The sequence below is a fragment of the Crinia signifera genome, chromosome 8 (assembly GCF_055691185.1).
Source record: "Crinia signifera chromosome 8, ASM5569118v1, whole genome shotgun sequence".
NCBI lineage: Eukaryota > Metazoa > Chordata > Amphibia > Anura > Myobatrachidae > Crinia > Crinia signifera.
Genome location: NC_139224.1, coordinates 27,475,057 through 27,619,235, shown reverse-complemented (window position 1 = coordinate 27,619,235; position 144,179 = coordinate 27,475,057). Strand labels below are relative to the sequence as shown.

The window sequence follows — 144,179 nt, the reverse complement described above, 5'->3', positions numbered from 1 at the left end:
CCATCTGGCACTTATGGCAAATGCCAGAAGGGCCGATGGCCAGGTGGCGACCAGCCATCATACCCGCGGCCGCTATACTGTAAGGACACTTCCGCCCTGTCTGCAGTCCACATCTGGTGCAGAGTGCACTCTTGCGCGTCCTAACGCTCACCCACCGGGCGCCGACGCCAACCTCCCCCTCCACCACGTGTGATCACACAGCGTGTCCGGGGCAACTGCTGCAGCAGAGCAGAGAATGCGAGGTGGAGGCAGCTTACCCGTTCCCAACAAGCGAATTAACCTGGCAGGAGCGGGACCGCCCAGCGTATGATTTGAGGCTTTTGCCACTTTTTAGTGGTCCAAAAATATCTCTAGCAACAGTTATCCTGATCCTCAGGATTAGAAATGATGCACAGATAACTGTTGCTAAAGATATTTTTGTTCCATGGAATCTGGCTTTACTAGTCCAGGGGAGCAGCCTGTTGTGTCCTGTTATTATACAGGGGGAGCAGCCTTTTGTGTCCTGTTATTATACAGGGGGAGCAGCCTGTGGGGTCCAGATTGTGTCATGTTTTGTAATGGGCATTACGTTGTGTTCCATAATGTGTAATGCCTCCTTTTTCTGATGTCATGCCTACTTTCCATGATGCCACGCCTCCTTTCCACGCCCCTTTTCGCAGTGCAAAGGGTCCCGCCTACTGCAGGTGGGCCTGTGTGCTCAAAATGCCAAGGCCAATTACTGGTTCCATTCCAGCCCTGGGAGGCAGGCAGGATGGTGGACGCCCGGTGTATTAGACAGGCAGGAGGGGGACAGGGCGGCCGCTTTGAAGGGATGGAGGGCTGCGGCACACAATTATTCACTGCAAGGAGGGCCGGGTAACCCAGGCAGTAGTGTGCGCTGAGCTGGTCCCGCTCCCTGCATATCTAATGAGCGGAACCCAGCGCAGTGCATATTTAATGAGCGGTTCCCCGCCTCCTGCATAAATAATGGGGGAAAAATTAAACAAAAAAAAACAAAATATATTAAAGTGGTGCTTGTAGTGAAATGAAATTAGCATGATCCTTCAAGTAGTAAAAAAACTGACACCAAAAAATTCATAAAAAACATTTATTTTATAAGTACAAATTTCAGTTCACTTTAAAAAGATGTTGAAGGCAGAGCGGAGAACTTCAACAAAAAAACAGTGAACACAGTTCTCCATTTTGGCATTGTATACACTTTCGTCGAAATATGCAAAAAAACAACAACATAGAAATACAAGAGCGAATAGCAGCGACTATGAAACAAAACCATTGTGATTCTCCACCCTCTTACTCGATTGGCTCACTGATTTGTGATTCCCCACCCTCTTACTTGATTGTCTCACTGATTTGATTGGCTACAGCATTGTAGTGGAGACTCTTGGTGGTGGTCCCTAGGTCTGGAAGTGCTATGGTCATGGAGATAAGTCTAATTGCCTAAATTGACCCAAATTTTTAACCAGGAATCTCTAAATCATGTCTAAAATATGTATCAAACTTTAGTTCCAGCATTTCATTTCCTTCCAGGTGTATCTATACCCTTGCTGCTTTCCCTCTTTCACTACACCCATCTAGAGAGTGAGAGAAATACACGATGAGCTCTACAATGCATTCCTTGCTAAGAACCACTATCTGGGGGTATACTTTACATGTAAAAATGATAATGAAATTCAGATTACGCTCCGAATGTAAGCACTGCTGTCCTTTAAATGAACATATTGTCACAGACCTCTTGAATATAAAATAATATTTCACAGCTGTCGCATACGAAATTACCCCAGAGCGGAATAGGTATGATTATGGTAATGCTGATGATTATTATAATATATTTCCCTGTTGAGCGCAGTCGGGCTTTCAGCAGTGTTGCAGATTGTCTTTATTCAGTACAACTTGTGTATTTGCATTTCTTCGCTCTTCTGACATGGATGTTTACAAATCGCTGGTTCTGAGCTGATGCTCTGGTATACAAATGTATCCCCCTTTATAGGAAATGGTCCATAATCGCACAAACGCTGCCGGATATATTTATCAAAGGTCCCTTACACGTTTTCCTGGTTTATTGAGTACAAATTCATACCCTCCAACATGACCCATTCCATTAGGTACAAAATGCTCTGTTCCTGGACTTCCCTGCCAGTGGCAGTTGCAGAGGTGAGGCTGCAGCACAGTCCAATATTCAAATAGAGGAGCCACACCTAATGCCACTCCAAACATCACTGTCCTGGACTCACTGGCAGTTGATGTGACCCCCTTTTTTGAATTTTGGACTGTGCTAGAGTCCCACCTCTGTAACTGCCACTGGCAGGGAAGTCCAGGAACAGAGTATTTTGTACCTAATGGAATGGGTCATGTTGGAGGGTATGCAAATTATTACCGGGATCTGGGGACTCGGGAGAGATGAGGCGAAGGGAGTGAAGGGACCACTGCCTAACCTCCTCTGGACGATATACGGTCGCTAAGACGACAGGTTGAGCCGACTTGGTAGGGTATTTCATAACCTACCATCCACTAGATCGTGGAGGGAAAATATAATAGTGTGCCGAGTGCAAAGAGCCATGCGAGGGGATGGGGTCCACTGATACGGTGCCCCTGTCGACTTACGTCGAAACACAGGACAAAACCGCAAAAAACTCATGACTTTTTGACTGTCGACCAATTGTCAACCTTGTGTCGACCTTCCAACCCTGTCGACCGTAGCCATGTCGACCTATGTCTTGTGTCGACCTAAGCCATATTGACCGTTAGTGGTCAACCTAATGTATGTCAAGCTTCATACAGTCGACCCTATGACCCATACTCCTCTGGCAAGACCGCATTCTCCTCTTTGAGATGGTATGTTGATTGCGTACCATGAATTGGCCCCTTTCCTTGTGGCTGGCCCTGGTGCAATGCATTGGTTGCAATGCCCCGACATAAACTGTTGTAGTGAGATGATTGCTGCATTGGCAGGGGTTAAAGTGTGGAGGTGGGAACAAGGTGGAACCGAGTTCTGCCACCTTTAATGGCAGGTGGAACTAATTTTATTACCACGGCTCTGCACAGTAATTATGACAGGAAATCCTACCCCACCACCTACGTCAATAGATGATGCAGGCGGTTCTAATGTCACCGACGAGCTGCAGCCACCTCCCCTTCCTCAGATCCTGGTGGCTCCATGGTCCAGGGGAAAGTAGTTCCACCGCCTCTCCAGGACCTCTTTAAGCCCTGTGCATTGGGCAGGAAGGAGGTAATGGTTGAGTCCCTTTTATATCCATAACTTTACCTTTATTACTTTCTCTTTCTGTGTTACAATAATGTGAAATAATCCAGATAGATTCCCTTCACGAATAAAACGCGTTACAGTAGCACTAATTGGGTCTGACATATAGAGTACTTTATCATTACGGCACCTTTCCAAGCAACAGGGACAGGGCTGGGCTTAGTGCATTGTTAGGCTCCGCCCCGATGTGGAGAAACAACCGTGATTAGAGCACATTTGCATAGATTCCCATCATACAGCACCACCTCCTCCAACAGACAGGAGGGTAACTCTGTTTAGCTCCCGATTCTGTCCACTGCAGTAGGAAATGGGCAGAATGCAGGGTGAGTGCCCACTCATCCAGATACGGGAGAGTAGCAATGATGGCATAGGATCAGACAAAACATCAGAAAATCATTTGCTGTTACAGCATCATTTGTAAGGAAACACCATTCACTTTCTACGTATTTCATTCATTAGACAAAATGTGGTATAAACATAAGACAGACATTCAGGCAATTAGTTCCCAACCCAGCATTATTCATGGTGGAAAATGCATGCTAAGGGAATTCTCTGCAATGAAGACTGGAATCACTATAACTTTCATACACCTTAACCCTTACATCACCCAAAAGGTGCATCAATGTCTTGCAGATCATCACGTCTGCACTGCCCGGACGTGAATGGGTTACTGCCCCACTGCCTTGAGCTGGGAATAGTTTGAGGCTCACTAGCACAGCATTCCTATATGAGGGCTGCATTTGGATTTGATTAGGTCTGAGATGAGCGGTATAGTCTGTGTAACTGGCATGTTTGCTAATTAGCCTTGTGGAATTTAACCGTATACTGCAGATCAAAATGTTCACTCAGGCCTACTAGAAAATCTATAATGGTGAACAGTTTATGGCTCATCAAATGTCATCAATAAATGTAGCACCTTTTCCAGAGCGCAATGTATTGGGGTTTGCACCAGGAACAGATGTTACAGTAGATCTCTGAGACTAATCTCAATACTAAAACATAAAGAAAAGAAAAAAAATAATAAGAGATAGAATATGTTACTAAGAAGGGTGTAATCAGGGCCATATCATTTTAAAAGAGAAAGAAGCCTGGACTGGTGGGCTAGATTGTGCCCTGTTCCTTGATTCCAGAGCAGAGGCACATTAGACCACAGGGGGCAATAGGCAAGATGCTGGTTTGGGGCCTTCCGCCCTTAAATAATCCATAGCAGTAGAGTACCTTGACGCGTGCACAGTCTACCAATACATGTTCAGCTGCATGCTACCAGACTACCGTGAGCCTCTGCTTACAGTTACCTGCAAGAGACTAAGTGCAGTTATCATTGCTTTTCACAAAAAGGGCTTTACTGGCTAGGATATTGCTGCTAATAAAATTCATTATCAGATAATCAAGAACTTCAAGGAGAGAGAGGTACAATATTTGTTAACAAGGCTTCAGGGCACCCAGGAATGTGCAGCAAGTGCCGTGTCCATCTCCTAGAGTTTGTTTCAGCTGCGGGATCAGACATCACTAGTTCAGAGCTTGCTCTGTACTGGTAAATGCATCAGACTTTTGGAGGATGGCTTGGTGTCAAGAAGGGCAGCAAAGAAGCCATTCTCTTCAGGAAAACATCAGGGACAGACTGGTATACTGCAAAATTTACAGGAACTGGACTGCTGAGGACTAGGGTTAAGTAATTTTTTCAGATTAATTCCCTTTCAGATTGTTGGTGCATCTGGGAAAAAAAGAAGGAAAGGTGAAGCTAGCATCAGTTCTTTGTCAAGCCAACAGTAAAGCATCCTGAGACCATTCATGTGTCTGGTTGCTTCTCAGCCAAGGAAGTTGGCTCACTCACAATTTTGCCTAAGAACATAGCCATGAATAAAGAATAGTACCAAGCATCATCTCCCAACCAGCCAAGAACAGTTTGATGATGAACAATGCTTTCTCCAGCATGATTGTGCAACTTGCCATAAGGCAAAGTGATAACTAACTGCCTCGGTGAGCTAAACATTAACATTTTGGGTCCAGGACAAGGAAATGTCCCAGACCTTAATCCCATTGAGAGTTTTTGGTTGATCCCAAGGGCCAGGTGGAGAAATAAAAACTCAAAAATACTGGCAAACCCCAAGCATTGATTAGGCAAGAATGGGTGGTCATCAGTCTGTATGTGGTGTTAGAAGATGATTGACAGCCTACCAGGGCAAATTGCAAAGGGCACTGCAAATATTGATTCTTTGCGTAATGTAATTGTCAATAAAAGCCTTTGCCACTTAAGAAAGGATTGCAATTTTACAGTATACCATAGTAACATCTGACAAAAAGGTGTAAAAACAATGAAGCAGCCACGACTGTAGCATCAAAATCGGTACTGTATCTACCTCTGAAAAAGGCCGCTGAAAAAGGCCTTGTGGCCGAGCCATTGATATATGTCCTCATTGAGTTCCAGAACCACAGCACTTGCTTGAGCATCTTTTGTTATTTATACATTCTTATCATTAATCATATCAGAATCAAAATCAGAATAGACTTTATTGGCCAGGTATTCTTGCGTATACTAGGAATTTGTTCCCGGTTTACAGTACAACAGCCTGGTCGGTAACAAGAAAGGGGATATATACAAATATACACTATGCTTTGCAGTGGGGTTAGTTCGGGCCATCCAGTCATTTGTTCATCAGGGGGAGGCTTCTGGTAGGCTTGACAGGTATGGCACTACTGTATATCGCCTGCAAATTAAACAAGTGATGGCCAGGATGTGGCTTGTCCTTTACCTTCTTCACTGCCTGCTTCTTTGCCCTGGACAGATACAGGTCCTGGACAGGGGGAAGGTCAGCCCCAGTGTTCTTTTCTGCTGATCCCCCCACCTTTTGAAGCCTGCGTTTAATGTTCTCGCTGGTGGATCAATACTAGACTAGCATTGAGGAGCACAGTACAGACTCAACAATCTCAGAGTAGAAGAACAGCAGAAACTGCTGTGGAACATTGAACTTCCTAAGTTGCCTTAAGAAGGGCAACCTCTGCTACACCTTTCTGACGATGGCATATGTGTTGGGCATCCATTTAATGTCCCGGGTAATTGTGGTCCCCAGGAAAATTAAAGGAGTCCAACCGTGACACTACACAGTCGGCAAACGTTAGCGGAGATACACCGTCTGACTTCTCCCTGAAATCTTCTAATATCTCAACAGTTTTGAGTGGATTGAGCTCCAGGTTGTTGCAGCTGCACCACAGGGCCAGCCGGTCTACTTCCAGTCTGTATGCTGACTTGTCCCCGCTCTTGATGAGGCCAATGACAGTGGTGTCCTAATTTTATGATTTTTATGGATTGCGCCTTTGAGAAACAATCGTTGGTGTATACATTCTCTCATGCAATACATATTGAAAACTGTACAGTGCAACCTATCTTACTTGCATTACTCACTTGAGTCCATTATTTATGGAGAGCACAATACATGTGCCCACATGGTCTGTAACAATTGGCACAACTAGATATTTAAAGAAGAAAAAGAGAGCGCACTGTGTTGATCTTTAATTTATTAATATTTTTAACCCAGTTTATATTAAATTCAAGAAATACACAATAAAATCATATCAATATAAAAATACATTCATTTAGACAGTGATTAAAATAATCGATTATTAGCATCCAACTATATCCACTTAGAGCCTTATGTTATAACATTATGCCTTCAGAATAACCTCAATGTTGAATTAATTGAAAATATTTCATTAGGGAGCTCCCACTGGACCTAAATGTCCAAACAGTTTCCTTAATTAAGGAGTAATTGTACCAAATGCTTCGTCTAGTGACAATGTTCCAGGTGGAATTAATGAATATATTGCGGCTTGTGCAGGGAGATAGATGCGGTGATGCTCCTATTCGAGTGTCTGCTACCACCGGTGTTGCTCCGATGTAGAGGAAGCCGGTACCGGGTGCAGACACAGGGTGGCGGCCGGTTAGCTGACAACCAGCGTGGCTCCGATGTTGCGAGAGCTGGCGCTGGGAGCTGACACGGCCGCGCACTGTAACGGAAGCCCGGGCGTCCAGATGGAGGGACGTCTCTTACTCAGCTGCTGTCACAATCGCCGCGTACTTGAATGTATCTTGTCAGTCCAGCAATTGGTTTTAGAAAGTTGCGGTTGTTGGTAGCAACATCGGGGTAATTTGGCAGCAATTTGTAGATATTTGTAGGCCCCATAGAAAAAGATTGTAAGGGCCCCTACATATCACCGAATGGTGAAAAATGTATATAGCATATGTTCATTTGACATGTGAAGGAGGGCCCCTTTCAACTGTGGGCCCCTTTCAACTGTGGGCCCCATAGAAGCTGCTCTTCCTGCAACTATGGTAGTTACGCTCTTGTCTGTAACTCTTCAGAGCAAGATGGCCACTGTTTTATTATATAATGTCTCCACTTCTAAAATTATGGATCATTGCAAACACAACGCACATCTCGACTTCCTCCGTTTAACCACTTGGTCCTTCCGAAAATATTCTGACAAGCTTTCAAATCTAAAACAACCATCAATCTTTCCTCGGAGCACGTCTCCTTTACGGAAATCAATTAAATAGCCTAAGTAGTGTATAAACAGCGAATCTGAACTGCTAACCCATCTGAATTCATGGCACAGAATGGATTCACCTCTTGGCCTCCATGTTGTAGAATTCCCAGGAATGTCAACTGCATCCAGCTGTTCGTACAAGGGAAAAAAATCACTGCAGGATCCCATTTCCAGCAGAGAAACGTAGAAGTGTTTTCTGATGTAATCTCGTGTTATGCCAGGCATTTAAGAAATATTCATAGACATACTTGTGAATTTTTTATGTCGTTTATTTTATGTGCAGCTGAAGCCCGGGCTGATTATATTAGGAGCCAGTTTTAGTCCCAAACAAAGACATATATTATGTAGCAGGGGAGACCCAAGAGGATATATTAGAAAGGGTTCTATACGAATCGGAGGGCAATTTCCTGGCCCCATATTTTCAATGTCATTAAGGCAATCAGAGCTTAGCAGGGGATAGGCAGAGCGAAATAACAAAACTGCGGGGAACGGTAATAACAGAGAAAGGAAATTACAATATTTTACAATAGTTATCCCGCAGAAACATGCAGTATCTGCAAATTGGGTCAGTGCTGCCTATCAGTGCTTAATATACGGAAAGGATGAGTATGCCAGAACCTATGTGTCATGCAAAATATTAGCGCAATAATACGCGTAGGCTGGCAGAGCCAATTAAAAGAACAGAGTGCGCACAAACCTGGGATTCTACAAGAACCATTGATTGACAACTAGTGTCTGATGCAGAGGAGAACAGAACTTGTCCACTGATTGCCCCAGTCCATTCATGTGCTCTGATTAATGCAGATATCAACACATTTGCCGAGAACATCTTTGTTGCCAGACCGCTCCTATCCGTAAGCTTGTTAACCAATAAACTGTGTTCTTTTTGTGGGCGTACTTACAGTATGTAGTTTTCTTTTGGTTTCTCTGTAAGGAAGGTCTCTTCAATTTGGGCATTCCTGTCGTTCAGGGGTAGATTTAGACCTTGGCGAGATACCGGTTTAGGGGCCCCCTCCGTCAAATAATTCATAGCACTTTTTTTGGGTTCAGATTGCAGATGGCATTGATAGAGTACCTTGGCATCTTCACAGTCTATCGATAAATGCTCATCTGCATGAACATCAGCACTGAGTACAAATCTGAATCAGGTTCTAGGTCTTTTGGAAGCAGGCTTAATACCTGTGTTATATACAGTGAATGAAACCATTTTGTCTGTCCAAATATTTTTTTATCCTATCAAAGTACATCAAATGGATTTTGAGAGTGTGGGCAGGTCCATGTGAATATGGTATCCTAATGGTCATCTTTATTGTGGGTAACAGTGGCTATCTGGCTTGTAGAACTTGAGGTGCTCTCCTAGGGATGTGGTTAATATCTCAGTGGTTGGCATGCCGTCAGTCAGAATACCAATGCTGGCATGCCCACTAGTGGGCACAAGCCTAGCAACAGAATCCTAACAACGTTGAGGATGATAATGCTGGAATCCCGACACCAAGCATGAAGCATCCCGATCTTAGTATGGAGGGCTAGCTATGATTTGGTTGGGGGGGGGGGGGGGTAGGTTTAGATATTAGGGGGGACTTAGGGTTAGGATGTGGCGGGAGGTAGAATAAGGCTCCAGGGAGGGAGGGTAACGTTTAGGCAGTGGGATGTAAAGGTTAAGCACTAATGGGGGCGGGGTTAGGCTGCAGGGACAAGAGGGGCAGGGTAAGGCCCTAGGGAGGAAGGGTTAAGGGAGGTAAATGTACTTTTCAGACCTCTTTCGGGGTTCCTTACAAACCTTACACATCAGCTTGTCTTATTATTTATATATTGTTACCTATATACTGCTAGCAGATTCCAATGTGCTTTATGCTTTATAATAGAAAAACAATAATAAAACAAGATTGATTATAACAGACAAAAAGAGGAAAGAGAGACCTTTAAATTAAATTAATTAAATATTTATAAGCTATTAAAATACACAAACATACATTATATAGATTACTAACTCTTGTATGGCCGTATTTCAGTTATTTTGTAATTGTTTATAGTAGACAGAGTCACCTTTAATATAGTATTAAATCATCATTGTATAAATTGCATATTTGGTAGGTGAATTACAAAAACTAATCAGATCCCATCATTACTACCTTTAACGCTATCGCAAATTATATCAATTAAATGCTGGCTGCTTTGTTCAGTTCTGTATTAACTTGATGAATCAGTCTAATTTCAGTAATAAGAGACTGGTTAGATTAACGAACAGACAGGAACGCAGCGCCAATTACACAGCAGCATTTACACAAACATAAGAAAGTTACACAAAGGCAGCGGCAGACATCGGTGCTAGGTACCGCGTATGGAAGAGGCATCATTAAAACTTTACCATAGATGAGTTTATTATGTAGCATAGAAGATGAGGAGTCAGCAGTTTGCATACTAATTGCTGAGCTAACTGAAAGCTAATCTTTTAATCTGGCGTTTGAAGTCATTAGCAGTATATTTTCTATTTTATTTTTGCACAAAGGGCGCTACTGGCAGTAGCGCCCTTTGTTAAAAAATAAAATAGAAAATATATGAGTGGTGAGCGCATCCTCTTTTCCGTTTTTTGTTTGATTAAACTATTCTTGCTGATCCAACGCATTACATTGTGGGGGGAAATGACTAAAACGGGAGTTCTATTTCACATGAGATGTTGCTAAGGGCAACCAATTAGAATCTACTTCTTATTTATTTAGCACCTGATAGAAGACAATAGATGCTATCTGATTGGTTGCCCATAGCGACATCCCATGCAAAATAGAACTCCCGTCTTAATAAATTTCCCGGTGTCTCAAAAAGGGCCTGATTCAACATGAATTGTAGTTTTGCGAACAAAACGCAAAGCTACAATTTCCGTCTCTTGCATGCCGCCCCACCCACGATTTAATTACAATATTTTACAATCGCATTGCTAATATGCAAACGCTTTGCTGAATAGAGAATATGTAAATGAGATTAGTATATTTGACCGTAACCATCTTATTAATGCATACAAATGTGTGCTAATATATAGTTTATATATTGTTTTTTTTTTAGGGGAAAGATGTGTACAGATGTAGCACGCTACATCATAGCCCGGTGCCCGGCAGATCCCTTTCACTAGCGAGCACCAGTGAAGGGACTGGAACTCGCGTTCATCTCACGCGCGTCCCAGTGTCACGGCGGCTGGGCAGCCTCTCCCTGCCCGTCTCCGCTTCAGGGAGGCGCTGCCCAGTTCGGGGGGGGGGGTCGGGGCGGCGAGGGGGACCGGCTACATGTGTACTTAAGGTTTATGTGTATACCTATAATTAGCCCCAAAGTATTTAGTATTTGTTGCTACCTGTAATGTGCATACCGGATCTACAGTAAATACACATATACATAATTTGGAACTTTTGATAAGTTCCCACTGCGTTTGAATATCATTGAACTCTAAATGTATCTACGAGCGGCGTTTATTGGTTACTACAGTATAAGGTCTTCAATGGACTGAGACTACAAAATTACTTTTTATTCATACAGTATTTCTAGCTGAATAAATGATTGGACTATTGACTTATAAGCTGTAGCAGCGGGGATAGAAGAAGTTCCTATCCTTATAATACATCAGACTTAGGGCATTATTCTGCTCGGAGCGGCCAAACGTGCGTACGTTCGCCATTACCGCACGCTAGCCGTACGCGGCCGTTAGGGTTAAGTCCACCCACAAATCAGCCGCTTACGTACGGGCAGAAATAACGTAGAAGGGGAGTGGCGTACAAATGAGCGTACGGCAACGTACGCGGACGGGCCAGCCCTTGCACTCCGACAACAGGCGTACAACTGAGCGTACGGCGCCGTGTACGGCCGTCTTTCCTCCGTCTCCCCACCGACTTCTTGCGGAGATCTGAGCGTACGCCAGTTTGCACGGACGGGTCCCTATTGTTTTCAATGGAAAACTCAGCTTATGTCACCGCTCGTGAGAGTGAGCGTACGTCCGTGCACGCTGGCATACCCTTCACATATATGGACCTGCAAATCTTGCCTCTCAACTACTAATCTGACAATTGATTAATTAATCTATTTGTTATTCACTTATTGTTTTCTATTAACTCAATTGTCTACCTTAATAAAGACCTAATAAAACTACATTTGAACCCTCATTACATGTATATTTGTTATGTTCTAATGTGGCATTTTAATCACTATCTATGTGTCCCCATATTGCTGTTACTTTTACATCAATCCTATGTATCCTAAATACAAAACCTATGTTAGTATTAGAGTGAACACGTTGACACATGTCGACTTGTGTAGATTGAGTGTGCTACTGCGTAAAGTCTATGAAAGCACGTAGTGAATGTGTCTGTTTAGCAAATACCTACCTTAGCGTATAAAAAGATTCTTACCTTAAATTAAACAAACCTTTAAATGTGGAGAAGTATAGAAACATAAGCTTCCAATGTGTTTGCGTGCTGTATGTGTGGCTTGCAGGTAGTGAAATCATGGTTTGGAGTTAATAGACTGCAGCATTGCTTATTACATTCAGGTGTATGTGTTTGAGTAGTAATCAGCGTTAATTAGCCAACTCAGGCGCACGCTGGCATGCGGTATCTGTAGGGGTGGTTTGAGCTGGCGGCTGGCGGCCGCCTGTTTGGTGTCCGAAATGAACGGTGCCTTAGTCGATCGTGCGGTAGTAGCACCGCTCATTTTTGGTGCACACCCCCGTGTACGCCCATATTTACGCCCATTTTCCCTCATTATTTCGGCCGCTCCCATCAACACGCCCCTATGCCGCCCCATTACCCGTACACTCGCGTACAGGTTTTTTCGCACGTTGAGACACCGGCCGTAAGCGTTGTGGAGTGTTCGCGCCGGCGCATTAGCGTATCTGCACATGCGCAGATCGTAAAAAACCCCGGGACGTACGCGTACGGCCCGGACGCTCCAACCAGAATAAGGCCCTAAGGCCCTTATTCTGGTCCATACATAATGCTGCAAATTTCGCAGCTTTGCCTGTGGATTATACGCCGCCCACCGCTCGCACAGCCGCCTGCCCCTCCCCCTTCGCTCGCTGAGTCCCCTGCACTGCTGCGAATGGATGTTTTGCACAAACATCCATTCGCAGCCTTAGGGTGCGGGGGTCAAATCATTCGATGGTCGGCAACCGTAAGATGTAAGACATTTTTTGCTGGGCATTCCCATGGGCACAGCCCGTCGCCATCGCCCCACGCGCCCCCCCGCCCGCACTGTTAGGTGTGAAAAGGACAGGGAACTAGCAGTTCGCCGTGCCCGACCACACCCAGCACCTGCACATGTGCATTAATGCGAGTGCGCATGCGCAGATGCCCAACATCATTGGATCAGAATAAGGCCCTAAAGCCGGACGATCAGGCCGAGAAAGCGGATGAAAAGTGACAAAATCACGTGTTTGACATCCCATCTGATCTGATGCTTGATCCATATGCATCATGCCGGAGTCGGAGATCATAGCTGCCAGCGACGGACTGGGTCGTCAAATCGGCCTTGGCGTTTGTGCACGCGCGCTGCCTCTCCTGGACCTCAGCGGCGCACTGCCACGAGTCCAGCGGCCCTCTCTGTGCGCCAATCAGGAGGCAGAGCCTCCACCTTGCACAACTTGCCAGGAGTGCCAGATGGCCAGTCCGGCCCTGATACCTGCTGCATTAAAGGCAGCACTGGGTGATATACCTGCAATTGGGGCTCTTTTCCTATAATTGCAGCAATCAATCACAGGAAAAGATCCCAAATTGCAGGTGATTGACAGCAGGTTTGGTGCAATGTGGGGTCCTGTGCGCATCGCACCAGACCCTCCGAGTCGCCCCTGCAGTAGAAGCAATGTCCTGGATTACTTCCGGCTCCGGGCAGGCTCAGCTGGGATTGCATGGGAAATATTGTATACAAAAAGGGCCACAAGGGAGCACTGAGGGCAACTTCTCTGAGGGGAGAAATAGCCGCAGTGTATGATTCCTGCACAGCTTATCAGCAAAGCAGACAACTGGGGTGACATTTAAATTAATAGGGAGTGATTTGCTGCTTTTGGCGATTTCAGTTTTTGAGAAATCGCCAACTTAATGAGATGCAAATTGCGGCAAAAATCACACTTTTTGCCGCGAATTCGCACATTCTGAAGTGGCAATTTCTCAATTCGCATCCAGATGTTTTCCCATTGAAAAACATACAATTCGCAAATTTAATGGGGTGCGAATTTGGAAATCGCTTAAAAAAAATGTGCAAAAATCGGCAAAAAAACAGACCAGGTTCTGACTGGCGAATTTGTCAGAAACATGCACAGATCATAGCGATCTGTGCATGGTTCTGGTGTTAAAAAAAAGAGTTAAATTAAAAAAGTAAAGAAAAAAAAGGTCGTGAGGTCCCCCCTCATGAGCATAACAAGCCCCGGGCTCAAAGAGCCGTTCCTGGTTTCATAAAATCGCAGGGCTGAACAAATAGGGGTCCCCAGGTGTTTATTAAACCAGCAACATGCTCAAGGGCCGGTCCTGGTTCCCAAAATACGGGGGACAAAATGAGTAGGGGTCCCCCGTATTTCAAGAACCAGCACCGGGCCCAACCAGCCAGCAGGGTAATGCCACAGCCAGGGGGGAGACTTTTAATACAAGTCCCCCCTTCCAAAGCATTCATCCCCCTGAAGCCCGGGGCTGTCCTTGATGCCCCTGGGCGGTGAGCATCGAGCTGATGATAGAGTAAAAAAAATAGATGATAAACTATTATCTTATACCGTGGAACTATGAGTCCCAGCAAGCCTCCCCCTGCATGCTGGGACTTGGAGAACCACAAGTCCCAGCATGCGGGGCATTAAAGGGCCCGCTGGCACTTGTAGTTCCACAGTAAAAGAAATAGTTAAATAAACACACTGACACCCATTAAAAATAAAACTTTAATACATACATAGCCCGCACATACTGATACTTACCTATCTTGAGCTTGTCGGTAGGTCCCTGGGTCCGCTGCCGGTGCCTTGGTTCCGGGCTGGTCCGGGGCTCCAGGGCTCCAGGGCTGAAAAGTCCGGGGTCCTGGATCCGAAGAAATCCATGGGGGACCTGTGGAAGGGAATCCTACTCACCCAGGTCCTCTGGCCATGATCCCGTTATCTTCTCCGTCTCCGCCGTAGTCAGCCGCCGGTACCCATCGGACTTTGAGAGGCGCAGAGATGTTTCATCTTCCGCGCCTCTCATCTGAATGATTCTATTGGCCGCCTAGCGGCCAATCAGGAGCCGAGAAAGTCAGCTCCTTCTTTGGGGGGGTCACCACTCCCCCAGGACCTCTGCCCATGCTGACCGGTCAGGGGGATGAATGCTTTGGCCGGTACTCTTTACCTAGATGGGCGCCCGTCGTGGTGATCGCGGGTACATTTATGTCTGGCCGCGACGCGACCGACGCGATGCCCGCGATTTCCCATTGAAACCCATGTTAAACATGGAAATCTTGTCGGTCGCGTCGCGGCCGGCCATAAATGTACCCGCGATGCCCGCGACGCGATGCTCCCGATTTGCCATAGGAATCAATGTTAAAAGGCCCGATGGACACGATTTTACTGTTAAATGCCTCAATGGACCCGATTTGGCCATAGGAATCAATGTTAAATGGGCCACAGAGCCCAAATAAGCACAATTAACCCTTAAATGTCCCCCCTAATTTTTAACGTCACCCCACGATCCACGCCAACCCGAAGCGTGGCGAGCGCAGCGAGCCCGCGAGGGGCGGCGGTACGCGTCCTCCGACCTTTTCTTGCCCTACTATCCACTAGGGCGTGGAGTGAGAATAGAATAGTGTGGCGAGCGCAGCGAGCCACCGAGCCCGAAGCGTGGCGAGCGCAGCGAGCCCCGCGAGGGGACGCGGATACCTTCACAGTTATACGCGTCCCCTCGCGGGCTTCACAGGTGTCCGTGGCGACGCGGACACCTGTGAAGCCCGCGAGGGGACGCGTCTACCTGTGAAGGTATCCGCGTCCCCTCGTGGGGCTCGCTGCGCTCGCCACGCTTCGGGCTCGGTGGCTCGCTGCGCTCGCCACACTATTCTATTCTCACTCCACGCCCTAGTGGATAGTAGGGCATGAAAAGGTCGGAGGACGCGTACCGCCGCCCCTCGCGGGCTCGCTGCGCTCGCCACGCTTCGGGTTGGCGTGGATCGTGGGGTGGCGTTAAAAATTTGGGGGGACATTTAAGGGTTAATTGTGCCTATTTGGGCTCTGTAGCCCATATAACATTGATTCCTATGGCCAAATCGCGGCAGATTTTTATGTACCCGCGATTTACCCGCGATGCCCGCGATGACCGCGATTTTTACCCCCGACGCCCGCGATTTCAATCGCTGGCGCCCATCTCGGTAAAGAGTACCCTTTGGCCTTATATAAAAAGTCTCCCCCCGGCTGTGGCATTACCCTGCTGGCTGGTTGGGCCCGGTGCTGGTTCTTGAAATACGGGGGACCCCTACTCATTTTGTCCCCCGTATTTTGGGAACCAGGACAGGCCCTTGAGCCTGTTGCTGGTTTAATAAAATCCTGGGGACCCCTATTTGTTCAGCCCCATGATTTTATGAAACCAGGACCGACATTTTCATGCCTAAAACTTGCACTATATCGCACTTTACCGCACTTTTTTGCCGCAAATTCGCATCTCATTAAGGGGCAGATTTATTAAGCTTGGAGAAGAGATAAACTGGAGATAAAGCGGAGAAAAGGTAAAAGGAGATAAAGCACCAGCCAATCAACTCCCAACTGTCTTTTTCAAACACAGCTGATTGGCTGGTGCTTTATCTCCTTTTACCTTTTCTCCGCTTTATCTCCAGTTTATCTCTTCTCCAAGCTTATTAAATCTGCCCCTCAATATGCGAATTCACAGCAAAAGTGCGATTTTTTAAAAGTGTGATATAGGGCCATTCAGGACAAATTTGCACTTTGTCAAAAATGGTAAATTCACTAAATCTCACCCCTGGCTTCTTGTGGAAAACCCTGCATTGGTTTTTCACTTCCAGTCCGCTCCCAGGATGTTCACTGCAGTAATACACACACACACCCTGCAGCAGCAATTAAACTCCTATGTTTCCATTATCATCCTATGTAATAAAAGGTTCACTTCTGTGGGGGGGATTAAAGTGTTGTGTACACCGGCAGCCACCAGATGGCACCTGACAGAGCAATTCCAGTGTTGCTCTGTTTGGGCACACAAAGCTGCTGTCACTGACATAACTGTTATGTTATTCCGTCATTTTGACGGGCTGGTAACTATCTCTGTATATTATGTCATGCAATGCTGAGAATTAATGTTTACAATATTTATATTGTCTGATAATGTAGAAAATACAGTTTTGGAATGATCTCTGGCTGTGTACACTAACAATTGCGATTGATGGAGGCAATTGCCAACTGCTGTGCGTAATAACATTCAATGAAGGCAGAAACTAGTGATTGATGCTATCATTCACCCTGAATATTTCTTTATGCACAATAAGCAACATATTGATGCTAGTAATGTGCGGTGTAATATGTGCATTTTGGTCAATTATTATATAATTGTAATTTGGAATAATGACTTTAATGATACGCTGTTATACATAATTACCAGTGGAGTAACTATAGAGGGTGCAGGGAATGCAACTGCTATGGGGCCCGGAGGCTTAGGGGGCCCAAGGCCCAGCAGGTAATACCATACACCAGTTCCACATTGGTAGGGGGACCAACGCTGCCTTCCCGTGAGCCGCTGTGTTCTCCTCCTCCTCCTCCTCCCCTTATCTTCTCACGTGGTGGAGTTTGTCATTGGGAGACCGGGCAAGACGGGAGGACCAGATCTTATGGCCCTGATGAGAACTGGCACAGCCAGTTTACACTGCAGCTTTTACTGATAGTGGCGGGGGTACTTAGCGAGGTACAAAGGAGGGGGGTTAGGGGTACTGTACATAAATATTCCTCTGTCTCATGCTGTCACCCCATCTCTTTACCTTCTGCAGTGCTATCTCTACTGTCTCTTTTGGTACTTGTGTAGTTTCAAGCATGCGATTTGCATACAATTTGCATGCGAAGCGATTTAGCACACCCCCACTATCCACGTCAGCCCGAAGCGTGGGGAGCAGATGGAGTAAGCGTCCTCCCGACCTGTACATACCCCCACTATCCACATCGGCGCGAAGTTGATTTTATAAAGTGTGGCGAACGAAGCGAGCCACCGAGCGGACTTGGATTACTTGACGTGCATTCCGCGTCCTCTCACGGGGCTCGCTGTGCTCGCCACACTTTATAAAATCAACTCCGTGCCAATGTGGATAGTGGGGGTATGAACAGGTCGGGAGGATGCATATACCGTCCTGATGCAGGGCTCGCAGCGCTTGCCACGCTTCGGGCTGACATGGATAGTGGGGGTATGTTAAATCGCATCACATGCAAATCATATGCAAATATATGCAATTTGCATATGTGCGATGTGCGGGCAGTGCCGCCGTGAAACTACACAAGTACCTCTCTTTTTCGTCTCCCTCTACTCTCTCTCCCCTGGCCTACTTTTTTTTTTATCTATCTATCTCTCTCCACTGCTCTCTTTTCCCCTGTCCCTTCTCTTTTGGGTAAAGTTATTGAGATGTGAGTTCTATTCAAGATAGGATGTTGTCCATAGCAACCAATCAGATTTTATCTATTATCTTATAGAAGGTGCTAAATAAATATGAATTAGAATCTGATTGGTTGCTATGGGCAACATCCCATCTTCAATAGAACTCCCAGCTTAAGTCTAACCTCTCTCTTAATATTTCTTGCTGCATCTAGTGTCTCTCTTTCTCCTCTCTCTTCTCCCTTCCCCATGCTTTCCCTTTCTCTCTTTCTTCCCTCTACCTACCCCCCTCTCTCTCCCTGACACTCCCTCACTCCATGTCTGTTCCTGACACCCTCTATCTCTTTTTCTCTCTCCCTCTCTCCCCGCGCCCTATTTACTAAGCTAAAATGAAGAGTGATAAACCACCAGCCAATCAGCTCTTAACTGTCATGCTACAGGTGATGTTGGAAAAATGACAGTTAGGAGCTGGTTGGTTTATCACTCCATTTTATCACTTTTCAAGGCATAGTACATCTCACCCCCTGTCTCTCCAACTCTCTCTTCCTGACACTCTCTCTTGCTCCTCTTTCTCTCTCTCCCACGCCTGCACGCACCCCTCTACCTCTCACTCCTGCTTGCCCCCTTCTCTATTTTTCTCTCAATACCTCATTTTCCATGAAGCTCTCTTCTTGACCTCCCCTCTGTGTCTCTCTTTCTTGCTCCTCTATTTTTCTCTTTTTTCCCTGACAATCATTTTGTCACTCATTCCACTCACTCTTTCTTCTCTTCTCCCCCCACCCTGATTGACTATACTGCCTTCCAGCACATGTCGTTGTTTTAAGGGGTGGCTAAACCAATCCTCAAGAGCTACCAATGGTCCCCGTTTTCCAAATCACCTAGCTGGTGCACAGCTGTAGTCATTACTAAGTGTCACATGACCCAGGTCACCTAGCTGGTGCACAGCTGTAGTCATTACTACTGTCACATGACCCAGGTTACCTAGCTGGTGCACAGCTGTAGTCATTACTAACTCTCAAATTTCCAAATCTGCTGCATTCATACTTACTATAGATCCACAGGTGGCATGAGAAAGCATGAACTGTTGGTAGATCATGAGGACAGTTTTGGCCACCCAAGTGAATTATGGCACCCTAGAGTATCACCATTTTTTCATGGTACCCCTAGGTCAAAATATCTTATTGAGAATTCCTGCAAAATTTTGAATAAAAGAGATTTTCCTTACCTTGCATCTTTGGGATCAGTTATATGATGGAGGCCAAGGCATATCTTCTCATGGGCCCTTATTCTGATTGACGCGGACTTTACCGCATACTTTCGGATCGCGTCTTTACGGCGTCTGCGCATGCGTGGAGAACGCAACGCGCATGTGCCACGCCTTGACTCGGTACCAGTTCGGCCAGATCCCGTCCAGAACTGTTCACCGCTATCATTCGGGAAATAGGGGCGTATTATGGGCGTCATGCGGAATGACACATGGGCGTAGTTTCAAAGTGGGCAAAACGGGGCGGAAACATGGGCGGACACGGGGGAGTACACTTATGTTGGGGGGCGTACATTCGGAAACCACTCCGAATGCACGCGATCAAAAAGGGCAGAAATGTGCGGTGTCCACAAGTGTACTATTGCTTTGCGGACACCACTCGTTCATGCGCTAGGCGAACGTACGCCTAATGACTACAAGCATTAACACCTGAACCCAATAGAATCGACTCCTTTACTCATTACTCACTAATAGGCCGCTTGTCAGTGCTTTAATTGAAACCATTGCACTTCAATTGCTGTAAGGGTTAATGTGTGCAATGCATGTGTTAGGCATGCTTGTAAGGATATATTGGCATCTAATTGATTCCAATTCCAAATAAGCAGTTTTTTATGAGGATAGGTAATTGAATAAGTGGGTCATGTGATGTATTGCAGAAGATACATAATAGTGGGTTGTTTGGCGTAAATACTCCGCTTACGTGCGGTAGCAACGCTTGGCTCCCGTTCGGATGCGGTATTCCCGAGCATACTCTGTAATACTCTGTAATACCGTGCAGAATCGGAGTGTTTCTCCCGCACACGCATGGTTTGTATGTCGTCCGTAAACACGCCCTGTTCTTAAAGAGTGAGTCCGTCCGAATGCGGAGGACACGTGGGCGTTTCTACGGACGATGGCCGCACGCGGCAAAACACCGTGGCGTGCGGACCGCACCGTAAGAATGCGGGAATATCCGCACCGATCAGAATAAGGGCCTTTGTTTACACATGTTATGACTGGCAGACACTTTCACAAGTTTTTCTATCACAGTGATCATAATTAAATTGATTAGTCCTGGATCACCCACCCACGGCAGCCAGTTCAGGAGACACTGCACAATGTTATTGGCTCTCAGCTCCACCACACTGATGGCATAGTTTAAAGATTTAGAGGTAGATTTATTAAGCTCAGTGAAGTGATAAACTGTCTGGATTTTATCACTGGCCAATCAGCTCCTACCTGTGAAGTTACAGGCTTGATTTGAAATATGACAGGTAGGGGCTGATTGGCCGGTGATAAAAAACAGACAGTTTATCACTTCCCCGAGAATAATAAATCTACCCCTGAATCTTCTTTTTCTGTTATAAAACTTTTGCACAATTACATAAGACCACTAGACCCACTAGGGAGGGTCATTTGCCTATAAAACTGTTCTCTTAGTATCTCATATACTTATCGGTACTTAGGATGACACCGATCCTAAACCTCCAGGCAGTAAAGGCATTTAGAATTGTCAGGAGATCTCAGGATATAACTGGAGAAGTAATGCAAGATTGTTCCAATATGGCAAAGAAATAATACATTTAGTATTACCAGGATTCTCCATAAAGACATTACCCAAAATAGTAATTAAAATATCGCCAGGGAGTACTGTGCACATGTGGATTAGAAACAGATAATGTCCACAACCAGGAAAATAACACAATTCCTCTCAGCACTAATAATGGATATTGCATTATGAAAAGCACAGGTAGTATCCACAGCAAGGGAAATTAACACTTCTCAAAAAGCAACAACTAGGTCTCAGCAACAAGACTCCATAATATCAGCAGCCAGCAACAGGGACAGAATGACTAAGATATAGGAAGAAACTGTCATTAGTAATGGATCACAGGACTGACTGGCTTATAACAGACACATAGACCAAATACATTACTACAAAGAGACCTAGTACTTATGATTATTTCAAAACACCTACAGCTGAGCAACTGCTCATACAAGCACAGCATCCCGGCTGCGTAGTAGCAGCCAGTACAAGCAAACACTGTATCTGCCCTGAACCTAGCAATCCTGGAACCATTGATCAGCGTGACAGGCTGGTGCAGCATTTCAGTCGCCTGTCAATGTCCGGGACCAAAACTGATGCGGTGCTGCATCTACAGCTTATATTTTCTTTATGAAATTAAGTTGGTTCTTTTAAATTAAATTATCCTAACAAGTCTGTGATTCAAGTCTTTGCAAAATACACTACAGTATATACAACTTGTTTTATTTGTGAATCGGCCATTGTGACAAATTGGTGGCAGAAGTGGGATGATTTTCAATATTTCACGTATCTACTAATGATTTAAAACCTGGTACACAGCAAGCACGAGATGCAATTTAGGAGAAAGGTGGCCCACTTCTGCCCGCACTCTGGTCTCACAGTTTGTAACAGAAATAGGGGCAGATTTATTAAGCTTGGAGAAGAGATAAACTGGAGATAAAGCGGAGAAAAGGTAAAAGGAGATAAAGCACCAGCCAATCAACTCCCAACTGTCTTTTTCAAACACAGCTGATTGGCTGGTGCTTTATCTCCTTTTACCTTTTCTCCGCTTTATCTCCAGTTTATCTCTTCTCCAAGCTTAATAAATCTGCCCCTTAGACATTGATGCATTTGATCTTTATTAGATCTGATTATATCCTCCAGGATCTGGAGGGCTGTTGCAATGATACTTGTTTTTTTTTTTGCAAATTTTAGTTAAAAAACCGGGCCAATTTGCAGTTTTCCGAAATCGCCAACTTAATGGGATGCCCAAAAAAAATCGCCCTTTTTGACGCGAATTTGCACATTCTGAACTGGCGATTTTTGGTCACACTTCAATTCGCATCCAGATATTTTTACATTATAAAGTATACAACTCGCAAATTTAATGGGATGCGAATTTTAGAAAACATTACCAAAAATTGCAAAAAAAAAACCCCACCAGGTTCTGATAGGTGAACATATTCCTTTAACATATTCCTTTAAAAATGCATTCTAATATTGATTAGGATTTATTCGTATCCATTCACAGGAATTGGTATAAGAGAGAATGTTTTCAAATATTGGTGGAGGCGGAGGGTGGACACCGAGCGGATGGCACGAGACGTGAAGGTATATGTAAGTAATCGTTTGTGCATTTCAATGTTTGTTTGTCTAGCCTGAGGAAGGGACAATAAAGAAGTCCCGAAACGTCGCTGTTAAAGGCATGGTCATGGTGATCTTTATTTGTGCATGAGAAAGACCGAAGGGTGCGGTATTGATTGGACGCATATACTTTTATTTATACCGGCACCGCGTCAACTCAAGACATTTGTGTGGGTGCTGGGACTTCGCAACATATATATATTATATATATATATATATATATATATATATATATATATATATATAAAATACCACATGAAAAGCCTGTGTTTGTCCCTCTGTACTTTACTCTGTAGAGCCCTGACAGGCTCAGCGCTGCCTCTGATTAAAAACCCTCCCATGACACACCGTTTTTTTTTTTTCGCTTTTTTTTTACACAAGAACGCTAATTACCATGTCTACTGAATCGCACATGTCCTCAAATTTGCACATTTTCACGACTAAAAGTTGCATCATATCCCACCATATTGCTTTTTTTGGGGGGCGCAAATTCGCATCTCATTAAATAGCAGAATTCTTCCAAAAAAGTGATTTTGAAAAGTGTGATTTCGGAGTCTTACTAAAAATTGCATGCCATTAATTGTCACACATGATGTTGATGATTTTATGGATCTTCTAAATAGTTTATTATATATCTTTCCCTCCAGCTGATAGTACTGAAGTCTCATTTTTTTTTTGTCTGCTCACATTATTTAACCAATTTCCATTTGAATTATTTTAGGAAAGAAGATTCTTCTTTATTTTCTAAATATGAAAACAACAAATGTTTGTATTTAATGTGAATGTGAATCCTGACAGTTTTCTTTTTTCTTCAGTAATAGCCAAATTTCCTTTTTTATTTTCACTTCCCACTGGTTTGCACCTGGTCTATGATGACAATAGCTTACTGTAAACCGTTAAAGAAGTCGAAGGTCTGTTCACACAGTGCTCTACTGAGGATTTTTATTACTTTAAATGATTACGTAGCAGAGACTTGCAGGGTTTTTTGTAAGGACAAATTCTTTGTAAGTTACTGGAAATGTCTATTGCCTGCGCAAACAATTGTCCTTTCTTCAGAGACTCAAGGAGTAGAGAAGATAAAAAGACACAAAAGTCTGAGTCATTTAAAAATGTGACTATACCAAATGTGGGAAGCACATCAAGGTGACTGAGTCTGTGGGGAAGGATAAAATAATTTCTTGCTTAGTATGGGTTTATAAGCATTCACAGCGGCCCAGCTAGCACATGCACAGTGACACCCCATTTATTGACTCTGGCTCATGCCCAAAACCAGAACATGGGATTCCAAAGCTGGGATTATTCCAGCAGTACCTGAGCAACTGTGTGATAACATAGTTCTAACACTACCTCTAAAGGTTGTTGCATGCAGATTAATAGTTGCCAGAGAAATTCAGGACTGCCAAGAGGAGTTTAAGTCTGCCAGGAGGAGTCTGAGTCTGCCAGAAGGAGTCTGAGTCTGCCAGGAGGAGTCTGAGTCTGCTGAGAGGAGTCTAAGTCTACTGAGAGGAGTCTGAGTCTACCAGGAGAAGTCTGAGTCTACCAGGAGGAGTCTGAGTCTGCCAAGAGGAGTCTAAGTCTGCCAAGAGGAATCTGACTCTACCAGGAGGACTCAGAGTCTGCCAGAAGGAAACTGAGTCTGCCAGGAGGAGTCTGAGTCTGCTGAGAGAAGTCTGAGTCTGTTGAGAGGAGTCTGAGTCTACCAGGAGGAGTCTAAGTCTGCAAGGAGGAGTCTGAGTCTGCTGAGAGGAGACTGCGTCTGTCGGGAGGAGTCAGAATCTGCCAGGAGGAATAGATGTCTACTAAGAGGAGTAATTTAGGGAAACAAAGTAAAAGGTACACACATAGGGGGGTATTCAATCATGGGCCACGGCTGTCGAGCTGGCCCAACAGCCGTGACCCTGTCCCATTCTTTGTCTGCTTGACCGAGAACAAGCAGGCAGGATTCAATGTCCCATCTGCAGAAGGACAAGAAGGGGGCGTGGCCGCGAGCTGCGGCCGGGAGCTCATCACTTCCCGGCCGTTCTCGGCATAACGAGCCCGACTGCTTGTGAAGTCGGGCTCGTTCTGCCAAGATACCCTGTTCAATGCTGTCGGGGAAGACAGCAGTGAATAGGGCCCCGCAACCATCTCCCCCGTCGGGAGATGGCTGCGGGTGACTGAATACCCCCCATAGTATTGCCACCTTGTTGAAATAATCCAATAAAAGGTGTAGATTTAGGCAACTGCCGGCCCATCTCCGACAACTCAAGGCCTAAATTTCTCTACCAGGAATTATTATAATTATATACCAACAACTCGGCCCCAAAACTACATCCCTTAACTGTTATAAGACTACATGAATCAGACAGGTATCCTGAATGTATTCTGACACAGTCTATTAGTTTAAATTTCACCAGCCATATAAAAGGCCTTACACTACTGTATGTCAACATCTGATTCAGTTGTGCAATTTGAATTTTCTGTGCATACAGTACTTCTAAAGTGTACCAAAAAATGTGTTTGGCAGTGTGGAGGGCGGCGGCTGGAAGACATCAGACTCTCAAAAATAGTCCATCTTGTGGGAATCCAAAGGGGTTGCTGATATGCACACTTTGGGGGTTCTAGTCAAGAGCTGGTATAAGTTTCAATGATTGCAATTTCTGGAGACATTTATAGTCACAGACATGCAACTGGCAAAAGAAGAACACACAGACGCTGACTACATGCCTACTGTCGTCCGTCTCCAGTTCAGGGAATACATGAATGAGAGTAATTTCCACATTCAGCTACATCCCTATCGCTCGGTTATACACAGCCTTTGTTATACATTACTGTCCACCGATGAGCAATTTTCTCTTTAATGCGCTGTTCTATTTAACTTACAGCGTTTACTGATCTATAGTAACCTGAAAACAAAGCAGTGAGACATGTACCGCCCGTATCACCGCGGCAGACCCTTCCAACGCTGGTTCCCCATCACATTTATTTACTTAAATGCTGATCTCTTCTTTGCTTTGAGGCCCTACTTCCAGAGCTGGCAGAACGCACTGTATAATGTGAAAAACAATTATGTAAATATATAACATTATTACTGCCTAAATATTTATTCTGAGCACATACAGATGTCTTGGTTTTCTTAGAATACAAATACCGTGCCACTGGGATTCATCAATAATGGATCACTTATTATTACTGTAATCTGCTTTATTGTTCTAAATGCACTGAAAAAACGTATGCAAGCAAAGCTTTTGGCATCTTTAACACAAATGCAAGAGACGGAGCTAATAACATCACACGGGGGGCTGATCCGCCAACGTTTCATGGACCTGAAGCTTAATAAATTTACTTTAAGAGAAATAAAATGAGCACATGAAGCGAATGCCCCAAAGTATTCTCTTCAGCGTGTTTAAACTGCCCTCCCTCAAATTTATCTGAACTTTTCTTGGCTTAATGCATTAAGACATCTCCCATAGTCCAACTTGAATGTGTTTGTGCATCTGTAGAGTGCACTTGAGTGTGGCGTGTGTAGATGCTCTGGGCTTTATCTGTACAGTGGGGGCCAGGGCTGGCGTAATGCCTAACCTGTGTGCCCCCCCTCATGTTGTGCTACGAATAAGCAGAATGTTCAACTATTCTCTATAATAACTGCGGAATATGTGTGCGTTATATAAGTAACTGATATTAAATAAATACATATTGTGATGCCTGAATCCAATTATCATCTTGAGCTGCCGAGATGCCCCCCCCCCCCCCACCGCTGCTGGTCCCTGCCGCCGCCTCCATCTTCTTGTCACCGCCGCCACTTCCATCCTCTTGTCCTGGTCAATGTCCCGGGACCGGTGCATTCGCAGTAGCTTCTTCGGTACTGCGCAAATGCTGCCCTCTATGGGGTTGCTTTGGGAGCAGATTTGGAGAATTGAATAGACGTCCCGGGCCCGTCGCATGCAAAGCATGCGCAGAACCCATTTTTAGAGGCTACCAAGCAGCTGCGCATAGAGAGGCATCCCATAGGGAGGGAGCACCTCCCAATGGGGACTGCCTTGAGACACTGTCAGGTTGGACTTCCAATAGGAAGTCGCTGCCAGTCACAGTGAAGCCAGTGCAGTCTCACAGACTGCATCTAGCTTCACACAGTGGCAGATTTTACCTGGGGGGGCTGCAGCGGCTGCAGCCCATAGGTTAAAAAACCACCACAGGTCTTCAGATATCACTATATATGTACTGTACGCTAGGGTGTATGTTACTATATAATACACATGTCCATGATGAACATGAGATGCAGACATCAAGTAAGTTAGATTATAGCTTTGCATTGTGTAACTGATACTCAGCTGTCATATATTTATACAGCATTGGCATGCTTTGTGGTTCAGATAATTCTAGAAAATGAGCCTCATGATTCCTGATTTCACTTAGTACAGTTAACTTTTGAAAATCCATTTCAGGATGTGGGAACGTTTTTGCACTAAGAAATTCCTGGATAGGAAAGATCAGGAGGTGCTGGTTACTGCGACCCCTAAACGTATACAAGGCCTTAAATGAACTTCCAATTGTGGAGGACCTCACAGGAGCTGAAGAATGCAATCTCTTGTTTCCAGCCCTGCTCCACATCCCATTGTACAAACTGTGTACAGACAGTCTATGATCTCATGGGCAGCTGAATCCAAAAATGTACATTTTCATATACAGTACATGAATCATAAAGAGTTCAGTAATCCTTTACACCAGTGCAGTATAAAATATAAATATTATGGGGGGGGAGGGGTGTAGGGGATATCGCCTCTCGTCTAACAAAAACAGCATAAGAATGGTTGTGCAGTGGTTTGTTGGCAGAGTGTTGCGGATGGTGATGGTGATGTGATGGTGATGTTAATCCACACAACAGTATTTAATCAGAACGTTGGTTTATTTGGCATGAAAAAGTTAGAAGAGGTTCTGCAGCAGCAGGAGGTTCCACACAGACAGGGCATTATAGTGACTACAGCTAGTACTAAGCATCATGTGGCTGTGTATATGTGTAGTAACTGTGTAGTAACTAATACTCCTAGAGGCTCTAGACTGCACATCCATGCAGTCTGACACTTTCCAGTATAAGCAGGGGGAACGCACCAGGATCTGCTCCGCTCTGTCCCGCTCAGACAGCGTCATGCACAAGAGGAGGAAGGAACTATGTCACTAGGTCTCTTCCTGCTCAGGGCTGGCAATAAAGGACACTAGAGCATGCGTACTGCACCCTAGTGTGAAGAGGAGACAGTGGGGGTTATTCTGGTTCACTCGCAAAAGGCAAATTCACTCTCAACAAAACCATATGCACTGCAGTTGGGCCTGATGTGACATGTGTAGAGAATTACATTTGGGTGGGGTTTGTACTTCAAACTGATATCTATATTGCAGTACAAAAATAAAGCAGCCAGTATTTACCCTGCACAGAAACAAAATAACATACCCAAATCTAACTCTGTCTACACTTGTTACATCAGCCCCACCTACAGTGCATATGATTTTGTCCATCTGAGAGTGAATTTTCCTTTACATGTGAACCAGAATAACCCCCAGTGTACTGAACGCTTTAGTCTCCAACATGGTTAACATTACTGCCTCACAGCACTGACGTCTTGAGTTTAATTCTCACCACAGCTCTAACTGTGTGGAATTTATACGTTCTCCCCATACTTGCGCGGGTTTCCTCTGGGTGCTCCAGTTTCCTTTCACAATCCAAAAACATTATTAATGTTGCTTAGAAGACTATAAATTATTTCATGCAGGCTTCTGCAGGCAGTCTGCAGCATATAATCTAAACGGAGTTGGCCCAAGGGGGTGGGGCACTTTCCTAATGGCTTAATGGGTCCAAAAGCCCTTGAATTGTAAGAGCTTGTGGCCAATTCTGAACACCCCCCTCCCCACACACACACCTGCCCATCACAGCAGCGGCGGCTGCCAATAGCATCTGCCCGTACAGAGATATATGAAAGAACCCCCCCAGAAAAAACAGCCATCGTCGATAGCAATCCCCAAAGAAGAACACCAGCTGCTAGTTCCACTATCTAACTCCTGAAAAAACAGCTACCATCGCCAATTGCATAGCCCCCACCCCCTTCACTGGCCAGACCTTGGCAACCAATCAGCTTTTAAATGTCATTTTGCCAGACAAATGATATCTAGACACTGATTGGTTGGTATGGACACAGTACTTCTCCACCTTAGTGTTCTTCGTCTGTCACTTATTTCTAAGCGTTGACAAGAGAAAGGGCTGAGCGTTTGTTTCAGAACTTCATGGAAATATTAGAATTCATATTTTAATTAAGACAATCGATCCAGCTTGGTGTACTCCCCCCACTCCTCCTCCCACAGCTGCTCCAGGCCTACCCCATCATGCTGGATATTTGTGGTTTGCCCAACTTCCTGTACTTCACTCACATTTTGTTTAGTGTTTACACACTGATGTCCTCTTGGCTATAACATCTGTGTGTTGACTTCAAAGAATTACAGTTAGTTTATTTTCTAGTAAAACGAAGTACGCTCAAGATTCTTTCCTTTAGAGAACAGGAAAAAAAAAAACAGGACCGGGATCGTTCTGTGTTAGCAAGAAGTTTCCTCTTCTTCTGGTTGGTCTTCAAAGTGGAGAGTTCAGATGTCACTGCTGTAAAAGCCACACTAATGGAATATGATTTTCTTTTTTAATTACCAAATTGAGAACATATATGACTTAATGTGGACATAATCACGTTCTCTGCCATCTATGCACTGAGATGCACACATGGATTGCATGTGTCGGTAGCGTTACATAGGACAATGGATTAGAGACATGTTGGCTGGTGGACAAGCCTGAAGGCTGTTATTCATTCCTTAATTTTATTTAGGAAAACCATTAAAAACATGTTTTTTTTTTATGCTTCCAACAGCTCCTACTTTTAAAGTGTCCACCAGTTAAGCCTGTAGTTAGTTAATGATGATGACATGTTTGGATTAGTTAGTGGGGGAGGGGGTTGGAGGAGTGGTTGTCAATTGTGTACTAGTTTTTTTTTATTTAGCAAGGTTGGTAATTATTAGCCAATGGCTGGCAGCTAGAATCTGTGGCTACTTTACGATTATGTCATTATATTTAAGAATTTATTTTGTGCTAGTTTTTAAATGTATTACCGAGTCTTATGGTGAAATATTGGGCCCAATTTATGAACACATTTTGGCTATTTAAAACTTATTGTGTATCATAAATGATGCTCCACCCAATCAACTCTCGTCTCAACTGTCATTTTTCTAACACATGACAGGAGCTGATTGGCTGAAGCACCATTTATCATTTGAAATGAGTTTCAAATAGCTTGACTTGTAGGAAAAATGGCCTCCTTGTATGCAACATTTTGTATCAAGCTGTAAAGCCCACCAAACCATCTGGGGGGAGGTGTCTCCTAAATAAGTCCCCTGTAGGACATCTGGAGCAATTTATTTAAGGAATATTTACAGAAAGCTTCGCTCAATGAAAAAAAAAATCAATATTTAATGAGGATTGCGGACAAATTGTTATCCTCTAAATTTGCAATCACTTTGTATAATTAGGAGAATGGGTTTCTCCTCACTTCATTACAGTAATTATGTAATACAGTCAGTCATGTTCCCAAAGCAATCTCATCACATCGTACTTATTGTAATAAAAACCAAAATCAAGAAAAAATCATAACAACCTTAGTCATCCAAATTACTTGTCAACCTCCCCCACTTACATCCAGGTGTGTCAAGAGGAGGAGAGGTACTGTTTACCTGACCCAAGGCCTTTTGGAGGGGCCCAGGCCAGCTACTGAGGTTCCCATTTGCAGCATCCTGCTTTATGGCTATGCACTAAGTACTTTGCATTAGGTTTTCCTGTGTTGGAGGGGTCTTGGCCACATCTCCCTGAGTTGGTCACACACCCTAAGTACCTGGGCCCCATTGATGTCTCTGTGGCCCTGCCTAGATCCACATTTCATACAGCTTTCCCTACAATTTGAGGAATATAACATTAGTTTAAAAATCAGGACTACTCAGAAGAATGTAACATGCATGGGTATAAGCCACACCCAGACAAAACATTGATTGCAATCTACCGGTAGCTCACTGAGCTCCCATCAGTAGATCACTACCAGATTCAGAAGAATTGCTCATTAATAAGCATCTTCAAAGGCCTCTGTGTTCCCAGTAGTGCAGCACAGGTGTGCAGTTGATGTCATGACCTCACCCCCTGTGAGGAGCCAATTGGATCGAGTATGATCCACTCAGCATGTGGTGCCCAGCCAGAGGGAGCCGTAGAAATAGCCTGCCCAGTGGAGAGCAGCCAGCGAGGCATGGAAGCAGCCTGCCCAGCCAGAAGCATTCAGCAGTCTACGGAACTCATGAGAGCTACCTGCCCAGCAAGAAGAGCTGTCAAGTACTGTAGGTTGTATTCTCTGCCTCAAGGTTTGTGCTGCTCTGCCTGGTGGGAGTGGGAGGGGGGTCTGCATAAAGAAGTAGGGGGTGGGGTATTTTTCACTGAGGAGGGTTCTGCACAAGGATGGGGGATTCTTCTCATAGGGGGGTTCCACACAGGATAAAAATGTAATGTTTTATTTTTTCTGGGTAACAATTTTTAGTCTGTTTTTTTTCCTGTGTGGGGCAATGTATTTATCACTGTGGGGGCCAATGTGTGATTTTATGCAAGACCAGTGCAGTGAGATCACGTCTCATTTTTAAGGCATTCGCTAATGTCCTAACCAGGTAGATCACAAAAAAAATTCAACTTTCAAGGTAGATCTTCAAAACCAAAAGTCCAGTCAACCCTGGTATCAATAATACAAATTCCTCTATATAGCAAAATTCATACAGGGCTCCTTTTGGAGACGAACATAAGTCAGTATTTGTGGCATAAATATGTGCATTTTCATATCGCTAATATACACCAAACAGTGTCCATATACGGGGCAGGGACTGATATGAATGTTCAAATATTCTCTGTAAAGCGCTGCGGAATATGTGTGCGCTATATAAGAAACTGTTAATAAATAAATATATAGACATGTAAGTACATACCGATTAGGTCAGGCATGTCCAAACTATGGCCCTCCAGCTGTTGTGAAACTACAACTCCCATCATGCCTTGTCAAAGTTTTGCTATTAGGGAATGCTAAAACTATGGCAAGGCATGCTGGGATGTGTAGTTTCACAACAGCTGGAGGGCCGCAGTTTGGACATGCCTGGTTTAGATTGTAACCCCAACATCAAGGAAGATAAACCAGGGCTGGCAAGTATAAACATTAACCCTTTGAGTGCCAGCGTTGCTGTAAGCGATCCCCAAAATATCCTGTAGTACTTCCAGCTTCACAGGGACTGTTCTTTTAGTGGAAATAAATACAAATACAGCCAAGTCGATTAATTGAAGTTTATAAAGTATATTTAAATTAAGTTTAATAAGTTTAACTATTGCACTAAAAAAAAGAACAGTCGCTATGAGCGGCGTTGGCATTATTAACCCCTTCAGTGGCAATCCCGAGAATTTTCCGGGTTGTTACTCAGTGCCTAGTCTGGCAAGCCCGGAAAATTCTTGGGATTGCCACTGTTTACAGCCAGGCTCCCTCCCCTCTGCGGCGCCGCCTCCTCCCCCCTCCCCTCCGGGTTTTGTATTGAAGTCCCCGGCGCTGGCTTATGACAAGCCGGCTGCAGGGGACAGGTATGCAGTGACGGGGGTGCAGGTCTGGGCAGCCGCTGATTGACAGTGCAGTGGCGCTGCCCGGACCCAGGGAGGTAGTGGTGTTTTTTTTTAAGGGAGCGCTCCCCATAAAAAGCTCGCCCAGTAGGGAGCGCTCCCAGCCTGCGCGGGTACCTGTCCTGCGACGCTTTGTGTATAAACCTGGCGGCGGCGGGGGTCCCTGCAGTGAATAATAAATAACTAGCTCTATCCGGCGGTCGGGCGGGAAGCGCATCTGTTTTGAAAACACTGGCCGCACGCTGATTGGCTGAATCAGCGTGCGGCCAGTGTTTTCAAAATAGAAGCGCTTCCCGCGCCGCCGGATAGTGCTAGTTATTTATTATTCACTGCAGGGACCCCCGCCGCCGCCAGGTTTATACACAAAGCGTCGCAGGACAGGTACCCGCGCAGGCTCCTGTCAGATCCCGGAATAGACACCCCTTCCTCCCCAGACGGCACAACAGGTACCCCGTGGCATGGGGGGGCAAAATGCCGCCCTCCAGTGGCCGGCGCCCTAGGCAAATGCCTAGACTTGCCTAGTGGTGGCGCCGGCCCTGTATATACAGTATAAATAATGTGACAAGTACTGTGCACTGGATAAGATGAAGGCTTGATCTTTGTTTTGTAGCAGCTACACAGCATATCAGGTAAACAGCATAGGCAAGGACGGTTTCAGCATTGCAGCATACAGGCGTCACAGCATAGTACAAACTCTTCAGTATGTTCCAGCGGCCCCAACTGCAGCCCACACCCCCGGCCTATCGCCTGGGCAGCTATTCCAGCATCAGGACCATTGACATCCTGCCCTGGAAACCCTTATATCAGGAAAGCACAGGTGCTGCTGATCAGCCCAATCCTGATCACATCAGTTTTCCTGCTGCTGCTGCTCCTCTAAAACCTGGACCGGATCCTCCACATTACCAATATGTGGAAGTACGCTGTGCCTGCCACACTAGATATGGACTCATTTAGAGATTGACATATTTTGTGCTCCATACTGTAAATATTCAATGTAAAGTATAGTGTAATATGTAGGTGCTATCTGCTATCTATCTAAATACTGTACTGGATTATGTCTGGAGGGCTGGTACCCTGGATATCCAGTGGCATTATTACTTCTTTCTTTCTACTGCTGATACCTCTCCCTATGCAATTAGGCCCCATGTTTCCCAGGCTTTTGGCAAATCTGTATAAGGCAACCTGTCAAATACCTATAACCAAAGTTTGAGAATAAATCTGTCGTACAGGTTCTACAACACTGGTAGAATGACACATTTTAAGAGTTCTTTAAATTCAAATAACTTTTAATTAGACCAATAATATATTCCATGCATAAAATTGTTGGCAGAGCAAAAAAAACGAAACACGGTACAAGTCCATGCAAGGGTATAGGGAATGGAACGCCCTTTCTATTTTGGGCAAATTGTTCCCCAAGAGCTGGCACTGGAAAGCACTGATATACTGTAGCATCCTCTGCCTCTGTCTTTAGCATGTACTATGTACAGAGACACATTTATTTCCTTTGTGTTTAGAGAAATGCACTAAATTGGTAATTTAATACCCCTTTCACACTGCACTTGTTAAACGGTATATTGCCGTTTTTTTCCCATTTCAAAACATTTAAGGCTGCAGTGGGAGAGTGCCAGAATTCATTTACCGGTTAAAGATAACCGGTATTTCAAAACGTTTAAAAAGAGTCCTACAGAGCCGTTTTTTATGCAGTGAGAATGGCTCTGAAACGGTATTTAGTAAAAACAACAGATTCCAGACCTGTGATAGGCTGTCCCCTGCATTCTGCCTTGAAACGTGTTCAGAGGATTAAACGGGTTGACTGATGTGAATGGTACTTAAACGGTATTTTAAATGGTAATCTACTGCAATGTGAAGGCTCAGACCCGTTTTAAATACCGTTTAAAAATACAGTTTTTTAAAACGTTTTGGCAGTGCGAAAGCGGTATTACATGGCTGATTCCACAGGCAGATGCCTGAGCACAACATTTATTACTTACATCTGCATGTACATTAATCCCATGCTCATAATAAAACAATCGTGATGAAGTAACTTTCAATGTATGTTCTCTTTCGTTTTTCAAACTCCTTTAATGGACAAAACCATGTGCACTGCAGGAAGTGCTGATGTGACATGCAGTGTAAAAATAAAGCAGCCAGTATTTCTCCTGCACAGAATATCGTGTTCAGGAATAAATCAAAATATTGAAATCTCCCTGAAATTTTCAGTGGTACAGTCCTCATGCCCTGAAAGCAATCAGGGCTTCGCACATGCTCACATAAGCTGAATTCAGTCAGCCACGGTTGGGCTTTGGAACCAGCGTCCAACGGTTGACATCTGTCCCAAACCTTATATACTTTGGAAACATTACTTCCATCTAACTAGAAACATTGATGATTGCTAACCATATGTTACCGATGTTCACCCCTAGTACAAGTTTTTTATAATCTGCTCAATCTTACTAAATAAATATGTATGTAATTCTGCAGAATGCTAATATATAAAGCATGTTTTAATAACTAGGTTCTCTGCATTCGTCTTATTTAATCAGGGGCTACACTGGCCTACAGACTTCAGAGAGGCAGTTATTGATCGTTCCCTGACACAGCTATAATTAATGTGAGCTGTGGGCGGGGCTTCACAGCAAAGTGTCACCGGCACTGCTCTTGGGAAATTGATAGCAACAGGCATATAAACCTCAATAGCGTCCGTTCAGAACATCGCAACAAATGTGTGCTATAAATAGTGATTGATTTTTTTATAGGCAAGCACCATAATAGCCTCTACCACCCTCTATTTATTATCAAAAGCTAGGTAATCGACTTCCGTTACAACCAATTTCCACCCCAATGGAGAAATTATGGAGAACGTTGATAAACGTATGCATCAAAGAGCCGAATTCTGACTTGGATGCTATTTCGATTGTTCACGCGAATGGAAAATGCACCGCACGTGCGTCACGATTATGTGCATACATTGTCGCAGTATAGTTTTGGATGCACGACAGAAAATATGTGACTAAAAATATACAGAGGTTTTGCATTTTATCGGTGTGTTATGGTATGGCCGCAGGAATGTTGCTGAAAGTGGTAGCTTACAGAGATGCACATGTACTCAAATTAAAAATGGAGAAACTGCACCTACCCTAGGGATTGTGCAACTGGCGGTAAGTGGCGGTGGCGTGACTCAAAATTGTACTCCCATGCCAAAATAAGTTTCTCGTGCCCCTCCCTTACATTAATAATTATTTTCACCTACATGCTCATTGTCAGGGGTTTATTGTTCATTGGCAGGGGTTACATGCTCATTGCCAGAGGTTTCTTGCTTGTTGCTAAGGGTTTCATGCTTGTTGCCATGGGTTTCTTGCTTGTTGTCAGGGGTTTCATGCTTGTTGCCGGGGTTACATGCTCATTGTCAGGGGTTTCATGTTCGTTGCCAGGGGGTTTGCATGATCGTTGCCATGGTGCTCCATGCACACAGCACCCCAGCGCTCTTTGAATCTGTCTGTTTTGCAGATTTCATGCAGATAGCCAGGCTGCATGCAATCTGCAGAGAGTAGACCCTGTGTCCCCCCAGAATGGTCTTAACGGCCCCTGCACCCCACGCCTGGGCTGCAATGCCCTAGCAATCTCACTGGAGCCAGGCGGCAATGCAGCACCTGTTCAATTCATCAGCATAAAGATTGTGTCCGTCTCAGATTTAGGGCCTGATTCAGATAGACTCAGTTGTTCGCTGCTTAGCGAGCCCCCTTAGGCCCTTAATCTAGGTGCAAAAAACATGAACATTTGCTAGAACCTTAATATAAATGTTATAGTCTCCATAACAAACAGCCAAGCATAATATAGAGGGAAATTAATTTGTGATGTTTGACAGCAGATAGAAAATGAGACGATAAAACTACCCACCAGCAAACTAACCACGGAATTACATGAAAGCCTCAATTTCTCAGTTCACTGACAGGGTCCAGGAAATTACACGCAGTTTCGTTTAACTAATTTGCTGCCTTCTAAGGAGACAATTTGCAGAAGACAAATCCGTGAAAGGTACGTTTTTCTGTCAGGTGATTTCCAGGTGACAAGGGATCCGTGTCACTTATGCAGAAGGTACATGTGAAATCCTGTTCCTAATTAGGGAGCAAGGAAAAGATGTGTTGTTCTAGGAACTGGCGTCTTCCCATTGGAAGCAGACAACCATGGATAAGATGACACAGTAATAGTTACAGGACATCCTGATATCCTTACAAAAAAATAAGGATCAAATATGGTTTGAGGTAACATGTTTAAAAAAGGGGCAGACTAGATGGGCCAAGTGGTTCTTATCTGCCGTCAAATTCTATGTTTCTATGACATCTAGTGATTGTGGATATGAAAGCATGTATTATTAATCCTGGCACATAAGGAAATATTTAGCAATTATAAGTGCCAGGTGCATGGAACATCATATACTTGTGGGTTGTTGTTTTTTTCTCATGGTATATATATATATGGATATTGCAAGTTGGGACAGATATGTTGTTTTACATTGCTGACTCTGTCACCAAGCAGAGACTAAATACATGCCAGGCCCAGGGTCCTTAGCAACCAGAGTAATATGTGCTGGGTTCCTAGCAGCCAGGGGGCAATATATGTGCTCATGGCAACCACAGATTACTAAATGCTGCGGTCCCTAGCAACTAGAGATTAATACAATATATGCTGAAAATAGAGACTAAACTATGTTAAAGTCCCTAGCAACCAGACAGTGATGTTTATGTTGAGGTCAGTAGCAACCAGGGCTTCCACTAGGATTGATTTCCAGTCCGGGCGCCTCTGGGACCCTCATCTCCCCCCCTCTTATCACTTACCACCCGACTTCTGCTCCCTCATCCCCTCCTGCTGAACAGGCTTCTTCAATGCCGGCATCCATTTAAAATGCAGCACCGGCTGATGAGCCAATCAGAGCTTGTGTACCGGCAGCCGCACTGATTGGCTCAAAAGCCAGTGCAGCCTTTTAATTGGCCGCTCATCGGCCTGCATTGAAGAAGACTGTGCTTTGTTCAGTGCACCGAGCGAAGGCCAGGCAGCACAGTGGAGGCAGTCGGGGGGTTGCGGTGGGCAAAATGAGCTGGCCGGGCTCTTCCAGAGGCAGGAGCCCAGGACAGCTGTACTCACAGCACCCCCCTATCGGCGGCCCTGCGAGCAACCACAACCTACTATATGCAGAGGACCCTAGCAACCAGAGTGTAATGTATGCTAGTTTTCCCAGGAAACAGAGAGTAATATATGATTATGTCCCTAGTGATCAAAGACAGGTGATGGGGGGACTGCCCCCCCATGCCGCGGTACACTGCCGGCCCCGGGCGGAACGTGGGAACATGCTCAAAAAACAGGACGTTCCCATGAAAGCGGCACAGTTTGGAGCTATGGAGTTTAAATGCTGGTGTCCCCAGCAACCATGGATTATACATTACTGTCTCATTGCTAGGGACTCCATACCCTCCAACATTTTAAGGGTAGAAATCTGTACACATTCGAGAAGGGGGCGTGGCCATGGATAAAGTGGGCCTGGCCACACCCCTTTTCCGAATGTTCACTGGGCATTTTGGCACCCCCCACCCTCCACATCTACCACACGCACAGCAACACCGCAGGTACTGCTTACTGGTGGGTGGGTGGGTGGGTGGGAGAAAGAGAGTTCTTCTTAATCCGGCCGCCATCTCTTTTAAAATAAAGCCTGCCAGCCTGGGAGCTTGAAGTTCCTGGAGGGGAGGAGCTGCGCTGCGCACTGTAGATAATGGATGGAGTCACACTCGGGAGGCAGGCAAGGTCCCTGGCCGGCACCCCGCCCCTCTGTTAAGGTCGCGGGCAGATGACATGTCACGCCCGCGACCAGACACTTGAGCCCCGGCCCAGTCAGCGTCACAGCCACCCAGCCCCCCTGTGATCACGGTCGGATGTGACACATCACGCCCACGACCAGAAACCGGCACCCACAGTCACGGAGCGGGAGCAACAGTGGATGCTGTTAAAGCTCCGCTCCTCCTTTCTTTGACCCCAGGAGCCGGACTCCAGAGACAATGGAGACAATCGGTACATCCGTTTTAAGCCGGTACAGACCGTAAAAAAACGGTACTGTACCGGCTAAATCGGTACAGTTGGAGAGTATGGGACTCTAGCATGTATATTAGTCTCTGGGTGCCGGGTAACACTTCATATATTAATCTCTTTTTTCAGGGAATACCAGCATACATTCATATATGGTTGCTAGGGACCACAGTACATAGGGCCTTATTCTAGTTCACTCTTTCTGAGAAAATCCTTCTTAGATGGAAAAAACCATGTGCACTGCAGAGAGAATTAGATTTGGTTGAGTTATTTTGTTTCGGTGCAGGGTAAATACTGGCTGCTTTATTTTTACACTGCAATAAATCTCACTTTGAAGTAAAACCCCATCCAAATCTAATTCTCTCTGCACAAGTAACATCTGCCCCACCTGCAGTGCCCATGTTTTGTACATCTAAGAAGGATTTTGTCAGAAAGAGTGAATTAGAGTAAGGCCCATAGTACTCTGTGGTAGTTTGGGACCTCAGCATATACTGTACATTAATCTGGTTGTTAGGTACCCCAAAAAACTGTATATTTCCCTCTGTTGTCTAGGGTGGGACCCAGAATATAGGGAGATATTTAATACGCATATTTATCTCTTGGAATTAGAATAATGTGATACTTTTTTGGAGATGGAGATGACTTTGTTTACAAAAAAGAGATGAATATGTTTTATTTTATTTTTTCTTACAAGCTTATCTCCAACTCCAGAAAACAACAAGTATAAGCTTAAATGGTTGTGAGATATTTCCAAATAAAATTAATTCATATTAACTATATATTTTTGGAAATTTAGCAAGTATTGATAATAATAGTATTGGATTTATTTGTTTGTTTTCTGTGATAATTATTTTCTTCTCACTCAGCATAAAATACATGATACTACATTAGCTAATAAATGAATTAAATTCAGACATCAGTTTAAAGTAGCCACTATGTGGTCGGTCAATATAATATCATATAAGTTTTAATTATATTGACCAGGGCAACGTTTTCCAACCACTGTGCCGTGGCGCACAAGTGTGCCTTGAGCTGTTCTCAAGTGTGCTCCCAGATCTACAGATGCCCAAACCAGTTTACAGCCCCCACCACCAGTTCAGCTGTTATTTACTGGTTTACTTCTTTTCATGTAAAGGGCCGATGTATTTTATTTTTGTTACCTGTGGGGACCAGTGTGATTGTTTTTTTTTTATATGGGGGCCAATAGATTTTTTTTTTCCTGTGGGGGCCAATGTGTTTTGCCCTGTGGGGATTTCATGGTGTGCCTTGGCAATTATAAAAATCTTATGTAGTGTGCCGCAAGGTAAAAAGGTTGAAAATCACTGGACTAGGGCATGGAGGAAGAATAGAATGCCGAGCATAGCGTGGTAAGCGCAGCAAGCCATGCGAGGGGACACACATCATGATGCCCATTACATACTATATAACAAACCGTAATGTCCATTACATATTTGCCACATAAGTGCTGCTTACGTACGTGCTCATTGCTAGGGGGTTCTTGCTTGATGGCACCATAGTACCCATTACACATGATGCCGCACACCATAGTACCCATTACACATGATGCCGCACACCATAGTACCCATTACACATGATGCCGCGCACCATAGTACCCATTACAAATGATGCTGCACACATAATGTCCCTTATACATGACGCTGCACACATAATGCCCCTTACACATGATGCTGCACACATAATGCCCCTTACACATGATGCAGCACACATAATGCCCCTTACACATTAAGCCACACATTATGCATAATGCCCCCACATACCGCCACTTGTAGCGTCCCTTAAGCAATGCCCCCAAAAGTGCCACGTACTGTAAATTTTTATATGAGCCTTCGCTGCTGCTGCAGGGAGAGCAGTGCAGCTGCATCTATGGGGAGAGGAGCAGAGCACGCTCCCACTCCCCTCCAGGTGTCCTCTCTAGTCGAGTGGACATTTGAAATATTGTGCGTGCTGTTGTTGTGCGTGACGTCGGAGGAGCACGCCAGGCGCCAGCACCACATGATTAATGGGGGGGGAGGCGGGCTGAGGTGAAAGCGGGGAGAAGAATTGGAGCGGAAGCTGCAGGGGTGACAGTCATTGACAGCTGGGCAGAGAGCAGGAGGTTGCCCGGCTGTATTCAGAGCACTGGAGGTCACGGCTGTTTGAAATAATACCCCTTTCACAACAGAAAATGCAGGGATTGACCCGGGAATATGGTCCCAGGATCCCTGCATTTTCTGGTGTGAGGGGGAGAGACAATAACTCCTCTCCCTACCCCCCTTTAACCAACCAGCTATATCTTCGGAACCAACTGACCCATTTACATGAGACCAGTATCATATTGAAGAACTTTTGAGTTGGCTTCGAATGATTTTGGTCCCGTGAAACTGGGCTGTTTGGTTCCAGAGAAATCTGCCCTCAAAGAACATAAACAGTCATGAAATTACATTTAAGAAATGAAAAAAAAAACGGTTTAACCTCAATATCCCTGGAACCAATTAACCCATATGGATCCAGCCTGGTATCAGATTGAAGGCCCAGCGATTTGGGTTCGAATGAGATCAACCTCGAGCTTCAGTGATGCCGAAGAGGGACCTGACAGTCGTTGAACTGGGTGGGGGTCGGAATTAGTTGCTCCCATGTTCTCCTATAGGGAAAACGTTCCAGCTTTGCCTGGCAGTATCTCCGGTTCCCATGGGGCTAGAGACACGGGGCTGGGCTCGTTGGAAAGCCCCATCCCTCAGCTACAAAATGGGTGGCTAATGAGTGGTCCTGTTCACCTCCGGACCACCCCCTAGATTCGCCTATGGATGTTAGGCAGAATCACTACCAAAATGTATGAAGTCTCTGCGCAACTAATGCGGGGTACACACCAGGACGTCCTGCTCACGATGCACATCGTGAGCAGGTTGTCAGTGTCTCCTCCGACCCACTCACGATCACGTGGAGCGCACGACCCGCTCACGATGTGCACCGTGAGCGGGTTCTGATCCGATGGCGACCCGCACCCGGGTGTATGGTCCTTTCCAGATCCTATCTGCTGCAGGTAGGATCTGAATAACGACCGACCGACCCATGGGGCCGCGCATTGGATAGGAATTGGATCAGAACAGGACAGCAAAGGGTCCAATCACCACACAATCTTCATCCAATCGGTCGGAATAGGATCTAGATTGATGGGATCAGACCCTTGTCGTCCTGGTGTGTACCCAGCATATGACAGTAGTGCAAATTACCCCAAAAATGAAAGCAGTCATTGATGTATTTAGAAAGTTAATATAAAGATGGCACCACAATCAGGGCAGCTGCCTAGGGGTTCCTGAATCTGGGGGTGCCCTTGAGTCTGACTATTACAAATGAAAGATGACTCTCAGGGGTGAATTTACTAAGGTGGGAGTTCTATTGAAGATGGGATGTTGCCCATGGCAACCAATCAGATTCAAATTCTTATTTATTTACCACATTCCAGAAGATAATAGATAGAATCTGATTGATTGCCTGGGGTGCCAAAAAACCTTGCACAGACCCTGACCACAATGGCACACTTGCCTGTCTGAAACTGTATGTAACGCCACCCGCTCCCCTTCGCACGCAGAGTTCTACGCACGGCTGTTTAGCATAAACAACTATTCGCAGCCTTGGGTGCGGGGCCGAAATCTTTTTATGGTCGCTGACCATTGAATGATTTTTCCAGCGCTCGCAGACGTAAGACACCTCTCTGGTGTGCAGGAAGTGGGCAGGCAGCCAGTGGCGTAACTACTGTAAGGCAGCCCCAGGGGGAGCAAGCCACAGTTGGGCCTGTGTGGGCGCTGGCACCCGCTCAACGCACTGAAATGCTGCTGTCTGCCGCTGCCCACTTGCTGAGCACCGGAGGCTAGTCAGCTGCAGCGCAGGTGCGGCCATGGCAGAGATGAAAAATCCCCCACTGATTCTATTGACTGTACACAGAGCCAGCTATTGGCTACTGTGTACAGGATGGGCGGGCGGATGGACATGATAGGGCGGCCTGGGATGCGTCTGAGCCAAGGGAAGCAGCAGTGTCTGCCGGTCTCTCTTCCTCTATCCTGCTTCTCCATTATGCGTATGACGTCATCACATCACTGGGGAAACATGCTGGAGAGAATTCCGGGTGGCGGGGGGGGGGGGGGGGCATTCTCATGGGAACACCCAGCGTTTCCGCCCCCAGCCCTCCCTCCTCACAAAGAATGGCCTGGCAAGTGTCTAACTTCGGCCCGTTCTGAGTGTTACAGAATTAGGCTCGATGTTTGATAAATGGCAGTTAGCAGCTGATTGGTTGGTGGTCTATCACTCTCCATCTTATCACTTTTCAAGCTTAGTACATCTGTGAGCGGTAAATCATGTTCTACTGTGTAACAGATTGCCAAATGTTGACTCGAAGAGGTGCCCAGCACACTGACCCCCGTGCAGCGTATTCATGCCTGGTCCTGTCGTTAGGATGACTCTTTTTTCCTGTGTTAAGTTTTCTTTTGAGAGGTAATTGTTTTAGTTTTAGGTTTCTTTGTGGCTTTTACTCATTGAGGTCACATGACAGAACACTTCTTTCATACTCCCGCCGGACAGCAAGTATGTAAGTCCTGACAACTTGTTCCCAGCTGTGATTATCTCCCCGGCTGCCAATTGATCTATTAAAGTATTATCACAGAATGTAAAAAATCCCTGTAACAAAACAAAACTCTGTCTTACAACCAGAAAAAATGCTGCAGGTGTGCTCTGAATGTCTCTCCGTAACCTCACACTTGGAAAAGACTGTAGATTGATTAGCGAAACATGAAAAGGCCTTCATCTCGCACCTGACAATGCCGTCTTTCAGCTGCCTATCTGACGTTCTACCGACAAGCAAATGTGACCAAAGTAATTGTCTCAGGTGGAAGATGTTTTGATGTGAGTGGTGTGATGACGCCTAGTCTGTAATCTTTTCTAAGTAGTTGCCTGCGTACTTTAATTTAATTTATTAGTTATTGTGTCCAATTGGGAAAGGACAAATTAGAAAAGTTCAAATATAACTAAATTATTTTATTGGAATCACTTAGCACAACTATGTAATGTACAGAACGGATTATTAACAGTGACATTTACTTATACAGAGCAAGTATATTCCTTTGTGCTTTACATTTGGTATTAACTGATTTTTTTTTTTTTATATACATTTTATTAATGAGATGTCATGGAAACATGGGTGAAAGACAAAATGAAGAACCTTCGCAGAGGTTCATAAACGGGTTAAAGTATGCATAAACAACATAATACATCTCTTATTTTTAGGAATAATAATATACTCAAAAATAATAGAAAGATAGTGCAGAAAAAGCCAAGAAAAATAAAGACTTTTTTATTTGGTATAACTGTTTATACAGTATTGTCTGTTGTAGTCATACTTTCCTACTTGTTACCCGGGTGGTAGAATGACCAAAGAAACATCCACTTGGGAACAGTTGGGGTGTGGCCTTAACAAAGAGGCGTGGCCTTGCTGCACGTGAAAACATCAAGGTAAACTCCTAATATACAACTGTAGTATATGCAGCACTACTTTGTATTAGTGCTGCATAGTGAATGGCTTAGTGCTGCATAGTGAAGGGCTTAGTGAAAGGCTGGCAGGAGCCTGGGCCAGCACCTGCCAGCCCTTCAAACAGGCTGAGAACTGATAAATAGTACCAACTCCTTCCTCACATCTGTGCCCCTGGCAAGGAGGAGCAGGGGTATGGGATCTCAATTTTTATCATTGTGTTGAGTGGGTTAGGGTTATGCTGGCCATACATCAGACCAACTTCCCTCCACCATACAACTAGTTGGTTCGTTTGAATGGATATCTGGTATTGGATGGGAGCAAATGACAATCTGAAATTTGCTCACAAGCTCAAGAAAATGGACAAAAACATTCAGTCAGCTTGGTAAAATAAAACAGATTCAACTACAGCACCGTGTCGGAGCGAAAATTTGTATCCAATTCCAGATTTTGGAAGCAAATTATATTTACTCCCATCCAGTACCAGATTGTTATTTCATTCAACCAACTAGTTCAATGGTTGGATGGAAGTTGGGCTAATGTATGACCAGCATTTGGCACTAGGGGGAGAGTTAAGGTTAGGTTTCATCAGGCAGTGGTGTAACAATAGACTCCGCAGTCGCGGGGAGGCGCTTAGTAAGTGTGGGCGCTAAGGGTCTGTGGGGCTATGGATGCACTGCACTGCTCTGCCTTAACTGGGGGGTGATTTTGAGCGCTAGGGGCACGTGTTCTGTGTGATGTACAGAATGCTGCCCTCTGGTTTAGGGTTGCCGCCCTTACAGAAAGCTTTAGCGAAGAAAAGAGAGCCAGTAGGCGCCTTCTGTACACTAAAAAATGTTTTAATCAACAATCAACATACAAGTATCACAATTCACAAACACATAACATGTACCTATGCATGCATGCAAAAGAGATAAAAGCTAAAAAATAAAAAATTAAATAAAAATAAAAATAAAGTAAAAAATCTTAATAAGATCTCAAATATAATTAAAAGAAACTATAGATTACTTAGCACAGACCCTATCTTGATGAGGAACCTAGAAAAAGAACCCACGATCATCTTCAAACGAGCACGGAATTTAAAAAAATATATTGGCACCAAGTTTCTTCAAATCAGATACCAGAAAGGTGGGAGCACAAAGCACAATTGCGGGTCCCAAAATGGTAGGATTTTATAGGTGTAATCACACACAATGTATAACCTGTAAGCACGTAATCAATAAGACACAAAAGGTCACATCTACAAACTCAGGTAAAATGTTTAATATAGAATCATTTATCAATTGCACCACCAACTATGTAATATATCTGCTCACCTGTTCCTGTAATACGTATTATGTAGGTCGTACCATTCGACCCCTTAAGGTCAGAGTGTTAGAGCATAGGAGGAATATCCTAAAGAAATGCACAAATCACAGTGTCCCCCGCCACTTTGCGGAGGTTCACGCTAGTGACCCCTCCGGCCTAAGAGTTGTGGGCCTGGAACACATAGCTACTACAAGCCGGGGAGGAGATCGATTTAGGAACCTGTGCCGACAGGAAGCGGCCTGGATACTAAAGTTACAAACTCTAAAACCGCAGGGCCTAAATGAAACTATAGATCTCGAATTCATCTAAATCCTACCCTCCCCGCGTCTGGTCCCATTCCATCGGATCTAACTATTCTGCTCCTTCCTCTTCTCCCCCCCCCTCTCTCTGCCCCCCTCCCTCGGATATTTGTAATGTGATTGTAGTTCAGGTACTTATGTAGTATCTGGGCTGCCGAAATCGGGAGATCGCATCGCATCGCATGCGACCATGCGATTCGATGCGATGCGATGCGATGCGATGACCCGATTTTTCCATAGGAATCAATGTTAAAATGGACTGAGTCCATTTTAACATGGAATTCAATGGGAAAAATGGGTCCTTTTCATACCCCTACTATCCAAGTGGGCATGGAGTTGGATATAAACCTGTGGCGAGCGTAGCGAGCCACCGAGCCCGAAGCGTGGCGAGCGAAGCGAGCCCCGCGAGGGGACGAATACCGTCCCCTCGCGGGGCTCGCTTCGCTCGCCACGCTTCGGGCTCGGTGGCTCGCTACGCTCGCCACAGGTTTATATCCAACTCCATGCCCACTTGGATAGTAGGGGTATGAAAAGGACCCATTTTTCCATAGGAATCATTTTAACATTGATTCCTATGGAAAAATCGGGTCATCGCATCCGATATCGGATGCGATGCGATGCGATGCGATATCGCATCGCATCGCATCTGATTGTATGCCTTAACTTAAGGCATACAATCAAAAAATCGGCAGCCCAGATACTACATAAGTACCGTAGTTCACATGCGCATATATATGCATACATACTTGCTCAGATCATATATAAAAAAAAAAAAATTCAGATTCATTATATGCACTATTATCTGTATATAGCAATAAATATGTCAACTTTTGCTAAATATAGGCCCAGGATCAATATTAGTATATGTTATCATACTAGTGGCCTCATGACTATTGTTATTGTGTCATCACCCATCATCTGTGGGGATAGCAACGTTCAAGAACTTGCATAGAATATGTGTGTATATGTACCTTTAAGTAGTTCAGATGGCTATTTAATTTCCTTCTCCAAAAGCATGATTTGTTTTCTCGATTTGTTTTCTCGAATTGATACAGAATAGCGTCAATCTCTAGACTATAGATAATCCCTGTCTCTACTTCTGACTGAAAAATCGACATGGGCACAGAATTTCTGTGTCCACTTTTCCTTATGTTGTAGTATGTAGGTCCCTTTAAGAGCAAATTAACCTGTGGTGATTCTAAGTAAATAATCCATGCTCACATGCATGCGGGTGTAAAAACAAATTGCTGCACTGAATGTTAATTGATAGTGCAACACTATGGGTATATTCTTTATGTCCCATGGTGATTATAAATCAACGGATTGTACCCAGATGCATGGAGGTATGAAATTGTTTATGCATACATATAAAAATATGTATGTATATGAGAATATAATTAAGAACTAAAAATTAAAAACTAACAATAAATGTATAGTGAAAATAAATAAATTATCAAATCCATTACTAGTCTGTCAGTGTAGCACCATGTGCACTTTTTTTTATAGATCTTTTTATTGATGTATGTAACTTCTTAACACTTTGTGTGGTTCTATTCTATTGCATTTGCTATATGCCACTATTGCTCTCTGTAAGATAGAGTCCTAGAGCCAGTAAAACAACATGGACTATGGTAATTAGAGACATACACCTGTATACAATTAGCCTACAGGTATAAGATCAGCCCCCAGTATGGAACTCCTCATTCCTGAATTGAAAAAGCTGCCTGAGTGCAGCGAAACTAGTTTTCGTGAGGAGTCAATTGTGGACATTGCAGCCAGACACCCAAAGGGATACAGCAGCGACACATGACCGACCTCTAACTACCGGTCCCCGGCTACGTTTACCAGCAAGGATCTGATCCCCGAGATAGGCACCTTCAGACACTGCGGCGTGTTCTACTACTGCCGGCCGCGTACACTGAGGCCAGTGCGGTAACGCCGACACAGCATACTGGGCGCAAGCTCATGACAGTGAGAAGGTAACACCAGGGGATTCAGTCTATTCGCATCCACGAGTATCGGGACTGCTGGAGTGACAACTACCCAGCATTGAATACCAACAATACTGACGTGTCGACCCCGCGGGTGATAGTGCTGTATTCCACAGTACGGACGCCACCAACTAATATCGGGCATCCAACAGAGAGTGCTAAGCAAGTGGTCTATTTACCTTGGATTACAAACTGTTCAGTATTACATCTCTGGACACTAACATCTTGCACAGCCCTGGACCCTTGTTGGGATTATAATTACTGGCATCCACACCATCCAATCAGGACTCGGTAATTATCTGATGCAGACTTTTTACTTTATTTTTATTTAATTTTTAATTTTTTAGCTTTTATCTCTTTTGCATGCATGCATAGGTACATGTTATGTGTTTGTGAATTGTGATACTTGTATGTTGATTGTTGATTAAAACATTTTTTAGTGTACAGAAGGCGCCTACTGGCTCTCTTTTCTTCGCTACTGCTCTGCCTTACCCTGCTGCTTGTCCATGATGTCGCCGTGTGTGTCCGGAACCCGCAGACAAGAAGATCTGCGGGTTCCGGACACACACCCGGTGTTGGCAAACAGCACAAGCGGGGTAAGGCAGGGTTGAGGGCGGGCGGGCTTTATTTTTCCAGGGAGGATGGGGGGGCTGCCAAAATGTCCAGGGGGGGGAGGGGGGGTGCTGAATTTATAGTTACACAATCAGGGGAGGGTTACAGTTAGGCAGTAGAGGGGAGAGTTAGGTTAAGACTACAGGAGGGTAGGTTAGACACTAGGGTTATAGTTAGGCTAAAGGAGGGAGGGTCAGGGTTAGGCAGTAAAGGGACAGAGTAGGGTTACATAGGGCACTAGGTGGAGAGTATGGGTTATGCTACAGGAGGGAAAGTTAGGGGGAGAGTTAGGGTTGGGTTACAGGAGGGGAGGATGAGCATTAGGAAAGGGAGATAGGGTTATGCTACAGGAGGGAGGTTAGGGGAAGACACTAGGGGGAGAGTTAGGGTTGGGTTACGGGAGGGGAGGGTAAGTACTAGGGAGAGAGGGTTATGCTACAGGAGGGGAGGTTAGGGGTAGACACTAGGGGGAGAGTTAGGGTTGGGTTACGGGAGGGAAGGGTAAGTACTAGGGAGAGAGATAGGGTTATGCTACAGGAGGGAGGTTAGGGGTAGACACTAGGGGGAGAGTTAGGGTCGGGTAATGGGAGGAGAGGGGGAGTACTAGGGAGAGAGATAGGGTTATGCTACAGGAGGGGAGGTTAGGGGTAGACACTAGGGGGAGAGTTAGGGTTGGGTAATGGGAGGGTGAGTACTAGGGAGAAAGATAGAGTTATGCTACAGGAGGGGAGGTTAGGGGTAGACACTAGGGGGAGAGTTAGGGTTGGGTTACGGGAGGGGAGGGTGAGTACTAGGGAGAGAGATAGGGTTATGCTACAGGAGGGAGGTTAGGGGTAGACACTAGGGGGAGAGTTAGGGTTGGGTAACGGGAGGGGAGGGTGAGTACTAGGGAGAGAGATAGGGTTATGCTACAGGAGGGGGGTTAGGTGCTAGGGGTAGAGTTAGTGTTAAGATCTGGGAGGGGAGCGTTAGGCATTAGGGGGGGATTTGGGTTATACTACAGGAGAGGAGATTAGGGTTATGCACTGATGTGGAATATCTTGTCAACGTGGTCATAACATAATGTTCTTTATTCTTTCCTTTGCTGCGTGGTTTCTGTGATATAAATACAGAATATGTTATTTCTAATTTTGCCTTTATAATCCTAGGACATAAGTATACGACGGTACAAATCTGCCTGTGACTGACACATTTTAAGATGATTTCATTGGAAACTACTGTAGCAGTGATGTAAGTCAGATAATGAGGATGATATTTGTGCAGTGCAGTGAGGCGCAGGCCTGTCCTATGAGGTGCATCTCATACTGAACATCTGCTGTATATGAGTCAGGTGTTGTGTATGGAGCTGTCAGTCAGAGATAGGACTGAGGTGACATTTTACTGCAAGACTTTTCCATAATCCAGACTTTGCTGGGTGACTAACTCATATCAAACAGCTTTGCGGGCAGACAAGGCCTCTGTGAGGTAATGTGTTAAGCCCTGTATGTGTGGTCGCGTAGACTCACAGTTGGGGAGACACCCTCATACTGCTGTCAGGCCCTTTACCATAACAATTCAACCAAATCTTTACTCTAAACTAGTGGTTCACAAAGTGAGAGCCGCGGCCTTTTGGGGTCCTCAGGACACTCGCAGAAAGGACTCGGTTTGGTGGCACGGGACTAATTCAATCATTTATGGTTAATGTAGTGAATCCTGTCCCTAACCACATAACTGGACCTAAGGATGATAAACACATATTACTAAAATGAATATTTTTTCTCAGTTATGCTGGACATACATCAGAATCATATCTTTCCAACCAGCCAACTAATTGGGTGGTTGGAAAGATAATCTGGCAGTGCATGTACCAGCCTGTTGGACATAACTGCTGGTGCAGACACTGGGAGCCCTGGGACTCCTGTCTGCAGAGGTGGTGGCAGAGCAGGAAGAGAGGAGGAGAATTAGGGCCTGATTCATAGAAACATAGAAACATAGAATTTGGCGGCAGATAAGAACCACTCGGCCCATCTAGTTTGCCCCTTTTTTAAACATGTTACCTCAAACCATATTTCTTTGTAAGGATATCAATATGCCTATCCCAAGGAGGTTTACATTGTGCTACTGTATTTGCCTCTACCACCTCTGATGGGAGGCTATTCCACTTATCCACTACCCTTTCTGTAAAGTAATTTTCCTCATATTTCCCCTGAATCTCTCTCCCCTGCATGTCGGGTCCCAGAGTGAGCATCATGGCCGTTGCTAAGCAGCCAGGACGTCATGGCACTTCCGTGACCAAACTTCCGGGGCTGGTTGCCGGGCAGCCGGGATGCTCCCCTCCTGCTTGGCGTGCTTTCCCGCAATGGTTGCCTAGGCAACGGGGACGCCATAGAGGCGCTGAGTAGCAGGGGATAGTTAATACCTGCGGTAGCAGCTGCGTGCCGCTTATTGCTGGGCATGTCTTGGTAGGGAGTGGTTCAGGCTCCTTTATAGGTGGATCAGTTTTGCTAGACAGATGCTGTCTGTCCTGTTTGTAGTTCTCCGCGGCTGTTCTGTCATAGTATTCAATGAGCATTATCGCGATGTGCACAAAATCCTGTTTAGGATTCGCTGCACATTCGCAGGGTTCCGGAGGGCTGGAGCATTCGCTGCCAGCCCTCCCTCTCATCCTATTCAATGCTGCAGGGGCTCCTGCCCCTGACAGCGATTTTGCAGGGAGCTGGGGGACGGCGGCAGACAGGGAGATGGAAGCCTCCCTGCCTGCGTTGGAATGTGTGTGGGGGGGGGGGGTAGGGGGGGCTCCCGGGGATCAACTACTGCTGATTCCTCTCCCTATGCAATTAAGCATCTGACTTGCCTTCTTCATTGCTTTGTTACATTGCCTACCTGCCTTTAAGTCACCTCAAAGAGTGTTTGCTAAGCAGCAGTCATTTGCTGCCCAGCCGAACATCCAAACCCCCCACCCGCCGCCGCCAGGGTCCATGTGCCAGCATCTGTGTGTCAGCAGCTGTATCGCCATGTGTCAGCATCTGTCGGTGTGTCAGTATCTGTGTCAGTGTCTGTCTCTGTTTTAGCGTCTGTCTGTGTGACAGTGTCAGCATGTGTCTGTATGTCTGCATCCTTGTGTCCGTGTGTCAGCATCTGTTTGACACATGCACAATTTTTTTTCTTTTAAATATTCAAACATGCCGGAGTGTTCACACAAGTTGGATGGTTTGAGGAAAGTTGGTCTGAGGAATGGCCGGCATAAGAAACTTTCGGCCTAGGGGTGCCATTAAAAGAATTTTAAAAGTTTTAATGGATCAACCCTTTCTAAATTGTTATAAATGTACCTAATAAATGCATTGTACCATTGTTATTGCTATAAACCACGGCATGATTCATCCTCCCAATCGCATCGCAGCAGCGTTAGCAGATGCATCATTTAAACATTACTTCTGCAAAGGCAGAGCTTGGGTTTAATCAGATGTGAGAAACTAGAAATATAAAATGTATTTAAATCAAGTGTTAAAGGAAAATATAAACTGTTTAGAAGTAGGTTTATATGTTTGTTCTGGCTGCTACGTACCTCCCAACTGTCCTGCTTTTGCACAGTGTCTATTCCTGCAGCCAGAGGGGCTGGGGGCATGGCTAGCACCTCACAGAGCCATTGGCCAACCCCCCACAGTCATGAAAATGGGGGCATGGCCTTGTGGGAGTGTCGCGGGTATAGGCCACTCCCTCAAAATGTCAGTGTCCCTCTTTCTGCTTCTCCAATGTTGGGAAGTATGCTACTATGTATTACGTCAGGGTGAGGAAGACGAAGGGCTGGAGCAGGGGCAGATTGGGACTTGAATCCAGCCCGGGAATCTTCCTGCAGAGCGCGCGGGGGGGGGCACGAGGAGTGGTGGGGAAGGAGTGGCGGCGGCAGTGTAAGTAGGGGGGGGCGAGTGGTGGCGGCGGTGTAAGTAGTGTGGGGGGTGGTAGCGGCGGTGTATGTATATGTAATGCACGGGGGGGGGCTCATCTGCGGCTTCTTCTTTCTGCTAGCCGGGTATCTGAGGCGGAGGGGGAACGGGAGTTGGGAGCCAGCTTGAAGGTTCATGGGAGGTGCTGTGCGCATGTGCACCAGCCCTCCCGTGGGGGGTTTTGGATTTGGGCAAAGTGCCGTGGCTGCTGCCCGCGGCCCAGGGGGAAGCGCGGCCGGCCCGTTTTTAATGAGTTTTGGGCCGGCCCACGAGGAAATGGCCCGGTTTCCCGGCGGACCAATCCACCCCTGGGCTGGAGTCTCTGGCCACATTCTAAATGCAAATGGATTGGAAAAGTAATGCTAATGTTACTGTAGACACGTCCTGATGCCCACTCGTCGTCATGCCCCACCTTCTCTGTGCCCGAGAACAGCCATCATTATGATAATCGGCAATCATATCTACTACGTGCTAGGTACAACTGAAACAGGTACTTCTTCAGAATAACTGTGATTCATGGGGGTATCTCTAGCTACATGCCCAAGAAACACCCACAACACTCCCATAAGAGGATTTGCTGAGTTTGGTACTCCCACTTGACACCCAGAAATGTTATTTTTGAAGAGAAATGTCCAAGATGCATTAGAGAAATAAAGACATTGCAAAGATAACTTTCCAGTTTACTAAAACCGCTATGATGCTGCTGAATTCAGACCTGTATGCAACTTTAAATCCAGCCCATAATGCATCCAACCAGTGGCAGTTGCAGAGGTGGAGATGCAACGCAGTAAAAAATTCAAAAAGTGGAACCACGCCAACTGCCACTTTAAATACTGCCAACATCGCCGACCGGGCTCACTTCCAGTGGGAGTGGCTTAACTATATGAATTTTGGACTGTGCTGCAGCCCCATCTCCAGAGCCACCACTGCATAAAACAGAACTGCACATATAAGTTACATGGGGTCTATGAATTAAGCCTTGGAGAGAAACATGATGGAGATGAAGTACCAACCAACAGGGCAGCTGAGAGGTATGCCAGGCCCCAGTAAAATTTTGGGGATGTGACCTAATCACGGGAGGCGCGGCCACCTCCAACGATTAGTCCAAGCCCCCAAAATGTTTAAGGTGTGTGGGAAAAAACTCTAAAATTGAGGGCGGAGTGTTATTGCCCACCCCTCCACACCTCAGCAGCAGCACACACCTACAGCATGTTCTGTGCTGAAAGCAGGCTCAGTATGAGTTCTCACACTGTCAGTGAGACAGATAGCTTATTGGCTGATACTTTATCTCTGTCCACTTTATCTGTCTCCAAGGATTAGTACATAGACTTCTATGGTATTGATTGAAAAATATATACTACTTTGAGAATAAAAAACATGCAGCAGTCTTTAATAATTTGCCGAGTGTGGCCATATGCAATGTGACCACACCAGCTTGGGCTTTCCCTGACATGGTCGTATCTCTGCGGCTGCTGTGGTAACTCCCCCCCCCCCCATCTTCCATTCATTAACAGTACTTGCTGTAACCCCCCCTCTGGCAACGAACTTCAAAATTTTACTATTCTAATGGTGAAGAATCATCTTCTTAATTCAGTATGGAATTTATTTTCCTCGAGCCTCAGTACATGACCGTGTGTCCTAAGTATAGACCTGTCACTGAACAAAACATCCCCCAGTTCCATATGATTCCCAGTCCTGTATTTGAACATACGAATCATATTTCCTCTCAACCTCCATTTCTCCAGTAAAAATATACTGTATTCAGCCTGGTTAGCCTATCTTTGTATTCTAGTGATTGAAGACCTTTTACTAGCTTAATCGCCCTTCTCTGTACCTGCTCCAAGGTAACTGATTTTTGGAAATATCCCCAAAATTGACGATTGTTTAAGAAGATATAATATGCAAATAAGATTGCTATTATTTAGATAATTTTATAATTAAAAAAATACATATTTTTACGTTTTTTGTAAAAAATATTACCCATTAAGTGGTTAAATAGGCAAACAAAATATATGTACTATTTAAATATAGTATCAAATGATGATATCAACATGTATATACAGAATCATTGAGAATAGCATAACAAGAGTGGGGGCTGATTCCCCCTTAAACAGTGGATCCCATCACGGCGTAAAGAGAGAAGGGAGTCATGACTGGGGTCAGAGTAGGGGCAGAGGGGAGGTATCTACTGTGTCCAATATGCTGGTATAAATATTTCTGGTTTTAGATAATTCCTAGAATTAAACGCTCTGGGTATTCAGGGCCTGGGATAGACAGCTAAATCCGGCATGGGTGTGCGCACCCGGCGACCCGAAAGGTTCCGCCTGTGCATGCGCAGGCGCGCAACATCGGTACTGCGTGCGAATGTATCTGTTTGGTTGCCCGTAGCAACATCCCATAAGAAATGGAACTCACAGCTTAGTAAATTTCTCATATAGATAATATATGTATTATACCAGGCTGATTCTATGTATGACTATATGTTAGGAACAGACATAAAGTTGCCCTATATTCCAGTATTACAGGTCTTATAGGATACCTATCATTTTATAGAATGCCCTTCACAAATGCTAGCTAGAATCTGTTCGGTTGCTATAGGCAACTTCTCCACTTGGAAGGTGTAAAACATTTCCCCCTTGTTGGGGACAGCAGGCGAATATTGGTCATAGAGTAAGAAGGAGGTTTTCCTATATTCAGATCTGCTGATGGGTGTCTGGTGGTCGGACCTGTTGGCCGTATGGGCACCTTCAGTACATCTGCCACCTACCTGCTACAATATTAGTGCGATTTGGTTATAAATGCCGGTGCATGGCCAATTCATTCTTTAATTTCCATATAAGAGATATTTTCTGTATTTACAGTAGATGGTAGTTTAAGGAAAGTCCAGAACAGGACATAGGTAAAGAGGCCACCGATTAGCCCCCCAGTAAAAAGAGGCCTCCTAGATTTTAAATATTTATTCCACCTCCATCCAGACTTTAACACTAAGAGCAAGGAGAGGAGGAAAGAAGCGAGGAAGTAAAATATGAATCCATACAGGCCAGTTAGGCTATGGATACCAGCTGTGGCTCCAGAGAGGGCAGAGACCGATGTCCTGCAATAGTCAAGAACTGCCGCATTCCCTCGTACTGCAGCTTCACTTATAAAATGCGGACCTTCTCTCTTCAGGGCTATGGCAGCCATTGCTGAAATTCTATGGGTATCTTCTACAGCTCCGTTGAGAATTCTTTGCTGTCTCCCTTACCGGCGGCCTCCTCACGTCCCTTCCACCACACCAGCCTCACTCACAGCAAGCACTCCACCATCTTCAGAAATCACGGTGGGGGGGGGGGCTATATTGTTAATGATATCGACGGTGAGGGTCATCTAGTGTGTATGGGGTTTAAGGGAAATAATATTTTTTTTTTTTTTTTTTTTTTTTTTTTTTTTTTTAATAAACTTTTTTATTGGGTTTTTTTTTTCATTCAAGTAGAACAAATCAGATACAAAACAATTTGAATGGTACAAGAGTGTCAATGTGATCCATATCAAGCATTAGTTATACAGTAGTTGTACAGTATGCTTATGTTTTATTTTATACATTAGGCTGTATTTTGTAATGCTATGTCGAAATCTAGGGAAAATATATTCTAGACTCTAATCTTTCACATTCTCTGCAATATGTAGAAATTTTTTATATTAAACTAACTAGTATGTAAGTCTATAGTCACAGTCTATCTAGATACACAGCTTGATTTGAGGACGAGAGTATAGAAAAATAAAGGGAAATAATATTGTTAACGATATTGTTCAGGGATGTCACCGGGACCCCGCTGAATTTGCCGATCATTGGCTACATTGACAAAATTGACCTGCATGTTCAGCCGACGGGGGGGTTGTTATCGATATGCGGCCCTTCTGAGTGATATTTTTTAATATCGGGTAGTGTATATGGGACTTTAGAGTTTTTTGGAAATACCTTGTTTTCTTTACTAGTGTCTTCTTTTCTTCATATTGGCCTTCACATTTTACACAGTAGCTCTTAGCAACTTCCTGCCCTCTGACCCCAACATTCTTCTGCCTATTGGAAGCTTCCCTTGTTCATCAATCTTACTGGAGTCTAAATTTTAAGGGAGATAAGCAAAAAATAGCATACACATCAGCAGTGTGTCATATAAAGTATTATAGGCAGGGCTATTTTTCTGCAGGCTCTAGCAGGAACTGTGGCCCTTATTCTAGTTCACTCTTTCTGACAAAATATTTCTTAGATGGACAAAACTATGAGCACTGCAGTAACACCTGCCTTACCTGCAGTGCACATGGTTTTGTCCATCTAAGAAATATTTTGTCAGAAAGAGTGAACTAGAATAAGGGCCACAGTTCCTGCTGGAGCCTGCACAAAAATAGCCCTGATTATAGGGGTAACAATACATACATCTGGAGGAGGTCGACTGACAGAGGCATAGCGAGGGCAGAGCCGGTGGAGCACCAGCTCCGGGCGCCGGATGATAACATGGCGCCGGAGCCGTGCCGGCACCGCCAGCTCGCCCGCTTCTCTGGCTGCTCCCCCGCCCGTTCCCGGCTCCCCGCTGTGTCCGGGAGACGTGCTTCTATTTTAAATCCACGTCTCCCGCTGGACCGCGCTAGCCAATAGGCGCTTGCGGTCCAGCAGCCAATCAGCTGGTGGCTGCTGGACCGCGAGTACCTATTGGCTGGCAGTGCAGCGGGAGACGTGAATTGAAAATAGCAGCACATCTCCTGGACACAGCAGGGAGCGGGCGGTGCTGTGCATTCAGGGCCGGTACAAGCCCTGTCAGCGATCCACGGGGGGAGCCTGGATCTGGATGACGGGCTACCTGGCTGCAGTGTATGTGCCCCGCTCGGCGCCCACAGTCACAGCTGAGCCGCCTGCCTCCCAGCAGCCGGCCACCATCAGCAGCAGCAGGTACTGTGCCCATCCTCTCCCTCCTTCCTCTGTGCCCGGGTAATGCCACCAGCAGCAGCAGAGTTAGTGGGGAATGAGCTCCCTACTAATAAAGTCACCTGTGCTCAAGCCTGGATATTACTAAAACATGCACTGTTAGTGTGCCTTGAGGACCATGGTTGGGAATGCCTCAGCTAGGGGATTTGGAAAACATGGATCGTTGGTAGATCTCGAGGACCGGTTTAGCCACACCTGATAAACTACCTACCATTGCTTTATGTGCAGAAAGAGAAATGGAAGGTGGTTCTGGGCTATGCGGGTCCAGTGATAACCACTAACCAGGTTCTCCCTCTGGTGCGATGATTGAGCACTCGGATACACACACACCAGATGGGAATACGGTTACTAGGTCTGCAAGCATTAGGTAGACACCACTAGGTCGACATACATGAAGGTCGACGTGCATGAAGGTCGAAATGCAGGAAGGTCAACATGACTGAAGGTCGATATGGGTTAGGTTGACAGGGTCATTAGGTCGACATGGAGAAGGTCGACAGTCAAAAAGTCGACATGGGGTTTTCACTCTTTTTTGAGCCAACATGTGCCGACAGGCGGTATTTCATGCCCTACCATCCACTAGGGCATGGTGGGAGAATAAACTAGTGTGCCGAGCATAGCGAGTCAACGTGCCCGAAGCATGGCGAGCGCAGCGGTGCTACGTTTCAGTGTCCATGTCGACTGTGTCAACATTCGGGACAAAAAAAGTGAAAAACCCCATGTCGACCTTCAGTCATATCGACCTTCATGCATGTCGACCTAGTGGTGTTGATCTAATGCTTGTTGACCTAGTTGCTGTCTACCCAATGATCCATAATCTGTCTACCCAATGAAAACCGGCTGCCACTGGGCGTGTCCATTCCACCCTGTATCCTGCATGTAGTGGCTGCTGCTCAGGCTGTGCGAGGGGGGGGGGGGGGGGGATGGCGTTTCATAGCATCCTGTCATTATCAGTTATATTGTTTCCTCTTTCCACTTTCCTTTGGGATATGAGAGCAGAATGTGAACCCAGGATGGTGTCAGACATCACACATTAATAACCCGGGCCTGTTGCATGTGTCTAGCTTATGTCCTTCTATGGCGCTTGATATCCAAGGCTTATGTATTTGTCATGATCAACTTTCTTTCTTCTATGGTCTGTCACTGACCACTGTGACTGTCATCATTCTGCCTGAATAGAAAAGACATCATTGCCGTTATTGCAGAAATATTACCAAGGTCACCTTCTTGCCTTGCAGGTGTATCAAAGCCTGTGACACAGTGCGCTGCCTGAGAGCATCATAATAATAAGAATAATAGGTTATTCTAGGTCTGATTGTGAGTTGTACGCAAACCGGAAGCAATGCTGATGTAATTGAGCAATTATTTGCAACGTCACACTCAGAAAACCCCTACGGCGCCTGTGTTCCTCTGAGGTGTTATAGCAAATGGCAATAGCTCCAAATGGTATTAGAAACTGATGGGAATTCCTGGGTGATGACTGGGAGGTGGCACGACATCAGAGCAATGGTGGCCATGTTTAGAAAGAATGTACTACTGCCATAGGGCTGGGGCAGTGTTGGTGGTTATAATGATGGTGCGCATATGCTGGCATGTCAGGAATAAGCATCCGAGTACCTGAACATTCAATCACCGAATGTCCACAAGGTGATGGCTGACACGATCCTTTTTATAATATCGCTAAGGCAACTCCAATAACAAATGGAAATATGAGAACTGAACAGTAAAATATTGCGTTAACCCTGGTTTTACAATTCAGTACAGTTGTACAGTGTGTTCTCACGCCAGTGCTTTGTCGTCCCCCCCCCAGCACTGACATCTCCCCGTAGCACTGACTTCTCCCCGTAGCACTGACTTCTCCCCGTAGCACTGACTTCTCCCCTGTAGCACTGACTTCTCCCCTGTAGCACTGACTTCTCCCCTGTAGCACTGACTTCTCCCCTGTAGCACTGACTTCTCCCCGTAGCACTGACTTATCCCTGTAGCACTGACTTCTCCCTGTAGCACTGACTTCTCCCCGTAGCACTGACTTCTCCCCGTAGCACTGACTTCTCCCCTGTAGCACTGACTTCTCCCCTGTAGCACTGACTTCTCCCCTGTAGCACTGACTTCTCCCCTGTAGCACTGACTTCTCCCCGTAGCACTGACTTCTCCCCGTAGCACTGACTTCTCCCCGTAGCACTGACTTCTCCCCGTAGCACTGACTTCTCCCCGTAGCACTGACTTCTCCCCGTAGCACTGACTTCTCCCTGTAGCACTGACTTCTCCCTGTAGCACTGACTTCTCCCCATAGCACTGACTCGTAGCACTGACTTCTTCCTGTAGCACTGACTTCTTCCTGTAGCACTGACTTCTCCCCGTAGCACTGACTTCTCCCTGTAGCACTGACTTCTCCCTGTAGCACTGACTTCTCCCTGTAGCACTGACTTCTCCCCGTAGCACTGACTTCTCCCCGTAGCACTGACTTCTCCCCGTAGCACTGACTTCTCCCTGTAGCACTGACTTCTCCCTGTAGCACTGACTCGTAGCACTGACTTCTTCCTGTAGCACTGACTTCTCCCTGTAGCACTGACTCGTAGCACTGACTTCTTCCTGTAGCACTGACTTCTTCCTGTAGCACTGACTTCTCCCTGTAGCACTGACTTCTCCCTGTAGCACTGACTTCTCCCTGTAGCACTGACTTCTCCCCGTAGCACTGACTTCTCCCCGTAGCACTGACTTCTCCCCGTAGCACTGACTTCTCCCTGTAGCACTGACTTCTCCCTGTAGCACTGACTCGTAGCACTGACTTCTTCCTGTAGCACTGACTTCTTCCTGTAGCACTGACTTCTTCCTGTAGCACTGACTTCTCCCTGTATCACTGACTTCTCCCTGTATCACTGACTTCTCCCTGTAGCACTGACTTCTCCCTGTAGCACTGACTTCTTCCTGTAGCACTGACTTCTCCCCGTAGCACTGACTTCTCCCCGTAGCACTGACTTCTCCCTGTAGCACTGACTTCTCCCTGTAGCACTGACTCGTAGCACTGACTTCTTCCTGTAGCACTGACTTCTTCCTGTAGCACTGACTTCTCCCTGTAGCACTGACTTCTCCCTGTATCACTGACTTCTCCCTGTATCACTGACTTCTCCCTGTAGCACTGACTTCTCCCTGTAGCACTGACTTCTCCCTGTAGCACTGACTTCTTCCTGTAGCACTGACTTCTCCCCGTAGCACTGACTTCTCCCCGTAGCACTGACTTCTCCCTGTAGCACTGACTTCTCCCTGTAGCACTGACTTCTTCCTGTAGCACTGACTTCTTCCTGTAGCACTGACTTCTCCCCGTAGCACTGACTTCTCCCCGTAGCACTGACTTCTCCCTGTAGCACTGACTTCTCCCTGTAGCACTGACTTCTCCCCGTAGCACTGACTTCTCCCCGTAGCACTGACTCGTAGCACTGACTTCTTCCTGTAGCACTGACTTCTTCCTGTAGCACTGACTTCTTCCTGTAGCACTGACTTCTCCTCCCAGCACTGACTTCTCCCTGTAGCACTGACTTCTCCTCCCAGCACTGACTTCTCCCTGTAGCACTGACTTCTCCTCCCAGCACTGCCTCTTCCCCTAATTTTGGCTATGTAGCCAATGATCGGGTCCAGCCTTCTTTCACGGCGCATGTACACTATGCCGAAATCTGCAGTCAGAAACAGGCCCACCAGAGGTCAGATAGTAGGGGGCCCTGTGCATGCTCCAGATGGGCCCCTTTCTTTCTGGCAGTGCAATAAACTCTGGCTCTGTGCCAGAGTTTACAGTGCAGGTCTCTGGGAAAATGGCCCCCGTTACATTCCTGGAGACTCTTCTATTACATATGTGTAGTTCACGGGAAAGTGGCAGCTATGCCATTATTCCAGTGAGTTTTGCTGTTCTACAGTGCAGGCTGATGTGGGAGCGGGTAAGAAATAAGTATTAGGCGCTCTGGTGTGGGCCCCATTACGCCACTGAGGTGGGGCATTTGTAGGCTCAGGGCAAAACTTTATATTTGGGGCCCCTTGATACTTATTAAAGGTAAAAAATGAAAAGTCATGACATGCCCCTCCTGTGGTCCCATGCCATATTGGAGGATAGCTCTAGCCACCCACCAATCAGAAAGCTAACATCCATTCACTGTTTGACTGCAGCTGAGAGGCAGGTAGAGAAGGCTGGACTTTGATTGGTGGATAGCTATAGCCATCCACCAATCAGCATGCTGACAGTCATACACTGTTTGGCTGCAGGCTGGGAAGCAGGAAGGAAATGCTGGACTCTGACTGGTGGATAGTTCTAGCCATCCACAAATCAGCATGGTGACAGCCATACACTGTTTGGCTGCAGACTGGAAAGCAGGGGGAGAATGCTGCTTGGTCGCTTTGTTTGTGACCCACAATCATGGCGACAGACAGCAATCTCTACTGCCTCCCAAGAAGAGGCAGATGCCCACAACCCAATCTGCCCCAGCTCGAAGGCCCATTAGTTAAGATGGCCCACTGGTTGGTACATTTTTAAAAATGTATTAATAACTCTTGTCTATACTAGACATGGTATTTTTAACATTTTCCAGAACTTTTTTTCTTTTTTTTTCTTCTAACTATGTAAAAGTTCATCATCAGAATTCGGTTCCGTGATCAGCATGTTTATATTGTGCATGGAGCTGCAGATGATTATGTCCAGGTGTTTGGTGAGATCGTATTTCCCCCAGTTAGGTACAGTTTGCAGGTTTCTCCATCACATTGTATAACTTCGTAGGAGATCCATGATAGAGAGCATTGAGAAAAGGTCTCATTTAGCAAACTTGGTTCCCTCAGCTGTGAATAGACAGTGATGGATAGGCCAGAAGTCGGAATCTGCAGCTACCAATCAGGAGCCGGCAAGCTGTACAGTATACTGTACATACACATCTGCAGGGCAGCCGAGAGGAATGCCAGGCCCCGGTAAAATTTTGGGGGCGTGGCCTAAGTGTGGGGGGTGTGGGCACCTCCCGCACTTAGGCCACGCTCCCCTGCGGGGCCCCTCCAACTAGCCTGGGCCCGGGTAATTAGTACCCCCCTCTCGGCTGCCCTGCACATTTGTACTTTAAACTAAATCTTGTTCTCATTAGCATTGTATGGAAATCATAAATTTGCCTGAGGCAGACATTGAGCTTGGCTGAACAAATGAGAGAAGGACTGGGGAGTACAGGAAAACTGAGATATCAATATTGCTGGATGCGCCCCCTGCTTATTAGAGCAACACAATGAACTTGTCGAAGGAATAGTTCTGTAAGTGACCCATTATTAGATAAAACTCAGTTGATCGATCTACAGCGTCTAGATAGACAGTCAATACATACCCCCAACATCTGATGTACCGTAAGCAGGACACAAAAATCAGGGGCGTGGCCTAGCAACAAGGAGGCATGTTCTATACTCACAATGCTCTCACGAGACCACGCCCCCATTTTTGACACAGTGGAAATTCACCGCAGAGCAGGGGGCTCTCCCAACTGCCCCTCATGGTGGGACAGGAGGTATGGTCAATAGTTCAAAAGGGTCAAAAGGACGACATGAAAAAAGGTAGACACAGGACACAGGACATGGTTGACAGGAGTTTTTCATAAATTTTAATTTTTAAACCAGCTTGTTCTTACTTCACCATCCATGTCTACATGCAGGGAGAATAAATTAGTATGCTGGGCACTAAGCTCGAAGCATGGGTATGTGCTACACTAAATGGGGGTCCGTGTTGACAGTTGACACGCAAAACATTGTGAAAAACTCATGTCGACCTTTTCAAGTGTCTACCTCTTTCATGTCAACATTTTGACCCTTAAGAACTTTTGATTGTCAACCTTTACCATATCAACCTTTTGACCCTGCCACCCTTTTGCAAGTCGACTTTTTGGGGTCAACCTATTGACTGTCTATCTAGACCAGGCATGTCCAACGTTGGCCCTCCAGATGTTTTGAAACTACACATCCCAGCATGCTTTGCAATATTTTTAGCATTCTCTAATAGCAAAACTGTGGCAAAGCATGCTGGGATGTGTAGTTTCACAACATCTGGAGGGCCAACGTTGGACATGCCTGATCTAGACACTCTCTATATAATAGTCCACACCCAATAAAAGTGGTGTTTACCATTAAAGTATTATAGTGATTGGAGAATCATGATTTTCGACTGTTGATTTAATGATTATAAGATTATGTCTAAACTACAGAAACTTTATCATAGAAGTAGATACATCCAAATTGTCCTGAGAGAGCGCACTCTCTCTCCCCTTCTCTCCCTCTCTTTCTCTCTCTCTCCCCCTCCCTCCCTTTAGCTCTCTCTCTCCCTCCCTTACTATCTCTCTCTCCCTCGATTTCTCATTCTCCTTCCCTCTCTTTCTTTCTCTCACTCTTTTTCTCTCTCTCTTTCTCTCCCTCCCTATTTTAAAATAGGTCGGAGAGCGGCAAAAAATGTGGTGCCTAGGGGCAGCCTGGCACCTAAATTATTATATTATATAGCGCACACATATTCCGCAGCGCTTTACAGAGAATATTTGAACCTTCACATCGGTCCCTGCCCCAGTGCAGAGCTTACAATCTATATTCCCTACCACATATACACGCACACACAGACATTCTAGGATTCATTTTGTTGGGAGCCAATTAACCTACCAGTACAGTATATATGTTTTGGATTTTGGGAGGAAACCACGCAAACACAGGGAGAATATACAAACTCCACACAATTAGAGCCATGGTGGGAATGGAACCCATGATCTCAGTACAGTGAGGCAGTAATGCTAACCATTAAACCTCTGAGCGTCTGATGCTCCCGCCATACTTTTACCCTCAAAGAGACTAAGAAATCCCACCCCTTTAAACATCCTCCCTCCCACCCCTTCCCTTTCCCTCTGCTCCCCTTTCTCCTGAAATAACCAAAACAGAGTCATTTGTTTATGGCGAATTAAAGGTCACATTTATTAATCAGATTACAATATAATCGTAATCGCCTATGTGGCAAAGAAAGCACTGCGGTCCACCAGCCCTCAAACGTAACTGAATCAAGCCGACCGTGGGGGGTTCTGCCTCACCTGTTGCACTTTCTGACCCTCCCCCTTTACCTGTCCTGTGCTTAAGTATGGGTATACGCCCCCAGGGAGGGGCCTGCACCCTAAAGCCCTCTCCTACCTTCCCCCTTCTTTCCTCCTCCTATCTCTTCCTTACTATCTACTTGCCTCCTACCTAACCCCAGCAATATGATAGGGCACACCTCCTGGCCTTGGGAGCCCAGACTAATAGTTTACGGTCTCTCCCAGCTAGTCACCTCTCGCTCCTATTACACATCCGTACTGCCCAGTACGGCAGTGGTCTGGGATGCACAGTGGCAATATTGAAGGGGCCCCCACAATTTACTTGTCCTGGGCCCCCTGCAAGCGTTAAAAAAATAGTTTTTCTTAATGGAGTAAAGGCACCGTTTTATTGGCATTTCTTCAAGTTCCAATAGTAAGTTTTATAAACATGTAAATGACTCAAAACACATCGATCCTAATTGTGATCCTATTGATTTTTGGCCGGCTTACATAACAAAAGCACCTACGGTCCTGCATCTTGATAAATCACATTCCTAAGTGTGTTTTCTCCCCCACTATACCGGAGCTTAATAAAGCTTAGTAAATAACTCAACACTGTATTCCTGACCAATAACCCAGCCCCGTCTATCTCCCTGGAAAAATGTGCTACTCTCAAAAAGAAGTTTATTGACCTAAAGCTGGGTACACATATATACAATCGTCGGGCCGTTCTTCCAATCTGGGGGCAAACGGCCGTTCGATTGTATAGGTGTGTACGCTGTCCCAATTGCTGCTGTGCGACCGATAAACGGCCAAAAACGCTCTTGGCCGTCCACGGTCGGTCGGTCGAAGGTTCTTTGCTGCTTAATATTTCATCCGACAGGACGGCTCCATATCGGAACAAAAGTGAAGTGTGTACGCACCTTCGATCGATATGCTTGACAGTTTGACAAAGCACGGTGGTATGCTGCATTATGAGAGACCCTGTAACCCTTTGCCTGCTGTTTTAACTAATGTGTGTTTAATGCCTCGCTGCCCAACACTTTAGACGCATCACTTTAAGACATTAATCAATGTTGAAGTTTTAATAGTGTGTTATGGTGCCCTAAAAAGAGCTTCCAGCCCACTCTATTAAAACTTCAACATTGATTTAATGTCTTAAAGTGATGCGTCTAAAGTGTTGAGCAGTGAGGCATTAAACAGACATTAGTTAAAAGAGCAGGCAAAGGGTTACAGGGTCTCTCATATACTTCTTCTTGCGATTGTTTGGACGGGAGTACATCGGACGTCGCAAGTAAAATTGTACATATGTGTACGCGCAGAACGGTCGTATGTTTTGGACGGCCGAACGTGTATTCGGTCGATCGAACGGTCGCAAGAAAAAGGAAATTGTACATATGTGTACCCAGCTTAACTCCAGCAAACATCAGCATTTTTTGCATTGACTCATCCTGTCCTCCGTTTATTTTCAAGTAATCCACTGACCACTTTAAAGATAATGGCAGTATCTAGGGATGAGGTATTCAGATACAATCTGCCCGGTGGTTTTCCAATCTGCATAGATTGCATCTGTTTTCTAGATTTCAGCTGTTTTTTCCATCCCCCTAGGTTCAGTGTTTGAGCTTTTTATTTATTAAGATGTTTTCCCCTTTTTTTATTTAGTTTACAAACATTTTTTGTGGTCATTCATTGAAATATACACACACATCCATCTCTTTACAGTTCAAAAAGGTTACACAGCACTTAAAATACTAGATCAAAATGAATTCAAAAGTGGCTTAGTACAGTAGGTTATGTTAGACAAATTCTGCCGGTGTAAAGATATAGACCCGAAGATGTACATACCTGCGGCTAAGCATTTACATTCATTACACTTTGATCTGACAGGTCCTAAAAGGGAGACCTCAATTTATGACTATTTGTAGGACAAAGATCTTTGCAAGCAAAAATAACTAAGATTTATACCACCCAGAGAGAGCTTTTAAGGACACCAATATTTTAGTGTATTGCTGAAATATAAGAGAAATGAATGTTTCACATGAACTGTATGTTGTTTTTTTTCCACTTAAATTTAAAAAAAAAAGTTAGTAACATCCGTTCTTATCTGGGCAGTGTCATAAAAAAGTCATTATTTGAATCCCAGTGAGATTTGGGGGCTACAAAATTAGTCCTGAAATATCCACTAGAACATCTTGGCTAGATGTGTTTTAATGCTGTGAAAATATTTATGACCATCAAAGATTTATCGCACACAGTACCGTGAAGTGGTGTTTTTTACATTTATTTCATGAAATCGTTTTAGATTCACTTTTCTCTAGACCGTAATGTGCAATCTGTGACCTGTATCTATGTTACGAATACAAGCAAAGGTGTGCGCAGCACATTTTATTAGGGGACGCACTGTCAAAGGAGTGTATCTAGCACCACCTATTGGGCGTGTCTAACACCACCTATTGGGTGTGTCTAACACCGCCAATCAGTCGTGTATACCATCAACTATTGGCACCAGGGCCGGCAACAGAAATCTTGGGGCCCGGTACACTGATATCTCTGGTGGGCCCCCCTAACCCCGCCCCCTTGAGCAAAACATTTTTAGTATACTGCATATTGAATGTGTTTTATTGTTACAAAAAAAATAACAATTGATATTCACTAATACCGGAGGAGGGTCCGAGTAAGTACCCTTACAGGAACCAGGGGGTGCCTATATAAACCATTGCTAGGTACTGCACTGCCACAGCTATGCTTAAAGCCTCTGAGTGCCTCAGAACTTTGGGGCCCCTCACAAGCTTGAGGCCCGGTACAGGTGTCCCCTTTGACCCCCCCCCCTGTCGCCTGCCCTGATTGGCACTCACTACAATAGAAAACGTGTCTCAGCCACACCATAATCTCCTGCTTATTTCTGTTTTAATCTTCCAATTACTCTGACACTGTTATGTGGATACCGGCAAAGCCCCCCTAACCCCCACCCCCCTGCATCTCCCCCGCAGCAGCGTTCATTTTCGACGATTTGCAGTTTTCATGGGGAAGGGGGTGGGGCTAAATCAAATCGCTAAAGCAAATCACATCATTTAGCCCCACCACCTCCTAGAAGACCCGTGAGTTGAGGGATTTGCGGTACTGGGGGGAGAGGAGACTTTTAAAGTAGGCAGCCCTGTATGACAATGGTCTAGTACCATTAATAATAATAGTACCATTAATAATCCCCACATGCCTCCGATATAGGAGAAATCATTCGATGGTCACCGACCATCGAATGATTTCTCCTGCCTTCACAGTCAATAAAAAATGACTTTTATTTGTTTGCGCCTGGACGAAGACACCTCATAAAATGCCGGCATTCCCATGGGTGAGCCCACTCCCGCCGCTGTATGCTTGTGTGTAACTCGCCAAGGCTGTTTGGTTCCCAAGGTCTGCACATATGCAAATGTCCGTGCGTATGTGCCAAACCCCGAACATTGGAACAGTGCTGAATTCGCCCTGCCCCAAATGAACTAGAATTGGGCCCACAGCACAGCAACGTTACACTCTTCTTTTGTGGTTTACTAGGATATGAGATGATTAACTCTTTCCTGGGGAGTCGCTGATGGAACAAAAGAGTTTAAAAACAATGCCAAAAAATTATGTAAATATCCGCGGCTAGATGTGTGGTCTTCCAGGGGACCAGCTTTTCGGAATGTGTTCTTCCTGTCATAACAGATCCAGTGTTAGCTGTTGTAGAGGAATAACACTTATTTTAAGCTTCGTCAAAACTTTTTAAAACTTCACAGATTATCATTTAGGTCCAGCCAATGAGCAACAGTATTCAGCAAGCATTGTTCAATGTAATGTTCATCAACGGGAGCTGTTTATAGCTGACAATGGGATCAGAATGCTCTGCGTCAGGGTTTTCCAACATGTTTCATCCTCTCGGAGATTGGGGCCTCGATTCAGACCCATTCGTTAGGGTCCAAATTCATTCCTGATGATTAGGGTTTGGGCAGACACGGATATATACGGGACCAAATATCATTGGCGAGTTTTACACCGGCCGAGCTGTTCGCTCGAGGAGGGGAGGGAAGGGAAGGGGGTGGGCAGGTGGCGGTAGCATGGAAACACCCCATGTTTTATCAGCGTCCCCATAAAAATGCTGGCGCTCACAGTCCAGCAGCCAATGCTGCTTCTGATTGGCTACTGGACCGCAAGCACCTATTGGCTAGCGGTCCGGAGTGTGAACTTTAATTGAAAGTAGCGCCGGGCACAGCAAGGAGTCCAGGGGGGGAGTGTCTGGGCAGGCTCCGCCCTAGCTACGCAATATATACAAAAGAAGCAGCGCTGGAGTTACAATGAACACAATTTTGATTGATGGTAAAATTACCTTTATATATCAATTAAAAATGACATTTATTACACAATACACAACATGAATATACAATAAAAATATATAATAAAAATAGGTAAATGAATAAAATTGGTCTCACTCTGTGGTTGGATCGAAGAAGGGACCTGGGCTTATGTCCAGTTTTGTCTGTCCAATTGGTAAGTGCACTTTCCAATAAATATTTTGCCGAATGGGACTGGATAGAGGTTGGTGGGGTACCGGTTCACTGATCCTCACTATGTCGCGGAGATCTTACTTATTGCCGCTGGAGGGGTCAGTGTAGGGGATTCCGGACTAATCCCTTTATCCTGGGCCTTTGAGTGGTATTTTGAAAGATTGTAAGGCACTCCGTACTCATGCAATGAGAGTCCCCTATGTGTGACTTTTTTTGGGGTGGAAGTCACCGTTGTAGTAGTACACGAGTGGAAAGGGTCAGTGTTAGTTCTCCAAATGTGACATTTATCTGGGGATCCTAGACCTCAAACAGGTGGCTGTGATGTTGTTGGCTCACCTGGAGGTATGGATGGCTGTTCACCCCGGTCACTCTGATGAATGATGAAGATTTTAGGACCCAATTGGTTGGTCCTGTTGGAGAAAAACCACAGTCTCCACAGGTGGCTGGGAATGGCGGAGTTCACCTGGAGTTCTGTATCCTGGAAGGTCCCAGAGGGAAGGAAGGTAGGTTTCCAAACGGCAGAGAGTGATATTCAAGGCGATCCAATGTCACAGAAGTGGGGGTCTGTCACATCAAGTCACATCAAGATCAGAGCAGGACTTACTTTTCTCCACGAACTGGTGACTATCCAAATTGGGTCCATTCATATTTTATTGAATTAATTCTATGTTTTTATTATTGTGTATTTTATCATGTTTCTACATTAAATGTACCATGTGTATTTGATACCATAAGCGCTGCTTTCCTCTTTTTTCTCCTACTCTTTACCAATCAGATTCAATCTATTATCTTCTAGATAGGGCTAAATAAATAAGACGTAGAATCTCTTGTGTTGCTAGGGGCAATGTCCCATCTTCAACAGAACTCCCATCTTAGTAAATGTACCCATATGAATGTTAATATTGTTTATGACAACGTTTTGACTACATCCCTTGTTATTGCTATACATCATTTTTGTATTAGAAACACTGACGGGTCAGAGCAAGTTTAACCTCATTCACACTGCATGTTGCAAAGGTATATTATTGGTTAATTACCGTTTTTGTACCTTTCACATTGACCCCGTTGTGAAAGGTACACGGTAATTAACCAGTAATATACCATGTAGTAGGCAGAGTGGGTTCAGCGGGTGAACAGGTGTCGGTAAAGCAGCAGCCCTAGTACCTAGTAACACCCCCTCCCTCCCAAGGTACCTGGCTGCGGATCCGGGCAAGGCGGCAGGCAGCGGGCGTGATAATATGAACGAGCCGCTCATTACATATGCGCATATGGGCGAGCCACTCTTACATATGCACATATGTAATGAGCGGCTCCCGATCATTAAATATTCACTGCGCTGATAACCAGCTCAGTGCTAACTGCTGCCTGAGTCCTATATACCGGTTCAGAGCCGTTCAGACTGCATAAAAAATGGCTCTGAACCGTGTAGGACTCTGCTCTTTACCCGTTTGCAAATACCGGTTATTTGTAACCGGGAAATGCAGACTGGCGCTTTCAAACTGCAGCTCGAACCGGTTTAAAAGGCTAAAAAATGGCAATATACTGGTTAAGAGCTGCAGTGTGAAAGGGGTATTAGTTAAACACATATAATGATATTTCTGCTATTGTATGAGTTTATTTTATTTACATTCCAAAAATTTGTTACAATGTGTTTTGAAACCCTCATGTGTATTGAGAAGCTACATTTATATCAATATTGGAACACAAATGTTTCTTTTTATAACTAGTTTGTATTCCGCTCCAATCCATATCAGGTCAGGGAGAGTTTCGATCAGTCCGTTAGAATTATGACCTCTGATACAGTAATCTGAGCAATAGAAAATATAACACCTGACCCAATTAGTCTATCTGTGACTAAAGGTGCCCATACACGTGCCCATTCCAGCGCCGCAATGTGTGCTTTGAGATGCGCGCTCCCACGGCATCTCATCGCACAGTACAAAAAGTATGTGCTGCACATACTTTTTGTACTTGCTTTTCATCGCATCGCATTGCATGCACAACGCATGCACAAGGTATGCAATGCGATGCAATACTATTTAAGCGCAGAACGCAATGCCGAATCAGCATGTGTATGGGCACCTTAAAGGCCAGATATATGCTTCAAAAAGTGATAAAATGGAGAATGATACACAACCAGCCAATCAGTTCCTAACTGCCATGCTACATGCTGGGTTTGAAAAATGACAGGTAGGAGCTGATTGGCTGGTTGTTTATCACTCTCTATCTTAGCACTTTTAGAAGCTTGATACATCTGGCCCTAAATCAGTTTAAAGGACACAGACGACCTAACCAGCTAACTAACTAACTAATTAACTAACCTAACTTTATTACACATAGAGGCATTTTTATGTGTTTACATCATACTGTAAGTGCAAAGTATTTTATTTGCACAAGGGGTAATGTGTGACACCTACCAACCACATATAGGTCTCATTGTGAGTTGGAACAGTGACTTAATTGTCCTTTCAGGTGTTTTTTAATGAAACTACTTAATTAATACAGATACCGTTTTCTTGGTTGGGAATTCCCAACATAAAATAAAGTGTCACCCAGTTTGCCATAGAAACAAAGGTAAGTATTATATATTTGAAAAAGAAGATTGTCTATTGGAAGGTTCGAGAATCCTGTGTTTATTATGCCTTGAAAAACATTATTAACAAATTAAAAACATCAACGAAGGTTTTTGGGACTGTGAGATGAGTGTGTGGTAGATAAAATGACAAATGTTGTGTATATGTTTTTTGGCTTTTATCAGGGTCTGGGCGGTGCAGAAAAAATAATATATTTGTGACATAGTTTAAAGACATGTGAGAGCATAGTACATATTACAATGGAGATATACTGTTATTGTTGTGTTTTAACTTATTGCAACATATATGGTTGGACCATTACACTATCCAGCAGTGATTATTGTACCAACATTGAGCCTGATTCAGGTCTGGATGTTAATACGGCACATGTGACATAGGTCTCACTACAGTATCAGAGTGTTAACCCTGAGGGTGGCTTGGAGGCGTGTCACCACCATTTATGGGGGGGGGGGGGGGGGACAAGGCCTGTATCTCCAACAGAGGATGAAGATTCCCTGGCCTCTTGGTAGGTCTCTCAGCAGCTGGATTATGCAAACCAATGGGTCACATAGTCAACCGATGGTTTCGGAGATGATACAACTGCATCACTAGGCGGGACTCAGATCAGTAATGCGCAAGGAGACTTGTGAAAGAGTTGGCTGATGGTGGACTGTATTAGGTGATGCCTCAGGTGGCAGAGCGGGTGGTTCACAACTCTGTATAGACTGAAACTCTGCCCAGATGCACACACTTATCCTTAATGCTAAAACACCATTACCACCCTTTTGAGCCACCAGTAGAGATGCGACAGAGCTACGTATAATTACGTATGCTTGGCTCTTGGCGTGCACAGTGAAAATGGATGCAAGATTTGTCTCCAGATCTTCACCGGCCCCAATATTTTCCCATCACATACTGCAAATTGCCATTAGTAAGTTATTTTATTGAATGAAATGTACAGAATAAAGAGGTTTATGTATCAATAAGACATGTATGTGGAACCGCTTAATTTGGGTTTGGTTTTGGTTCTAATTCATCATTGCATTTTTATTTGAGCAAAAACATCTAAAGGAGGGGTCCCCGCCAGACAATAAAAAAATAAAATGGGACTCCAGCAACTTATGGCAAAATGGCCGCCACATGTGAGGTCATTGAAGTGAAGTGGGCGCTATATTGACAGGAAGGCAGTGGGTAATGGCGGGATGGAAAAGGGTGACAGGGGAATGGAATAGGGAGGCAGGGGGTGTTTACTTAATGACTTAATCTGCCCCCCCTACATCCACAGACATATTCACCTGATGGTCAGCAACAAGTCATGACCCCCTGCTTAGGTAGTAGGGACCCACTTTGGGGTCAGGACCCACAGTTTGAGAAACTCTGATCTTAAGTGTTTTGGTTCGGATTTTGGCTTGGGTCAAAACCGATGAAAAACCCAATAATCATTAATTTCATTAAAAAAAAAACAGCTAAAATCGTGCGATCTCGGCAGAACGTGCCAGACTTCACAAGCAGTCGGGTATATTCTGCTGAGGATGGCCGGGAATTGTCACGCTCCCGGCCGCAGGTAGCCGACTCCCAGCCAAATCTCGTGACTACGCCCCCTCTCAGCGCTCGGCAGGCGGAACATTGAATCCCACCTTCAAAATCTCAGTCGAGCAGACCGGGAACGGGACAGGGTCACAGCTGTTGGGCCAGCCCAACAGTCGTGACCCTACATTGAATACCCCCATATTCTTGTCTACGCATAAGTACTGAGTGCTTCTAGGTTCATCGCAAAATGAGACCCGAACACATTAAAATATCCCATTGGCATCAAGCACTGATATGGCATGAACTGCCAGCCTGTATATTTGCTATGCAACATAGAAATTTGAATGTCACTGCTATATTTCAGACATTAAAATGAAGATTAATACATCACGGTAATCACCCTGCCGCATCAGCAGTAATAACTGTACATGGAGTGTGTGCCTCTGGCTCTCTTATCTACAGAGATCACAGGTTTACAGCCCTCCGTCTTATCATTACTCTACAGATCGCGCTGGATACAGACAGGAATGGAAAAGAATTATCATTCGCCAAGACTAGACTAATGACTATATTTAGCCTGGGGGCGATTATTAGGACGCGTCTCAGAGCTTCACTGCTTTCAGCTCACTTGATTACAGAATATTTGGACATTTTTAAAAGTGTGTTAATACTTGCTTGTTAAGACTTTATGTCTGGATTATATGGAGGAAGCTGGACGTATACGAGCAGATTTATATTCCGGGTTTGTCATGCCAGTACACCAGAAAAAAAAAATTGGGGGGTAAACTTTTGTGGATACCAATAATAATCTGGCAAAACGGAGGGACAAGGTAAAAACCGGAACTGGACCAGACACTGGAACACCGGAAATGGACAGGCTCCTTTCATCTAAGGCGCCATTCCTCAAACTGTGCCATTCTAGGGGAATGTAATGTCCCGTCCGGGGGACTGCAGCTTTACCATGGGGTCTGGAGGACTGTTCCGATTCTCACTACATCCCTGGACCATACAGGGAGGCTGTAATTTCTACCTTCTCGTCTTCCTGCTGAGAGTTCTTCACAGGAACTTCCACCAACTGGGCACTACCCCAGACAGGCACCCCCCCCCGGACCGGACACTACAAACTCCGGAATGGCAAAGTTTGATGACTGGAACCTCTCCAGTCCGCTGTTCCGGGGTGCAGGTTGATTCAGGGATTTACCCATTCCCCAAAACGATTTATGCCGAACAGTGTCGGAAATAATGGTGCCATATTGTAATAAGTGGTGTACCTGTATCTAGAAAGCCTAAAGTTTTTCATTTGCCCAATTAGGTGACATTCAGAATGTGGAAATACTGATGTCTATAAACCAATTTAACATACTTTGGACAGCAGCAGCATTTCTGTCTACCTGTTCTTATGGAACTGCACTCTAGGCCGATTCAGACAAGTTTGGTCGGGTCCCGATGTTCGGGGTCTGTACATGCACAAACCCCAGGAGCAAACGGCTTCTGCAAATTTCACACTTGCTATGCCATTCGAAGAGGGGAGGGAAAGGGGCGGGCAGGAGGCAACAGCAGGATAACGCCCAGTGTTTTATGGGCGTCCCCATAAAAATGCTGGGCATACCACTGGGAATGCAGGCATGCCCCCCCCCCCCAAAAAAAACGCATGTAACCCGATCCTAACCCCACCCCCCAAACCCCATTAGTGACCCTTATTCACTTTATGACAGACATTAGTGCCCCTTATTGAATTTATGATACTCAGTAGTACTCCTTATACATATATGCCACACAGTAGTATTGCTTATACACCTAGGGCCTTATTCTGGTTGACTCGCAAAGCTGCACATTTTAAAGCTTTGTGAGTCATTGAAACGCCGCCGGCCCCTCCACTGAATGGTGAGTTCCCCATTTCCACGGATGTTTTGCTAATCCATTTGCAGCCTTGCGTGTGGGGACAAAATCATTCCATGGTCGCAGACTATTTGATTTTGCAAGCGCTTGCAGACCTAAGACACCTCTATGGTGTCTTAGATCTGCGGCTTCGATGTATGGGAAGTGGGCGGGCAGTTGACATCCGCTAATGGCAGCTGCCCGCCACCTGCATGTGCGTCACGGGTGCATTAACATGGGAACGCCTAGTGTTTTCATGGGAACGCTCATGAGATGCTGGGCGTTCCCATGGGCAGTCCCTTCGCCACCGCCCCCCGCCCGCACTGCTAGGTGTGAACGGGATGGCGAAAGAGCAGTTTGCCGCGCCTGCTTGCACCAAGCGGCTGCCCATGCACATAAATGCATATGCCAATGTGCAGTCGCTCACCATCGATCACGCAGGGGAGCAGAATAAAGTCCTAAATGCCAACAGCATTTGTACCAGTTATACATCTCTGTCTCCATCAGCTTCCCCTCCTCTCTTCTTCACTACAGCGATGGGGATAGCATGACATCATATACACCCTGCCAGAAAAGGAAGCTGCTAAGACAGGATTTTCCCTTCAAATTATTGGGAAACATGTCTGTGGTTGAGGTTGAAGTGAGTTCCCCCTATCATTGGGGTGGTGGACAGTGTCGACTGGGAGGGTAAGGACCCTCCAGGTGGATGTCCGCCGTGTGATGTCATGGCGCAGGGCGGGTCCAATATGTCATGTCACCATGCAGGGAAAGTCCGTCCGCCCAGTGCGACCCGCCGGGAGCTGTTTTCACCTGCTCCCCACCATCCTGCTGCCGAATCTCCCAGCTCCCCTGCTCTGAATCTGCCGCTCCTCCTCAGCTCCGGTTTTGCTGCTGCTCCCCCGCTCCAGCTCCTGGCTAGGTGCCGCCGCTGCTCCCGGTTCATCCTGTTTGCTCCACTCACCCAGAGGGGGACCCCTGGGAATAAATGTTTCCGCCAGACCCTGCCCACCTCAAAAAGTGGGCGGGGTAAAAAAAATCCCCAGGGCCTACCGATGAATCCCCCGGTCCCCTGCTGGGCCAGTCCAAGCCTGGTGGTGGAACTCCGTTCTCCGTTCCACCCCATCCCCCCCACACTTTAACCCCTGCTTATAACTATTTTTTAATAAGAGTGCTACAATCTATGAAACATCTTCACCTTTTCTTTCTCCAAAACTTGAAACGCCCCTGCCCCCCCTCTTATATCTGTTACAATTCTACAACTTGGGAAGGCATTTGTATACAGCATCAGAAACTCTGCACAGCAAATAACAAATGCTTCTCCACAAAGAGATTGAAATACCATTTTAACCTCAGCTTGCTGAAAATAGGATTAGTGTCTTTAGAGAGGGACTGGGATGATTAATGTATACATATGAAATCTATAGTTATATCCAGAAATTCAAGGTCCATTTCTGCTTCAGATAACATAGTACAGAGTGCAGGGATCTGCATTACATTGTGTCTGCGTACTTGCAGATAAGATGCTCGTTAATGAATGATAGTATTTTATCTGCTCTTTGTAACTTGCACAAACGTTTTAGTGCTGGATGTTTATAAACTATTAAAATAATACAGTCAAGGAAAGTGCTGTTCTCCTCCCAATGTCTGTGCTGTGATGGTGGTTTATATCAATATATCTATTACATTCATGTGTAGAGTTCGGCACTGCCGCAGTCATCTCCATAACCATGGTACAGAAAAATACAATATTATCTCTAGACAAAGTTAAACTTATACTCAGGGGCAAACGCAGGATTTTCAGAAGTGGCGGAACAAAGCAGGGAGATGGACACTTAGGTGACCCAGTATATGCCGGGTCAGTTAAAGTATTATAGATAGACCAAATGTATATAAATAATAATAATGATAATTAAAAAAAAAAAAATATATATATATAACCTGACGACAATTTGATAAATAAATTGAAACGTTGCTGCTTAAACTAGTTGGCCAGTCTAGTTTATTGGAAGAATAGCCACGAGTGCCCCACCGCAAGTCTTCTATACCTTTTCTGTGTTGGCACCGGCGCAACTGCTACTTTCGTTACAAGGAGTGCCAAACTGAGCCCGAAGCGTGGCGAGCGGACGCGTATACCTGTGAAGTTATACGCGTCCCCTCGTGGGGCTCGCCTATGGCAAAATCGGGGGCATCGCGTCGGTCGCGTCGGGACCAATGTTAATGGTCCAAACCGATGCGATACCCCCGATTTTTCTTTGCCGGCAAAATGGACCTGATTTCAAAGGAAATCGGGTCCATCGCGGGTATCGTGTACCTTAACTTAAAAGTACACGATCCCAAAGATTGTGGCCATGCTAGGAAACAAGTACCGCAGAATTTCCCCACCCTGCACGTATACACCCTGGTGACCACCAGGGCCTGACTCACAGTTCTGTGGCTGTACTGGCACAGGTACGGCTCCTCACTCCTGCCACCTTGCTTCGTTCTCCTTCTGCTGCAGCTGACGTCACTTGCACCCACCTGCGGTTGTGAGGCTCTGGTACTGCTGCCCGCTGTGCCGTCCCCGCTCCTGACTCCCGGTCACTGCTGTGCGGCTTGGCAGGGTGCTGGGACTGCTCTGCCCCCAGTGCTGCAGTCACAATCCGCCCTCTCCAGCCGCAGCGTCTCCTGCCCTCAGGGCACACTCCTCCGTCTCCTCACTTCCCATGCTGCCTGTCCCTTTGTCTCGTGACCCCTGACCCTCCTGGCGCTCATGTTCCCTGCGCCGCTGTCTTGGTGTCCGGCGCGGCCGTGACATCACTCCCCTCACACGGCCACCCGCAACACATACTTCTGCCGGCTCCTGTGTCCTCTTCTTTACCTGGCAGAACCATCCGTTCCTCTGGTGAGCTCCCCTCCTGCCCTTTGACCTGATGGGGCTCATTTTACACACCCTGCTTAGGGGCACCCGTTACAGGGTGCCACATACACCACCACTTTTCATGGCCGTGTCCTCACGCGCCAACGTTAAACTTAGGTGCTCCTGGTTTGCTGTTCTGCCTCGACTACCTAAATAGCGTCTGAAGAAGAATGGAGGTGGACACCCGCACTGGATGTGTGTCTGTGGAGGGGACGTTTCTTCCACTCTCTCCCCTTTGCTCATTTGGTCCGTACCTACGCCTTTTCCACCCGATTCTGCAGCATTGTGTCCCCTTAGCTGGTAAGAACGTCTGCGGAACAGACGTCTGGTGGGAGCAAACCGGCTTCCTTTAACCGGCACACCGCCGGGGCCAGTCACATTTGCTGCCTCAGCACCCTTTCTCCTTCCACCACATCAAATTCCACCATCTCTCACCATCTTCAACACTGCGCAGAAACTTCCGGGGTTTGTTGCTCTTGATGGCCGTTTGATGGACAAAGACATCATCTGTCGCGTCAATCCTGTAGATGAAGCCATACCCACTTCGGACATTAAACCACTTGCCAGTTCTTGTACCTGTGTAGCCAGCACTTTCTTCTCCGCCTGGCTCCTCTGGACGCCGATGGTGTGTTGCAGGGTTGGCTTCTCAGTCTGATTTTGGGTGAACAGTTCTTGCTTCAGCGCCGAGATCAACTCTTCAGGGCAATTTCTTAGGATGTTCATGCCTAGGATGATAGGGGACACCTTTCCTTCTCCACAGGTAGTCACCAAATACCCTTGTTTGGGTAAGTGCGTTTGTCCGATCTTCAGGTCGGCCTCCCAGTACCCGGTACAGGTGATCTCCCGGGCCATTGCTAGCGACCAGTTGCAACTGCGTGGGGGGCAGTGTGAGTAGTGTTTCTCTTCCCCAGTATTTTTGAAGAGTGGTTAATTGTATTGTGGATATTTGCGACCCTGTATCTTTTAGGGCCAGCGTCTCTATCCCATTGATCAGCACTTTAATCCTCGGGCATTGTCCTACATATTTGGTCCACCATTTCTCCGGGTCTGGATCTACTCCCGGTGTTCCCCCCGAGGTTCGGCCCTTGACCTCTGGGTGTTGGCGTTTAAAGGCTACGGCCGGTAACAGTTCCTTTCTATATGGCCCACCTCCTGGTACCGCCGGCAGATGGAGAGTCCTTGCCCATCAAACTGGTCTGTCGGCCGGCCGGTTGATTCCCTCAGGGGGGTCCCATCGTCTTCCCGCTGCTCTATGCCATTCGGTTTTCCACCCTGACTCCCTATAATCGCTGGTCGGTGATCTGTCCTTGTGATACATCTCCCTTCTCATGTCTGCCATTCCTGCCGTCAGCTTTTCTATTTGTCTGCTCAGCATCTGGAGTTTGTCTTCCTGGAGGTTCTGTCCACCTTGTACAGCCATGTCTTTGCTTGTTCTGGTCCCGTCCTGGCTGGTGGTGGGCCCTTGCATGTCCCGCTGTTCCTTCAAACCCAATAACTCAGGGTATTCATCTTCTTGGTCGACCTTGGTGCCAACTACTGCGATGGAGGCTTCTTTGAAGTCGATGAACAATTTCCCAGGCATCTGTCGACTGAGTAACCTGAGTTGTGCATGCATACTTTCCTTCACCACCCCTTCTGTAAGTTGGACAGTCAGTGCCTCATCTGAGTTTTTAGTTTCTTCTGGGTCGATGGCTTGTACTGCCCTCAAAGTCTCCTGCAGACATGAGGGTGTAGTCACGTAGTGTTTCTCCAGGTTGCTATTTCCTCCCATATAGTTTCATTTTCAGTTCCGGGAGACTTCTTGTTTCAAACATGGTAGATAATCTCTTTAGGATCTGTTCCACTGTCTGTATATGTTCTGGGGGCCATGACATCACCTCACGTAGGGCGGATCCAGTCAGCTGTCCTATCAATATTTCTACCGTCTGTTGCTCTTGAAGGATGTAGAGCTGGGACATCGATCCTATTCTGTTTTTAAACTGTTCGAACGTCGCCCCTGACGATTTGTTTGCATCCCCGCTGTAGGTCGGCATCCACGAGGCCCCAAAGTAGTACGGGAGCGTGATGTGTGTGACCCCGGGTGGTGCAGGCTGTTCCTGTTGGGGTTCCCCTCCTGGCGTTGCATTTGCATTTGGTGTCGTTGGCACCACCGGTGCCGCTGGTTGTTCCATCCTTTATTGCTTCCCAATTGTACCCTGGATCCTGTTTGTGACGCCAAGTGTAATGTGCACGATGAGTTCAGATCTTTATCCGGAGTATTGGGAGACAACAGTTAGACACAGATGCAGCAAAGTGGATGCAAATCAATGGGTTCTGTTTATTTCACACAATCTTGCAGAACAAGGGTAAAGCTGGAGGCCCACAACTGGGCTGTTACTGTAAGGTCACTTTTACAATCTAATATCGACGTTTCTTAACTGTACGCTTTATACATTAACGGTACTGACAATACGAATTACCTTGAAACTAAACTAATTATGCCATTTGTGCACGATTAACACAGTGATAGAAATGGTACTGGTACCCATGTATTGTTCCCGAACCGAGTCTAGGGCTCGGCCTGTGCACAGGGATGAATGTACAATTTCTCCGGTGCCAACCTGGCCTTACTACGGATCAGTAGCCGGGGTTAGCAGAAATTAGGCCTTCCTATGGATCAATAGCCTGAGTTAACAGGAATTAGGCCTTCCTATGGATCAATAGCCTGAGTTAGCGGGAATTAGGCCTACCTACGGATCAATAGCCTGAGTTAGCAGAAAGAAGGGGGGAGGGCAAGTCCCTATGTAACTTGCCCTGCAGCTGCAGAATTTCCCCACCCTGCACGTATACACCCTGGTGACCACCAGGGCCTGACTCACAGTTCTGTGGCTGTACTGGCACAGGTAGGCTCCTCACTCCTGCCACCTTGCTTCGTTCTCCTTCGGCTGCAGCTGACGTCACTTGCGCCCACCTGTGGTTGTGAGGCTCTGACACTGCCGCCCGCTGTGCCGCCCCCGCTCCTGACACCCGGTCACTGCTATGTGGCTTGGCAGGGTGCTGGGACTGCTCTGCCCCCAGCGCTGCAGTCACAATCTGCCCTCTCCAGCCGCAGCATCTCCTGCCCTCTTCACAGGGAACACTCCTCCGTCTCCTCACTTCCCATGCTGCCTGTCCCTTCACGCCCTCTCGTGACCCCTGACCCTCCTGGCGCACATGTTCCCTGCGCCGCTGTCTTGGTGTCCGGCACGGCCGTGACGTCACTCCCCTCACACGGTCACCCTCAACACTTACTTCTGCCGGCTCCTGTGTCCTCTTCTCTACCTGGTAGAACCGTCCGCTCAGGTGAGCTCCCCTAATGCCCTCTGACCTGATGGGGCTCATTTTACACACCCTGCTTAGGGGCATCTGCTGCAGGGTGCCACATATATATTCAGATATATATATATATATATATATATATAGATATATATCTATATATATATATATATATATATATATATATATATATATATATATATATATACACACACGTGTATGTATATATATATATATATATATATATATATATATATATATACATACAGGGGCGTCAACAGCAGTGTAGACCCCTGGGCATAGCAATGTATTGTGGCCCCTACCAATCCTCCAGCAGTAGGGGTGGGGGAAGCTTTGATGTCCTGTGGGTGGTAGGGGGTATTATATCAACTGCTCAGCATGTAGAGCCTGGATCAGTAATTTCCACTAATTACCCCTTTACTGCACAGATGGTGGGAGATGGGGTGGGAGAAGGGGGCATTGGGCTGAATGAAGGGGCCCTGAAACATAACTTCCAGGGTGGTTTAGGATGTTTAATTTGCAGAGGAGGGGTGTATAGTGGAGTGGGCTTATTCATAATTTTCTGGTGGGAGGACAGCTTGTTTGACTGCAGATATCTCCAGTTCCCGGAAACAGATTTCTTAGATTTTAATGGAATAAAAAAAAAAAATAGAGAATCCCACCTACCAAATGATATTGGGGACTAGGGGATCAGAGTTCAGGAGGCAGAGCAATCTGCCAACGAGAGTATAAAACTACATACCAGGTGTGTGGAGCTGGAGCAGTAACCAGCTGCTGGAAGGCTGATATCTCTGGTTCTTGGAACAGTAGAGACAAGCTGCTAGTGTACATCAAAGGGGGAGTCCCAGCTTTTAGAATATACCCTCAGAAAAGTCTTTGACTCTTAGTCAGAAAGAACCTGAAATATTTGGCTGGGAAGAGCAATTAACAGGCTTGGATGGGGACCACTGCTTTGAAGTCAGATATCTCCGGTTCCCAAGGGCTGATTTTTAAAGTTCTTGTACCCATGGAAAGAGGGGACCCTCAGCTTTCAGCCTAGGGCCCATAGACTCCTGGAGGGATTTTGGGTACTCAGAAACCCCCCCTGCGTGCGCTACTGATACTGTATATTAAGTGCCAATCAAAACCCTGATTAATGCTAAATGACCATGTTAATAGTACCTCCCAACTGTCACGATTTTTACTGGACAGTCTAGTTTTTTTTAGACTGTCTTGCGGCCAGCAGTATCCTACGGTGGGGGGGGGACAGTTGGGAATCCCGCTGCCCGATGCTGATCTGCTGAGCAGAGCAGCAGTGAATATACGCTGTGCCATGCGCACAGTACCTATTCAGGGAGAAAGAAGGGCTGGGGGCAGGACCAGCACATCATACCGCCCTGGCCACGCCCCCACAGCAGTGAAAATGGGGGGCGTGGTCTCACTGGACTGTTATAATCGTAGCCACACCCCTAAATGTTGTATGCCCACCCAGAGGCGTAGGGAGGGCGGAGCCACCAGAGCTCATGCTCCGGCACCGATTGGTCGAATGGCACTGCCTGCCCACCCCCCCCTCCGCAAATGATCCCTGCACCGCAGTCTGCACAAGTTCAACACTACTATTGTACTAACGGCCGGGCAGCGTGCGCAGTGCCGACGGCTGTCCTGCCTGGCACCTTCCTCCTGCCCTGCTCGCCCGGTCCCTGCCGCCAAGCGTCACGGACGGTGAGGCCGGGCAGCGGGCTGACACTCCTAAGTCCTCTCTCTAAATTAGAGATGGGTCGTTCGCGAACGAAGCAAATCTTTTGAACGGATCCCACGAAAGAACGAGTGAGCCGCCGATCCCAAAAAGGTGATCCGTCGTTCTTTTACTTTCAGTTTCGTTTTTAATTACAATGCATTTTCCTGATCTCAGCACTGCCACCTGTGGCAGCTGAGATGTACTGACTCCGGAGACTGAGTTCAGTGCTGCTACTGCAAGTAGAAGAAAGAATAATGAGGCTGCTGCTGCTAGGGATGGCCATCGATGGTTGCCATCGATGGTGATTCTGCACCCAGCTATCGATCAGTATTTTACTCGGTTATGTATGTTCTTATTAGTTCAGCTCAATTTTTTTTTTTTAAGAAAGTAAAAAATAATGGGAATAAATGATTGTAAGACAAAGTATGCTTCGTTATTAACAAATTGCCCCTTCTTTCAAAGTGAACCGCTGACCTGCCTAAAAGATACGGCTCTTTTCACTGACTGATCTGCTGGACCCCAGCTCTCGCTAGTGACCCGTTTTGCCCATCTCTACTCTAAATTGCTGCTGCTGCTCTGTCCAGCTTCCGCGCAGCGCAGAGCACTACAGACTCCTCCCACTCCCAGAGTCACCTGTCTCTGACTCAATCCCTCCTCCCTGGCTACAGCAGCGTCATCAGCCTTCCCAAGCGCTGGGTGTACCCTGGAGGAGAAGGTGTTCTGCTGCCGCCCGTGCCACCCTGTTATCCCATTCTTCAAGGTGATTTTTTTTTTACAGCTAATTAATGTTATTAATAATAAACATAGTCAAAAACTTGGGGTTTGGGGGATTTGTGGGGCCGGAGAGTGAATCTCTCTGGCTTCTGCTGCTGCTGTGCTGTATATATCTTTATATGTGTAGCTGGAAAACCATGGGCAGGTGATGGACGTGCGGCGCTGATTAAAAGTTTCCACACCAGCTGAAAGGGCTAGACAGGGTCCACACTGTAGCTTGTAGCACGTAGGGCCAGATGTATCAAGCTTCAAAAGTGATAAAATGGAGAGTGATAACTAGTCAGCCAATCAGCTCCTACCTGCCATGTTACAGGCTGGGTTTGAAAAATGACAGGTAGGAGCTGATTGGCTGGTTGTTTATCACTCTTTATTTTATCACTTATGAAGCTTGATACATCTGGCCCCTAAGTCCTATATGGACTGCAGCCTCCTCAATATACTCCCGGGACTCACGAGAGGAACAAGGTATCTATTGGAAGAAAGAACAAGAGGGGCGCTCCATAGTGCATAAAAGATGATTTTTATTACAGGTAAAAGGCAATACCAGGAATGAGCAACACCCATACCATTAAATTCCACACTGTGGGCTGGGTACCACAAGATATAGTCAGTATAGAAAGCTAGGCATAACTCCTACCACCACGCCGGGGCACCGTCGGAGACCAAGAACCCCCGCTGGAATCACCAAGGCTCAGGCAGCGTGTCAGAAGACCGGACGGGAACAGCAGTTGGGGAGAGAGCCGGGAAGCAGTGCAGAGAGGACGTCACAGGCCTAACGCGTTTCGTAGTAAAACGCCTTCTGACAAAGCTTTTACTACGAAACGCGTTAGTGTGGGGCCTGTGACGCTCTGCACTGCTTTCCCGCTCTCTCCCCAACTGCTGTTCCCGTCCGGTCTCCTGACACGCTGCCTGAGCCTTGGTGGTAGGAGTTATGCCTGGCTTTCTATACTGACTATATCGTGTGGTACCCAGCCCACAGTGTGGAATTTAATGGTACGGGTACTTTGTTGCTCATTCCTGGTATTGCCTTTTACCTGTAATAAAAATCATCTTTTATGCACTATGGAGCGCCCCTCTTGTTCTTTCTTCCAATAGATATCTATATATGTATATATATTTATTTATTTACAGCTGTCACCATCTTATATAGCGCAGCAGATTCCATTACAGCGTCTTATATAGCGCAGAAGATTCCGTCAGTGTCTTATATAGCACAGCAGATTCCGTTACAGCGTCTTATATAGTGCAGCAGATTCCGTTCCAATGTCTTATATAGCGCAGCAGAATCCATTTCAGTGTCTTATATAGCGCAGCAGATTCTGTTCCAATGTCTTATATAGCGCAGCAGAATCCGTTACAGTGTCTTATATAGCGCAGCAGATTCCGTCAGTGTCTTATATAGCGCAGCAGATTCCATTACAGCGTCTTATATAGCGCAGCAGATTCCGTTACAGTGTCTTATATAGCGCAGCAGATTCCATTACAGTGTCTTATATAGCGCAGCAGATTCCGTAACAGCGTCTTATATAGCGCAGCAGATTCCATTACAGTGTCTTATATAGCGCAGCAGATTCCGTAACAGCGTCTTATATAGCGCAGCAGATTCCATTACAGTGTCTTATATAGTGCAGCAGGTTCCGTTATAGTGTCTTATATAGCGCAGCAGATTCCATTACAGCTTCTTATATAGTGCAGCAGATTCCGTTACAGTGTCTTATATAGCGCAGCAGATTCCGTTACAGGTTGTTATATAGCGCAGCAGATTCCGTTACAGCGTCTTATATAATGCAGCAGATTCCGTCAGTGTCTTATATAGCGCAGCAGATTCCGTTACAGGTTGTTATATAGCGCAGCAGATTCCGTTACAGTGTCTTTTATAGCGCAGCAGATTCCGTTACAGGTTGTTATATAGCGCAGCAGATTCCGTTAATGTTTTATATGGCGCAGCAGATGCCATTACAGCATCTTATATAGCGCAGCAGGTTCCGTTACAGTGTCTTATATAGCGCAGCAGGTTCCGTTACAGTGTCTTTTATAGCGCAGCAGATTCCGTTAGTGTTTTATATGGCGCAGCAGATGCCATTACAGCATCTTATATAGCACAGCAGATTCCCTTACAGTGTCTTATATAGCGCAGCAGGTTCCGTTACAGTGTCTTATATATTTCAAATGTAACATGCCAACACATGTTAGCCACGCCCCCAATTCATTACCGGGGGGGGGGGGCGAAATATGCCCTTGCTTCGGGCACCATGGCACCTAGCTACACCGCTGTTCCCACCTGCGGCACGCACAGATGTCTCCCCTTTCTCCAAACCAAAATTGGGAATTATGTAATAATAATAATAATAATAATATTTTTTTATTATATAGCGTTCTTTCATCAATAGGACTCAAGGGGCTTACCACGCTGAATGAAGTAATACAAACACAATAAAGTACACAAAAGCTTTGCTTACAATAAAGAAAGCATGGAGATACTATTGGGACAATTAAGGAAATGTTCATCTGAGAATAGCAGCAATAGCGTATTACTTAATATGGCGATGTAACACGGAAGTCACACCGGGCTGCCGAGAGCAGGGGCTTGGTCAAAACTGGATGGGTGTGGCCAAAAAAGAAGGCCATACAGGGGGCGTGGCATGCAGTTGTGTAGCAAACGTAGACAGTGTACCTCTTAATAGCTGACCTAGGCTTGGGCAAGGCCCCTCCAACAGACACCCCCCCCCCCTCTTCGTTACTCTGCCAATAGGGGGCTGTCTTTGCTTTGATGGCAAATATTTGGGGAAGAGGCTGACCCGGTGCTGAACTTATTACATAAGAGATCCAGGAAGGGATCTAAAGATCCCTCTCCAGTGAAACTGTAGCCAACATTCTACACCTGTAGATGGTATTAGCAATAGAAACTAATATCTTAAAGGCTTTCAGAGCTTGGTAAATTGACCTACTCTATACTGCAGACTTATGCTGGGTACACACTAGACGATATTGTTAACGATATTTCTTATTCCGATACGCACAATGACATAATGAGATGATACATAGCCCCCCCACCAGAGGGATCTGGCACTTGCCGATGCTGGGTCCCCTCTGGGTCACGACTGCCCCAATGTTGTACACATTGTTTAGGGTGTACTCAGAATAGAGGTATCTCCTGCTTCTCGCAAGTACTGAAGGTATGAAGCTTAAATCATGCTGTGACTGCTGTTTTCTCGTGATTTTTAACTCGATGAACAGACCCAGAGCCCAGAGGGTTAAATTTACTAAGCTAGTTATAGCAAAGATGGGAGGTTGCCTATAGCAACCAATACGATTCTATCTATTATCTTCTAGAAGGTGATAAGTAAATAAGAAGTAGAATCTTGATGGGCAACATCCCATCTTCAATAGATCTTAGTAAATGAACCCCAAATGGTAGTTTTCTTGTTCAAACAATTGAGGATAAACAATGGGAGCACAATGGAGCTAATGAGTCAGATGTACAACAGTGTACAATGTACAATGCATCTGTATTTTAATTTGCCCACATGTGGTCAATCAGCAAGACTGATAGCTGGCTTGGAGAATAGGATGACATGGGCCCCCATTAGCTCAGTCTGCCAATGGCTGCCCACGGATACAGATAACAGATACGGTCATCAGTATATATTCTGCTTGATGTTGATCAAAATAGTTCTCAGACAACAAACAGAGCAATGTTTGGGCAGTTTTGAAAGAACATTGGCATCTCGCCTTACTAAGTTTCTGCATGTGTGGGCAGCATTGGTTATCAGCAATCCTTGTATTATCCAGCTGCAAGTGGTCTCAAAACAGATTGACTTTAAATATACTTCAGTAAAATGTCCATGATTCATTGATTAATGTATTATTAATTTACATTAATATTTTAACACTTGTTTTATGGGTGGCCTGGGCCCCAATCAACTGTGATAATAAAAAATATGCTAATAATTATGTAAAACAGAGTCTGTTTTCACTTAAGTCTAACAATGTAATACTGAGTGGCTAATAGGGAAAAATCTAAATATGTTTTATGGACATAGTTTGGTTTCAAGTTGCAGAGAATTTAGTTGACTTTATAGTTGGTGCAAAACCAGTCAATGCTTCAAATTTCTTAGGTCATTGAATGTCTGACCTCATCAACTCATCAAAAGTGGGACATTTGTGGTACAGTATATGCGGTGGTGGTTGTTGGGTCTTCTGGGGCAGATTTATTAAGCTTGGAGAAGAGATAAACTGGAGATAAAGCGGAGAAAATGTAAAAGGAGATAAAGCACCAGCCAATCAGCTGTGTTTGAAAAAGACAGTTGGGAGTTGATTGGCTGGTGCTTTATCTCCTTTTACCTTTTCTCCGCTTTATCTCCAGTTTATCTCTTTTCCTAGCTTAATAAATCGGCCCCTCAGTCTGCTATCTTACGATGTAATGTAGTATACACACCAGAACGATTTGGCCCATTTCCGATTCCGATCCAATGCGCAGCCCAGCGGGTCATTTGGTCTTTTTTCAGATCCTACCTGCAGAAGGTAGGATCTGAAACCGACCATTCAACTGGGTACAGGTCGCGATCAGATTGGAGCGGGTCATGAGCTCCAACAGATCTTGAGCTCCAACAGATCGTGAGTGGATCGTACGTTCGTCTTACGACCTGCTCAAGATCTGCATCGTTCTAGTGTGTACCCAGCATAAAACTTGCTGCCTCTATCCCAGGCCTCAATATTCCATGAAAGATGTTTCAAAGATTGGCTTCTTATTTACAAAGGAGTGATACTAAGTTCTCCTGTATCTAATTAGAGGAAATAATAATGTTGGCACTGCTTTAAGGGAATGACATTGGAATTATTAATTAGGTCCTCATACTTAACTCTCATGTTAAATCCAGTGTGTTCCATCTGTGATTTTGCAGGGGCGTAACTAGATATTCGTAGGCCCCATAGCAATAGTTTGTAAGGGCCCCCTATTTAGGGACTGATGGTGATAAATATATGTAAAACATATTCAATTGACAGTAAAAATGGGCCCCCTTCAGCTCTGGGCCCCATAGCAACTGCACCCTTGCACCTATGGTAGTTACGCCCTTGCTGTAGTAGCTTCTACCAATGAGGAAGGGTGCAGGAAGTGGCGGAATTATTGCGGGGGACAAATCCTGGTTGGTCTCCTGGATAAGAGCCATGGCAGGTACCTGATGTGCTGAGTACTTGCCATAGGCCTCCACCTTGCTTCCAAAAGACAGAACTGATGGCTTCATCTGACTGGCGCATCCGTAGTGGATGTAAGCTCCAGACCGGGAAGGGGGGTAATTCAGACCTGATCGCTGATGGGCGATTTAGAAGGGCTGTGTGATCAGATAGCCACTGCCCAGATAGAGTGAAAACTGGCCCTGTGCAAGCCCTGCCAATCCGCGGCAAACTGCAAATCCATTCTCAACTCACTCATCATCACATGATTTTCCCAGTGTGCGCAGTCTGTGACCCAGAACCTACTCTAACTGTGCGATAGAAACATAGATCAAGATCAAGGCCGGCGCTGACATCCCAGACCCTCCGAGAACACTTGGGAATGCCTGGGTTGTCCCTTGCAAACAGCAGCTACCTAGACATCAGGCTAGGGTTTTGTCTCCGTTCGGTCTTGCGCATGCGTGCAAAGATCCATTCGCATGCGCAGTCATAAAATACTCAGCTGCCTTGCGAATTTGAACACCAGCATTCAAGTCTGAATCGGGCCCTGTTTTGGGATATTAGATCCCTCCAGTCCTGTTGTTTGGAGAGTGAGCGCAGACTCCATTGTACCAGAGATTTCTGTGCATCAGCAGGTCTCCGGAAACATGGAGCCCTAAAAGGGGAGGGCTACATCTATGCTGCAGGAAGGAAGGGTTAGGGTTAGGCACTAAGGGGAGGTTAGGGTTAGGCTACTGAAGGGGAGGGGAGGGTTAGGGGCTAGATCGGGAATCTTACCTTCCAAGCCCCTTTCAGCATTGCCAACGTTCGTGATGCTGGCATCGGTATATCAGCCGCCGGCATCCTGACCATCGAGAAATCATACTGAACCTCCTATAATATATAGGACATAAAACAACCCTGTATCTTCTTATCATATGTACAGTGAAAGTAAAATAACATGGGACATGTGTGGACATAAAAAAAAACACTATAAAAAAGCATCACCAGAGAAATGTGCTCCCACTGTATGAAATCCAAGCTAATGAAGTGTTTACATATGCATTGTGACCCGGGGCGAAGGACATTTTTATTGAACAGTTGAAAATTACCCCATCAAAATGACTTCATTGAAACCTCTATAAACAGCTTTTATTCCCAGACCCAAGTCCCTATTTATCCTGCTCATGATGAAAACCTTCAACAATGTCAAATATTTTGACACATATATCTTCATTATTTGAGTTTACGGCTCAATGCAAATAATGTCCCCTTTGTATTGTATTTGTTCAGTTTAATAGTTTAATAGCAATTAAAAAAAATTCAAGGAAAAAATATCAAAGAAACAATTATACATGGAAGTGATGGATGGGGCACAGATTTATTATTGTAAGCTGTCTAATTCATTATTCATGACTACTTAAAGGGACACTGTACTAAAAAAATGTTTATTATAGCTTTGTTTAAAATTATGGGTGATATAATGCATATGTTTACACTGCTCATGTTGCTGGAAACCCTCACCATTTACAATAATGTGGATCACTGTGCGCCATCACTAACATCATTGTTTTATTAATTGACAGCTTCTCTTCCTGTTTTGCCAGACTCTCCTTACACCTGTTGAACATTTTGCCAGTGCCAGTATCCAGGGCACATGTGACATAATTACCTACATGAAGACTCTCCTCTCTGGGAGAAGCGCTGAGAGTAGGTGGTAACTGCCACTTAGCCACTAAATTATGCAAATTCATGTCTTTTAGTCCCGCACCCTGCATTCAGCTCCAGGATTCCACTTTTAATCTTCTTATCCTCCCTCAAAATATTCGAACCAGGAGATCCGGACTGGGTTTTGGTTAGGTTCCAGGTTTTACACTTACCAATACCCACCTCCTTGAGTGTAAGATGAAACCGAATGATTGGAATATTAAAAGAGGGGGTTTAAAACTCCTGGATGGGGGATTTTAGTAGTCAACTGCAGTGCAGGGGGGGCGCCTGACAAGTGAGAGGAATAAAGTAAAGGCCTAATTTATTCAATGCTTGATGGCTGTCACCTGTCCCAATGTACTGTGGGAGGTGAAGTTATTAAGGTAGTCACCTGGACAGCTGGATGGCTGTGCCAATGAAACTTACTGATGGAACAGGTCGGGTCTCCCTTATCCGTGTATTCCAAAAACCTAAATATTCAGAAAACCATGTTTTTTCTGAATATTTTGAGTTTTTTTTGTATTTTCCCACCGCCCCTTTCTTTCATACTTACCTGGTCCCCCCTTGTCAACAGCGGCCTTAAGGATCTTCTTCAGCGGCATCTCCCGTCCCAGGGGTGCATTGCACGAGTGCGTGGGCGCATCGGTGACATCACTGGTGCACCGGCGCACTCACGCAATGCACCCCTGGGACCGGAGATGCCACTGAAGAGGATCGTGAAGGCAACCGTGGACTTCGGGGGACCATTGGGGCACAACCAGGGGACCAGGTAAGTATGGGAAGAAAAAGTAAATATTCCAAATCCAGAAAAATCCCTTATCCAAAATGCTCGTGGTCCCAAGCATTTCAGATAAGGGATACTTAACCTGTACTATGATTCCTAGTTCATAACACTTTCATACATTAAAAACTAGTCTTTAGTTTTTATTTAAAAAAATATATTTTCTTGCCTTGAGCACTTGAGTTCTGCCATTACCGTGACTTACACTGCAGAGAGAGCTGAGCACTTGAGTTCTGCCATTACCATGACTTACACTGCAGAGAGAGCTGAGCACTTGAGTTCTGCCATTACCATGACTTACACTGCAGAGAGAGCTGGGCCTTTACATGTTAAATCAACAGTTACTCAAGGGTCAGTTTGCGCTGTAATTGGCTAATATCCCTGCTCATTTTTTCTTGTAACCTTTGGCTGATTTTCTAGCAACGCTGTTTAATGTTTTTACAGTAAATGTTTTGCTGTGATCTGAGAAAATAATAATTATACGTGTGATTGTTTTTCAACATAAACCTCTTGCATCTACAATTAGAAATTAAGACTTTGCGCTGATTAGGTTAAATGAATCCCTGCAATCACTGGGGATTTCCTTTACTCCTTGTTAGTAAAGGTTCATCACACATAATGACACTGATGTATGCCAGTGGTGGCAAAAGTGTCTATCGCAATCAACCAGTTGACCGAGGACACTGGAAAGGTAGTTTATTGTGTACATCCTGCAAAAGCCAATAAGAATCTTCTGTACATCTTATGAATGAAAATTTCTGTTTGATAAACTCTGAAACCACTGAACCCCTTGTGATACAGTTCACACCCTTTGTTGTAATGGTAGACTAATTGGTAGGGAAGCATTGAATATCCAAAAACATTGGATACAACTGACTTCTGTCCAAGTAGAGCCTGGTACTCCAGTATATATATATATATGAAAAAAAGAGGTTGTGGCCCCAATATTGCGCTTAGATGAGCAGCACCTCTATAGTACCTTGCTGTTAATTGAGGTACAGGTTGGGTAAAGATATAAGGAAGCATAACCAGAGAGATTACCTATTCTCTCCTTTTTTCACCCATATCGATTGGTTCATCGCCCCTGATGAAGTCCTAAGGGACGTAACGCATCGGGCCGCGGATCTATGGGCCGCTGATCTATATGTGACATAAAGAAAACCCACAAACAGTGAAATGAAATTGCATTGCTGGACAAACCATTAATAAATGCTTATTTGTTTTTATCTATTTTATTGACTTATTATATGTTTAGTCTTTCAGTGGTATCTTTAGCGCACCCCTATTTTTTCCTTATATATATATATATATATATATATATATATATATATATATATATATATATATATATATATATATATATATATATATATATATATATATATATATATATATATATATATATATATAAACACTCTCACCATGAGCAGAAATACCCGGTGAAAGATAAAAGGCGGCACTCCAATGGATTTTTCAAGTTTGAAAAATCCATTGGAGTGCCGCCTATTAACTTTCACCGGGCATTTCTGCTTATCGTGAGAGTGTTTGCATATATTATATTCTTTGAAGGCACCATGGTCTAATACTGGTCCAGAGTGCCAAACAAAGCTCGGGACTGTGTATATATATATATATATATATATATATATATATATATATATATATATATATATATATATATACAGATAAAGTAACGGGCGGCACTCGGAGTCTTTGAAAAACGTGAAGCAGTGAAGCTGTTTATTGGATCTACGTTTCGGAGCTCGTGGCTCCTTCGTCAAATGAATACAGTGGGTTTAAATAGGAACACTGTATTCATTTGTTTTGTACACACCTTGAAAAAGAGGCAGAGAAGCCTCGAAACGTCGGTTCTTTTGTGACACACCCACTAAAGTTTTTTGGATTCAAATCCGTGAGTGCCGCCCATTCTTTCTACACTTTTATATATATATATATATATATATATATATATATATATATATATATATATATATATATATATATATATATATATATATATATATATACTGGGTTAGGGGGACAGGTACCATCTCCTGGGGTAGATGGTATTGCACAGGAGTCAAAGAGAGATGATATAAGTCCAAGGTTTCTGGTGCAACTGGCCTCCACTGTAAAAAAAAAGTATAAAACATTGAAGTAAACACCTTGCCATCTGGCACTAATTAAACATAAGTCCCTCCTGACAAGGAGTACAAAACCATAAGTAACATTTCACCAAGTGTAGCTCGTTTTTGTTCAGTAGCAGGATTTTGATCACAGAAACTCTACAGTACCTTTTCCCCAGGTAGCGTGAGGGACCTTTTGATCTGACGAGCAGCCTTTTAACACAATCATTAAGGTTAAATCTCTAAATACTGTACAGTAGCCGCTGTAAGGCTATGGGCCCTAAGACCTGAAATAGGCTTTAATGCACGGTGCCCGCCCTCGCTCTCCAGATAAACCCCAGGACCCCTTAGCCATTTTTTAACCAAACAAAAAAAAAGCAGAACAAAGACAACACATTCCTGGAATTTAAAATACATAGGTTAGTAGCTTGGGGCAAATATACATCCTTCAAACACTTGAAATAAAAAAAAATTGTGACTATATATTACTATTATATTTTCATTTTTATTGTCCACTGTTTATTATTGTCTATAGTCCTGCACCCATATACCAGAAATGTTATTTAAAGAAATATTTTTAGGGGGGTTATTCAATCTGCGCTGATATTTCCAGGGGGAAATACAGGGGAAATAGCACTCGCCTATTTATTGCTGATGTTAACGACAACAATGCTGACATTACCGAGGGCATTGAAGAATGTCAGATCCAACCTTTTTTTAACCCCTTGAGCGGTGGGTTTTGCTGGGGCAGGACAAACCTATCAGGGCAGGTTTGTCCTGCCCCAGCAAAACCCACCACAGATCATAAGCTGCCGTCGCCCCCCCACCCTCACCTTTGCTCCGGAGTTAGTGTCAGTCATCAGACAGGTGGCAGGCTTTGGGGATGTTTCACGGCGGCTTGGGAGGACTCGGGTGCCTGAACTCTCCCGAGTCCCCCCGAGCCACCCCGAACATTCCTGAGTCTGCCGCCTACGTCACTACAAAAGGATGATTGGCGGCTGGCGGCGGGGAAGCTCCGGTGAACGATCGCCGGGTACGCTGGAGCAGAGGGACCGGGGGGCCAACAGGAGGGGTGGGGAGGTGAAGGAGGGGGGGACCCCTGAAGGTAGTGCGCCAGTGGTGCTCCGATGGAGAAAATTTCCGGGCATACCACTTAAGTAGTTAAAGTTGAATCTGTTTAGTTGAAAATGGCCGTGGATTGTGAATTCATATCCGTTTTCCGACAATTTGTGGAGTTTTCGCAGATTTCAGGACTTACTAACAGTTGAATTAGTGTTGGAATCAGGCGAAAACGGACAAGAATCCGACTGTCGGACGTTCTGACAGTCTGAATCCCGGATTGAATACCCCCTTGGTATGCTTTCATTAGTTTAGTCTATGTTTTTCACTTATTAAACATTTTTCTAAAGTTAGTGCATGTTCCTATTAATCCCCACAATGAATAATTCTTATAAAATGTCTCCGCTGGCGATCCGCCAGCAGCGAGGCGCTCCATCTGACTGAGACGCCCGTGCGTCTCAAACGCATGCGCGTCTCAGTTTCCGGGCGGCGGGGCGACGGGAATATCCATCTAGAAGCACTACAGCAGACAGCGACACCCCAGGCAGGGAGGAGGAACTGCATATATATATATATCTTATTTATATAACTTTGGATTAAAAAAAGAAATAATACTGAAATTCACTTCCAAGATATGTTGCTCATTTTCAAAAGCAATTAAAAAATGCTCACTCTGCAATTCTGGTCTTAGTATTAATTTTCCACCACTGTGATCTGCAGCAAAGCAGCTTAAGAATATGTTAAATGGACTTTTGGCTGCTATCGGTGTCTGAAGATTCCTGTCAATCTCCATAACTCTGTTTTTACTGCTCTATCCACAAAGTTACAACTTGTCTTGGCACAAACAAAGCTCGTTTTGCCCACATTAAAGGCTTGTTATAACAGATAGGAAGCCGCACAGGGTGCAGTCATTTTTAGATAATCATCCCCTAAGGGTCTGTACGAAGAACAATTTCATTTTATTATATTTAAATGGAAACCAGGTTATATATGAACAGTTGGATAGCATCTACCACATAATAAGGAAAAACATCTCTGTCACTACTTTTGCAATCTAATATAACAACGTTTGTTATATCTCCCACAAATGAATTATTTAGGAAATGCTGTTCTGTAAGTGTTTTTGTTGCACTCTTTTTAAAGTGATAGTAAAAATGAAAAAGTAAATTGACAATGGTTAAACTTACTGAACCCATTCTATCAAGATGGTAGGATGGCGTCAACCACCATTGATTCAAAATCATTATTTATTTATACAGATGGTTTTCCTCCTTCGATGGACACAGAAGCAACAAATGAGCTTAACTTCGCCCCAACACTCCTTTGAAGCTCCTCCCCCAGGTTGCTATTGGCCCACAGTCTAATGTATTGTAATACAGGGGTGACCATCAATGAGTGAAATCATAGATGTTCCCTTGCAGATGGTATCACACCTTCAAGGTCACCATTTGATGGTGGCCATCAAAGGGGAACCCACCGATGGCCATCCCTAAGTGGCAGCACTTTCTGACTGGGAGACGCAAGACCTAGACAAAGTTACCGAAAGTTGCAAATTGTTATTTTAACAAATTTTTTTGTTATTTGTAACTAATTATTAATCAAAATGTGCTACTTGCACATATTTCTTCTGAAGGAGTGTCATGAGACTGATGGTGGGATTCCGGGATTTGGCCCCAAAATGTCTGTGATTTTAATCCTAGGATTTCGGGACTAGACTGAGCATGCGCAGCCTAATGCCGGGCAGCGTCTGAGCACCCTCTAAGATGCTGCCCAGCTGTTCCCAACCCCGGTGTGTGGCCTGCGCAGCGTGACTAGGTCATGGGTCACGATGCGCAGGCCACATCGCTGTACCTCCACCTTCGGAAATCTGATGCTGTCCGCCTCCGGAAATCTCTCACTGCTCGCTTCCGCCGTCACTTCAGCAGCTCCGCCTCCCAGCACCACACCCAACGACTGCCGCACCGCTGCCGCCTGCCCTGATCCCCCGCTCCCACAAGTAAGTTAATGTGGGGGACGGGGGGCGTTTTTCTTTTAGAGATGCCAATCACGGGATCCCAGGAATCCCGGGAATCCCAGGATTGAGCATTTTTCAATCCCGATTCCCAGGATTGAAAAATGCCCCGGGATTGGCATCCCTAGATAGCATGATTAGCCAATAGTTATCTACTTTTAAATATTGCTTTCAGGGAGAAATCCAGAAAGGAGAAGCAGTTGGGCACTTCTGGGTGTGGGGTGGTCACCGTCCTCTGCATCATTAGTCTTCTCTCCCATGACTGGGAGTCCTGCAAATTGCAAGTACAAGAGGAAGGGCATAACAATGATTTGCATTATTTTAGCCCCACCATATGGACTGTTAATCCCAACATTATGTCCCTATCCTGGTGGCTTCACTAGGAAGTGGGAATGATATGGAAGGAGTACCCACTCTTCTGACTGTATTTTATATATTGATATGCTTTGCCACAGTTTTTCTATTAGAGAATGCTAAAACTATTGCAAAGTATGCTGGGATGTGTAGTTTCAAAACATCTGGAGGGCCAACGTTGGACATGCCTGCTCTAAATGTTCCTTACCCTTTAGGTTACTGTACATAGGGTGCAAAACAATATTCCTGGAGCTATAGCATCTCCTAATATCCATGTTGTCTAGATATCTTCAAGTAGAGTTTGCACAATATTTGTTTGGGTATATTTCAAAAGATGGACAGGTTCTAGGTCAAACCGACTGTTAATGGTCGGCATATGAAAAAGTGTTGACACATTAAAAATGTCGATTTGGAAATGGTTAACACATGAAAGTGACACACTATTTTTTTATGTTTTGGGGGAGTCAAATTGTAGGTTTAAGAATGGTACCCCAATTAATTACCGTGTCCCCCTTTGTTTCCAATCGTATTGGTAAAGTATGAAAAGTTGCATCGACCATAGTTTGTGTTGACCATTTTATCCTATCGACCTTTTGACCATGTCGACAGGATGACATGGTCAAAAGGCTGTACGATACTCTTTGCAAGTGAGTGAGTTCTACTGAAGGGTTCAGTTTGATTTCCCGAAATTCAAAATACCGACAATATTTTGTAGACAGTCAAAATACCGACATGTTCAAATACAGACATTTATTATGCCGACATGGTCAAAATGCCGACATGGTCAAAATGCTGACATTTGAACTTTTGGTATGTGTAAAGGTCAAATTTTTTAAATATTTGTTGTTACTAATTTTTTTGGGCAGTGTCTGTCGGCATAAGTTAACATGGACACCGTACAAGTGTACCATGTTCCCTTGCATGGCTCGCTGCTCTAGCCATGCTTCGGGCACTTTTTGACATGTCGACATTTTCAATGTCGGCATTTGGACAGTGTTGGCATTTTTTACATGTCGGCATAATGAATGTCTGTGTTTTAAACGTATTTTGACTGTATGCCAATGGTTGCCGGTATATTGACAAATCGGTATTTTGAGCGTCGGTAAATTCACAGCATTCCCTATTAAAGATCGGATGTTGCGCACAGCAAGATTATATGGCAGATCAGATTCTGATCTATTATCTTCTAGATGGTGCTACCTAAATAAGAAGTATAATCTGATTGGTTGCTACGGGAAGCATCCCATCTTCAATAGAACCCTCATCTTAGTAAATGTACCCCTTAGATCAGGTGTGGCCAAGCCTGTCCTCAATATCTACCAACAGGTCATGTGTCTCAGGCCACCTGTGGATCTATAGTAGGAATGAATGCAGCATGGGCCTGATTCTCATTCACTTGCAAACGCAATTCTCTCCCTAATGGACAAAACCATGCTGCGCTGCAGGTGAGGCAGATGTAACATGTGCAGAGAGAGTTAGATTTGGGTGTTATTTTGTTTCTGTGCAGGGTAAATACTGGCTGTTTTATTCTTACACTGCAATATAGATATCAGTTTGAAGTACAAACTCCACCCATGACTACAGCTGTGCACCAGCTAGGGGATCTGGGTCATGTGACAGTTAGTTATGACTACAGCTGTGCACCAGCTAGGGGATCTGGGTCATGTGGCAGTTAGTTATGACGATAGCTGTGCACCAGCTAGGGGATCTGGGTCATGTGGCAGTTAGTTATGACGATAGCTGTGCACCAGCTAGGGTATCTGGGCCATGTGACAGTAATAACTACAGCTGTGCACCAGCTAGGTGATTTGGAAAACGCGGACCGTTGGGAGATCTCGAGGACCGGTTTGGCCACCCCTAGCTTAGATGGAGCCAGCCTTATATATTCTATTTACACATTCCGCAGCACAGATATTTATCTCTCTATTTATAGGTAATGCATGCAAAGTACATTAAATCTTAATTACATTTACACTTTATGTATATGTTAGGCTATGAAGTAGAGTAACTAATGTATACTATGGTTCATTAGCTGTATACTGTATACTGAGCGCATACCATCGGTACCTACACAGCACATAACAAACAGCTGCACATACAGCACCATAGCACAGCATAAAGCAACAGCAATGACTGCAGTGAGCAGCGTGATGAATAATAGCACCATATTCTGTATCATTAAAATGGCCCATTAACTCCTACAAACATTATTTATCAAGGGTGAGGACTGGAGCTTTAAACACATATTACTAACGACCTATGATGAAAACGAGCTAGTTGTACGGTTTAGTCTGCTGTCATTGTTTATGCAGCATTAGCATTTAAAGTTTTTTTCCCTCTAAGTTCCTAAGTAATTGGCGACAAAAATGGTCGGGGGGAGAAAACGTGAGTACAGGGAAGACAAACGACTTCAAAAACATATTTCCTGCTTACGTATGAAAAAGAACGGCCCTGGTATGTTATTGATGTGCAATTTGTTTGCTGTGAGTGCGGACTTCAAATGAAGTGTTTGAAGTTTGGGAAGATCCTTTTACATGGTCGTTCCCAACATAGTGGTAATGCCTGATTATAAAGGTGATAACCTGCTCTTGTAAGGAGTCAACAGAACATTATTTGAAGCAAACAGATCACACCTGAGACTAATGATTGCTGCATAATTGGGAATAGTAGATTACATTCATTATTTATTTATTGACAGTTTCTTACATAGCGCAGCAGATTCCGTTGCACTTTACAATAGTAGACAGTGATAAAACAAACTGGGTAAACCACAGACAGACTTGGAGGTAGGAGGGCCCTGCTGCAAGCTTACAATCTATAGGGATAGAGGAGGTAATCACAAGGACAGGCACCAGTAATAGCATAGCAGTCCCACCAAGTTACAAGTCCAGAAGGGAAATTATATAATACATAAGTGCCTCAGAGGGTTATATGTGTGGAACTTAAACATTATACGCTTGCCTGAAGAGGTGAGTTTTCAGGGAACGCTTGAAAGTTTGGAGGCTATTGGAGAGTCTTTTTGCGAGCAGAAGGGCATTCCATAGGGTGGAAGCAGCCAGATGAAGGTCCTGTAAAAGTGAATGGGAGCTAGCGATCCTTGCAGAAGAGAGACACAGATCTTGTGCAGAGCGGAGTTGTCGAGATGGGAGATATTTTGAGATAAGTAAAGAGATATATGCTGGTGCAGTATGGTTAATGGCTTTATGTGTGAGTAAGAGGCAACTAGTGGAAGGAATGGCAGAGCGGATCAGCAGACGATGAGCGTCTTGCAAGGAAGATCAGCCTAACAGCAGCATTTAGAATGGATTGCAGTGGCGAGAGTCTGTTCTTGGGAAGACCAGTTAGGAGACTATTGCAATAGTCAATGTGTGATATAATGAGTGCATGGATAAGGGATTTAGTAGTGTCTTGTGTGAGATAGGGTCGTATTTTGGATATGTTTTTTAGATGCATGTAACATGATTTGTTGAGACAGATTGAATGTGGGGAACAAAGGACAGTTCAGAGTTGAGGATGAACCATAGGCAAAGAGCTTGTGGGGTAGGGTAGATTGTCGAGTTGTCAACAGTTATGGAGATATCAGGATGGTAACTGTTCTTGGTTGGTGGGAATATAATTAATTCAGTTTTTGAAATATTGAATTTTAGGTGGCGAGAAGATATCCAGGTTGAGATGGCAGAGAAACATTCAGTGACTCGGCCCAAAACCACTGGTGACAACTCTGAGGTTGATAGATAGATTTGAGTATCATCTGCATACAAGTGATACTGAAATCTGAAACAGCGATTCGTTTACCAAGGTATAGAATGAGAAAAGCTAAAACTGAGCCTTTGCGGAACTCTGACGCAGAGGTAGTGAAGAGGAGGGAAAGTCAGAGAACCGAACACAGAAAGTGCGATTAGATAGATAAGATTAGAACCAGGAAAGGGCTGTATCATTAAGACCTAGGGAGTGTAGAGTTTGTATGAGAAGAGTGTGATCAAGAGTGTAAAATGCGGTAGAAAGATCTAGAAGAATTAATAGTGAGTAATGGCCTTTGGACTTAGCAGTGACCAGATCATTCCCTACTTTAGTCAGTGCTGTATCAGTGGAGTGTTGGGGACGAAAGCCTGACCAAAGTGGGTCTAATAGGGTGTGAGAGTTAAGAAAGTGCGGGAGTAGATGAGTCTCTCGAGTAGCTTGGAGAGGCATGGGAGCTGAAAGACTTAAATGTGTTGTTAAAAAGTCACATAGGATTGGTGGCATGAGAAAAGACGAGAGATTGGAAGTGTCCAAAGCATTGCAGTAGGAGTGGTAGATAGTCTTATATGTGAGGAAATCACTCAGATTACGAGATTTAGAGGGTTATCCTGATTCACTGTTAAAGGCACAATCACTCTCTAATGGACAAAACCATATGCGCTGCAGGTGGGGCTGATGTAACATGTGCAGAGAGAGAGTTAGATTTGGGTGTTTTATTGTTTCTGTGCAGGGTAAATACTGCTTTATTCTTACACTGCAATATAGATATCAGTATGAAGTACACTCCCCACCCAAATCCAACTCTCTCTGCACATGTTACATCAGCCCCACCAGCAGTGCATATGGTTTTGTCCATTAGAGAGTGATTGTGCCTCTCCCAGTGAATCAGAATAACCCCCTTACAACACTGGCGTTCTACTTTACATGACTGATTTTGTAGTTGTCTTGTTATTTAAGCCTGCATGGGGTGTAATGGGAAGCTGGAGCCACTTCATCAAGGGCTGTTTCGAGAGTCTAGTACAGGAGAGTCAGGTGAGATAAATGTAGAAATTGGTGAGAGCTGTTGTTTCAGAGAGGTGGAAAGTTGTGGAAAATGAATAGCATTAGTATTTCTGCGGTAAGAGTAGGCTTTCATGATTTCAGTGGGATAATGGAGGAGAGCGAGAGGGTAATATGATCAGAGAGAGAGGGAAAGAAGTATTAGTAAAATCAGAGACAGAGCACAGTCTGGTGAAAGCAAGATCAAGGCAGTGGCCTTCCTCATGAGTAGAGGAGTCAGACCAGTGGGAGAGGAGGTTAAAGAGAGGAGCTTGGAAGCATGCAGAGATGGTGGACTGTCGGAAGTCACCAAGGATGGTGGATATCTCAGAGGGAAATAAGTGGGGGAGCCAGGCAGAGAAATCTTCCAGAAATTGGGGTTTGGGAAGCCCAGGTGGGCGATAGATAGCAGCAACACGCAGAGAAAAAGGGGAAACAATCCTAATAGAGTGAACTTCAAATGATGTGAATGTGAATGAAGGAACTGGTGGCAGAACTGAGTTTGTGAAGGCATTTGACAGTAATATACCAACCCCATCTCCTTTACAGTTACCAAGCCTGGAGATGTGAGTGAAGTGAGGTGCTGTCATGGAAACACAAACCACCTCATGTAAGAGATGGAGTATTATTCATACTCTGTGCTTTGGAGGTCTCACGCCTTCTGTGTAGGAATGGCCATCGACCATCGATGATTCAAAATCATTGATTGTTTATGGCCAATGTAGAATAGTTTTGAAATTGATTGGGGAGAACCAGATGGTTTCCCTCCATCATAAACAAATATATATTATTTTCTTTTTTTCCCCAATGGGCAGGGACACAGAGCATAGCTCCGGCTTCCCTCACCCGTGAAGTCCCACCACCATGTTTTCACAGGCCAATCAGTCAAGCAAAATGGATGACCATCAATAGGTAAAAACATCAATGGTCATTCATTGCATAGCATGCCACTATCGATGGCCAGTTGCACTGTTGGCATTCATGGCAATGGCAACAATGGCCATCCCTACTTCTGTAATTATCGTGAAACCACATACAGTCAGTAGATGGAACACATATGCCCCAGAGTAGACACACCAGGAGGGGTAAATCAAATGACTAATGATCTAGGTAAACTTGAGAATTGGTCAAGAGAATGGCAACTACAGTTTAATGCTAAAAAATGCAAAATTATGCACTTGGGACACAAAAACCCAAAGGCTCAATTTAGTATCAAGGGTACTATAATGGAAACTACTGAGGAGGAAAGGGATCTAGGAGTCACTATTTCAAGTGACTTAAAGGCAGGGAGGCAATGTAACAAAGCAATGAGGAAGGCTAGTCAGATGCTTGGATGCATAGGGAGAGGAATCAGTAGCAGAAAAAAAGACGTAATAATGCCACTTTATAGGTCATTGGTACGACCTCATCTGGAATACTGTGTCCAGTTCTGGAGACCATATCTTCAGAAGGATATAAATACATTGGAGAGTGTACAAAGAAGGGCAACTAAAATGGTGCATGGCCTACATCACAAAACTTACCTGGATAGACTAAAAGATCTTAACATGTATAGTTTGGAGCAGAGAAGGAAAAGGGGGGGCATGATCGAAATCTTCAAATATATCAAGGGTTTTAACATAGTACAGGAGGGAAATTTTCTTCAAAGGAAAAGAAGTAATAAAACATGAGGACATGCACTGAAACTGGAGGGAGGTAGGTTCAGGGGAAATGTTAGAAAGAATTACTTCACAGAAAGGGTAGTGGATAAGTGGAATAGCCTACCATCAGAGGTGGTAGAGGCTAAGACAGTAGAACAATTTAAACATGCTTGGGATAGGCATATGAATATCCTTACAAAGAAATAAGGATCAAAAAGGGTTGAGTTTACCTGAAGGGTAAAAAAAGGGGCAGACTAGATGGGCCAAATGGTTCTTATCTGCCGTCAAATTCTATGTTTCTATGTTTCTATTCAGAATCAGATCTGATCGCAGTACAAATGTTGATCTCAAAATGGGCAAAACCCTGTGCACTGCAGGTGGGGCAGATGTAACAGGTCGGACTTCAAACAGGTAGTCACTACCAGTCACAGTGAAGCAAGTGCAGACTAGCTTCACTTAGGCAGAAAACAGTGTCGGATTTGACATGGGGGGGGGGGGGGGGTCTGCAGCCCTGCAGCCCTGCAGCCCATAGGTAAAAACCGCCACTGTGTGCAATCATGTATGAAATAGGCTCAAATCACTAACCAGTCAGCTTCTAACTTATTTTTTAAAACACAGCCTGTAACATGGCAGTTAGGAGCTGATTGGCTGGTACTTTATTTCTCTTGCAGGTTTAGTTCATCTGCCCCATCATCTGATGTATATGTACAGAATTATTGTCATTTGCCTAACAAGTTTCTCCGCTACTAAATATAACAAGAGTAAGGAGCTGACTGTGTAACGCTATAACACGGACGTACTCATTGTTTCCTGCTGAGGATGTAAATTATGAATGAATTACTGATTTTTTATGGGTTAAAATTTGCATGTGAACTAGAAAATCAAATTTAAATCTCAAACAAATGAATATTCAGATGCACTTGACAAAGCAGCATATTTATGGGTGACAGGAAATAAGTGCAGTGAAAATTCAGCTTGGGGGGATTTCTCTTTTGCCCGTTGTGAAACTACAAATCCCAGCATGCCTTGTTGGCTTTGGCATACACATCCAAACTGGACCGATCCAATGTGGCTCAGATAGTAAGACTGTCTGATGAATGTGCACATATTTTCATTGTATTCGTCAGCCAGTTAGGATAGATGGTCACACTGTATTTGGGGGCATGGGTCATTGGGTCAAGTAATAAGGTTGACAGTCAATAGGGTCAACACAAGCAATAGATCAACGTGAAAACGTTGCCATGAGAATGGTCATCGTGGGATGGCTATAACTGATGGCTATAATAGATATAAAAGGCTTTATTGTTCTTCCGATACATCGGACACCCATTTATAAAGAACAATATGGCCTCCAACAATATATCCTTCAGTGGCCAAATCCAGGAGCATGTCATCAACCACTGGGATAGATGTATTAAGCCTGGAGAAGAGACAAACTGGATAAAAAGTGGAAGGAGATCAAACACCAGCCAATCAGCTCCCAACTGTCATTTTCTAACACAGTTCATTGGCTGGTGCTTTATCTCCTTTCACTTTATCTCCAGTTGATCAGGCTTAATACATATGTCCCTAACAGCCATTTCATACCGTCTGTAACAGGACAGTTGGGAGCTGAGTGGCTGGTTGTTTATCACTCTCCATTTTATCACTTTTTAAAGCTTCATACATCCGGCCCCTGATGCTTAGAACTTGACATGTGATGATGTCCCTGACGACCCGCAGTTGAGGGTACACACTAGAGGATTTGAATGATATGTTGCTCTAATCTGCAGTATCGGATGATATATCATATAATGTGTACCAACCTTAAGAGGTAAATTTACTAAAGTGTTAGTTTTTACAAGTGAGAGATGTTGCCTATAGCAACCAATCCGAATCTACCTATTATCCTCTCTAGAAGGTGCTAGATAAACAGTCTGATTGGTTGCTTGTAATTACCCACAATGTGCGTAGCCAAACCACCTACAAGAATCTTCCCCTGTTACTGAGGCTTTCTTACTGGCTAGCTATTAGATGTACTGTAGGAAGAGCAAGGCCGTCTTAACAGCATAGTAGGCCCCAGGCAAAGTAATGCATTCGGGGCCCCTACACACCCATTCACGCCTTCTCTCCACTTGCTTACATAGAGTGAATGGCTGTGAGCACTCTGATTGGTGCATAGCTCCAGCCATTCACCAATTAGCAGCCATTCACTGTCTGGCTGCAGGCTGGGAAGCAGGAAGAGAATGCTGCCTGGTCCCTGTTTGTGTGTGACTCACAGGGCCGGTGCAAGGCACCGGAGCGCCCCAGGCGAGTCGGGGTGGGGGCGCCCCGGTGCCGGGGGGGAGGGAGGGGGGGTGGTACCTGTGTAAAAAAATTGCTGCCCCGGCGTCCCTGCAGTGCTGGGGCGGTCAGGGGTGTCTGTGCCGTAGGGGTACCTGCGGCGCCTTCATGTGTATAAAGCTGGCTGCGGCCGGCGGGGTCCCTGTAGTGAATAGCAAATAACTAGCGCTTCCCGCGCCGCCGCGCGCATAGCGCTAGTTATTTGCTATTCACTACAGGGACCCCGCCGGCCGCAGCCAGCTTTATACACATGACGGCGCCGCAGGTACCCCTACGGCACGGACACCCCTGACCGCCCCAGCAATGCAGGGACGCCGGGGCAGCAATTTTTTTTACACAGAGCTGCCTAGTGGTGGCGCCGGCCCTGGTGACTCACAATCATGTCAACCAGGCAGTGTTCTCTGCTGCGTCCCCAGAAGCTCAGGAGACAGATGCCCACAACCCAATCTGCCCCACCTTGAAGGCCCCTAAAATTGTGGGACCTTTGGGCAGCTGCCCACTGAGCCCACTCCTAGAACGGCGCCCATCGCGACCATCGCGACCATCGAATGCACTAAAAAACGGGTGCGATGCGATGCCCACGATGGCCGCGATTTCCCATAGGGACCAATGTTAAAAGTGAGATTGGACGCGATTTTAGTGTTCAATGCCTCAATGCCCGCGATTTTTCCATAGGAAACAATGTTAAATGGGCCACAGAGCCCTAATAGTCTGAAATGGCCCCCACAATTTTTAACGGCACCCCACGATCAACGTCAACCCGAAGCGTGGCGAGCGCAGCGAGCCCGCGAGGGGCGGCGGTACGCGTCCTCCGACCTTTTCATACCCCCACTATCCACGTCAGCGTGGAGTTGAGAATAGAATAGTGTGGCGAGTGCAGCGAGCCACCGAGCCCGAAGCGTGGCGAGCGCAGCGAGCCCCGCGAGGGGACGCGGATACCTTCACAGGTAAACGCGTCCCCTCGCGGGCTTCACAGGTGTCTGCATCGCCACAGACACCTGTGAAGCCCGCGAGGGGACGCGTATAACTGTGAAGGTATCCGCGTCCCCTCGCCACGCTTCGGGCTCGGTGGCTCGCTGCGCTCGCCACACTAATCGCGGGCGCCGTTCTAGGTAAAGAGTACCCCTTTATCTAATGAGCCAGCTCTCTCCATTACACAATGCTCATACACTGCACACAAACACAGTCGTGCAGATATAGGTGCATGCTGGTATACAATCATATGTGCATTACAATATGAACTGAAGTATTGCAAAAGCTTGCTGCACTACATATTATATATATTCATCATTACATTCCTTTACATTGCATACATTGCATAAGAGGTATGTCCTTATTCCTAATGGTGTTCTAACAGCGGGGGTTATTCAGACCGATAGGCCGGATCGATTATCGAAGGACTGTGCGTGCATACACATCATAGCGCGCATTTACAAGGCCATCCAGCTATAAAATCCAGTGTAATTTCTGATCGCAAGCACTTCACAAGTTGATTGACAGAAGCCCGGAGTTCGGGGAGGTAATCGGCAATTTTCTGGCGTGCCCAGGTGTTTTTCAGGGAGAGCGTGTGACATCATCTCCTGCCTGGATCAGCCTCTTTCTATCGCACTGGCTGAGTAGGTCCTGGGTACGCACATACTGGGGAAATAATGCACCAGTTGTATAAGTACACCATAGTAGATGTGTTGTGTCTTGTTGCATTTCTGTGTGCTTGTTCCAAACAGCTTTTTATATTAACATTTAACAGCTGTGCCTGCCGCGCTGTATGAGGAAATTGCTGAAGTACGTTACGTAAAAACGACTCCAACTTGGTGATGAAGTTGGATTTACATCCCTTTTTTATTCTTTGCCTGGAAGCACTTTTTTTTAATGACGATGTTCTGAAAAGCAGCATTAAGCTAATTATTCTTAATAATAGTAATTTTAGTTACAGGAACTTTGCATATCTAGGCACCATTTAGTAAGATAAGGGTGCGGCAAAAAAGGAATTTGATGGTTAGAAATGGATTATAGTAATGTTTTTGCAAAATGGCACCGGGTGAGATGTATCAGGCCTTGGAAAGAGATATAAAGTATTAACCAATCAGCTTGTAGCTGTCATTTTACAGGCTGTGCTTGTAAAATGATAGGAGCTGATTGGCTGGTACTTAACTTCTCTCCACTTTATCTCTGTCCCCTGAGCCACCCCATCACTCACCCTGGACGTGGTAGAGTTCTCTTCTGTTGCCATTTTGTTTTATTTTCCAATTGGCTCCAGCATCTATGAGGTTTGCAAAATAGCAACTTATAGTAGCTTATATTTATGTATACGTTAGACACATTAAGGAAAGAAGTCAAAGGTGCAGGCCAATGGCTTTTTTGGAACACGGTGATTGAAGATGGACCTTTATTTGGTGGGCATTGAGCTTTGATGGGAATTTGACTGTTATGCTGTGCACTGGTAGGAACTAGTAGATGGTAGAAAACATGGGGTGATACAATATGGAGAGCCTTAGGTATTCTAGGAGTTGCCACTAACCTCCACTGGGTGTCTTCGTTACTCAACATTTATGTGAAATTTCTTAAATATGTTTTCCAATCTATTAATTTCTCCCTTTAATAGCAGTTCTTTCAATTGTTACAATTTAAATATGATATAATTTTTAAATTCGGTGTAATTTTGAAGCATAATTAAAGACATCAATTGCATGTAATCGAAAGAAGAGTTGTTTCTGCATTACATCCAATCGGTGGACTTATCATTCCAACCCCCAACATATTTTCACAAATTTTCACTTTTGCTAAATAAAGCAGTTATCACCGTTTTCCAATCTATTAATTTCTCCCTTTAATAGCAGTTCTTTCAATTGTTACAATTCAAATATGATATAATTTTTAAATTCTGTGTAATTTTGAAGCATAATTGAAGACATCAATTGCATGTAATCGAAAGAAGAGTTGTTTCTGCATTACATCCAATCGGTGGACTTATCATTCCAACCCCCAACATATTTTCACAAATTTTCACTTTTGCTAAATAACGCAGTTGTCACCGTTGCATGCTCTGTTGCAAATTGTAAAACTTATACCAATGATTTAACAAGCCAAATGTCAACACTGAACCAAAAATGATCAAACTATCAGCACATTTTATTAAGTGACATACTGCCAGCTACGCCAATTTTAACACTTCACAACTTTGATTCCCTGTCAGTATATAAATATACTTAGTGTCCACTATTTTAATACAATACTATCATCTTAAGCCACATCTAGAGAGACAGGGAGACAGGCCTCAGATAATACGCGAAGAGTTTTCAACCTGATCGACTCCCTCTCTGGAGACCAGGATTTACTCCTCTTGTCTCTAGACGCTGAGAAGGTCTTTGACAGGTTGAACTGGAACTACATGCGCGAGGTGCTCACTCGCTTTGGCTTTAAAGACCGAATTCTAACTTTCATCTTCGCAGTATATAGCTCCCCTACGGCCCGGGTGTTCAGCAATGGATTCTTATCTAATAAGTTCTCTATCACAAATGGACCAGACAGGGATGCCCCCTATCACCTCTGATCTTTGACCTTTCAATTGAACCCCTTGCCGCTGCTATCCGTGACAATATAAATTTCCCCGGTTTAAAAATTTGCCATCTTCCCATAAGCTTAGTCTCCTTGCAGATGATGTTGTGCTTTTTGTGACCAACCCCACTGCCACGCTCCCTTTCCTCTATTCTACTTTAGATGTATACAGTGCAGCCTCATACTATAAACTCAACACCACAAAAACAGATGCCCTCCCTTTTAACCTCTCGCCTTCCCTAGCTCACCTACACACAACATACCAGTATAACTGGCAAAAGGAATCTATAAAATATTTAGGCGTATTCATTCCTGCTCACTCTTCTGATGTTTTTTCTGCGAACCTCACTCCCCTCCTCGCAACTCTAACCACCATATCCAAATCTTGGCTAGCATACGATGTCTCATGGCTGGGCCGCATGGCTGCGTTTAAGATGTCCCTTCTCCCTAAACTTATGTATTTGTTCCGCATGATCCCATATAATTTTCCCAAAAAATATCTTCAACTGTGCACCTCCATTTTAACTAAATACATCTGTCTTCTAAGCCCCCCACTCTAGCTCGGTCCAGAATGGTACTCCCTAGAACCCTGGGTGGGCTGAATCTACCCAACCTAAATCGGTACCAGGAGCCTCCCTTAAATACTACACTGGGTTGGAAGCACAGATGGGGTGGGTGGACATTGAACAATCCTCTGCCCCCTCTTTCCCTCTTAAAGACTTGCTACGGATCCCTAAGCCCTACAGACCAAGCCATGTTGCCCTGCTCATCTCTGTGTCCCTGATAGTCTGGGACAAATTGTCCGCAGCCATGCCTTCACCGGCGTGCACCATCTCCAACCTACACATCACGACTGTGGCAAGGCTAGTCCCTAACTTAAATTTGCATAGGTGGAAAACTCATGGTATTTCTCTCCTTAGCGACATCCTAGACGGAAACTTCCTTCTACCTTCCCCTCAATACAACAAAAATTATCCATCCCTTCCTCAGAACACCTGCACTATCTTCAAGTTGCGCATTGGTGGAAGTCGCTTCCCCCTACCCACATTTCTCCGGTCACTCACTCACAGACACTCCTTACCCGGCCCTTCCTATCTAAATCCAAAGGTGACATATCTTTTTGGTACAAAACTCTGACAACCCCCGATGACTCACCTAAGTCAGGTGCCCAAAATAAATGGGAGCTAGATTTGGGTATAACTCTCACCCCTGCCCAGTGGCGAAAGGTTTTCTTATCGTCTTACACCATGTCCAGGTGCCTCAATCACATTGAAATGCATATTAAATTGACAAATAGATTATACCTCACTCCAGACCGACTTCATACAATTTGGCCCTCATGTTCTAATCTGAGTTGGAGACTATGCGGTAGTGTGGGCCACATCTTTCATATATTCTGGTCTTGCCCTGTGATACTACAGTATTGGAATGAGGTTTTCACCTTGATCAATACAGTACTCAAGATGAAGGCTACACCTGATCCTGCTTTAGCGTTGCTTCATGTTATCCCCCCTACTATTCCCTTTGAAAGCAGATATGTATTAGGCCATATTCTCTTTGCTGCTCGTACCAACCTGGCCCAACAGTGGAAGCAACCTACCCCTCCGATGTTACTAAAAGTTATTCTTAAAACAAACTACCACTTTCTCATGGAAACTGAATTAGTTCCATATTCTTATACCTCAAGTTCCCCTTTTGTGCGTTGCCTCCCATGGCACACATATGTGACAGAGGGCAAAGGTGCCCAATATTTCCCAATCCTTCTCATTCTGACCTACTCCAGTTTAGCATGAATGAAACCTCTACCCTCTAATCGTTGGAAGTTTTAATACCTATAATACTTTCATTTCAGAAATGTTTCACATCCCACTATTTATCCTCACTTCTCATGTTAAACTATTGGGCCCCTCAGTGTCCACATTTTGTTATCAGTGGAATGTGATTGTTGCTACTATATTCTACTGATGTTCCTGTGAGTTAATATTAATATAATTATTATGTTATATGCCAGATTCTGGATGTACCCCATCCCCCCTAACCCCCCTCTCTCACCAATGTTCCTTTTTTTAATTCTTTTTTTTATACCCCATATAAAACTGTTTCTCTAATAAAAATGTATTGATGGAAAAAAAAGAAAAATAAGATTTATCAAAAGAACGAGGAGTCAATACTTTCTAGCTAGAACATCTACAGGACAATTATTTAATTATTTTCCCTGATATGCTCAGTCTAGGACTACCGGGACACTTGCTGTGCTACCCCGTATCATCACTGGCCCGGCCACTCATCTGCTGCTATTACCAGCAGATAAACGACAGAGTTGATGGCTTTCTATAGTCTCCTGCTTATGGAAAGTCATCCACCCCTGGGAAAATCACCAAAACGGGAGCAAAAAACTCTCAGTGTGTATACACTGAGCATTTATCATCCAAGCGATTTTCCACATCATCTCTCACCATACACAATGGGTAAAAGCCCAGTATGTAAAGACCTTTGCTTATGCTGAGAGGACCAAGACTCAAACCGGTACTTGTGTATTATCACGGCGCCCCCGATATTGATCGCACAATGTTTTTATCGCATCGCATGCCATACACCCGATGCGATTTTAGACCCCTATTCAATAAAAAATTGTATAAGCACCCTAATGGGTGCTTACAATGTTAAATGCACCCCCACGCCACCCCCCACTATAAACGTGAACCCCAAGCGTGGCGAGCGCAGCGAGCCCGCGAGGGGCGGCGGTACGCATCCTACGACCTTTTCATACCCCCACTATCCATGTCGGCGTGGAGTTGATTGTGCGAGCGAAGCGAGCCACCAAGCCCGAAGCGTGGCGAGCGCAGGGGATGCGTATACCTGTGAAGTTATGCGCGTGCGCTCGCCACGCTTCGGGCTCGGTGGCTCGCTGCGCTCGCCACACTATATAAAGTCATCTTCACGCCGACGTGGATAGTGGGGGTATGAAAAGGTCGTAGGACGCGTACCGACACCCCTCGCCACACTTCGGGTTCACGTTTATACGGGTGGCATGGGGGTGCATTTAACATTGTAAGCACCCATTAGGGTGCTTATACAATTTTTAATCGCATCCCATCACATTGTTTGGCATTGTATGCCATATACAATGTCATCCAATTTTAAAATTGTATGACATTGTACAACATTGCGCGATATCTCATCGCATACCATCGTATGCCTTATGGTATGCTGTGCGATGGGCGCAGTGATAATACACAAGTACCCTCAAACCAATACTTAAATTGCCTGTACTTCATACATGACATCTTTTAGTCCGCCCCCCCTCAAGAAGAGGACTGGCAGGTTGGCAATGCAGTTTTATCGTGCAGCCTAGTGGTTGGCGCTGGGGAAATTTTGCAACAATTGTGTCTAAGCCCCCCACTTTACAATGCTACAATTACCAGTATTGTAAAGCAGGGGGAAGGTCACATTGATGTAATTTAGTGTGCAACCAGGATAGACCACTTCACTCAAGGGTCCTCTGGGATACTACTTGCACACTCTTCCATGCATCATGGAAAGCCACCTGAGATGTGGCGTCTCCTAAGATGTTCCAAAAGAGCAGTTGTACTTTGAGATATTGTTCCTGTCACCACCTCCTCTATTTTTCTCACGGTTGAAATTTTCAATTTCTATATTTTCTACAGTTAAAAAATCATAAGGATGATTTGTATCTTGGCAGGTTTGGAAATTAAGCTTTTGTTTCAATCTTCCATTGGTTTCTCTTTCAATAAATCCAGCAGTTTCTAAGTCACCCAAAACCATACCGGAAAGTAGCGATAATATAACTAAATTGCTACTTGATCAGGAATGACCCCCTTAAAGGCTATCTATCTGTCAGTGCTGCAATCCAAAATGCAAAAACTAATATCCACGATAGAATTATTTCGGTGGCGGGAGCCAGCGAGGGATTAATACAAATGACCTCATGTGCAATTTAATCTTAGTAATGCGGTGCCCTAATGACTGGCTGGAGACAAATGTTTCTTTATAATGTCTTGTTATCATGGAGTTCCTTGTGTCATGAGTCATAACATAAGAATCCACTCTCTAGAAATGTGATCAGTTACTTTAATTAATCTAATTCTAGAGTTAAAAAAAAAATGATCTTCTTATCAGGAGGTGTAAGTTGAAAAATTGCTTGGAGATCAGAGGGTGCATGTAAGGACAGTGGAGAGCGGAGGAGTGGAGCTGAACTGTTTTGAAAAATCAGCTCATATTAATATATTTCACTCAACGTTCGACACTCCTATGTATTCTGTCATCTCGTTGATAAGGTCTTTGAATTGTTGAGTGTTAAGTGAGATCCTCCAAATGGTGACATTAGACCCACTTATTACATTTCTAGAATAAGCCCAGTGGTTTTTTTTGTGTTCTTTTCTATGTTAAGATAAATGCCTTTTGAAATTTCTCAGATAGTTGGTTTAATACGCCATAAATAACATTTTTGACAGGTGATTAAACATAAATCTGAAAAAAAATGACTGTAGTCAAGACCAGATTGTTGTATTAAAGGGGTAACATCGTTGCAGGATTAGCTGTGAGAATCCCTTGCCCGTTTGGCTTTGTATGCTGAGTCTCCACAGATGCATTGCAAGATTTATCAGGGCAAATAAATTCTACCAGAATAACATACTGGGCGGTATTCAATGCCACCCACCAAAGGGTTTCTGCGGCAAGGGTGGCTTGTCTTCGGTGATCCCAGAAAATAAGCCATCTTCGCCATCTAACCCCCTCACCAGCCGCTCGCCCTATTCTATGCTCTGCTGCATATAGCAGCGACCCTCACCATTTTGACAGCCGCACTTGCCGTTTCCGCCTCTCAGAAAAAAGCCTAGCGAGATGAAAATGGCCGAGCTGTGACGGCGAGCTATCGGCATTGCTCAACGTCACAGCTGGCCATAGGGCATTGAATATACCCCAATGAATCAACAAAAGTGCCATGGGAGGGGGGGGGAGTCGGTGACTGCTAAAGAGATGCACAGCTTCTCTTCAGTGCAAGGAGAGATCCAGGGGCTTCCCAGTTGCACGGGGAACGTTAGGCATGCCCCCAAAGTGACGAAACAGTGCTAGGCCCCACCCATTCAATCGAGGGGTGGGACCTAGCCCCACCTCTTTTTTAGACTGGCCAACGCAGGTCCACATGTTTAACAAACATTAAAAAAAAATTGTAAAAATATATGGTAAATATAAACAAGTATTACATAAAATCAGTCTTTACAAGGTCAGATTAGGAGCAGTTGATAAAGAATGGATTCATTACAAGTGGCTTGAACTTTTCATAGACCCATTGCACCTGATGCAGTTCCAGTTGCTATACCAGGTCCTGAAGTGGAACCTATGGTTCAATTACAGAGACATTTGAACAAATCAAAGTACAGCCGGTTTATTGCACAATATAATCTCCATTTTGAAATGTAGACATGGACTCATCAGGCCCAGAAAGTGAGACTTATGTTAACCTTGGTATACTGTAAAAGGAGGTTGGGAATTTTTACTGTCCTTAGTAGGAGTCGAATGAGGGGTGCTGGCCTGTGAGCTACTTCCAGCTTGGGAACGCGCAAATTTCTCCAGCCGGGCTGCGGCCGTATTTTGGCCAGTTTTACCCATGTTCCTACCCACGTAGAGATCCGTGGGGCCAAGGAGAATTATACACAGTCTTGCTTCACAGATTGTGATCCAGCAGATAATTAGTTAGGAGTATCTGGTAGGTAAGACACAATTTTTATATATGCCTTTAGCCCGCAGGCACAGTCATTTACACAAGCCTCCTAGACTAGAAACAGTATGCTTTTTATGGAGCTGTGACTCGGACGGGTTTGACCACCCACTGTCAGTATTTCATACTCAGAGCAACCATGCCAGCAAAGTTGGAGCCGCTAGGAGCCTTTATATGGTCCACTTCACCTGCATATACACCAGTTAATTTACCCAACAAGTCCAGCCAATATTCCTAGGGGGGGAGGGAGGCACTTCACTTCAATCGACGTCTACTCACCCCCTGAGGCTTGTGTATCCAGCAGGTACCTTGAGGCTGCACGCTGGTCTGGCTGATCTAACAGACCCTGCTCCCGTCTGTTGACTGACGACTGTCCTGGGGTGCACCTGGCTCTGCGTCTCACACCCGCGCCCGGGCGCACACTCCAGCAGCAGGGACGCTATGCACCGTCTCACCCGGTGCTGCGTCTCCCTTCTCGCTTCTGATCGGGCGAAAACAGGGACAGCCAGCCAAGGACCCCGCCACGTTGCCTGACGCCGCCTCTCACACGGACGCCAGGGATCTCCTCCAGCGCGCACGGAGCTTTCAGCTGCAGCACTCAAAACCCCGGGAGTCACAGGTACCTTTTCCCCGGGATTAACACGTTGTTTCAGCCTCTGGGGGAGTCAATTGCACGGGGAGTAGAGCTCCATTAACAGCAGCCGGCACGGGGAGAGCCCGGACGTACACCCTCACTCACGTCCTGCCGTGGCCACGCCCCTCGTCGTGCTCTAGCGAGTCCACAGCCTCCAGAGGTGACTCTTCAACAAGTTTTAGAGGCAATTAACACCTGTGAGTCTCGCCTGCTGGAGCAAATAAATATAGTGCAAGTCGATATTACATTGCTAAGAAGTGACGCGCAAAAAACCCGTGAAAGAGTCACGGAGGCAGAAAATAGTATTTCGGCCATTGAAGATGTTGTGCTTCCTTTACAAACGCATGTTAAATCACTTCAGGGTCAAGTGATAGATATGCGTCAGAAACTCTCAGATATGGAAGGGAGGCTTAGGCGAAACAATGTTCGTTTTATTGGATTCGAGGAGCGTGTTGAGGGGGATACCCCTGAAAAATTCTTGGAGGACTGGCTAACCCAGTTGTTTCGAAGAAAGTCCTTCTCAGCGCAGTTCTCAATTGAGAGAGCACATCGTATTCCGGGGCGTGCCCCCCTCCCAGGGGGTCCGTCACGAACCCTAATTGCGAAATTTTTACATTTCAAAGATCGGGACGCTGTCTTGAGGTTGGCCAGGGACAAGCCGGATATGGCTTATAATGGAAAAAAAATCGCTGCTTTCCCTGACTTTCCAATAGACGTACAGAAAGATCGTGCTAAATTCAAGGATGTAAAAGCACGTCTAAGGGAACTGGAACTGAGATACTCAATGCTTTACCCTGCTAAGCTTAGAATTGTGGTGGATGGTACCACAAAGTTTTTTGTCTCCCCAGGGGAAGCCGCCAGTTGGTTGGATGGTGTATATCCTGGTAGAAAACAAGTAGCATCCAACTAGTCTAGCTAAATAGAAATGCCTGCATTGATTCAATTTTTTTTTTTTTTCCTTCTCCTCTTCCCCGCGCGCTTCTTCCCTCATGTAGTCATCTCGATGGGAGGTGGTACTGAGGCAGGGGGAGGCGAGGGGGTTAGAGGGAGGAATTTGATATACTGTCTGTGCTATCCCTATGTGATTAGAATTGCTGTCGATAATGTCACAAAGCAGCCGGTGGGATGGCGGATATCCTTATGGAAAACAAACTGTATTTTATAAAAGATGCCAATTATTAGTATTGTTATTATGAATGTGGGATTTATTATGTGATTTTTATTTATTTTTTTCTCGCTGCAGGTTTTGGGATATGTGGTGTTAATACGCCAGGGGGTTATGAGGAGGGCATAGGGCAGTGGTTCCCAATCTTTTTTGAATCACGGCACCCTAAGGGTATCAAAAGTTTTTCATGGCACCCCTAGACCACACAAAATGTATTAGATTGGGTTTATATGGTATTCCCAGGGTCAGTTATGTGTTAAAGACAGGATTTGCTTCTGTTTGTACATATTTTATTATTGGCAGCCACCAGCACTGCTTTTTCACATAAATAATTAACTTGAATTGTCCTGGACTACCAGCCCAGGGCACCCCTGCAAGTGTCCCAAGGCACCCCAGGGAGCCACGGCACACAGTTTGGGAACCTCTGGCATAGGGGGTAATTTTGCTACGTTAAGAAATTTGTAAATATGTGGGGATAAGCAGCATGGGCACGGGGGGAGGGCTGGGGTAGACCTCGTTGGTGGCCATTAGTCTATTGCCCTGAGTGGTGGACCAATTCGGCGGAGACTGTAGGGGTGGGAGTGGTCAGGGAGGGGGCTGGGTAATAGGTATGCCTTGGGGTTCAGGTTATACAGGGAGGGGGAGGAGGGGGGGTGTTTGTTTGTTTGTATGGTTGCATGTGTATGTTTTGAATACGTATAAACTAGGATTCCTGGTAACAGAAGTGTTGATTAGGCTCCTTGTCCAAGACGCAGTAGTGGTCTGGTCGAAATGTAAATGGTGTGTTTATATGAGAAGTAGACCTCCATGGTTAGGTTGATGACTTGGAATGTCCGAGGCCTGAACTGCAGGGTCAAAAGAGCTTTGGTTCTAAAACAGTGTAAATCTTTAGACTCTGAAACAGTGTAAATCTTTAGACTCTGAGGTAATGTGTCTGCAAGAGACCCACTTGTGTGGGGAAAGATTAGCATCTCTGAAACGCCCATGGATTGGGCATACATTTCACGCTCCATTCTCATCTACCTCAAGGGGAGTCTCTCTGCTGATTAAGAAATCTCTGGTTTTTGAGATGGGAACAGTGAAGATAGACGTTGCGGGTAGATATATCTTTCTAGAATGTGCAATAGAAAATAATCGTTTTTGTTTACTCACAGTATACATACCCCCCCCATTTTCCTATGATGTCATAAAAACAGCGGTTGAGTTTGTGGCCTCGTATCCCGAAAATATGGTAATTTGTTTAGGAGATTTTAATAAAGTTCTTAGCCCACGATTAGATAGATGGAGGGGGTCTGATGGGGAGATTTCTATGGAGGGCAGTAGATTTGCAGAATTTATTGAGGAAATTGGGTGGAAAGACCCGTGGCGTTTAAGGCACCCCGACCTTCAGCAAGTCTCCTGTTACTCGTCCTCCCATAGGACCTTTTCTAGAATTGATCTGATCCTGGTCTCTGAAAGACTCCTTAATAAGATTACACAAGTGGAATATAGGGCCCGCGGGATCTCTGATCATTCTCCAATGATTATACAGTTGGATCTAGAGACACAGACTGGCTTTCGGTATTGGAAATTGCAGCCGTTCTGGCTTGCCCAAATGGGGGAACAGGAGGAAATAGAGAGTATTATTGAGGAGTTTTTCGAGAGAAATGTGGGCTCAACTCTAAACATGTTTGTGTGGGATGCTTTTAAAGCATATCTACGCGGGGTCTTTATTAAAAAAATTGCTTTTTTGAAAAAGACCAATCGCCAGCGGGCAAATGAGCTAGAGGCCAAGATGACTAATCTAGAAAATAGATATCTATCTAACAAATCAGACCTTGCTAGAGCAGAGTGGCAGGGGGCCCAAAAAGAGTGGGTTGAGCACCTACAGGATACAACGTGCCGTAGGATGGTTATTGGGACCCATAAATGGTACGCTAACTCAGATCGGGCTGGGAAACTTCTGGCTTATCTAATGAAACAAGAAAGCCCCTCTAACACAATCCCTATGATCAGACGGGAGTCTGGTAAAAAAGTGACTAAAACTAGTGAGATAGTGGAGGTATTTTCTGCGCACTTCGAGGGTGTTTATAAAACCAAAGTGAAACTGGGTAAGAAAGAAATTAGGGAATATCTTGGGGGGATAGATATAAAAAAAAATTGTCTGACAGCTCACGGGAGATGTTGGAGGATCCTATAAGGTTGGAAGAAGTGCTTTTGGTTATACAGTCCCTTCCAGGGGGAAAAGCTCCTGGTCTGGATGGGCTACCTGGGGAAGTCTATCAGAAATACGCTAATAAATTGGGACCACGGTTGTTGAGTGTCTTTCAGGACATGGAGGAGGAAGAGTGTTTACCGCCCTCAATGTCCGAGGCCTCAATAATAGTGCTTCCGAAGAGCGGCAAAGACGTGACCCAGGTGGACTCATTCCGTCCTATATCTCTAATTGCAACTGACGCTAAAATATACGCGAAGATCCTGGCAAATAGAGTGAAGAGAGTTATAGATCAAATTATCCATCCTGACCAAACAGGTTTCATGGAGGGTAAAGCCACTCTGATTAATGTACGTAGGGCCTTTACATACCTTCAAAGTGTAGAGCGGGAGGGATCGAGTGCGGTGCTCGCGTCTTTTGACGCGAACAAAGCATTCGATTCCGTGGAATGGAATTTTCTGTGGGGTGTATTACAGGCCTTTGGATTCGGAAGCCAGTTTATTAAGCGGGTTTCATTACTATATCAGAATCCGAAAGCCAGGATGACCATTAATGGGTACACCTCTCCCTCTTTCTCTCTCTCCAGAGGTACTCGCCAGGGCTGTCCTCTGTCTCCCCTGCTGTTTGCAGTGGTGGTGGAGCCCCTGGCGTGTATATTGAGATCGGCGCTGGGGGGAGAGAGACAGGGACCGGGTAGGAACTTGGTTTCTCTTTACGCTGATGATTTGATGGTGGGACTGGCAGAACCAAGGTTAGACTTTCCCAAGGTGATTAAGCTCATACAGGTTTTTGGGGAACACTCTGGGTTGACAATGAATTGGACTAAGTCTAACTTTATTCAATTAGGTTCTAATGAGAGTAATAACTCTGATGATTTTGGCCAATTGAAAAAGGTAGAAAAATTTCGATATTTGGGAATTTGGTTTTCTAAAATAACAGCGGATTTCATTTCCGAGAATGTTACCCCATTTATAAAAGATCTTAGGTCTAAATTTCGGTGCTGGAACAGGCTCCCTATTACCCAAATAGGACGGGTAAATCTGGTTAAGATGGAAATATTACCAAGATTTGTATATATGATTCAACAATCCCCGGTGTATATTAAGGATGAGTACTTTAGAAAAATAAACAGTATAGTCTCATCATTTGTGTGGAGGGACAGGAGGCCTAGAATAAAACTGGACACTCTTTGTAGGGATAGGGAGAAGGGGGGTTTAGCTCTCCCAGACTTTAAAGTCTATTATATGGCTGCCCAAATGGTCCATATCTGTCCCTGGGTAAAGCGGGGGGAGGAGACAGTGGAGCTGCGGAATCTCATGGAGTATGCGGATCCAGAGGTTAACCCACTCCAGAGGTTGACAGTGAGGAGGCTCCCTAAGGATTTGCCCCCAATTATCATCCAAGCTGTCAAGGTCTGGAGATGGGTATGTAAGATAACAAAATACGAATCTCTGGATCCGGATACGCCAATCTTCTCCTTGCTTGCATTAAAGGATATAAAAGAACAACAGGGGGCGAAGATATGGAACGCCTATGGACTTAGTTCTATAGGACAATGGTATCATGAGGGGGTCTTAAAGGCTTATTCCCAACTACAAATGGAGTATAATCTACCAAGGGAAATGTTTTTCAGATTTCTGCAAATCAGAAGTGCCCTGGGGCCACTGTGGGGAGGGTGAGCTAGGGAACATGATAGAATCCCCTGTTAAGAAATTCATTAAACAACTAGGCCCGCGCAAACGTCTTTCTAAACTATATAGGTATCTCCATGCGTATGTGCATGAGGAAGAGATGGAGGCCCTACGGTGTAAGTGGCCGGCCCAAAACATGCCACCAACTCCCTGCGGATACAGCAGGTCCAATTCAATATCCTTCACAGGAGTTATTTAACTCCTGTAAGGTTAAAAAAAATGGCAGGTTCCCAGTCAGATAGGTGCCCGAAATGTGGAGAAGGAGAGGGTACCTTTTGGCATCTCCTGTGGTCATGCAGAAAGATAAGTTGGTTTTGGGAGGGGGTTTGCAATATTATGGAGCAAATCGGTATCCCGCGGATGCTTCTGAACGAAGGCAATCTAATTCTCGGGCTAGGGGAGGAAGGGGATACAGGGCAAGAAGTTAAGCAGTTGTTTAGGAACCTAGCAGCAGTAGCGAAAGTGATTATCGCTCGTCAATGGATGTCCTCAAAAGGCCCGGAGATAGCAGAATGGGTTAACGTAGTTAACACGATCTATGAACATGAGAAGTACACGTACGCCTCACGTGGCACGATTAAGAAATTCTATGCGGTGTGGGGTTATTGGAACCAATCACGTTATTATAAAATTGTAAATTAAATAGACGGGTGTTAGTAAGTAAGCACAAATTAGCCATAAGTAGCTATCAGAATGTTAATTATAAAACACAGATATAGATATAAATAAGTAAATAAACAAATAAATTACCCATCACTGTATAGGGTCAGGCGGCATTGAAATATGTATTGTCTTTTCGAGCTCACTTTTTGTTTCTATCATTTTTATATATTTTAAAGTTGTTATGTGCACTGTGGAGGACATAGAATAAGGTTCGTGCCCGTGGAAGGGGTTAAAGTAACTCTCTAAGGGAGATGGGTTCTAGACGTGGTTAGTACAAGGGCAGTAGGTAGCGAAAGAGGGCAGGGGGCAGCGGTAGGAAAAGAAAAAGTATGGATAAAAAAGGGGGGAACCAGAATAACCTTAGGAGAACAGGAAGTCGAGAGCTGTAACAAGGGATAGTATGGTAATATTAGGACCCTCAGGATAAGGAGGGTGGTAATATGCGTATTATGTATGTGTGGAAGTGCGTATGGATTTTGTGTCTGGGGGTTCGTGTGTCTCTGTTTTTTTTTTTTTTCTTTCTTTATGTATATGTAAATTGTAAATTGTGATTGATCACCGGATGAAAAATTTTATATGTGATGTTTTGTTATATGGAAATACAATTAAAGACTCAATTTAAAAAAAAGTAAAAGGAGGTTGGAAAGCACCATTTTTAGAAAGACAAGAGCCAATGATCATTTATTTTTTATCACTAGTTTGCCTAAAGCTTCATAAACTTCCTTTCTCAGGATATATCATTGATTTGAAATATACATTGTAAGCTTGCGAGCAGGGCCCTCCTTCCTTTTTTACTGTAAATACCCAGTTTGTTGTATCACTCTTTCCAATTGTAAAGTGTAACGAAATATGCTGCACTATATAATAAACTGTTAATCAATAATCAATAAATAAATTGATTTTGTGTTTCTGACTGAAATACACATTTACTAACAGATAATGATTTGAATGTATTTTTTTTAATGCTATCAAATGTGGGTTTTAGGCCATGACACTCAACACCATTGTAAATGGATTTTCATTGATAAAAAATAAAACTCAATGAAAATCGACTTTTAATAAATATAGCCCAATATTGCAAAGGTGGAATACACAAAACCACAAGTATTCCTTATGCGCACTGTACGGAATGGCAATCACTGCACTTCATATGAATAATTACATAATCTACTTAAGTGCTCAGAAATGGTCAGGGTTTTTTTATTAGTAATAGGCAGGGCTATTTTTCAGCAGGCTCCAGCAGGAACTGAGGCCCTTATTCTAGTTCACTCTTTCTGACAAAATATTTGGTACTTATGAGTTATCCGGGCGCCCGATTTCTAAATCGGGTCGGATCGGGCACATCGCATCGCATCGCATGCGACCATCGGATGCGATGCGATGCGATGCGATGACCCGATTTTTCCATAGGAATCAATGTTAAAATGGACAGAGTCCATTTTAACATGGAATTCAATGGGAAAAAGGGGTCCTTTTCATACCCCTACTATCCAAGTGGGCATGGAGTTGGATATAAACCTGTGGCGAGCGTAGCGAGCCACCGAGCCCGAAGCGTGGCGAGCGTAGCGAGCCCCGCGAGGGGACATAGAATACTGTCCCCTCGCGGGGCTCGCTTCGCTCGCCACGCTTCGGGCTCGGTGGCTCGCTACGCTCGCCACAGGTTTATATCCAACTCCATGCCCACTTGGATAGTAGGGGTATGAAGAGGACCCCTTTTTCCCATTGAATTCCATGTTAAAATGGACTCTGTCCATTTTAACATTGATTCCTATGGAAAAATCGGGTCATCGCATCCGATGGTCGCATGCGATGCGATGCGATGCGATGCGATCTGATACGCATCTGATTGTATGCCTTAACTTAAGGCATACAATCAAAAAATCGGGCGCCCAGATAACTCATAAGTACCAAATATTTCTTAGATGGACAAAACCATGTGCACTGCAGGTGAGGCAGGTGTAAAACCCCACCCAAATCTAATTATCTCTGCACAAGTAACACCTGCCTCACCTGCAGTGCACATGGTTTTGTCCATCTAAGAAATATTTTGTCAGAAAGAGTGAACTAGAATAAGGGCCTCAGTTCCTGCTGGAGCCTGCTGAAAAATAGCCCTGGTAATAGGTCAAGAATACCTACTGAAGACTTATCCAATTGTTTCTATTTATTATCTATAGATTTACATTTGTAAATAAAAAAATCAGTTCTTGTAAAACAATGAAATCTTGGCCATCACCATCGGAACATCGTAACCGTTGTGACATAACATTTTTCAGCTTGTTCTTCTCTGCCGCCTTTGGGAGCACAGAGGGAAGGTGGGGAGTGTTTTTTTCTAGTAGGGCCGGGGATGGTCACCCCTACCACCTCTTTACAAATGCCAGGACTCTACCGCCTCGTACCACCAGACACTGGACTTGGGTGTTTCCAAGAAATACCCCAAGAGCATAAGGACTTACCTCTCCAGGTCAGTGGGTAGCAGAATGGTGAGAGCACCATGACATGGTTGCAGCCGCCATCTTGCACCATACTAGCCTCCCTCTGTACCATCACTGTCATCTTCCTACCCCCAGGAACTGGTCTCTGCAAGAGAAGCTCAATCGGACATCCTCCCTGCACTGGGGCTGCATCTCCTACCTTCTCTACACTTTGTAGGGCAGCACAGTTGCTCCGCGATGGAAGAACCAGTGTCAACAGACTGGCGGTTATTTAACTGGACTGCAGCAGGGTAATTATACTATAATTTTTGGGGGATTGATTCCATACATATTTTGTTTTATCACTTTCCACTGCATAGCGACTAGGAGGGCAAATAAGTAATTGCAATGGCGTATCTCCTAGAGACAATGGATACTCATGCCTCCATGCTCCAAACCTGAAGTGGGCACCTGCTGGTTCACATTTGGATCGGAGTGCAACCGCAGCTCTTACATTGGAGCTTTGTGGCACAGCCGCTGCTGCTACAGAGTTACTCGGCTCTGTCCTAGAAGCCCTACTAACACCTGCAATTGGGGACAGGATGGCTCCTGGCTGATGCTGCTCAGCCCTGTGCTGCAGCAAGCAATGGCTGAATCTTGTGAGTTTGAACCTGACCCACCGGCCATTGGGCCTTATTTTGGTTCACTCTTTCTGACAAAATCCTTCTTAGATGGACAAAACCATGTGCACTGCAGGTGGGGCAGATGTAACTTGTGCAGAGAGAGTTAGATTTGGGTGGGGTTTTACTTCAAAGTGAGGTCTATATTGCAGTGTAAAAATAAAGCAGTCTGTATTTACCCTGCACAGAAACAAAATAACTCACCCAAATCTAATTCTCTCTGCACATGTTACATTTGCCCCCCTGCAGTGCACATGGTTTTGTCCATCTAAGAAGGATTTTGTCAGAAAGAGTGAACCAAAATAAGGCCCATTGTCACACCTTTCTTTAAGTGAGGAGTCACCAAATTTCAACTTGCCTCCGGGCAACTTGGATGAACTTATGACTCTGGGTCATTATATGCATACTGTACATTTTACAGTGCTGAATATGGACTCTCTGCATGGCCCTGCCACACTTGTCCCGAAAAGGGGCAAGGTCCTGAGTAAAAGGGAGCATGGCATTGGGAAAAGTACATTATCACAAAGCAATGCCCCCATTTTGACACTGTGGGGGCATGACCAAATATCTAAGAGCTGATGGCCATGCCCCCTGTCCCTTCTGTTTCAGTGAATAGCGGCAGGTACTGCCGGCCCTGGGAGGTATGTGGGACAGTCCCATAAAAACGGATCTGTCCAACAAAAATCGGGACAGTTGGGAGGTACAGTATGTGGTATGGCTTATCTCCTACAGTGGATCAATTTTAGTGCACCCAACATGGCTGCCTCATCTGGTACACTCATGGTTGGGATGAAAATCATATGGACCCGGTGAGTAGGTTGGGACACTACTCCTAGCATTAGAATAGCAGCAACCACACATTTTGTGTCATCTCTTTTAGGCATAACCTGTTCCACCCAGGGTAATTCTACGTAGTGTGCCCAAAATGGCTGCCTCCCCTGGTACCTTTGTGGGTGGAATGTCTGCACCAACCCTGCATTCTGCTTATTGTGCTCTCTAGAATTTTCCTGTGTGATTGTTTTCTTTTTGTTCTAAATACTAATTCCTTTGTACACTGTATCATGTTTGATGTCTGTAAAGCAACTTCGGGTCCAGTGCGAGAAAAGCTCTTGCTGCACAGTGGAAAAGCCCAGCCTGGTGTGGCCGCATCTGATGCCACCATGCCAGGCACGTGGTTAATCTGTTGGCTGCTTGGCATAAGAACAAACAAATCTGTGCATCTGACAGTATAAAGGTGCCCATAGACTAGCAGTGTATTGGGGCAATCCACCGATCCCCTGACGGTCACTGATCCCCTGACGGTCACGTGTTTGGCTCAGATGAGCAAAGGTGTATGTGTAGCTTATCAATATTGATACAGGCCACAGTAATTCACTTGTAATAGGTGTATCTGTCATCATGCACATATATATAAGTATGTAACATGTTACAAATACAATTTTTGTTTTTCTTTTGCTTATAATAGTATCTAAGCATTACACAAATGACCTATTTATTCTATGTTCTGCCATTAAAGAGCGGACAGTAACATTTTATGTTACCGTTTTTTGCCTATTTTGTCTACAGTAATTGCTTGCAGAGAGAACGGAAACAGTCGGCTTTGTTTAACCCCTTCCCGACATATGACGTACATTTACGCCATATGTCGGTTGGGGGTGAATCAAGCCAGCTCACGGAGTGAGCTGGCTTGATAGAGAGCAGGTAATGGCTGTATATTACAGCCATGTCCCTGCTCTCACGGCCACGAGCGGCGAGTTCGCCGATCGCGGCCGTTTAACCCTTTAAGCACCGCGGGCAAAGCGCCCGCAGTGCTTAAATAGCTGATCGGAGGGGGGGGCGCCCCCCTCCGGCGCCGATCGGGGCCCCCCGCAGCGCGATCGGAGGGTGCCGATCGGTTGCCATGGTAGCCAGGGGTCTAATGTAGACCCCTGTGCTGTCCGTGTATTCATACCTATTACATCCTGCCTCAGGCAGGATGTAATAGGAAGTGCAAAAAATCACTACGTTCAGCCATAGAGCTCTATGGCTGAACCTAGTACAGGCGATCGCGCCCCCTAGTGGTCAAGTACACTAGGGGGCCTTGTAGTAAAAGTAAAAAAAAAAAAAAAATAAAGTTTAAAAATAAAAAAAAAATAATAAAATATTAAAAGTTCAAATCACCCCCCTTTCCCCATTTCCCAAATAAAAATAAATAAATAATAAAAAAAATAAACATATTTGGTATCGCCGCGTTCCTAAAAGTCCGATCTATTAAAATATAACATTAGTTATCCCGCACGGTTAAAGGCGTAAACGGAAAATAATCCCCAACGCCAAAACTACGCTTTTTGGTCGCATCGCGTACCCAAAAAAAAATAACTAAAAGAGATCAGAAAGTCGCCCATATCCCATAATGGTATTAATTAAAAAGTACACTTCAGCCCGCAAAAAATGAGCCCTCACCCAGGTCCGTAGGTGGAAAAATAAAAAAGTTATAAGCCGCAGAACATGGCGACGCGACGCAAATTCGAAAAACCGTAACATTTTCTATTTTTTTTTTTAGTGGTAAAATGTAACGAAAACTATATAAGTTTGGTATTACCGGAATCGTAACGACCCATAGAATAAAGATAACCCATCATTTTAAACGAACTATGAACTCCAAAAAAACCGTAACCAGCGCAAAATTGTGGAATTGCATTTTTTTTTTTTTTTACCCCACATTGAATTATTTCCTGATTCCCCAGAATATTATACGGTATAGTAAATGGTACCATTAGAAAGTACAACTTGTCCCGCAAAAAAAAAGCCCTCATGTGTCTATATAGCCGGAAAATTAAAAAAGTTACGCTTATTTGAACACAAGGAGGAAAAAAAAAAAAAAAATTACCTTAAAAGGCAATGTCGGGAAGGGGTTAATATTTGTATAAATGAAATGCAGGAGTGCGGCCATGTGTGAGAACAGGCTGCCGTTTCCATCAGATTCTGTCCAGCATTGTGGGGGATTAATAACCAGTGCACGCGGGAGTGCTTCTGTTGTGATCTGAGTACAGTAACAGGGCACTTCCATAGCATGCTCAGGAATTACAGACATATATGATTAAGCACAGTCTATGCTGAAAAACTATGGAATAAAATTTAGTTTTTTTTTTCTTCTTAAAGAAACGTTCACAGTGCACGGTGGACGCCAGATTTATAAAACAAAAAACAAATATACAGACAATTTATTTTATGCTTTCCGAAATGCCCACTCATATCGAGCAAGTGAGGAGGCTCCATATGATGTGCTACTGTAGGCTCAGGTCCAGTCTGGCCCACAGGGAAACCCCTTGGTGGTCCGGGATGCTGTCATTGGGTCTACAGCATTATGGTCAACAGTCGACAGGTGGACACCATTAGGTCGACATGGGAAAAGGTCGACATGGGTAAAGGTCGACATGGTTCTAGGTCGAAAGGTCATTAATTCGAAAGGTCGTTAGTTCGACAGGTCATTAGTTCGACTTTGTCTAGGTCGAGAGTCAAAAGGTCGACATGGGGTTTTTCACTGTTTTTTGACCCAACATGTGCCGACAGGCAGTATTTCATGCCCTACCATCCACTAGGGCATGGTGGGAGAATAAAGTATTATGCCGAGCACAGCGAGCGATGTGAGGGGATGCAAAGCACTTTAAACTGTGTCCATGTCGACTGTGTTGACATTCAGGTAAAAAAAAAGTGAAAACCCCCATATCGACCTTTTGACTGTCGACCTAGACAATGTCGAACTAATGACCTGTCGAACTAACGACCTGTCGAACTAATGACCTTTCGACCTTTTCCCACGTCGACATTTTCCCATGTTGACATTTTCCCATCTCGACCTAATGGTGTTGACCTAATGACTGTTGATCATAATGCTGTAGACAAGATTATCCCAACCCGGTGGGTCCCCACTGCCTGAGGGCCCAGCCCCTCCTCTAAGGATCAGGTTCCAAAGTGTGCACTTGAATTATACATTATACAGTACATATGTTACTAAAGTGGCCAATCCCGGGAATTGTCCCTAAAATTGCTGGGAGTTCTACCCCGGGATTGGAGGATCGGGATTTCGGGATTAGAATGTGCATGCGCAGTGTAATGCTGGGCAGCGTCTGAGGACTCGTTCAGCATGTTGCTCGTCAGCTGCACCCCCCCCCCCCCCCGCACTGCTGCCGCCTGCCTGTTCCTGGTGGCGGGCCCACAGCACCACTGCCACCTGCCCCCCTACTAGACGCATCACCCATACATGTGAGTAAATGTTTTTATTATCAGAGAGGCCAATCCTGGGAATCTAGGTACAGTATCCCGGGATTGAGCATTTTTCAATCCCAAATCCTGGGAATTAAGAAATGCCCGAGGATTGGCTTGCCTATAAATTACCTTATAACACTGGACTGCCATGGACTATGGAGTATTCTCTGGTAATTTATCATGCATGGTATATATTCCTAAAGGGGCCCGGATCATGCACTCTCTAATGGTTATCAAAGCCCCTGTGTTGGCTGGCCATACCCCTTTGGCCACACACACCTAAGCATGCACTTCTACCACTGCATTCCCCCGATGCTCCCCCCCATGGGCCCCTCTGGTCTCAGTTCTACACTGGTCATGCTTCGGGTTGGATCCGAGAGTCTATGCTATTGATGCGTGCTCCATTTATAGCAGAACTCACTTAGGAGGGTGTATCAACCCATGGAGAACTCTTGTCCTTTATCAAACACACTTAAATGGCAGTTATGAGCTGATTGGCAGGTACTTTAGCTCTCTCCAAATGCTACTTTTGGGGTAGACCTATTGACTGGCTATCTAGACACTGTCTAATAATCCACCCCCGTGTCAGCATGATAAAACTATTGCTTCAGGCCTTCCATTCCATCATCGATCAGCTGTCTACAACTTCCGTTTATCATTGAAAAAAAGTAGTAGCGCTAATATACCAATGAGAATGTCAAATAATTAAACATTTATTTGTGCACTTAAGATATAAGATCAAGAATAATAAAACCATAACAATTTGAGGCCACTGGCACCTATGGATAATGAAAACTGTTAGTTATTCATTCCTATTAATGCCCTTTCACAAATCCCAGGTTTTTGTCCGGTTATCTTGGGTCGCGGCTCAGTGTGAAGAGTTCCTTTAAAAAAAAAAAAGAAATCTGGTCCAGTGACCCAGGAATCTAACCCAGGTGGCTAGACGGTTTGGACTTGGCAAGGACCAGATGAAGGGTCAGTGTGCTCAGATAACCTGGGAAATCTGGCCTGGGTCCAGTTCACAGCATAGGGAGAGCGATATCAGGTAATACTGCACCCCTATGTAGTAGAAACGGTGCCGGCCTGGGAATAGCCAGGTTCCAAATCCTGGGTCAGACCTTGGGATTTTGGTGGGAAAGGACTATAACTATTATACTACTGGATCAATACACAGATCTATCTATCTATCTATCTCTATGGTGACACATTTTTGCTGTCAACCTTGCACTTGTATCTAGAAGAGGCTATGAATCACAAGTGAGTCCTTGAGGTAGAGCTGTAGAGGTGACTGGCAGAGCCGTCTCTACCAGGAGCACGTCATTCACATCCCTCAGTGTTAAAAGGCTTTTAGAACGCTTCAATTAATAAGGGAAAACAACCTTTTAGTGAAATAAAGGATTATGATGACTTATCGTTTCTAAGAGCGGTCTTCCCCGCTGTCCCTGGTGTGCGGTATAAAATATATTCCCATTTATTCCTCAAACATATAGAATGTTTCTCACTTATTGTTCTCCTAAAAATCGAATTATTTGGGTGGTTGTGGATTGGAAGGTCTACAGTGTCTAGTTAGACAGCCAAACGGTCAACATGGTCAAAAGTTCAGCATGGGCAAAAGGTCAATATGAAAAAGGTTGACCCCCCAATTAGTGTAACATGTACCCTGGTTTACTTCGCTCACCGTGCTTCAAGCCACACTTAGCTGTTCACAATTGTGGTCCACGTGGATGGTAAAGTGTGGAAATGTCCCAAAATTGTGAAAAACTCAAGTCGAACTTTACGTGTGTTAACTTTTTCATCTTGACTTTTTGACCATGTAGACCTATTGCACGTCAACTTTTTGTCAGTGTTGACCTACCTAGTGCATGTGGACCTTTTGTCTGTGTCAACATATTGCATGTTGACCGTATAGTGTCAACCGATTGACTGTTTTCCTAGACACTGTAGTGCTGTCAACTTTGTGTGATAGAAAATATTTATTTTCACAGCTCCCTTTGATCAAGAGATTCTTATTAAGATATTTAGAGAAAAAGAATATTAATTTAAGTAAATTGTGTTTATATGTCCTTCTAGGGTTCAGTTATGTGAAGAGGGACAGGATTTGCTTCTGTTTGCTCACATATTTTATGACTGGAAGCAGAGTAGCGTAACTACAAAATATGCACCCCCTGGAAAATTTCAGGCAGCACCCCCCCACCCCATCAAGCCGGGTCTACGGGACCTGCAAATCTACTTGCCTAGGGTCCCGCTCCTGCTGCTAATGACAAATGCCTCCAACAAAATGGCTGCCCCTAACAGTAGACCGTTTTTAAGGATGCTAGAGGAGTCCACCTCCTCTAGCATCATCAAAACATCTCTGCTGTAAGGGGGCGGACATTGTAGGGCTATGTTTTATTAGCAGCAGGAGGAGCGTCGGGAGTGGGGACTGCAGGCATTTAGATCCGCAGGTCCCCGCAAGCAGCAGCGGTTCAGCTATTGTTATGCCACTGACTGGAAACCAAAACCACTAGTTTTGCCTATTACCTGGACCATAAATAATTTGGGTACTTGTGTACTTTCACGGCAGCAGCTGGGCGCCCACTCCTTCTGGGTCTGCGTTCCCTCGCGCTCGCCACACTGTATAAAATCAACTCAGTGCTGACGTGGATAGTTCATACCCCCACTATCCACATCGGCGTGGAGTTGATATAATACAGGCCCTTATTCTGATCTGTGCGGAAATTCCCGCATTCTTACGGAGCGGTCAGCACGCAACGGTGTTTTGCCGCATGCGGCCATCGTCCGTAGAAACGCCCACGTGTCCTCCGCATTCGGACGGACTCACTCTTTAAGAACAGGGCGTGTTTACGGACGACATACAAACCATGCGTGTGCGGGAGAAACACTCCGATTCGGCACGGTATTACAGAGTATTACAGAGTATGCTCGGGAATACCGCATCCGAACGGGAGCCAAGCGGTGCTACCGCACGTAAGCGGAGTATTTACGCCAAACAACCCACTATGAAGTATCTTCTGCAATACATCACATGACCCACTTATTCAATTACCTATCCTCATAAAAAACTGCTTATTTGGAATTGGAATCAATTAGATTCCAATATATCCTTACAAGCATGCCTAACACATGCATTGCACACATTAACCCTTACAGCAATGTAAGTGCAATGGTTTCAATTAAAGCACTGACAAGCGGCCTATTAGTGAGTAATGAGTAAAGGAGTAGATTCTATTGGGTTCAGGAGTTAATGGTTGTAGTCATTAGGCGTACGTTCGCCTAGCGCATGAACGAGTGGTGTCCGCAAAGCAATAGTACACTTGTGGACACCGCACATTTCTGCCCTTTTTGATCGCGTGCATTCGGAGTGGTTTCCGAATGTACGCCCCCCAACATAAGTGTACTCCCCCGTGTCCGCCCATGTTTCCGCCCCGTTTTGCCCACTTTGAAACTACGCCCATGTGTCATTCCGCATGACGCCCATAATACGCCCCTATTTCCCGAATGATAGCGGTGAACAGTTCTGGACGGGATCTGGCCGAACTGGTACCGAGTCAATGCGTGGCACATGCGCGTTGCGTTCTCCACGCATGCGCAGACGCCGTAAAGACGCGATCCGAAAGTATGCGGTAAAGTCCGCGTCAATCAGAATAAGGGCCAAAGTTTGGCAAGCGCAGTGACCCACCGAGCCAGAAGCGCGGGTGAGTGCAGCGAGCCCCGTGAGGGGACACGGACCCGGAAGAAGTGGGCGGCCGGCTGCCTCCGTGAAAGTACACAAGTACATTCATTTAAACTGGTCATGAACCACCAACACAGGTCACCCCAGGGTGCCTCAGAACACACAGTTTGGGAACCACTGGGGCATACCCAGGGCAGCCGAGAGTTTTGCCGGGCCCTGGTAAAATTTTTGGGGCATGGCCTAATCGTGAGAGGCTTGGCCTCCCACAATTAGGCCACGCCCGTAAAATGTTTAGAGGGGGTGAAAAAAAAACAATCTAAAGTCGAAAGGGGGGTGTTATTGTTCCCCCCCCCCCTCAGCAGCATCATCAGCACACACCTACAGCATGTGCTGTGCTAACAGCAGGCTCAGCATGAGCTCTCACGCTGTCAGTGAGACACTCATGCTGAGCCTGCTGTCAGAGGTGTGTGCTGCTGCCTGGGAGGGACGGAGGGGGAACGGGGGGGGGTTCAGATCAGGGCCCTCGATGGGCGCCTCCTGCAAGCCCGGGCCCGGGTAATTAGTACCCGCCCCCCCCTCTCGCCAACCCTGGGTATACCTATCACATTCATTGTAAAATCACCAGTAAGCATAGTACTAATGGCATTAGCATATCGATTTTATATATTTTTTTATTGTTTTATGTTATTTGTAGTGCAGCCGTGTAGTTCATGTAAAACGTTTCCTTTTTAAAAAAAATATAAACGTTTGATATTTCAGACACACTGTGATTATTTCTTTCATTATATTTTTTTTTATTGTTTCCAGCTTTGTTTGTTTTTTATTTTTATTTTTTTCAGTGAGTGTGTCCCGAAATGTTCTTCCATTATGTTTAGTGGATGTTTGTCTCTTACTAGGATTGTAAATTATATTTTGGTAACTACTAAATTAGTGTTGGTCGCTGAAGAGCTTTGAGCTTATCTGCCTGTCCAGCATTCCTTCTCACTGGGAAACCTCTGAAGCGGTCCTCGTACATAACAGACTTATCTTTACTACCGAAATACATGGTTTGGGCTTAGGCCAGATTACTCAATGATGTTGCACGTGCAATTATTGTCCAGCTTTTCTTGTTTTAACCAATCAGGGTGTGGCTGCTGAAACGGACACTGTCGTGTAAGAGGGGATTCACAGTGGGAGGATTCAGCGCATGGTTAATGTCTGTAGGACAGGCTGCTGTATAGTGTTACATTGGGTCACCAGTTCCTTATCCAAGAAAATGCTTCCTCGGTCACATCCACCAGCAGCTTGATAAAATCACAGAACCTCTGAGCCAGCAACTGTCGTTTGTTTATTCATAGAGTATTAGTACAGAAATAAGTTTATCCCAAAGGGTCTCTTTTGATAAGACTGAATTAAAAGCTGTCCCATTTATCAATTTGATGAATTGAAATACCATTTTTGGGCTACAACTAGGACCCGTGGGAAGGGGGCCTTCATCTTTATTCAGCAGCTGTGCAGTGCATTTGTTACTAGATTTTGGCGCTGTGTCTCTGCAGAAATTGCGCAGCAGCCATTCTTCCGTTGAATTTTCTACTATGAAAATCACGATTCTACTGTCAACATGGGACCCAGGAGAGATAAATATTGAAGAAATGGGTTTTGGGTATCAGTGTGGGCCTCTCTGGACCCAGAGATCCATTTGCACCAACACTCTTATAGAGTTAGGCGCAAGTTGAAAGTGTAAGGATGCTGTGGATACTTTCAGGCTGCTGGTGAAGCTAAGCCAAGACAGTGATTGCACTGAGTAGGATACAAGAGTGGACAGTTTGTTTCATGCATGGACAATTCTCTCTATCAAATGGGTGTTTCTGGGTGGCAAATGGGCGGTTATTGTGCAAGCTTGAAACAAATCCATCTCATGGGAGTGACACTGCGTGTGTAGCCTATGTTTCAGGGTTATTTGAGGTGTGTGGAGAAGGAGCACCTGTTTCAGATGGATCTTTTGGAATCAACATGGGGTGTTAGTAGCTGCAGATGTGAATGGAGATACAGTGGGTGATGTGTGTTAGGGATGCCAACAAGGTGGTATAGATGGTGATGTTGCACTTGCCCAGCAGTCCTTGAAGCCTCCTGCAGGCTAAGGCTTCACCTATAACAGCCACATTCGAAGGGGTAAATTAGGTTCACCCCAACTCTGGTGCCGCCAGGACTTTTGAGGGGACAAGGCTGCTACATGAGGCTGGGCAAGGCAAACACAGAACTGGAGTCAGACTGGGACACAAAAGGAAGGACCAGCCACACAAGACAAATACTAACTTTAGCACACTACCATGTGCGAATAGCACGGGAACACTGCAGCAGATGGTATACATGAGCACCACAGCACTGGAGATGGAATTACCAAGCACTGGCATTAGAGGTGCAGTCCCAGGCAGTGTCTAAATGCAATATAGTACAGGCAGACAAGTGACAGGACCGGATTACGGCACAGAACCGGCACAGGCAGGTAGAAACAGACAGTACATACTGTACAGCAGGACCAGACTGTGGGGCAGTTCTGGTTACAGACAGACAAATGGGTGATAACACAGGTACATAAACAGAAGCTCTATTGGAGCAAGTATAAATTGGGACAAACAGGACCAAACACAGCACAGGCACATGAAGGGTCAAACAAACTTTGGGAAACAGAATCCCGGTAGGTACAAACTCAGGGCTGGATAGGATAGGGTACACAGACAAGGACGAAGTACAGGAGATAAGCATAAGGGTTGGTCAAGAAACCAAGCATGTCTACATTGGTAGATAAGCGGACCTTGTCTGCTCCCAGCGTCGGCTCCCATTCCATCGCAGCCATGCTGGTTGCTAGTGGACGAATATCTGTCACCTTCCAGCGGTAAGGTCTGGTCCCAGCACCGGCTCTAGTACCATCAGAGCAACATTGGTAGTAGCGGACCGAACTGACCCTTGTGTGCTGCACCGCCTCATACCGGGACACTCAGTTTAATAACAGCTTGACATTTACACCAACAGAACCCTTTGTTTTTCAATACTGGAACTTGGCCTATCATCTACAAAAGGAGCACTGCTTAAAGTATTACTCATGAAGGAGGACCATTGAAATAGTTATTACCTCTTGAAAACTCCCCAGTGAAAACATTATGAGCTAAAAAGGTTCATATGAAGTATTGCTATATTGTGAATTTTTATTTATTTTATTACGTGGATATTGTGTACTGTTGTAATAATAATGCATTTAACCCAGTCATTATTTATATACATTTTTAATTATTATTATTATATTTGTAAGATTAGATTTTATTCATGTATTCCTTTATTCAATTAATAAATACAATACAACTTGTGTATGGCCAGCGATGATAAAGTAGCAGGATTTTATGGCCCTGCGTATCCGTACCACTGTGCATGCATACATCTCATAGTACGCATACGTACTATAAATAAATATTCTCCTCATCCCTCAAAATACTACAATCCTCATACCTTTAAGAGGTACATTTTTAAAACGATTCACCGATTACATATAGCCCCAGCACAAAGCAAATACATATCCCCAGAGGCAACGGGAGAATGCTGCAAATTTAAAATGGCAAATGCAAAATGTCTCCACTGTCTGTGGTCCTGCACAAAACGGTTGAAATACTGGCGCAAGGTACTCCACTTCATCAACACACTTCTTACTACTAATTTACCACCAGACCCCCTGGCATGTCTAGGTGACTTTCAAAATTGGTCACTATCCACAGCTACCATGAAACACATTCCCCTCCTGACAATAGTCCTAACCCTAGCAAAAAAAGTAATCCTCATTCACTGGATAAGCCCTAAGGCCCCATCTCTAAATGAACTAAAAAGCAAAATGTTCCAGATTCTACTCTTTGACAAGCACTTCATAATGCTGGGTCTGGGCTCCCCAGAAGACTCATTTTTGTCTAAATGGGGACCCTATATCAATACGCTGGATCCGACACCAAAGGCTCAAGTACTGTCGTCTTTTGAGGCAGGCCATTCTCGACAGGAATATCACCCACTATACCTACCTCAATATATTATATTACACCTTCAGAATCTAACATTTCAGATGATATCCGAAGAAGTTATGTGTTGTGTATACCGGCAGAATTATATGTTAGAATAACAATCTTATCATTACAACTGGAAATGTATAGTAGCTTCTTATTACAATTGTCTATATCAGTATTCTTTCCCCTCCTCTCCCTCCCCACCACACCCTTTATCCTTTGTCTTGTGTAACCCCTCTTAGCTTAAATGTTTCTAGGTAGTCATCTGTTAATCCTACTTTTCTACAGTTAAGCTTTGGTTTAGTCAAACAATACCATTTTATAGATATGACCCATTACCAATGACTACCCCATAGATATTAGTAACTATTCAGAAAGATCACAAGATGGAGAAGACCACTATCTCTTGACATACATACCTTTATATCTAAAATTTGTATATGCACACTGTGTTTTCTATTGGAAAAAGTCAATAAAAATCGTTGAAACCAAAAAATCCATTTAATTTCACTCTGGGCCAATTTGGTTTCTAGATTTCTATTTTCCAATTGGTGGTTATCTGTTGGATTCCTAGGAATCTTATTATGGCCCGCTCACATTTGTGATGTTTTTTAGCAAAATGTTCCGGAAGGGGGGTGTCATTAGTCCCTTCTGTACATTATATACATGCTCAGCTGATCTTATTTTGAGGTTCCTAGTGGTCTTACCTATATAAATCATGTTACATTCTAAAAGGTAAATTACGTTTCGTGAATGACATGTAATGAACTGATTGATTTTTTGTCTGACTCCATTAACCTCAAATGAAGTTGCCTTTCTTTCATATGGTCTTTTATTGGTGGTTAGGCACACGAGGAACGACCCGCATCTATGAAATCCTTAGTTGCGTTCACTGCCTCCAGATTTTTCCGCTAAGGTACTTTTAACTAACATATTCTTTAAGGACGGTGCTCTACTGTAAATAAATCTGGGTTTTTCTGGCATTGCATTTCACAGAATTGGGTCGTCCAACAGAATTCTCCAATTCTTTTTTATTATGGATTCCACCTTTTTATGGTGGGATCCATATTGGGGAAAAAAGGCCCATTCTGTTATATTGGAATCTGTAGTACCTTCAACCTTCTGTTTGGGTTTCAATAAGTCTGTCCTATTCATTTGGTCAACTTTTGACATGGACTTCTGGAGTATTTCATCTGTGTACCCTTTCTGTAAGAATCGTTGGTCTATTTCAGTGTATTGTACTTTGTATGTACCCAGGAAACTTGAAAGTGTTCCACATAAGTTTTGCATCATTTTTTTTCTACTGTTTTTATATTTATTTTTGTTCAATAAATTGTGTGACATTTCACAATTGTTTGTGTGAACATCATTTGGGAAAAGTGCGCCACACCTAACATACTGTATATTGTTGCTACGAATCTGGAGAATATGGCAGCATTGTATATAAGCCGAATTCTCTGTTCATATTTTTGGGCCTTCTTAGTAAAATTTCTCCAGTAAGCTGTACAATATTTTAATTTAACAGTTTTTCCTAACATTTGCCTTGCTTTATTGTAGGCAATAGAAAACATTAACAAAGGAAAATGTATAGTGCAGCACAGATGTCATATGTCCCGTATTTGCGCAGATAAGCACAATGTGTGAGCTTCCATGTTAGCGGTTATCTTATTAGCTGATGTGTGAGAGGAGTAACAATTGTTCCGTCTGTGGAAACGGGGCATGTGTGTGGGCTGATTGGGGTGTGCCATTTAGACATTTTTGCTTTTGCTGCAGAGATTTTTGGATTGACAACATTGCCTGATTATTTCACATCCCCTGAGGTCATTTCAGTGGGATATTCAAACCACATTTATTTCTACAATAATTTCAGTGATATGCATTAAAAATGCCATCAATGCAAATACATGGTAGCACTGCACCATTCGCTGGTCTCGCCTTTTGAATAAGTGATGTCATGGCATCGCAACAAGGGGGGTGATTCTGGTTGACACTCAAAGCTGCGAGATCCGAATTTTATACAAAGAAGAGAAAAAGAGACTGTTTTATGGGACGCACACTAGTGCAATTAAAGTAAAACTTAACTTTTAATAGTTTTATTTTCAAATTCCCTTTTAATAATTTGAGGGAAATAGTAGTGAAATAAAGAAATTAAAATCACGGACATACATAAAGCCACATAAAAGACATACACACATATATAGTGCTCGAAAGATTAAAGGGTGTATTTAAAACCACAACGATATGTCACTGGAAAATATTGTATTTATTATAGCACACCCTTGTAGGGATACACTTTATCACTTATAGCCTAAATTGGCTTCATTATCTAGTGATATTTAGATTGGGGAGATTTCAGCTCCTGAACATATAGTGATTATTTATGTGAATTTATTGGAATCAGAATATGATTCAACAATGCTCAGCTGCCACCTAGTGGTGGTTTTAGCTAGTTAGAAAAAATTCACATCACTGTAATAAGTCATGTTCAGATCACTATGACAATCACTTGTTTAGCAGGTTGTTATAAACAAATAGCTTTAACTTTATAGATGCAGCTTGTCTTCTATGGTGCTGCTACCTATCAGTCCCCCCAAATCCGCCTGCACCCTTAATAGGTATGCAGTGCTATCATTTCAGCTAATCACTACAATGGGTTAAAGTAATGCTTAATACATATTTCCAGTAAACAATCTTCCTTCCTACACGTGTTTCACTAAACAGCTTTCTCAAGGCCAACCTGAGTGTACCTATTGAGAGACCTTTATTCATTTGATCCACCAATGAAATTTGTGTTTTAGCGTCATGTGGTATCATTGGACCAATCAGTATACTTCAACACTGGTCCTGGACAATCTTGTTTAATTACACTTATGACATCAGACGCCTAAGCCACCTGATAGCATCACGTGACCGGCGCTTTCTGAATGACGTTATGTTTCCTGTACAGGGAGCCTATTATCAGGCTGTTCCTTCTCCCACCAATGCGCTTAATAGCGCTTGTTTGTTGTCATTCCGTTGCCATGTGAACAGCCTTTGCCCGGCGTCACTATAGCTGCATTGTCTTCCGCGTTACCCGCCCTCATCATGTGGTCCGTCTAATCGGCCAATCATCAGTCAGATCGGACTGATGTCCCGCCTCCTGCCTGTATTCTTACCACTCTCTCAATGGGACATCTTCCGTCCGATCACGTGTTCCGCAATAGCCTATCCTTGATCTATCTCAGATTCAGGAAGTATTTACTATCCTGTTTGTGTCAGTGCCCCAGCCCTGCCTCCGGCATAGAACATAATCAAATGTATAATACGGGATGATAGGTATGTTTAACCTCCATAGAGATGCCAGATTGGGTTATATAGTGTCAGATATCAAGTGACATATTTAATCCTCAATCATCTTTCATCTCTATGCGATATTCTGGTTCTTATTTCATATTATAACAGATGACAAAGGTAATAAGTTTATCCCCATAATTCCAGGGAATATGAATTAGGTCAAATGAAGGGATAGTATCATATCGATAATATCATATCAATTATATACAGCAGCGATCAGGCTTACTTGATCCAATCAATAAAACAGGTATTTTACTATCAGTTTAATATCCTGACATTCTTATTTTATTTTATAATATTAGCCCTTACATGAATTTATTTATTTATTAGTATAATTTCTGTTATTTTGTAAAAAATATATAAAAGAAAAGCTTATTAGTGAAAAGAATTTATATCGAAAGAAACATGAAAAAAGGGTGATAACCTGAGTGAAAAAAGATTATTATTATAGATAAAAAACTTTTTGTGAAGAGTGACAAAAAAACAAAACCATTTGTTATGTTACCCTCGAATAAATCTTAGGAGGTATTGGAGTGATTAATGTGTTTATAAGTGATGAATTAATTTATATAAAATAGAGTGGTCTTGGATCACTCCTTTTTATAGGAGCAGAATAAGATATGTGAGCAGAATGTGTTATTCTTGTGCTTAAAAATAGTGACTATTTGTAGCTAAGGAGGGTTTCATATGATTATCATAGTAAACAAAACCCTTCAGTTATATGTGAATTTGTGAAAAAGTTTTATAGGCATATATATAAAAAAGAAAAAAAGAAGAAATTTTGGTGTATAGTATCAATTTTTATGTGAAAATGGATGAAAGATATGTTGAATATTCCTATATATGATATGATACATCCCACCATTCCCTGGAAGAGAAAAAGGGACAATGAAAAAAGGGGGGGGGGGGGGGGAAATATATTGTCATATGCTGATTTGATTCAAGTGTCCATTTTAAAAAGAAGAGGAAATATATAAATGGACAGTCTTCAAGGTTAATATATCATTGATGGTAATATCTCAGAGGAACGGGCTATAGCTATTGGCTTCATTGAGGCCTTTTGGGGACAGGCTGTCTAACAGGAAAATCATTCTGGTCTCATGCTGTAGGAGTAACTTATCCAAGTTTCCTCCTCTTATCCCTAATTTAATGTGTTTGAGACCATGGACTTTTAGACCTTTTGGGTCTCCTCCATGATGTTGCAAAAAATGTCTCGCCACCGAGGTTAGTTTTTTGAACCTTAAGGAATCTCTCTGTGCATTTCGAATCGTCCCTGCATGTTCTAAGATTCGCACCTTTAGGGGTCTTGAAGTCTTCCCCACATAACTTAAACCACAGGGGCACTGAAGATGATAAATGGTGCCTATTGTGGTGCATGTTATCAGATCTTCAATTCTCCACTCCTTATTGTATTTGTCCTGAAATGTCATTTTCGGAGTCATGTATTGACATGCCTTACAGTGTCCACAGCTTTTTGAGCCTTTATTAATTGTTCTTAATTCGACTTTGTTCGATAAATGGCTGTGGACTAGTGTGTCCTTGATACTTCGTGACCTCCTCCAACTTGTCTGTACTCTGTCAGGCAGAGTTTCTTTAAGATCTTGATCTGTTTTTAAGACTTTCCAGTGTCTCTGGAGTATAGAATTGATCTCTTTCCAATGGATATTAAACGTACCTACAAAACGGATCATCTCATCTCTTTCTGTCTTCTGTTTGGGTCTCAGGAGAGTTTCTCGAGGGAGGTTTTCGACCTGTTTGGTCGCCTTCTTAATAAGCCTGTTGCTATAGCCACGTTTTTTAAATCTCTCCTGCAGTTCTCTTTCCCGAATATGGAAAGTATCCATATCTGAGCAGTTTCTTTTGACTCGCATTAACTCCCCTTTGGGAATAGCTTTTATTGTAGATGGCAAATGCGAGCTATCTGAGTGCAGTATGCTGTTAGTTGCTGTTTTCTTGCGAAAAATGTCCGTTGAGATGGTACCCTCCTCATCAATTCTTACTGTCAAGTCCAAGAAGTTTATTTCTTTCTGGCTCATTTCCACTGTCAGTTTGAGATTCATCTCATTGGTATTGAGAATCTCAATGAATTTAATCAGGTCGCTCTGTTCTCCCTCCCAGAGGAGGAGGATGTCATCTATATATCTCATATAGATTAAGATGTTATTGGTATATTTTTCCAATGACTCCCCAAAAACAACCTCTCTCTCCCACCACCCCAGGTACAGGTTGGCATATGTGGGGGCACAAGCCGTCCCCATAGCCGTCCCCCGCACCTGGAGGTAGTGGGATTCTTGACATACAAAGAAATTTTTTGTTAGAATAAACTCCAATAATTCCAACAAAAATTCGTTGAAATCTGAGCGTGCTTCCATATTAAGGAAATAGCGTGCAGCCTGCACCCCTCTATCGTGGTTGATGCATGTGTACAGGCTCTCGACATCACAAGACACCAGCCAGACCCCCGGATTGACCGTTACATTTTGGAGCTTGAGCAACACATCCATCGTGTCCCGAGTATATGATGGCAATGTAACCACGTGATTGCGTAAATATTGGTCAACATAAATACTAGCCTTCTCGGTTAAACTCCCTACTCCAGATAAGATGGGTCTTCCTGGGGGTCTCCTCTCGTTCTTGTGAACCTTTGGGAGTAAATATAACGTCGGGGTTGTTGGTTTTTCAGTGATGAGAAAGTCATGATCTTTTTTTGTGATGATGCCGTTACTGTATGCGGTCTGTATCATGTTGTTATACTGTGTTGTTAGAGTTTGGCTTGGGTTAAATGTAAGTTTTTTATAACAAGTTGAGTCGCCCAATTGTTTGTTGAGTTCTTCAACATACATTATTTTCGGCCACAACACAATATTGCCGCCTTTATCAGACGGCTTCACTATTACGTCCTCCCATTTACTAATCTCAGAGAGAGCTGTCTTTTCTCTTCTACTGATGTTATCTCTGTATCTCTTTTTCCTTATAAAGAGATTATCCAGATCTTTAGATACCAGGTCCTGATAGACTTGGACTGCTGGACAGATTTGCTGATCTGGAAAAAATGAGGACTTCTTTTTTATCTTACTGGCGTCAAATGGTACTGGGTTGGGTAGTGTAGGAGTTATGTTTTCATTTTCCAATTCCTCTAACATTTGTATGGCTATCATGTCTTGGCTGTCACAGCTATTGATGTTATCTTGTTCTGTTAATACAAGTGATGGTTGTTTGGAGAAATGTTTCTTCAAGAGAATCTTTCTCATAAAAAGCTGTAAATCTTTCTCAAGATCAAACCTGTTGAAATTGGTTGTCAGTGAAAAAGATAGACCTTTACTTAGCACACTTATTTGATCTTCTGTGAGATCCTTGTCAGTCAAATTGATTATGCGTAAAGAATCTGTCTCACTGTTTACTGATATGGGGTTGCTTACTCCCGATATCGTCTCCTCTCTCTCTGCTCCCCTCTCCAGTCCAATGACTCTCTCTTTCTCCTTGTTCCCCCCCTTCCCCCTCCTGATCTTTCTTCTGGGTCTAGTCTGGTGTCTCTCTGGTTTTGTCCTAAAAAAACTTTTCTATAATTTTTCCTTAATGATGAAGTGTCTGATTCTCCTTCAGATGTCTCGAAATCTGATGAGCTTACGCTCGGGGCATCCGGATTCCTCCTGGTATTGCGTGGTCTCATATTCCACCTAAATACCCTATTTAGGGCATAATCCGTTTTGTCCCTTTGGAATTTACGGCGTTTCCGCTCAATAATTTCATTTTCAAACTCTTCAATTTCTTTGTGATATTTTTCATATCTCTTGAGAAAAGCATCATTACTCTCAAAGCTTTTTAATTTATCCCCTAATGCCTTAATTTCTTGTGTGAGTTGAGAGAGTTTTATCTCATCATGCTTAATGAGGATTTTGATAAGATCTTTGGAACAGTTTGTAAGTACTGCTTCCCACTCCTTCTTCAAGTCCTCATTAGCCAACTCATAGGCTGGGAATAATTTGGGCCTTAGGCCTCTTGGTATTAGATTGTTTTTGAGATAATTGTCAAAGGTACTCTTATTCCAACTCGTTTTGCTCTGTTTCATAAGAGCATTTTTGAGGGCAAATAAATCATCCATCCATCCCCCTGTTGAGGTATCCATCTGATCGCTTCCATTTTCAAACAGAGAATTCATATTATTTCTGAGTTTGTCCTGTCTCTCTGCCAGATCTTTCATCAAATTAAAGTTTGACATTGTTAATTAGAATGTATAATATCTATAATCAGCAGATTATATATAGTTGTTAATAAGTCAAAAAACTTTATCAGACTATCTCGAGTATCGAATATAGGTCGGTCTTGTCTATGCTGGTCTCTAAGACAAGTACATTCAGTCGGATAAATTTTATTTGATTATATTTAGAGAATTAGGGGACAGATCACAGACTTAAAGATTGTATATGGTTATTGACAAGTAGAGGAGCCTTTATCAGACTATCTCAAGTATCAAGGATATAGTATAGGTCTGTCTTATCGATATTGATCTAAAAAAACAGGTACACTTAGTCGGATAGATTTTATTTTATTATATTTTAGACAAATAAGGGAAAAATCCCAAAATTAAAGTAGGTGCTAGTTCTGCTAGAGAGCTGAGTAAACAGAAAAGCTTAAATGTCTATACTGGTCTCTAAGACAGGTACATTTAGTCAGATAAATTTTATTTGATTGTATTTGAAGAATTGGGGGACAAATCCCAGACTTGAAGATTGTATATGGTTATTAACGAGTAGAGGAGCCTTTATCAGACTATCTCAGTTATCAAGGATGGGATATAGGTCTGTCTTATCAATATTG

At 44.6% G+C, this 144,179-nt stretch overlaps 1 protein-coding gene across 1 annotated transcript; it reads right to left on the bottom strand.

Annotated features, from left to right (window-relative positions):
* Positions 1 to 55,009: 55,009 nt before the first annotated feature.
* On the bottom strand, positions 55,010 to 55,403 carry LOC146027214 (ER membrane protein complex subunit 6-like). The gene has a single exon (XM_083158170.1). The coding sequence runs from the start codon at positions 55,373 to 55,375 to the stop codon at positions 55,010 to 55,012; it is 366 nt and encodes a 121-aa protein (XP_083014296.1). The 5' UTR covers positions 55,376 to 55,403.
* Positions 55,404 to 144,179: the final 88,776 nt, after the last annotated feature.

What these genes read in the sequence shown, in the direction of transcription:
- LOC146027214 (XM_083158170.1), bottom strand. Translation starts at nt 55,375, where the DNA reads ATGGCTGCCATAGCCCTGAAGAGAGAAGGTCCGCATTTTATAAGTGAA.